The following is a 120057-nucleotide window of genomic DNA, read 5'->3' as shown; positions in this document are numbered from 1 at the left end:
GAAGACAGGGATGGAGGTGGAGGGAAATAGTTCAAAAGCAAGGAATAAAGAGATAAAGAAGGATGGAATGAGTGTACGTGTGTGTGTGTGTGTGTGTTTGTGTGTGTGTGTGTTAAGCTGCTTTGTGCCAACTGAAGAAATAAACATACAGTATGATGGATTTAGAGGTTGCGGCGGATATGAGATATCTTTTCCCATATTAAGTGTAGATGGAGGCTTGCATCCCAGCTAAAAATAATGGATGTGGGACAGAGAAGTACATATCAGGCAGGGGTGCTGGTGTCTAATTTGTTGCTGCTGGCACCGGCGCAGCGCTAGAATGTGCCGCTGGGTCACTCAGGGACATGGAGAGAGGAGAGGGCGGTGCACCTGCTGAGGATTCAGTGCATAGGTGTCACTTAGCCCTGACTCAAGAAGAAAGTGAAACGTAGAGTTTTACAGGAGGGGGGCATGTGGCCGTTTTTTGGGGGGGATTTTTTGGAGTCTGGTCCATCTGTACATACAGTATACACGAGTGTCCTGTGCATGTGTGCTTGAGATGATGTGACATTACTTTTCAGATTGAAAGGGAGGAGGTAATCTTTAAAAATAGAGACTACATGGTATCGTAAGACTCCCAAAACATATACACACACACACGTACACGACTCACCCATCTCTCCTGTATACAGGACATGCAGCCTGGAGTGTCAAAGCGGAAAGATTCTGTTAGAAGGGAGTCGGTGAGGGATGCACTGACTGTATGTGTGTGATGGTCATTGGTTATGTGTGGTGTCAGTGACTATGGAATATAAAACTATACTGCGGCTCACTGTGTTACTGTAAACATGTAACAAAATGACATGAGATAGAGGCTAAAATGAACAGGGGGGATAATTTACCCCTCATAACATCATCCTTATAAGCTTCCATGACCATTCTCTGGTCCTAAATCAGACACAATGGGTGAACTTATCAATAAATGAGAAAATATTTCCGCCAGTTTAGCATTATGTGACTTTAACAAAAAAAAATGTGTTGTATTCAGACAGCACAGTTTCATTCTCTGCTTTTGAATGTGCTCCAACCACCTACAGCATGTCATATTTGATTTTATAGCAAATTGCTTTTGCTCCACAAGCTGACATTTTCAATCATGTCCCACTTTTGGCCACATCCCAATCAGTGATGTCGCAGCAGGTGTTACAACTTTGATGATTGAAAACACCGGCTGTGAATCACTGATTGAGGTGATTTTAAGTGCAATGCAATTTTTTTGTCTTTTGTCCTTCACTGTGGATTTACCCTTTGATGTGCAGAGTACAGAGGCTCCAATAGGAACACATTACTGCTGTCATATTTTATAAACCTATGTACCTATATGGCAACCCACAGCATCTTGGCCCTCTTTAACCCAATATAATCTGGCAAAATCTTTCCTTCATTAGAGGTCATGTTTGGGGTGCTATAAAAATAACATCAATGTGTTTGCCATCATGAATCTACACACGTGTGCAAGGCCTACAGGTGGAGAGAGGGAGCAATCATTTCCGTTCACTTATTTCTGCTGCAGTTACCTCTACTGGTCAGTAGACGGCGCTACTTTGCATCTAATCTGTGACTAAAATCCTAATCCAGCTGCCCTGGGTCTCTGAGCCCTGTGTGATGTGACTATGACTATAAATGCTGCCAATTTAAGAAGGTTTAATGGACTGTTGAAAATGAAATACTGGATTTTGATACTTTACACACATGTGTAATCTATGCAATCCACCATATTACCACAACTTTGTCGTATTTAATATTGTCTTTAATGCATTTAACGCTACACTGAAGTGTTGAAAGCATAAGTGTCTTCCAGCTTCGACAGTATCCATAAAATGTTGGTCAGAGTGTGCCCAGAGGGGGGCGGGGTTATAGTCTTCCTCCCTCGTGGGCGGTGCTACAACCTTTCATAACATGTTTTAGGAACGCTGTTCATTGAACTTACTTCATCAATGAGTTACTTGTAAAAAGTGCGACCTGGCTGTCAGTATTAGTTTGCACGTATAGCGTTATATTACACGGAGTTTAAGGTAAGGCTTCTTAATGTCAGCCTATATGTATCTTAATGCCTCACGACTTTCAGTTAGCTCACGTTAGCTAGCAGTGCTGCTGCTACAAAATACAAAAGCATTGCAGAACTCTTTAGCAAAAGCACCTAAAATGTAGAGAGAATTAAAATACCTTTTTGACAGAAGAGTAAGACCGTCTGCATTAAAGTCAGACGGTACTGGCAGTAGTTAGCGTTACTTCACACGTAACTAATTTATTTAAACCATTCACGATCGCGTTAATATTCAAGCTCACACGCAGCCTCACAGATATCATAGAAAACAGAAGAGTAGAGTGCAGATCACTGACATATAATATGATCTCTATGGTGCAGATATACTTTAAAAGAGATTATTCTTTTGGTTAATCGATGCGCTTTAGTCTGTGATCTGTCATATACAAGTGAAAGATGCCTTGTACACAATGTCCTAGAGCTCAAGGTGACATAGTGCTGCAAATCTCTTCTTCAGTCCAAAACCCCAAAAACACTCAGTTTACAACGATGTGGATCAGAGATGAGCTGCAAAGCATCACATTAGAGAGTATTTAAGGTGGTTCTGCCTGAAAGGTGACCTAAACTATGATGATTATTGTGGCCAATTAACTGCCTGCTGAGCCGACTAATCAACAGTGTCAGCTGTAATTACAATAATAACCATATATATATTTATCAACAAATAATAACAATTCTCCTAAATTCCAACATTATTTTGCATGTTTTTGCAGATGGCTGCATCTCTGGCCAACAGAGCGATGGGAGCCATCGTAGGATCAGCAGTTGCAGATGCAGCAGGTAACAAGTCTGTCAAAGTGTATTGTGGTATTGTATCTTATGTAGTCAGTACAATGTCTAAAGGTAAAACAGGTTCCTTATCCTACTGTTTTAATATTCTACAAGTTTCTCCTTTTTTTTCACTTCCTTAACATCAGCAGGCACTTTTCTGTTGAGATGCTACCTTTTTTTCTTTAAAGACAATACATGTGGTTTTTTGCATGTTGTAGCGCCTTTTCTACACTCACCTAGTCGATTGACTTCAAGGAACTGACCAAAGTGAAGTGAACCCGCTGTCTCGTCCCCCTACAGCGCAGCCCCTCCACTGGGTGTATGACCTCCAGAAGCTGCAGGGGATTCTGGCTCAGCATCCAAACCCTGAGTTCTGCTCCGAGTCGGCCAACCCTTTCTACAGGAGGCAGACGGGCCAGCAGAGCTGCTACGGTGACCAGGCCTTTGTTCTGCTGGAGTCACTGTCTGAATGTGGGGGTAGGCTTGCTCCTTCATCTTATCGACCCGATAGGAAAATACAGCCTCGAAAGAACAGGTTCAATAAGTCAGCATCTCCCATCATTGTTGACGCTACAATTAGCCCCGTGTGTTCTGGACATGCAGCATACTCGTCCTCCCCACACCTGAATCATCCCAACGTAAGACCCTCAATGCAGAAAACAGTTAAATATTTATATCTACCAATATCTACCAATCTCACCCAATTTCAATATCCCAATCGGTTCTGCAGTTCTGACTTCACATGCGAGTTTCACGTTCGCCCTTGTCTAAGTTATGTAACCCATATGGCTAGGTCTAAATGTTGACGATCTGAAGCAGAGGACAGTGACGTTCTTTGGTCCTGGATCAGAGTACGACACGCCGGTCAACGATCCTTACAGAGAGAAAGGAGGTAGGAAAACTATCCCGCAGAAGAGGAGAAGTTTATTATGTTGTTGCAGAAGAATGAACTCAACTGATCATGTGTTTGTCCTCGTTTACAAAAAGGGCCAAGACCTCAGCTGCCCATCCAGGGACCATGGAGACAAGGGAGTTTAAAGGGCTTCCTGAAGAATGTGGATGCAGGCAAAGAGGAGACGGGTAGATCTGTAGTCATTTTATAACAATAACTAAAGACATAACGAAGGGAAACGGCTCTTAACTAATGGTTTGTGTTTTCCGCAGGCTGTGAGAACGACTGTCAGATTGATGGAATAGCCAAACTGGCTCCTGTAGTGGCTTTTTATGCAGGAAAGCCCGACATGCTGGAAAAAGTTGAGCAGGCCGTCCGTGTCACCCAGAACAATGATGCATGTGTGGCAGAGACTCTAGCAGCTGCAAGGTCAGTATGTTAGCCATATATACATCATATATCATACATGTTCGCTCTAACTTCACTATTTTTAACTTTAAAACTGCTCATTTCGGAATCTGGGATCTGAAACAAATATCAAATGACAAAAAATGAGTTGCATTAGAAAAGGACAAAAATGTACGTTATTACAGCTGACTAGGACTGTCAACGAATATTCTAAATTTGAATATATAGATATATATGTGTGTATTTAATGGATTGTACGTTGACTTGTTTCCCCAGGTTCCTGGAGCATTACATCCTGAATGGTCCGGATCCCAAAGCCTTGGACTCGGTGCTCGACCAGCTCAGTGACCCGAACAGAAAGCAGCCCCAGGATCTGGACAAAGCAGTCATTGGTATGTGAGGCCTGCAGCTCTGTTGCTTCACTACACCAAAGTCATGGGACAGAGTCATGTGATTTAAAGGGTTCACCCTTCCTCATGTTGTGCGAGTTAAATACACTGAATAGTTACTTAGTGAATGAAATGCAACAATGTATGTTTTATGTATCGTCACATTTTTACATGACGTGTTTATTGTATTTAATTTGAGTGACTGTGAGTGTACCCTCTTCTCTGATTGATTCCAGGGCACATTCACGAGGTGAAGAAGAATCTATCAAAGACTCCTCAGGAGCTAATCCCCACTGTGTTTCCAAACTCATGAGGTAACCGCATAAAGCTCGTTTGAACCTCTTTATTCAGAATTGGGAGTACTTACCGTGACCCAGGCAGCTATCATACATGTACTGTGCCAAATACTGAGACAACCAGTTACAATGGCTTCGCTTCATTCACATCATTCACATCTGGTGCTGATGTTGTTTCAGGTTTGCCCGGTGCGTTCCAAGCAGCGCTATATGGAGTCCTGACAGCCAAGCACTATGAGCAGGCTGTCAGAGACACCATGAGCTGTGGGGGATGCACCTGTAGCAGAGGGTCCTTCATTGGAGCCTGTGTTGGGGCCCAGGTATGACCGTGTGCTAATCTTACAGTCGTTCCATTTAATATTATACCAGCATTGTATTTTCGATGATTTATGAAATGTGCTATTTGAATTCTCCCAGATTGGATTTGAGGAAATTCCATCTTCCTGGACATCCAAAACCCTGCGCTATGACTCGGTGTTGGAGCATGCCAAGAAGATAACCAAACAACACCAGTAGTTGTTGTCTTTTTCAGTGTATTTTGCTTGAGGTGGCTGAGGACAAAATGAAAAACTGTTGAGCTTTCACAGAACAGTGAATGAAGGTTCTTGCCTAAACTGTTGGACGGCAGGAGCCAGATGTTTTTGTCTCTGATGAAGTTAAACATGTTGGTTCAGATGTTCAGTAGCTGAGTTCTTCTGCAATAAAGTCATTCTGAAAAATATCATGTTATAGAGAATCTTTTGTGCAAAGGTAGTCAACCAGTGATGGTAAAGCTCGTCATTATGAAGATAATAACATAGTAATAAAGCACTAACATGTTTTCATTCAAATATAATTCATATCATCAATCCCTGAGGGTCAGTATGACTGTGAGTAATGTACTGTGTGACTATCCTCTGCTGCCATGAAAGGTAAGAAGTATCTTTATACTTGCATTTTGAATTGGAGTTTTCAAATATGCCTCCATTAGATAGTACTCTTATGTGGGTACTGTAATTGAAAATATGTAGTACAATTTTGATGCAGTCAAACACCAGTCAAGAAAAGAAAAGATCTGCTTATCAGAGTATCAATGTACTTGAAATAATTGGATTACAGTTGTGATTATAGTTAGGAAGTTTCTCCCAAATATTGTTTCAGCTACTCAAGGATATATATTTACAAAATATTCTGACATGGCTTTTGAGTGAACCTTTTCCATGTTTTGTATAATTTGGTAGACAACACAATAGGTAAAAGGATTCTATCTGTAACGGTTGTTAATATATTTACAAATAATTATTATACAAATTTCAAACCCTTTTTAAAAATGAGTATATCATTTTTTCTATTCCTGTAAGGTAACAGCAATGATACCTTTTCGTTGGTAATAGCATTGTATAGTAATACCCCAGACAAAGTAAGTAGTTGGAATCCAAACAATGTAAACAAAGGCACTAGGAATCCTGCAACGTGCGAACACCAATTTCACTACAACCACGCAGAAGGATTGTCCCACCGCAGCCACCGTAGCTGTGTCTGACGACAGAGTTGGTTAGCACTGGCACTTGGGAGTCAAAAATGGCCGGTAGAGGAGGAAAACAGAGTCGTTCGGGCGCTGGCCTTTCGGGTAGAAAAGGTGCAGACGAGCAGGAGGAAGAGGAGCAGCTGCTGCAGGCTGTTTTAGTCGCTGACAGCTTCAACCGGAGGTTTTCCCCGGTGACCAAAGACCAGCCAAGGGTAGGCACCGAGCTAAGCTAACGGGAGCGCTAACGGTTGCTAACTAATGTCCATGCTGTAAACAGTGACAGTGCTGCACTGACACTGATGAAAACATTATAACAGAGCTAAACATGTCATTATCAAGCACTTATTTGAGCCGTTTGGTTGGTTTTGTTTAACAGTGCTTGGGGTCTTGTTTCCACCCTGACTCTGAACAGTTACAGTCATGACATCTGTCACGTTTTCAATGATGACAGGCTCTGCTGCCGCTGGGTAATGTCGCCATGATCGACTACACCTTGGAGTTCCTCACGTCCACTGGGGTGCAGGAGACGTTCGTCTTCTGCTGCTGGATGGCCAGTGAAATCAAGGAACACCTGCTGTAAGTTTTCACTAGTGCTGTGTGTTTATCATCATCTGGGCATATTGGCCTGAATGACAGATTGTGACTTGTCACTGTGTCTGACAGGAAGTCGAAGTGGTGCCGACCCACCTCTCATAACACCGTCCACATCATCACCTCGGAGCAGTACCGCTCCCTAGGGGACGTTTTAAGGGACGTTGATGCCAAGTCCCTTCTGCGATCGGACTTTGTGTTGGTCTACGGAGACGTGGTATCGAATATAGACATCGGTCCGGCACTGCACGAGCACAGGTAAGAGATAATAAGTCTGGAGAAATTACATTATTCGTAAAAATATATACGATCTATCTGTGCTGCTGTAATACTGCGTGTCGTTTTGCTTGCGCACAGGTATCGTCGAAAGATGGAGAAGAACATCTCAGTGATGACGATGATCTTCAAGGAATCGTCGCCTGGTCACAAGTCGCGCTGCGAGGAGGATGATGTCATTGTTGCTATGGACAGCAGGAGCCAGCGGATTTTACACTACCAGAAGACCCAAGGGCTGAAGAGGCTGCAGTTCCCCATGGTAGGAGGTCCACATCTCGGCACGTCTTTAACTTACTTGGGCTTTTGATTGGCGATTGACAGTCGCTCCCCGTTTTGTTTCGCAGAACATTTTCCACAGTGGGAGCGATGAGTTTGAAATCAGACACGACCTCCTGGACTGTCACATCAGTATCTGCTCCCCACAGGTTAGTTTCCAAACACAGGCAGGAGCTATTCAACTGACCATTAGTGATCGAGGTAACAAGTGTTTTCTCATCTTTCAGGTCGCTGAGCTCTTCACAGACAATTTTGACTACCAGACTAGGAACGACTTCGTCAGAGGGATGTTGGTCAATGAAGAGGTACGGCGCGGCCATAGTCATTTTAATGGAAATATTTGGATCATGCTATTCTACGAATGCCATTCAGTGCATTCATTTATTCTTTTTCCGATTTAGATTCTGGGCAACCAGATACACATGCACGTCACCAAGGATGGTTACGGTGTCCGAGTGACCAACCTCCTCATGTATGACTCGGTGTCGTCGGACCTCGTGCGGCGGTGGGTCTACCCGCTCACCCCCGAGGCCAACTTCATTGACCAGAAGGGACGAAGCTGCACGTATTCTCGCCACAACGTCTACCGGGGGTCCGGAGTCAGCCTGGGCCACGGCAGCCAGATGAAGGAGAACGTCCTCATCGGCTCCGACACTAGCATCGGCGCTAACTGTGACATTTATAACAGCGTCATTGGTAACAACTGCACCATAGGTGAGCTCCCCGACCGGCTGCATCCGAAACTAAAAGGGCTAATTTGTGTATGTGAAAGTAGGAGATTACATACAAGTATGTAATAAAAGTGTTAACAGTCTCTTTTCTTTCTTTTTAACGCAACAGGTGATGATGTAACCCTTGACCACGCCTACATCTGGAATAATGTTCACATTGCCAGCAAAGTGAAGATCAGCCAGTCTGTGGTCTGCGACAAGGCAGAGATCAAAGAAGGCGTGGAGCTGAATAAACAGTGTGTCCTGGCGTATAATGTAAGCAATGCATGTATTTTTATTATTTATTCTTCATTACAATTAGCTTGTATTTCAAATAAGTGAGTTTGCAAAGCTGCTGTTTGCGTTAAAGATGAACTGACATTTCAACTGATTGCATCACTTGCACGCCAGCCGACAATCCAACTGCCTTCATCTCTTACTTTTCAACTGACATTTTAACTTCTTTCATCTTGTATCTTTAGATGAAAGTTCAAAAGCTTTCAGTGACTCGCCTTAAATGAACAGTTCTACTGTTTTCAGCACTTTCACTTCAACTGAAACGTCAACTCATCGCAACGATTCACGTTTAAATTGACAACTGCTTCAGCTGTAACTTGGACAACATCATACAAGCAAATGATTGACATTTAAATACATTTCATCACTTTTTACATTTTGACCTTGTTTCAAAAGCTCATTCAGACATTGAAGCTGTTTCAAATGTTTCAACCGCTAACTCTCATTAGCCAGCACATACAACCCCTCTTCAAAAAGAAGAAGCTGGTCAATCAAATGTTGATGAGTTTGCAGAACTTCTTCCCATGTTGATGCTGCACTGGAGAACTTTGCATGTTGGCAAAAAGCTAAAATGGACAATGTATGTGGTAAAGGTCCTGTAACACTGTGTACTACACAGCCAAAACCTACTACACAGTGTGTAGTAGGTTTTGGCTGCAGATTTAAAAGTTGCTACTAAATCCTGCAGTTTATTTGGACAATGCATGTTTTTATTTTCATATATATAAATCCACCACTTTCCGTGAATCCATGACTATCTCATCACTTAATTTGCTGGGAACTGTTTTCAAGGTGGTGATTGGACCAAACTTTGCTCTCCCTGAGGGCACTGTGGTGTCCATGCACCATCCAGACGAGGAGGAAGAGGAGGATGATGACGAATTCCTGAGTGACGATGCCGCGGTTGGTCACAGCAAAGACAAAACCAAACTGAAAGGTGTGTATTGAGTGTGTACCGACGCGTGCGTGAATGATATAAAATGCTTAAGTGTTTGTGATAATGAGCGGCTGTCCTGTGCGCCAGTGTTTAACCCAGCAGAGGTTGGAGCCGAGGGCAAAGGCTACATCTGGAAGGCCAACAGTCTGGATGACACAGAGGATGAAGAGCTGCCGCAGTGTCTCTGGGGTAGGATAGCGTCCTAGTAAGAAAAAAACAAAATCCCATGATGCTATGGTCCGTGTCCCAGCAGCCTGGCTTTTGGTTCCTGTGCAAACAGGTCTGGTGTTGAATCCTGACCCCGAGAGTGAAAGTGAGGACAGCGAGCCCGATGATCCTGATGACCCCGTGATCCCCTCCCCCGAGATGGATGATGTCAAAGGTGAGAGTCGTAAATTTCACCTGTGTGTGGAGCCATGTGACTGCCCCCTACTGGCCCAAGAGGCAAAACCAGCGATCATCATCATCATACTCTGATCAATCTGATTACTCCCAGAACATTGATTGTGGGAATTAGGCGGTTTCAGACAGAATATCTGGAAATAGGATAATCACTTAACAGAATGAAATGTATTAATCACTTACAGGAACATTTTCCCCTGAAACAAGCATTTTGTGCTCACAGGAAAATGTCTGTAAAGCAGAACAAAAACACAAAAACTATTATACTCTTCATCCTTTGTAGCCTATTTTTGAGGTAATTTAGGAATATAATTCACACTTTTGTCTCAAATTGAATCCCATAATTCTAAGGTGCTGTAAATTCCTAGTAATCTCCAAGGAAGTGTCTTGCAAAGAACTGTGTTTTAGTACAAATTTGGAAATAACAAATCTGCAAAATAGGGTTACCATTTGTCACAATATGAAAGTCTCTCTGGGCTCTGAGTTTCTGTTTTTTCATGCGTGAGGACTTCAGCCTCTCTGTTGTGTGTTTGGGTTGAGACATCCTCCGCTCTGACTCTTCTTCGTTGGTCTGTCCATGTGTAGTCTTCCAGCTGGAGGTGCTCGGGACTCTGCAGAGAGGTTTGGAGGAAAACATCGGCTTTGACAATCTCATACTTGAGATCAACTCTCTCAAGTAAGGAAGGACTTAAAATTGCCCGCAGTTCTATTGACGCTTCTATTGTCGCTTTTGCACTTTCAGTTTGACACACTCTTTCTCTTCAGGTACGCCTACAACATCACCCTGAAAGAGGTGATGCAGATTTTAACCAGAGTGGTGCTGGAGTACCCTTTCCAGCAGCAGGGCCCCCAGCTTACCCCGTCACAATACGTTGCTCTGCTCCTACCGGTAAATACATCTTAACGTGTGTCGAGTGTCGGCACGATGGAGAGTAAAGATCCTCAATATTTAGTTTACACTTTTGTCTTTGTCCGTCTCGCAGTTACTGAAGAAGTGGGCGCCGGTGTTTAAGAACTATGTGAAGAGAGCACAGGACCATCTAGACTGTCTGTCTGCCTTTGAGGAACACTTCCTGGAGCAGGAGAGCCACTGGGCTGCTATGGTCAAGGTCAGGGTCCATCAGCACCACCGCTCAGTAATCTGCTGAGAAGAGTATTCTGCAGTTTGCTCTGCGTCCACCATGTACCTGGTGCTGAAGATGCTGTGGGTGTTTGTTTTTCCCTCCCCTCATCCAGGTCCTGATGAACATGTACCAGCTGGAGATCCTGGAGGAGGAGACGATACTGCGCTGGTTCTCGCAGGGAGCCACCACCGACAAGAGCAGGCAGCTCCGCAAGAACCAGGGGGTAGGTACAGGGTGAGCCGGGTCACACGGGACACTGTTATGACATCATTTCAGTTCTACAATAAAGGGTGGCGGTTTGGATGTGGTAAGATGGCGTGATATAAAGCATTAGAACATGATTTAAAACAATGTAGAGGAAGAAAATATTAATACAAACTATGTATGGGGGACCAAACCAGACTTTTAAAAGAAAGAAGGAAAAGATAAAGACATCATTCTCTTCGGTGGGTTTCTTTTTTGTAAATATTGAAATACCAAAGGGAATAACATTGTAACACTGTTGTAATTGAACAAGAGGAATATGTTCACTCACCTGACCGGTCTCGCAGTGTGTGTTGCTGTTTATTTGACTAAATAAGAGTCGCCTCCATCATTTTACATTTGAATAAATCGCATCACAACCCAATGTGCCTTTTTAGACATTTCCCAAATCATTTATCGTACCTATGAGCATTTTAGCGATTGCGATGGGAGTTGCAGAAGCTTTCTCACAACCCCGTCTCTGTCACGTTTATCTCCCAACAGCTACAGAAGTTCATCCAGTGGCTGGAGGAGGCTGAGGAGTCTTCAGAGGAGGAAGGGGAATAACGAGGAGCGCTTAAGAAAGGACAAAGTTTAAAACTGTTATTTGGATAAAGGGATTCAGGCAGTTGGATTCACCCTCCATGGCAGCTTTCTACCACTAATATCCACCAGGATCGTCTCTGTACAGTTCAAGCTGACATACATTTTATCACATAGTGCCACGTCATGTAAGGGCTGTGTGCTGTGATCGTCAACATCCAAATAAAGAAGAAAGACCCTCAGACTGCTTATAGATGTATCATCTGTCAACAACACAAACGGTCTCACTGAGTGTTAGAATAGTTAATACAATAGAACAGTTGCTTCAATGTTTTATTAAATGCAAACATCACTTAAAGATTGTGTACAAGCTGAACAGTGACTGCAAGTCATTAAACAGTCAAAACAATGATTTAAGAGGTAGAAGATATCTGCTAAATAGATTAAATCCCCTAAAAGCAGATTTTAATTCCATCTCATCTGGACATGATGACCGGAGACTGGCGGTGATCAAATATCAGGTCCACAGTTAAAATCTTGCAATCAATGCAAAAGATTGTGAAAATACATGATTGGTTAACTTGCACCACATAACTCCATAAACTTACTGATTTCACCTTTTAATTATATAAAAAAAATAGAATTTCACTACAAAAATACAATGTTCCCTTGATAAAGCAGCTCTGAATTCCAAATAAATCTAATTGTATCGCATGCTGCTTGTAATAATGATGGCCCAATGACTGCAGAACAAATAGGAGATAGCTTAGAGGACACATGGATGTGTTTTTGCTGCTGTGCACCATTAGACCAAGGATTTCATCTTGCATCATTAACCCCCCTATGACGTGGACTCTGTTCGGCCTAAAGACCTTCAAATTATTGTCTTCATCAGACTGAGCTGCCACACTGCCTGGTGTATAGAGAGCTTCAACAAGATGAAAACAATGTGGTTCATTAAGTACGGCGGGATAAAACACGTCATCAAAATATTTAAAATAATAATATATAAGAAAACTTTGGTTCTGTCTTCTCTCAAACAAGAATTGTTGTTGCTTTTGTCTTTTGTAAAATGTGTGTTTTGTTCATTTTTGTTGCGTTTTCTGAAATGTTTCTAATATGTTTCGCACAATATTTGACTAATTATCTTAGCGTCAGGACGGTTCTGTGGAATCCGAGATAAAAACACCCGAGGCAGTATTGGGACACCCCAAAAAAAAAGCCCTGCAGCGTCCACGTGCACAGGCCTACTTTGATCTGTCGTCCTGATTCCCCACGAGGCCGTACACAATTTTGGCTAGAACAGAAGCCCCCGTGATGCCCGTAACGGCGCTCAGCGTCTTCCACAAGCTGGCCGATCTCTCGTGCCTGTCCATGAAGCTCTTGTAGTCGGTGGGCTCCAGGATGTACTTGCGGCCGTCCTGCGGGGCCTGCAGCCTCATCACCTGACCCCCCTCCAGCACCACCTCGCCAAAGCCGGTCAGGGTGCTCCCCACCCGCAGCAGCTCCTCGCTCTCCTCCATCGCCCCCGGTTTCTCCCCGCAGAAGCCCTGCAGCACCACGTTCACCAAGCCCTCCTCAGCAGGTCTTACATTGTAATACACCCTGTCCAGGTAGCACCCAGAGGCCTCCAGAGGGTTCTGAACCTTCACATACAAGTCAGTCATGTAGGCGCCAGGGCTGACCAGACTGAAAGGCACCGAGTTGTTGGTTTCTTTTCTGTTCTTTGTACGAGAATTCCTGGAAAGATAATCAAACTATTATTAAACAGGCTAGTAGATTGACGAGGAGACTCTTTAGGTTTTACTCTGTAGATTAAAAGCACCATGTCTTGGTGAGGGAGTTCCAGTATTTCCAGTGCTCCTCCACTGCGATCTTCTGAATCACACCAAAGCATCGTGGGACAAACTGGCTGGCCAGAGGCTCCCCGTCTGCCCGCACCAGACCTCAAAACAGAAGGAAACAGGAACATATCTCTGACTGATCCCATTCAAAACTGCATTCACTGAAATGTTAGTTCTAGACACGGTTGTACCTTCTACTGCAACGTACTGAAGTCGCTTGTGTGGAGATGCTCTCAGCACTCTGACCAAATGTTGATCTGGCTTGAAAACGGGTATTTCCTGAAAATGGAAAAAAAGTGTTTATAAATTATTACAAGACCAGAGCTGTGGCAATACTTAAGCATGACACAAACAATGATGTAGGCTACTTGCCTTCAGCTTTTCCACTTCTTTTTTCTTCTCTTGGTACAAATGATAGAAGAGGCCAGAGAAGGCAAAGCTGGAGCCGACACCAATCACAACCAGCGGGTTTATGGGAATGTCAGCCATATGTGTATCTGCAACAGGAAGAAGCACCATTTATTATGGTCAACACAAGTCACAGTAAGCTACAGTACAAACAGTTATCAGGGTGGAAGTTACGCCGTGTGTTTGTGAAGAATAATCAGATAAAGGAATAAAACGCACCTGTTTAACAAGCAGCTAAACACTTTAACACACCTGCAGTTTGGTCACATTAATGGAAACCAAAAGCTTACGTTGGTTTCATTTCCTTGTTTGCCCACGTTGCGTCATGTTTAATCAGCCAATAGGAAATCAGCAGCATATACCTTTATTAATGACCACCAGGTGGCAGCGTACATCAGTGGGTGACGCACGTATCACTTTCTTGCACACTTAGAATGTACACTGTTTAGTTTAATATTTAGTAATGCAATGTGTTAGGATACGTGAACTATCTATTGTCCCACACTCACTTTAAACCAGTGGTGGAAGATGTTTTATTATCATTATACTATACTATTACAGGTAAAAGCCCATAATTCAAAATTGCACTTGAATAAAAGTACTGTTAGGTGCAAGTATTGACAACTAATGTAATTAGAAGTACAAGAGTGAAAGTACACATAGCACCATTAACTATATAAAATGTCATTCTTACTGTGGTTGGAAGATGTGATACTAATTTCTACAACTTCATATATTTTGGGTAGTTTAATTTGTATCCATCCATCACATATTAAAAACTCAATCTGAAAGGTAACTATAGCTCTGAAATGTTTGGTAATTGTCTGTGTATTTGAAGTATAAAGTAGTGTAGAATACCTAAAGATTTTATTCAAGTATACTATGTGGATTAATGCAATTTGTAGGACAAGAACAACTAGTGGTCACTAGGTGATTAGCCTATTGTCAAAGCAGTTCATTCACTCAAGTACTCCACTTTTTAAGATAGTACTATACTTAAGTATTTCCATGTTTTGTTACTTCATAGCCTACCTCTACTTCACTGCATTTCAGAGGGAAATATTGTACTCTTTACTCCACCCAGATATATTTGAAGCACACAGTGAGTTCGTTTGCTGATTAAAGGCTCTTCAAACAGGTGTTTTGAATTTTGGCTGATTAGACCTCCAGTCAGGTGGGTGTTGGGCGGAGCGACGCTGGAAGTTACTTGACGTCAGCGAACTCTCAACACTAGTGACGGGTGCAAGTGCACAGTCCTGACAGGAGGTCTAATTAGGCAACAAGTGAGAACACCTGTGTGGGTGGACTATGGCTGTGCAGGTACTCTTAAGATTTTACATACAAAGTATATGATCACTTTATGAAATATTATGCATTATTATTGATTAAACTATAACAGCAAAAGTTAGAAAGTGCGCCATTTTGACCGGCATTAAAACGCAGCTTGTTTTTTGCACAAATCAATAATAGATTACATTAACACTGAGAGGGTCAACTCTGCATATTAAATATGTTTTACTCTTCATACTTTAAGTACATTCACTGAACTAGAATTTTGAATGCAGTACATTGACTTGTTATGGTATCACCTTTGCCTTGACTGTAATATCCAGTTTTATACGGTTGGTTCACTTCTACCGTCATACTGATTAATGTTGACAATCTGAATGATGTAGTCATGAACGGGATGATTTGCAGGCTGAGTCATTTATGGAGACTGTAACAGACTGCATGTGTATGAGGTGTGAGCGGGAGGATTTTCCACTCTCAGGTTGTTTTATTGTGACTTTTAGCTGCCTGAAGATATCATCCCATCCAGTGTTTCACAAGATGCGGGAAAAGTTACAGATAATGTACAATAGTTTGGTACAGCAGATGTTTGTTTTTTTCTATTTCCCTCCTGTTAATCATCTCATGACCTCTCAGATATACCTTATACAACACCCCTGACAGGTCCAGATCACCTAAGCAAACTGAACACTGAAGCAGCTAATCTCCCGATTATGTCTTTACTGAAAGTTGCCAGCGTTGACGAAAGTTATACACCGATGCATCATAAAGTAAAGAGTCAGACTTTGCCAGCTTCCCTTTTCTCCGCCTCTCTCTGTGTACTGAACAGCCATTCGCTTGGCAAACAGTGCTTGACTGTAAATACACACCTGTTTTACATGCACGGTCGTATTTTCTCCCTTCGTTTGAATGCCTTTCTCCAACTGTTGTTCCCAGCTCCCTTTTTTCCCCCCAGGCTGTGTAAATAGTTGCCTATATTGACAATATAATCTGCACTGCGGGAAATTCTGTAGATTTGATCTTTGTTGGTGCACAAATAGCAGTGACTCTTCAGGGGCATCTCTCACACTTACCGTTTAATTCAACCTGATGCCTGGAGAAGAGATGAGAGAAGACACACTGCTGAAGAATGCCTCCATAACTCAATGCTCATCCTGATTCATTCTTCTTCAACATGTCCTTGACTGCTCACTGAAAGCAAAATGGCATTCAATTCAGAATAATGACGTTGTTGGAACACCTTTCGCTGAAACATGTTCAGCCTTGGTGCAGCCCCCAGCGTCTGCAAACCTGTATGGAACAAACCCCTCTGATGACACACACAACACGCACAGTCTGGCTTCACCAGTGGGTTGATGCGGAACAGAGCAGAACATCAGGAGGAAAAGAAAAGTCTGGCATAATCTCTTTGTCGAATGAATGGTCTTTGGCTAATGAATGGTTCATAGTCTTATTTCATCAGCGAAACAAAATGTCCGTGAATCCTCCTTTCAGACTTTCATAGCTCTAGATTCTCTAATATTTGTTTTAAAAACTGGCACACACCCTTCCTCTCGTAGATGATTGAGAAAAGACGCACATGCTTCACAGCAGCCAGCCTGGATGTTCCTGTGTATTTCTTTCTCTGCACTTCCCTACTTGTATAACATTATTTCAAGGCAATGGTGAACGAGTGACATAGGATCTGTAGTTATCCAGTAATAATGGATGACTAACACAAATGCACATAGCACACAAAAAGCCCTTGACATAAGGAGACTGTGTGTACTTGAAAATGGAAAAACACACACAGACACAGAAAACCTTGTACTTATATCTTTGTGAGGACACTGATTCCCCATTAACCAAAATGTAACCATCACAACTAAATGCCCGACCCTTACTCGAACTCTAACCTAAACCTAATTCTAACCTAACCAAGTGTGAACTCATCCATTTCAAGTTGTATGCTTGCTTTATGGCATCAAACACGAAGATGTTGCTGATTGTGCAAAGCTCCTATTTTGAGCAGAGAAAGAAGACAAATAGAGAAATATCACCGGTATGAGAGAGTGGCAAACATTGGTGGTGTGAAATGTTTGCTGTAACGACACCTATGAGAAACATTTGGGTAATTATTGTGAGTTATTGTATGTCTGACATCACCAACAAATGAACTCATTCTGGACTATTGTGCAATGTCAAAAAATGCTCCGTCTTAGAAGTAAGTGTGCTTATACAGATCAGGCCTCGGAGAGCAACAGACGGATAAACACAAGAAACTGGAAAAGAGCGTTTTCTCCTGAAATTCCACAAGCGGCATCCAAGAAGCACTCAAAAAGCTCAAACATGAACTTTTATCCCAGATGAGGGTTATTCTGACATCCATCAAAGCTTTCATAAGCCTCGCTGAGTCACCCGCCGATAGTAAAAGCAGACCAGTGAAACGTAAGATACATGCTGCCACTGGAGGAGTCCATTTGGGAAACAAGGACCGGTTCCGTGCATTGTTGTCAGAAACATGTATTCCTCATGGTTGGAAATAAATGACTCAGCCCTCATCTCTTCATACATATGCACACTGACTGATGTTTTTCACCTTGCACAACTTCCAGAGGGAGCAGACATACCTTTTCATCGTTCCCACATACCGCTTTGGATGAATTATGAGCTTTACAACTCTCTGTTCTCCACGGCAATGCTGCACCCACTTCTCAAACATATGTGCACCATACATCATCCTCGGTGCATATACAGCAGCATTATCTTATCTGAGAGCAGTGTTTCAACTATGACCAGCTCCATGTACGAGAGCCAAGTAAGAGAATCAGATGTTTATTGCATGTCACTACAGTATATGGTCTCCTATATGGTCTGAACCACTGATAAAAAAAGACATCTCAATGGCGTCTTTCTCGTAGTTTGTCGGACTGTCAATGTTAATTCACGGTGAAGTGCAGCTGATGACCTCATCTGTAGATGCAGTCGTGTTTGTGTTGCGTCAACTTCATGGCAGTTTTAGGGGATGGAGTCTGAAAAATCGGAATCTAATATTCCTCTGCTTCCCTTTTTCATACAGATGGGTGACACAAGAAAAAAACAAGATGAATTGTCTTAGGAAGTTGTTGATTCATTCATTTTCATCCTCATCATACCCTTTATGCTCCTCTACACATTTATTCACATTTTTCCTTTTAATTTATTTTTTTTCAATTTGTCACTTGCCTGTCTGTAAGTCCTCAAAGAATCATATGAACTCAATAATTGCTTTTGTATTAATCTATAGCCCCAGTGGATAAAGTACTCAGATGCGTTACTTAAGTACCAATAAAACAGTGTAGAAGTACTCCATTCCGTGAATATGGCGAGAGGACACAAATCTGCAAACAAATTTGAGTTTGTGTTTTTATTTAAATAATTTTTCCTTCTGTTTAGGCCTCAAGCGTTTTTTTTTTTTTTAATCAAACTGTTAGAAACTAGAGGGGTAAAAGACAAACAACTCATGGGCATCAGAAACATAACTATAGGGCCCCACCAAACACGGCTGTTTTTGTAAGTCACAAGTCAAAAAGCGTGGAAACCACTGGTTTAATCTATATCTAAACTGTGTTTTATAACTTTTAAATTCCTATACACTGTACATTGACTAAATAGCTGTTCAATAAGTAACGGCATCAAACATACAATATTTGCCCCTGAATTGTGTAAAGTAGTATCAAACTGAAATACTTATGTCAAATACAAGTACCTCATATTGTCCTTGAGTTGGCTGCTGTGCAGCACTTGATTAAATAGTTACTTTCCACCACTGTGTGTGACATTACATGATAACACGGTGGCTTATCACACACGAACTATAGAAAATGAAGCAGAGGTTCAGTCACGTCTTGACATGAATTTATTATTATTTCTGTTTACACCTGATCATCTACTGACGTTCACAGAGGATCTTTCATTGGTTACTCGATGGTTGTTCAAGCTAAAGCCCGAGAGGGAGGAGGAGGAGGAGGAAGAGGAAGAGGAGGATGTCAGGAGCGGTGCGATTCACTCCACTCAGATCGCTGGAACAGATCTCAGCAAAGAGACCCGAACCAACCTGCGGAGGAATATCACTCTTTTACATATTTTTGTTTCTACTATCTACAATCTTTTTTTGTAAGCACCAACTTCTCTGAAGGACATGTTGGTGGCGGTTTCAAACAGCGTGCTCATCCTTCTCTCCTGCATGTTGCTGCAACCCGTGAGTCTTTTTACAACACTTCTGACTCTTCTCATGACCAGAACTTTGGCTCGTTTTCAATGTGCGTCCGTTGTTCGCCTGTTTTGAGGTGGACGTAAGGTCTACAACGTAGATGTGTCAAGAAGAGTGTTAATTGCCTTCAAGCTCGTTGACGCGCACTCTGGCGCGCGCCGAAACCAGTTTTGGATGCGGGCACCAATGTGCCCCAGTGAGAAGCTTGAGGCGTTCGCCGTTCAACATGTGTGGAGGGACGCTGATTAGAGGAGGAGTTATTAATGGTGTACCAAGGAATCGTTTGGCTTTAGTTTATTTTCATCATCATTGCTTTTGATATGTCGGAACAAATAATATTACAACTTGATTTTAAACTCATTTAAAAAGAAAATGAAAAAAAGAAAGAATCAAGAATGACTTTCTCTCCCATCATCCCAGCACCGGTCTCCTCCTCCTCACTCCAGGCAGGTTCACCCTCTGCTTTTGTGTGTCAACACCCTCAGGCAAAAAAACTGCAGCATCTAAAATGACATTTGGCACCAAAGCAAAGCGGTAGGCCAGGCTGTGATTGTTTTTTCAGTGACGTTCATGTGTTTTTATGTCCCGGCTGATCTCTTTACACCACTAAGGTTAACCAAGAGAAGTCACAAGGTCTCCCAACAGCAATGACCTCCTGTGTCTGCCTCTGTACTCTCTGGCCTCCATAGCGTCCTCATCCGCAACCGTCTCCTGCAGAGGAGAATGTATGATTCATGCTGGAACTCAGTTGGAGGTCAGAGCCCGTAGAAGAGCGAGCTGGGCTTTTGAAATCTGCATTTGCGCACACTCGCAGGCTGCTTCAGTGCTTCTGTGTTACAAAAACGAAGCAAAGGAGGAGATGGGTTGTTGTTGCTGGTGGTGGAGAGTAGAAATGATGATCATGATCACGAGGATGGAGGGCAGGAAGTTTTCTCCTGATACTCCAACGTGCACTGCTTAAGGCAGCGCTGATCCATCACTGACAGCATATTCTCCAATCCTAGTCCAGAGGTGCCCCCTGGGTGAAGTTGTGCAGGACATGCGCAGTAGCCTACGGAGTGAGATAAATCATAACTTAAAGGGGGAGTCATGTTGTATGGGGGGGAGAGTATGGAGTCATATAGCTAACAATAGCCACATAGTGCCAGCCTGATTAATGCCAACAAAGAGGAGACTCATCCACCTAAGTGCCAGCAATAAATCTTATGGTCCTGCAGATGGTCCGCACATTCTCTGGCGGTGAAACCTTATGGATTCATCTTCAACGTTGAACCCGGCTGTGTAGATTCACTCCGCGTCTTCCAAAACGCCCTCACATGCAAATATGAGGGATGCGATGACTGAATCACAGTCAGAAGATTGATTTTTGTGTCCGCCGTGTGCGTCTGGTGGAGAGATTAATGGTGGCCCGGCGGAGACGGCTGACATGTGAAGCGCTGTCCAGAGAGCACATGCAGCACAGCTCATAACCGTCACTAATAGACAAATGATCTGAGGCTGATGCTTTCAAATGTCGCTGTGCGGAGGTGTATAGATGAACACGTGTGAAATGTTCCTTTTGCAGGTGTTTTCAGTGCACAGTCAGATGTGTGACATGGTGAAGGAGATAGAGAAGGAGAGGAACCTGTGTGAGGCTCAGATTGAGAACAAAACAACAGGTATGTGTGTGCGTGTGTGTGTGTGCGTGTGTTCTACATGCCTCCTGGCTGCAACTATGTTTTATCAAAATTTGCCTAATCCACAATTACAACAAAACCTCCCTTCTGGCCTTCCATCACACTTTGCATGGCTGAACACTGCTTTCCATCTAATGCCAGCCTGCTGTTGTGTGTGGCTCGGTTCAATTTTAAAGTCAACTTTGTAATTGATCACATTTGACCGGACTTGTTTTTATATTAAATGCTATTGCCAACAGAACAGCAGGGAGTGTGCAACAATGAAACTAACTTAGCTGATTTGTTGTTTCAATTTATTGTTGCCGAAGCTGGAATTACATGTTGCTAAGTGGCGTGTTGCATCCTTAAAGCACGCAGCACATAATTAGGTTCCACGGAGAGATAATCGTGCTTTATGGAGCCTCTATTGCCTTGGTGTTTAACTGAAACCTCAAACTGCATGTATCAAGAGAGTCTGGTTACTTTCACATATTGAAAAAGTAATTAAACACTCATTATCTTTTTTGAATTTAGACATCATTTTGCTCCCTAAACATTCAATAAATGCTGTCAAATCCTCCGGGTGATGATGCAAATATCCGCCGGTAAACTGATATCTCATAGTGATGAGATGTTGAGCAGGTGTGGATGTAAAAGTGCCGCCTGCATCCGGAGACCGAACACTCGGTGGACAGTCGCGGTGGTCTGTTGAATTCAAATAACAGTGTGTAACGCAGGACGGGGAGCTGTTTTATTAGTCATGGTGGCGGCGTGTTAACTCAGGTCATCCGCTGTTATTGACCCGGGGCTGTAACCACAGCTGACTCGAGCTCATGAACACATTTTGGCTGCCATGGGAACTCCAGTGCTACACCTTCACGAGGGTGGCAGGTTGCTGTTTGTCACTGGAATGGAGTCATGTCACAACCGCTTCAGACATACAGTATAAGGTTCAATAAACAGCTGGTCTATGTTATTATCTTGGTGCATGTGGCATTTCCATGTTTGACCATTTAGAACACGCCCTTTTTGGGGTCTCTCTCTCTCTCTCTCTCTCTCTCTGTCTCTCTCTCTCTCTCTCTCTCTCTCTCTCGGTCAGGTTGCAGCGGAACTTGGGACAAGATCACCTGCTGGCCCAGTGCTGATGTTGGAGAGGTGGTCACCATCCCTTGCCCAAAATATCTCTTCTACTTCTCCGGGGACGTTTCCACAAGTAAGAATACGGTTTATAGGGTATGAATGTGTCTGTGTGTGTGTGTGTGTGTGTGTGTGTGTGTGTGTGTGTGTGTGTGTGTGTGTGTGTGTGTGTGTGTGTGTGTGTGGCAAGGCCAGTGACTATATAGATGTATTTGTTTGTGGGATGGTCAGCTATCTCACAAAGTTTTGGGGTCAGTTGGCAGAAGCTAGACAGTGTCATCATGAGCCGGCGAGGCAGTACTTGGCCATAGTGCAAGGAAAACAAACTGATGAACGTGAGTGGACAGTGACACTTGTTACCCAGTGTTAGGAGAAGAATAAAACACAAATAAATAAGAAAGATTAATGTGTTGTTAAACAAATAAGCCAATGAGCAGACTCTGGCTAATGCTCAATAACTACCATTATTCTTTTAAGCAGCTAAGCAAGATTTGTTGAAGCTGTTCCAATCAATATTCTTGTATTGAGAAAGGATCAAATCAATATGTGTAACGTGTAAAGGGGTCGCTCAGACCCACAGAGAATTATTGCCTAATTCGGCAGTTCTTGTTCGGTTCTGAGGAACGTTTTATCGTCTTTTAGCTCATTGTTTTGGTTTTATGGACCTCGACTCTACTGTTTTGGTTTATTCTGACGCTCTTATCAGGTCGTTTCCAGGAGCAGGCAGCTGTTTTCAGGAAAAAAAGCTGCGATAGAGCCATATATATCCTTGAGTCTAATTTTAACTTTAAACTGTAAACTGTCTATTGAATGTAAATCATGCCTGTTCATGGAGGAAGTAGAAAGGCCATCACACTCCACGTCTGAGACCAGAAATAGGAATTACAAAGTGCACAGAGCAGCATCATAGTGGCTCATACTCATGTTTTATCCATCTCTCCTGACACCCCAACTCATATATCACAAAGAACACGCTGAGTACAAACAACTTCCCAGCTAACGCATCAAAGACACATTCTGTTTATTTGTCCTCCTTTGATCCATGAGAAGCCTCACGGGGAAGTAGTTGTGGTAGTAATAAGAGGAACCACTCTCTTGAGGATTTATCGGCTGAACTGCAGTGTGTTTGTACGGTTTCTCTTATATCTCCATTAATTACCACCCCGAGTCTCCTCCGTGTAATTACGCTGTAACAGTTGATGGAGTTGTTTCTTTGTATAGAGGCATCAATTTCAACTTTAGTGCCTTGAGAAATGTTAATTTATCGAAGCATCTTTTAATTAGCTTGAAAACACTGGTGTGGATATAGTTTTTTAAAGGGTTGTACCTGAATAACTGCCAAGTTTGCATAATTCTGCGGCTTTGTCGCAGAATTATGCAAACTTGGCAGTTATTCAGGTCTACGGAGCCTTTTAGCTGTTTTAGCCCCTTCTAGCATATTGCTTCGGTTTTCCCGCTCACATACTCTCATCTTGTTTCAAGACGCAGCTGACAGCTTTTTCCAACAGAAAAGCAGTGATAAACCAAGTGTATGCTACCTGCCCAGCACCAAACAACAAACAGACAACGTTAACCAGCTACTGTAGCATGGTAGCATTTAGCACTTAGCATTTAGCAACATTGAGCAGCTAAGAGCCAGGTATTTTCTTTTGTCAATGGTTGAAGGAGACCAAAACACAGCTAAATGGAGAGCGGATTTTGGACTCACTTTCACCAGGTGGCAAGAAACATGACTCCAATCGAATGCTAATGTTGATTCGTGTAAGCCAAATGCATATATTGCTAACATGTTCACTTACAGGCCTGCAACTTTATAACTTGCCATCACCTCTTCTACGTCGCATTTAACGATGTCTGCTGATGAAAACTCTCATAGGTCTGTCAGATTGTACCTGTCTTTGGTTGTGTGTGTGATACCTGACAGGTCGAACAACTTCACAAGCTCAACCCATAGATGTTCCGTCACCCGTGCCGTGCTTTGAACAAGTGTAACGTTACAGATTTCAGCTGCAAGTGATTGCAGTGCTTTTACACACCGGAGTGCCTCTGCGCACATGGAGAGGGTGTTCCTTCCCCTGTAACCCAGACAGTATTTCCCCCGTCATATTCAGGGCATGAGAGGGACTCAAACCGAGGATTTATCATGAGCATGTGAAGGCTCGCTGCGTAGGAGAGGGGATTTCTTGGAAGCTGTGATGTGACCCAGATGGGAGATAGTGTGACCCCAGAGAGGAGAGCCCTCCAGGGAAAAGAGTGAGGAATCACCAGAATTGTGGGGTTGAAGCCAGAAGAGGTATATTTTACCGACATGTCAAAGGTTCACAGAATCAACACGCCTCCACTGTGCAAGGACTAGGGGCCAAGGGGCCTTCAAAGAAATAGATGGGATTGTAAGCGGCGCCGCACTGATGTGCATGGCATCAATTATGCAGTAAATCGACAAATCAGTGCAGGTCTCATGATGAATCCTGCTATGCTCTCAGGTCATGTAAGGAAGACTTAATGAAGGGATGATGATGAACAGTCTGGGATTCTGTGCATTGTAAATTACTGTCGGGTCAGAAATATAAGCATGGCAGGAACTAAGAAAAACAACCTTGTTTGTGTAGCTTGACTGCTGTGCATTTTACAATTTATTCATTTTATTTTGAAAAGGTTTCAGAATCCTGAGACGTTAGAGAAACATGATGTATACTTTTCAAGAAGTTGTTCTTTTTGTGACTGTGGTACAGTGTAAAAAAAAAAGTGCCTATTATGTAAAAAAAAGTATTCCCTGTCAGTCAATTGCGTAAGACGCAGGTTATTGACACATCCCAAGTTATTCATTTTATAAGCCTCACACACACAAAAAACAAGCATTACGAAACGTGGCGCCACAGAGATTCAGGTCATAAATTTAGTTGAGATAGAGTTTGCCATTCACATGAACTCTTTACTAAGTAGGCCTGGGTCTTACACACACACACACACACACACACACACACACACAGTCATTCATCTCTTTCAGTAACATGGACGACTCACCCTTTATACAAGCACAGAGTGACAGGTGATGGTTTCACCTACATGCCATAATATTCAGCTGAGCTGAAGCTAATCTTTGCATGCTAATATGAATCTTCATCCAAGATATAATTAGGAAAGATAAAGCATTTGACTTATAACATTGACAGAAAAGCCAGGATAATTTATTTTTTTTTAAACTCGAAGATAAAAATAATGATGATTAGGGTGATTAGCTCGTTTTAGCTCTCCTCGTTGTCGTGCATGACACTGAAAATCCTTGCAGTCATGTTTTGGGGGGATGATGAAAGCATTCTTCTGGCAATCCCTTGAACATGCCAAATCCAGTGGTGGCATGGGCTGAAACAGCAGGGGCTTATCTTCCCCTTTGTGTCTTGTCATGTTGTTTGAGGAAGCTAAGCCGCCATCTTCTCTGCAATACGCTCAGGTATTTGTGAGCTGACCATATTTTAATGCCAAAACATTCTAAGACTTTGGATTGTTGATCATTTCCCAACTAGGTCTTGATTTGATAGTGGCCGTGGAGCGATACGATTGGGAAATGTGAGGAATGTCCTACATTTAGATTTCTACAGCAGCATTCAGTGCAAGGATTAATTTTTTTCGCCAACACACGCAGCTCCCTCTTCTTTATTGACAGGAAAGGATCTGAGGAAATGCTGCTAAAAAATATGACACAATAAGACACTGAGATGCCAAACTGGGCTTCTTACAGCTGGTTAGATTAGATATGCCTCATGTAGTGAGAAGGGTTTTCAATCTAAATAATAATTAGTGTTCCATCTGAACATTGATGCATTTCTTCCTCTTATTAAGGAACAATTCTTTGAAAAGTCAAACTTCTCTACAGCTTTTTATTTTGCCCAACATATGCACATTTTGCACTTTTAAAGGAGGTTCTATGATCCAATGGCAAACTGCTTTTCTCTCTGCTGAGCTCAACTATGCTCCACTCTAATGAACTCTACAGGACTCTACTCTACTGAGGCCTATACTGAGCTGTAGTCTTCTGTACTCTACATTGTTTTACAGAGCTTTACTCATTTCTACTGAACTCTACTGTATTGTAGTGTACTACCTTATTGTACTGTGGTGAGCTCTAGTCTACCGAACTGTAATGTACTCTAGTGAGCTCTCCTCTACTGTACTGTACTGTGATGGGCTCTAGTTTACTACACTGTACTGTACTCTAGTGAGCTCTAGTTTACTACACTGTACTGTACTCTAGTGAGCTCTAGTTTACTATAGTGTACTGTGCTTTAGTTTAGCTCTAGTGTACTGTGCTGTACTCGAGTAAATCATAGTCTACTGTTCTGTACCATACTGTACTCTAGTGAGCTCTAGTCTACTGTACTGTGCTGTACTGTCTACTTTAATTTCCTCTCAGATGAAAGTGCCCTCTCTTCTCTTTATTTTTATTTATTTTTTTATGGTCACTCTAACGCACTTGGACCTTTCACTTCTGCCCTTATGGGCAGGCCAGAGCAGAAATATTTCTCTGCTGGCCTCCTTCTGTGTGTGCAGCCTGAGAGTAATTAAGCAACAGATGGAGGCCAATACACATGGGAACCGTCCCAGCATGTCTTAGCCGGTGGGACGACGGATCCCCTTCAGTCAGTCCTTCCATTTCCTTTTAGTATTTGGGAGTATTCCAGCGAGACACATACATCTCAGTGTGACATAATTAAGTGAGAGTAAATGTAGAAGGTTTGCCTTGTGACTCATACTGTTCCCCTCCCCAACACACACACAATATTTATAATTGTGATTCAATAAAAAATTCTTATTGAAACACATTGAATCTGTCGGAGCAATAAGTTGTATTCTTGCAAGAGTAATGTTGAGTATTTATTCTGTCCCTCTGTCCCTCTGCTCATTAGGTAACCTGTCAAAGACCTGCACTGCGGGTGGCTGGACCCCAATCAGCATAGACTCATACATAATGGACTGTGGATACAATCCCAACAACACCATGGATGATAATACGTCGGTATGGCAACCAGAGTTCACAAATCTTCTGGCCCCATGTGCTGGTGCTGAGAAATCATATTAGATGTCAAAGTCAGTCCAGATGAGCTTTACTGAATGTCTTTTTGCAGGGAGAGTTCTTCGACGCTATCAAAGTGGGTTACACCATTGGTCACAGCGTGTCCCTCATTTGTCTGACGATCGCCATCATCATACTGTGTCTCTTTCGGTAAGGAGATGAATCAAAATGCTACTTAATGTCCCTGAGTAAAGACAATCAAACACCTTTTTCCTATCATTTAGAGTGGTAAAACCCTCAACTTCCTGCATTTTATAGAGGTTTTACAGTGTTTTTCACACCGTAATGTGACTCTGCCAGATTTTGTGAGACACGACGTCCACATTTGACATTATCTGCTGTTGCAACAGTTCTCAAACAAAGCGAGCAGCCATAAAGTCAAACCACTTAGACAGGCTGCTGTTGCTCACAGCTCCCTTTTGACCTTCAGTCCTGGGGTTGCAGAGAGAAAAAGTGTGCACAAATGCTGGCATGACACTGTACTAACCAATAATAAGTTCAAGTGCGGGGCCTCTATTAAACAACCCCGTCTGTTCAGTTGGGTGTGTTTTTGCATTTGGAGTGTTTGTGTGTTACGGGCTAAACAACATGGGATGTGTTTACACCTCGGGGTTATAAAATGCCAATGGTTCGGACTTTCCAGCAGTGACACAGGATGTGAACAGCGTATGCTGTTTATGTTCAGCTGCGGACGCCGTTTGCAGGCAGCTGGTTGATGCTGTGTGTCATCGCACCCGTCCTGCCGGGACGACTTCCCTGATGGGTTTATGCTATTCACCCCTAATGATAAACTCACCGGGAAGGCATTTGTTTGAGAACACCCAGGAGAGAGGATTTACATTAGTGACATTTTCTCTGCAAAAACAAACCCTGATTTGTTCTTGTTTAAACTCTTTGCTGAATGTCAATGATTTCTTTTACACTTGTTTCTGCAAGATAAATATATATTTCACTGGAAAACTACCTCCTACATCCGATATGAAACATTCAGATAGCGTTTCTTAACAATTACATGTAGCTTGACATTGAAATAACAGCACAGAACAGTAGGAGCATGTTCATGAAGTGCTTATAATGACTACTCTCCTCAGCTTAAAATACACATTCTTTCTGTGAACGTTTGCCCCCGTAAATTAAGTCTGTGAATTATCTGGTGGATATTTCCTCGACATTTATTCCGATTACATGCTTTGGTGCCATAAACACACACTTTATCAGATATTTTTCGGGATTGGTCATTTAAACAGCTCTTTTGAGATCTTTAATCAAAAGGAATTCATTTAGAGATTTGTGCGTGTTGCTTTCCCTTCTTGATCTAAATCATCTAACCGCTGATTTGTCCTATTTTGCAGGAAGCTGCACTGCACAAGAAACTACATCCACATGCATCTGTTTGTGTCTTTCATACTGAAAGCTGTTGCTGTTTTCATCAAGGACTTGGTTCTGTATGGAGTCGGGGAGTCAGACAATTGCCAGTCACCTGTGAGTAGGCTGTGTACTCTCTGTGCTCCTGAACGCCCCCATCTCTGTCGCCAACACGCCAATTTATTTTATTAGCGAAGCCGCAAATTTTATTGATTTTCTTCCCGACATCATCAAAAGTCCTGCATCACAGATCAAGTTAACTTGTCCATCTGATGTACGAGCGGCCGGCTGTTAGTTTCTGTCCTTTAAGCTAAAGCAAACTGCCTCTATTTAATTATTCACTCAGACTTTAATGACTTTAATGCTCTGTCTCTGAGTTTACACAATGTGTGGGTACTCAAGTGCTTGTGGGTGTAGCAGTGTTTGCCAAGTCCCTTCCACTCCTGAGACGACGTTTCCTAATTCAGCTGTCCAGCAGGATCCTGTGAGAGTTCCTGTTTGCTGAACATTAAGCCTGAACTAAAGAGAGCTTTGTCAATAAGTCACATTTGGAGTTCTGATATCTAGTTTTACTCACTTCATCTCAACAGCATGACCATGGCAACAATATCAAAAAGCCATAAGAGCTGAGTTGAGATAAGGTGTGAGATAAGCCACTGGATCAGGTACAGATTCATATAATAAGGCTATGTTGTTTGTATTTGATTGATCAAGACACTGACGTCAGTGGTGTTTTCTCAGGTCCAGCTCCAGCCGCCGCTTTATTACCAGAGAGGATTAGACCAGCCGACTGTAAATCACCGGTTTACTATCTCTAAGTGCTGATTGTTAATGGCTGACTTTAGTTATTTCCCCCTGAGGGTACACAGATTGTCCTGGTCCAAACACAGCTGCTGTTCCTCTCAACTGTTCCTAAACTAAAAAAACAAACCCAAAAAACGTTTGTAGTAAGCAATACATTAAAACAATTTTACCCATCGAGATCAGGTTACTTGTCATGAAGAACACTACTTCTATTGTATAAAAAGCCAAAGTGAAAGTACAAAAAAAAAGCATTCCAAATTAGATTGACATTTGTGAGAACACAAATTCCTAATCAAATTCCTCGTGTTGTAGACATGGATGGTATTTTATTTAAAGAATAGAATTTTCCGGTTTTATTAGCATTTAATGAACACCACTTCCTATAAGTCCTGGACACCTCGGTTCAACGTCTTTGGCAGAGAGTGCAGAACAATGTAGACATTTGAGACTACGACTAAAGAGTTGGAAAACCTACATTAGAAGAAAGCGTTGGTTGATGTCAAGGAGATGGAAGGAACTTAAAGAGCGTGGCCTCACCGGTCGATGGGAATTTATGTTTTTTTTTTATGCCAACAGGTCGTTGCTTACTTTGTCTCAGTGTCAGTGACCCTTAAAAACCTGAAGCCTTAAGCTGTTCATTTACTGTTGTTGTGTCTATAATGCTTTAAACAGTCCCCCAAAACGGTATCTTCCAGTGGTAGCCTACTGTAAGGGGCTTTATATAGAATATTAACATGAATCTCAAATACACTTTAAGTGCAGATTTAATCAGTCCAGTAGCCATTAGCACATTTTGTCTAGTTATATTATGCTGATATTAATTCTGATAATGCTGCTTTTGAAGATTGACTTGCCAAGTCTAACCCAATTCTTTCTCTTAAGTGAGTCATCAATACTCATTTCAGAGTAATTTACTAAAAACGTTCTCTGTGCAGCCTCATCCACTGGCAGCTTAATTTGTCCTCACCGTTTGAAGTGTAATGGGTTTGCATTTATCTACATTCACTGGTAATGCAATAAGCCACTGACATCCTGGTTCTCCTGTAGGTGGGCTGCAAGGCAGTGGTGGTCTTCTTCCAGTATGGGGTCATGGCGAGTTACTTCTGGCTGCTGGTGGAGGGCCTCTATCTCCACACTCTGTTAGCCGTTTCCTTCTTCTCTGAGAGGAAGTACTTCTGGTGGTACATCCTGATTGGTTGGGGTACGTGCCAGCCGCTATACCACACGTTGATGAATACAGATAGCTCACGCAGGCTCTTTTGCAAGGAGATTTGATCCATCCGGTTGTCTGAAGTGGCAGAAGAAATCGTCAAACAACCATCAAGATACGTCCGTCAGGCGACCCGAATGTCTGTTTTGTCTTAACTGCAACAGCCACAACACACATGAGAATATGTATCTTCACGAGTGAGGTTTTATACATGCACAGGAAAACGCTGTGCCTTTTCCATCTGCATATGGATGAGTCTTGCTGCCAGTTTTAGATTAGCAGCAGCAGGCAGCTGCCAGTCTGCTCCACTGTTAGAATTCAGTCTAAGCGCCCTGCCATGCTTTTGTTGCTGTTGATAGGAACATAGCTCATTTAGCAAATCCATGCATGTATGGTAGACATAATATGTGAATAATTCCTCCCCGAACTAAGACATCAGTCAATTTAGACTTGAACTCTTGATATCGGGAATGGATAGCTAGATTTGGCCACAGGGATGCTCTTTTTGACAGCTCTTGTGAAAATACACTACAGTATTTTACAATTTCCTCTTTCAAATACTTACTTTAGTCCAAAAATGTGATGTCTTTTTTTCCCATCACAGCAATAAAGTAACTCTATAAATAGGCCTGACATGTTGTCTCTGCCAGCAGGAAAATGGAAACAAGCCTTTGACTTTCCTGCAGATACCCAGGATGAGCCAATATTGCCACAGAGCAAATATGAATCATAAGCTTACCCAAAATGCAATTTAACTTTAGCTATGAAATCATCCAAAAGATTAACAGTGTACACATGCTCAAGGTTCACCGTCATTTTCGGTGGTGTTGAGTCAGTGCGGTGTTTATATGAAAACAGTAGATATAGCCTAATTAATAGTTTCTCAGTGTGACTTATCATTTTAATGTTGAAAGAATTTACTTCAAATTCTGTTTATGTTTCTTGTTTGCAGGCGCTCCAACCATCTTTATCTCAGCGTGGGTGATTACAAAGGCTTATTTAAATGATCCTGGGTGAGTTAATCATTTGTCTTTATTCTAATCTTGTTTATTACTGTTACTTATCAGTACAACTGCTTTAAACAAGACACATTTGCCTATCAAAATAGCTGGTCTCAGTGCAGGTCTGTGCCAGTGAACTATTCATCTGCAACATGCAAAAGTATTTGGCCGAACATTGTCTCAGACAGAGAGCTGAGTGTTTCATGGCTACACTATCTTACAAAGCAAACATGTGCAGTAACTACATATTTGTTCAAAATGAAATGCGCTTTACCATATAATAATGGTATAAGTATGTGTAAGTAATGTGTAATTTCCTAAAAAAGAGAGAGAGAAAAGCATTAGCTAGTGAGCCACAGCTAGCCTTAGCTAACGTTAAATGTACCCACTTTCTCCTCCCTGTTTCCTGTAACTGAAAAATGCATTTTGATTATCTGACATGATGGTAATTCAACATGGCATCCCACATAAATGAGGCAGTCGCAAACTACGAAACCCCATCATGATGGAGAAAGTTACCAGGACTGCTAAAAGGTAACTAGCCTAGCTTAGCAGAGTTAGTTAGCACCACAGCCCCGGGGTCTACTGGATTTCATGTGATTCAGTGTGGTTAAGCTACTACTGAAATCATATATTTGAATATATTGAACTATAGGCTGTCGTTTATTATAGTCTAGTTCATTAGTTGAAATGAACAAGAGAGTTGAAAGAATATTTAGATACTGTGTGTCTGTACTGCTCTCCCCCTTTGTAGCACAGTTTAAGTCCCAGTAGAACGGAAATTAGAGCGTCTTTGATGTATCTTACAGTGAGCCGAATATTTGAGCGGTGAACGGCTACAAGACGGATTTATATCAAATCCTTCCGTGTTTGTTCTAACTTAATTTATTCTTTTATTTTGAGATAATTTGTTTGTATTTACTCTCTTATCTCTCTTATCACAGATGCTGGGAGATAATCGACGACAGCCCATGGTGGATCATCAAAACACCTATTTTGGTCACCATCCTCGTGAGTCACTCACAACGCCACTTCATGGGCAACATTTTCATATGCAGCTCCTCATAATGCAATTGCATCAATCAGTCTTTCACTCACTCGGCAGGTGAACTTTTTCCTCTTCATCTGTATAATCCGGATTTTGCGACAGAAGATGAATTGCCCCGACATCGGAAGAAAGGAATCCAATCAGTATTCGTAGGTTTTCAGAGCAGACAACATCAAACCATGGGTTACATGTAATTTCTTATCAGGCGACACTGAATGAATCATTTTTCTGACTTTCATTTTTCTACTTTTTAGGAGGCTGGCCAAATCCACTCTGTTGTTGATACCTCTCTTTGGCATAAACTACATCATTTTTGCCTTCATCCCTGACCACATCCACCCACAAGTGAGGATGGTGTTCGACCTCATTCTGGGCTCATTTCAGGTAAGGTCACGTCCCAGTATGCAAGGTGTTAGTTAGCAGTCTGTCAACTTTGCAAATGTCAGACAGAAGCGGCACTACTTTACGATGAATTGAGGGATTTACCGTGCCTAATCCGTCTTTAGAGGATCGCCATCTTGTGTTTTAGGTCAATATTTGTGCCACAAATATGGCACCAGATAGAAAAATGGATGTGATCCTTTGACTCCATAAAGTTACATGAAAACAGCTTGGTAACATGACGACGGTTTGTCTGAGTGTTTTGTTTAGCGGACATGTTTTATATGCTTGAATAACGATCGAGGCCACTGATTTACTGAGCATTAAATTGAATGTGAATGCTGAGAGCCAACTGCAACGATGGAAACCAAGCGATGGAAAGTATTCTTCATTTGTAACCGTTTTAGCTCAGAATGAAAACTCCTGGGAACATTTCCCAGGGATCTAAATGATGAACCTACTGCCTGAGCCTGAAGTTGAAGTCATAATCTTACCGTCATTATTCATACACAAGCATTTTGAGTGTTTCCCCAGCTGTGCTATTGCATTGGTATTTATTTTCATTTTTTTATTGGGCGATAAGTTTGATCTACTTCTCTCTTCTTCAGGGTTTTGTCGTTGCAGTTTTGTACTGCTTTCTGAACGGCGAGGTAAGTCAATAACATTTTTTTTTAAAAACATCTCTTTTAGATGTTTACTGTCCTTTTTATGTCACTAAATCTAATTTTCAGTCCCCCGTCCTCTCAACGCCCCCTCTTCATCCTGTTTGTCTCCCCTCTGGTCTCTCGTTTCAGGTGCAGGCGGAGATTAAGCGTAAGTGGCGCAGATGGATGCTGCAGAGGTTCCTGGGTGCTGACACCAAGTACCAGCAGCCCTCCATAGGCAGCAACGGCAACAACTTCAGCACCCAGATCAGCATGTTGACCAAATGCAGCCCCACGACACGCCGGGCGTCTGAGTGTCAGGAGCACCTTTCTGCCATCTGAAATCCATCTACGGTTAACTCCCCCCTCTGTTATCATTTGGGTACTGTACTGTACACACACTCGCTGTTTGGTTACTGGAGGTTAATGTGACATTTTAGTGCTGACGCTAATATTTGTTCGTTGTAACTTTATCCATAACCTTTAAAAAAAGACAAGTGACCAGTGTTTTTCCTAGCAACAGTGGAAAGGGCGTCTGAGACCAGCTCCAGAACACGACACCTCTAAATGGTTTGAATAATTTTCTTATAAGAACGTTTTCACAGACTGTTGTAATGTAGCTTTGATCAGGAAGTAACCGGAGGTTGACCACTCTGACTGGCAGGTATCTGTATATTTACATATGGGCTAGTCTCACCCTGTTATTTAGGCAAACAGACTAGACCGTTCTACAAGGTAAAGCTTTGTTGAGATCACATGATGAGTCAACCCTCCAACTGGCTAGCCGTAAGAAAATCCGTTCTCAGAATAACATTAACAAAGTTGATAACGAACACGCTACAGAATGCTGCGGGCACAAAGATCTTCATTCGCCACTATTGTGAATTAAAGGGAAATGGAGCTCTTGGCCAGCGTTTTCCATCTGATGTTAAGCAATAGCTGGACCGAGCCAGAGACGAGCTGTGTCCTATAAGAAGCAAGATGTTTATTAAAAGGGTGTGTTACACAAGAGGACTCCAAGCACTTAACCTAATGGTCCATGTTGCTGAGGGGACCAATGGTAACATCATTAATGACAATGTCAGGCTGACAGTAGTCGCAGAGGAGGACTCTGTAGCATGACCAACGTACTGGACGTCCCTATCCTGTCCATGACAGTTATACACGGGGCATACACTCTGCTGAATTACTGCTGGATAACATTCCAGAGGAGCCTCTAAAACTCCCGCTTGTGAAATATATCTCAGATTACAAAGGCTTTTAGTTTTATCTGAGTGCACAGTCGCTGAGCAGACGTTCCTTTTTACTGCTTCTGCCACTAATGGACCAGATGTGTTCCGTTGTTAGTCCACATTACACAACATTGTGAATAAATATGTGGCAGCACTGCGTAACTTCCATTAACTGGATTGCATGGACAATTCATTTCACTGTAGTGATTGTTAGCTTTCTGTTCTATTCTTTTTCTATATTTACAGATTTAATAAATGTTATTATTGTTATTGTGCCATACTGTTTGCTTGTAGAAGCATGCCTGTTGAATATATCTTACTATAGGATGGATTTCCATGAGATGTTGTACAGACATTCATTCTCCCCAGAGGACGATTCTTAACGACTTTTATGATCCTCTGACTTTTTATCGAGCACCACCAACCGGTCAAAGTTACCATCATCAACATGATGGCTTTTTCTTTTTACAGACATTCATTAACTTTTTGTCCCCAATACTTTAATTAATGACGAGTGACATTCTCATCAGCCTCTGCTACACTTTGAGTATAGTACTTATTAGCAAATACTAGCATGCTAACAGGCTAAACTAAGAATGTGAACATGGTAAACATAGACCCTCTAAACATCATGTTAGCTTTGTGAATATGTTAGCGTGCGGGCATTAAACTCTAAACCACTGCCTCACACAGAAGCTAGCGTCACTGTTAGCTGAAATAGGATTTATCTATTAACTATTTATCTAAGTTCAATGACACCACGCATGATAGTTGTTATTCTCTCTCTCTCTGTGTTTAATAATGTTTTCAAATGTTTATTTGAGTCAAGACAATTTCAGACATTTTAAGGCGGTGACAGTGTCACATTTCATGTCGGGAGTCATGTTGGAGTTTGATGTTTACTTTAGGCCTCCTCCTGTACCAGTGTGAGTCAAACTGAAACTGAACTGTAACCAACTGAACGTACCTCACACACAGCTACTGTATACAATGTGAGTCTGTAAATATGACTAAAGTCTTGGTTCGTGATGTGTTTTGTGTTGAAGACTTGTCGTGCTCAGGTGTCAACTGGAAATCGATGTTTACATTTGAAACGTTCCTCACTCATGCTATTTGCATCACGCCACTTAAGTGTCTCTTATTTGTTGCCATGTACATTTGGTGTAAATACTGTGTATTGTACAGTATGTGGAATCAGCTGTAAAGATGTTGAACAAAATGTTAGATGAATAAAATAATTTGCACTGTGGACAGTCCTCTCTGTGTCGTCCCAGCTAAAAGTGAACACACCACTTGCAGCAATACAATCAACCATTTTCTTTATTTCTGCTTTAAATAAAGCAAAAAGCAGGTATGAAAGGAATTTTATGGAATAATGTAACAAACAACAGATGTACAATGTAATGTAAAAACAGTGTAAATGAACATTTTGGCTGTTTTTAAAATGAATTTGATATTCTAATTTATGGACTGAACATGTATCTGTCTTCCCCTGCTGTTAAACATAACACTTGCATAACACCAATGTCCACAACGAGTGCACTTGTTCACTTCAATGCTACGCCGTTAACCTCCTGGCACCGGCAACAGTTCAGTTCAGTTATAACTTGGTGAGGCGCAGAGTGTTGAGGCGCACTGGAAGAATAGTGCATCCCTCTGCGTAGCTAATCTCTCGCAAGATCCCATTCCAGCACTGGTCGGACTCATCGTATCTGTGGGAAACATATAAATATATATCAGTGTTACCCTTCAAAGAAGATAAGATGGAATGCAATCTCAATGCCGTTCATCATCTACAGAGAATGATTTGACGTGAACGAGACTTTGTGGTGTGGCCCCACTAATAATCGTGTATGGGAAGAAGAATGGAACAGTATAGGAAGTTCATTTTTGGAGATAATTCTTTTCTGCATTTTAGACCCCAATCAACTATATATATGTTTATGTATATAAATATACCACAGCATACATTTTGACTTGACTCAGCAGGAAAGGCCCATTAATAATGATGGTTCAGATCCATTTGAGTAAGAGTGAGCCAATACCAGGACCCTGCAACTGGAGCACCTTACTGGAATGCAGCCATTATTATAAAATATTACAAATCTGGTGTTTATCCCTATTTACCTTATTGTTAACAGAGCTCATGAAAAAGATCTAAACCAACAATGCATTTGACTCTTTCCCAGTACTTTACCTTGTCTGTGGCACTCAGCCCCAAGCCCATTTGTTCACACTAAAGATAAAACAGGTCGTAACATTTCTTTTTTTCACTCTCTAAAAAGACTCCTAAAAGACTTCCTAAAACAGATGGGCGCTGTAGTTTTTATAAGAGATGATTTAAACAGGAGAATATAGAGGATTTTGGGGATCTATTTTCAGCTGCGGATTAATGCACATTCGGTGCTTGAGTGAGTATGAAAGGGCCTTCCTCTTTGGAGCTCTATGGCACAGAAGGATAAGAGATATCAGGCTTTGGCTAACAGACAATACATGTTAGTATCAATTCATTGTTGTTTTATAGTCTTTCACTGGATTTGTTAACAATTAGAAAAACATAGAATATCACCAGATTTATTCTTGAAGGTCATTCATTAAACCTGTGCTTTTCCTTTGGGCAAAGTCTACGAGATGACATTTTCATCTTAATCTGACCGTGGCATCTGATTTCTCCTTGCTGTGTTGTTGACATTTTTCAAACATGTTTATTTCAAACATTGCAACTGGCCAAATCAGGGGGGGGTCCCATGTAATCTTACAGATACAGAGATAAAATCTCAGTAAAAATCACATTATAATCCCTCATCACGTGTATTGAGCAGGTGGAGGGGGGTGGGGGGGACTCTCACCTCCAGATGTCCATCATCTCTGTTGGAACGGGTTCCTCACTGGTTTCACTGGGCATCATGGCAAAGCCCCCCACAGCGTACAGGAAACCTCCCATCGAGATCAGATTGAGAGAGCTGCGCTCCTGAGGGAACTCTGTGAACTCAGACCACCTGGAGCGCAACACGACAATAACACACACACACACACACACACACACACACACACACATACAAACAGAAGTTATGATGGTGTCAAATAAGCTGCTACATTACTGTTTGACAAGTAGTGCAACAAGTGCTATTTTATGACCTTATGATCTGCGATTAACGCTCGATGAGTCAGCTTCACTACTGTGGACAGATGCTTCACCTCATAACGATGAGATAGAGTGGGTCATATAAATAGAACTGTTGTCTCACTTGTTGATGGCGATGTCGTAGATCTCCACAGAGCTGGTGAGGCCTGAGTCTGTGACCCCCGTCACCACGTAGATCTGGTCTTGGTGGATGGTGATACCAAACAGGGAGCGGGCCGTCTTCAGAGGAGCCAGGTCCTTCCACTCAAACTTAGTGGGGTTGTAGACACAGACTCTTCTCAGGCATTTCCTGCATGAAACATGTGATGCAGTCTCATTTACCCTGCACACCTGGTTTGACGTTATAAAGCAATTAAATGTACATATAAACTACACATGCTGGAGAAATTGTGGGGGAAGGGAGTGCAAACCACCACCATATCTTCTGGTGCTGCCCCAAGACACAAACATTCTGGCAAAACATTTGGAGAATTATGCAGCATATTCTTGGCCAGCAGATCCTATTGACATGCAAGTCACTTTATTTGGGCGATCTGTCAGAAGGAATAACAGGAAGTGACAGGTACCTCCTGAAAATATTAACGGTAGCAGCAAAAAAAGGAATTACTCGTAAGTGGCTACAAACCGACTGAAATCACTAAAGAAATTCACAATATGGAAAGGCTGACTTTCCTTCTGAGACTAAGAAAAGACATACACATAGCAAGATGGACAAAATGAATCAAACATTAAAACAATTATTTAAGTATAAAAAGACACCATGACACCTAAACACCATGTGATAGAGTGTGTTAAAGGGGATCGCCGCTGTTACATGAAGTTCAGTTTATTCGTCTCAAGATTGTATAATAATAATGTTTTCTGTGGGGAAAAAAAAAACCCTGGAAAAGCCCTAATGATGTCATAAACTGGAGGTGTGGAGTTTAAAATCAATACAAATTGGTCAATTGTGACCTTTTCTTAAATCTTTCTATTGTGAGTCCCGCACATTTACATAAGTACAATATTAAATCACTGGAGTACCCCTTTGAATATTGATTGGTTTAGGTCCTAAATGTCAAACTATGAGATATCCAATGTGATGCTGTTACAAAATGAGTGATAGAGCAATAAGGAATAAACTATGATTCCTTAAGGATTTGGCAATATGATGGCCCTGTCATGAACTGTAAAATGTCATAGAGGTGTTTCTAAATGGAGCCACAGTGTAAAATACAATCATGAGGTTGAATTAAATGATAAAACATAATACAGGTTATAGAGTGCCACGTACTTGCTTTGAGATTTTCCTCCAATGACATAAACTAGACCTTCATGTGATATGGTTCCATGGCCATACACTTCATAAGGCAGAGGATCCGACTCTCCCCATTTGAATGACCTGTGTACCAAAGAAAGATGTTACGTCATCATGAATGACTATTGTGAATCTACACACTCACTGCTGTGGTCAAAGCAAAACCATGTATCTCCTAATTTGGTGGTTTTTCATTTTTCAGACAAATTGAATGGTAAAGTTAAAAGATGTGACTATGAGTGGATTTACACTTCATTGCATTGAATGGGAATTACTGACTATTTAAAAGGAGGCTTGATTAGTGATCAACAGGATACATTCCCAGAGATGAGTTCCCTGCAAGTGTGTGAGTGTTTTCATTTAGATAACAAAACAAATCAATCGTAAGGTTCCATATTCAATTTGATATCCACACTTACTGTCTGTCATAGATGGTGACTGAGTTCAGGACGTGCTCGCCATCCTTCAGTTCTTTTCCTCCAACAACAAAGATGGAGTTTTCAGCTTCAGTCAGGCCGAACAGACAGCGAGGGTTGGGTTGCGAGGGCATCCCTAACCATTCTGAACTCACTGGGTCAAACTGGGGATGACAACAATGATATTTGAGGAATGAGAGCAGTAAAATAAGCAAAAAGTGATGTGTTTTTATGTCACAAAGAGCCACACTACCTGCAGGAAGTAGGAGCTGAATGCTTCGTCTTTGTTCTCTTCGTTGTAGAGAAGTCCTCCGACCACAAACACCTGGTTCTCCTTGGTCACAAGGCTGCAGTGGTTCTTGGGGATTTCCGTGGACTCTGAGGCCACAAAGCATTCATTTCCTACCGGGTCATAGGCCACAGTCCCTTTGTCACTGATCATAAGTATCAGCTCCAGCTCAAACATCCCAAAGCGAGGGTTGTTGTTGAGTATACCCGGCAGGTACCCTTCCTCCTCATCGTCCTCTTCCTCACTTCCTTCTCCCCCCTCTGCCCCATTACTGCTGGGCTTACTGGGCTTTGGGAGACGCCCCTTGTAAGCATCCTTGACGAGATCCAGCTCCTTCTTGATGTCCTCGCTGAACCGCAGGTACTGGTGACACTCCACTTTCTCTTTGAAGTAATCCAAAGGTATGAGCCTGAAACGGATGCAGTGCAGCAACTCTGTCAGGTCCTTGACCCGGTTCGTTTCGTCATGTCTGACCCAGTCCATCAGGGATTCAAACACCTGTTCCTCCCGCTCAATGTTGAGGGCGTCTGAGGTGATGATGAGGGCCAGCTCGCTCGGGCCCAGCTGCAGGAAGTCCTGGTCCCTGACGACCACATGGTAGCGCTCGCAGATGAACTCTCTAGCGGTCAGAAAGAGCCTTGGACAATCCAGCAGCAGACCCAGCCTGAAGATAGCCAAGCAGTTTCCCAGCACCAGCTTCTCTTGGAGGTAGGACACACATACTGAGAAGATGGAGGGGATCTGGTACATGTTGGCAACCATGAAGATATCCTGGACGTTCTGTTCTGTCAGACTAATGTCAGAGGTGTACAAGTAGCGCAGGATCATCCCCATAACACCCGGCTCCACGTCTTTGAGGACAATCTCACGCTTCTTGCTCTCCTCCAGGTTGGACAGGAACATGGCCTTGAAGAAGGGGCTGCTGGCGGCCAAAACCAAGCGGTGGCAGGGGAACTTCTGGTCCTGAATTTGGAGGACACAGTCCACGAACTTGTCATTCTCCAAGAGGTCACACAGTCCGTCCTGAAGCAGACTCTGCTGGTACATCCGAGGCTGCTCCACCGGGTCTATGGTCAGGGCAGCCATTTTGTTCAGTCTCCTAGTCCCGGTTTAGTTTTTGTGGGCTCCCTACTCTCTCCCCACAACGGAGCAGGACTGCCAGCGTGCACAGGGCTGCTTCGATCGCTGTGGATGGTCTCCACGGGTTGGTCGGCCGGTGGCTGCAGCTGTCCGTGGCTGTCAGTCACACCGGCGTATTTATAGACAGGACCCTCACAAAGCTGAGGAATCCATTTTGGTGGACCAGTCCACTCCTGCACCACACAGACACACACAAACAGCTGAATTACTAAGCATGGCGGTGACGGCGTGTTAAATCCAGCAGAACGTCTCACCAGGCAGCCTGACTGGCTCTTATTACGGCACTTTGATGTTTTCACACACTTTTTACAAGTTGTTATTTTCTTTGTGATCCACTATTGATCGAGAAAGTGAATACACTGTGGCTACACTGACGTTAAGCAGTTCACCGTATTACATGTATACATTGGTGGAGGTACAAGACAGTATGTGGTGTGTATCGGTAACAGCAGTTCCTGGAAGATTAGCATGTTACATAATAAATCTCCTCTGACACCAGAAAGTGGAGTAAACTCAAAAGTTTTAGAACAAAACCCACACCAACCACGGGCACAACACTTAAATGTATTGTTTATTCACAGCGTCCCCATGAGCCTTCCTCGGGTTACAAACACAGCGTGACACGATTCACCATGTACCACGTCACTTGACACAGGTGTTTATAATTATTATTTAACAGGTGATATACTAAATGTGCCCTTTTATCCCTCTGATGAAAAGAAAACCCCGGATGGATTGAAATGTCAGGTCCAAGAGAAGTCTCATTTCTCACAACATATGGAATCAATGAAGATTATGAGACATGCTCACACATTATATATATATATTTGTTATATATGTGGAATATGTGTAACCACTTTAATAATTCGAGCCAGAGATACAGCCAGAGATAAACAACACTGGCACCTATTGGCTGAAAATGAGATAGAAGTTGTGGAAGATTAAGTCCACCACTATTACTCATACATACACAGGGAATGTCTGTTATTGCTTGTAATTCTGACTATGTAATCCATATAATCAGATGAAAGCTCCTTGGTTTACGTAAATGTTTACTTCGAGGACATGACAAGGACGAAATAAGAATGTCTGAACATAAGAGAGGTATCAGATGAGGAGACGTGTCAACTGAAGCCAAACTCTTTGTAAAGACTAACTAAACGCAGTTCAACACACACAACGCACTATTTTGAGGCTCATGTTAACTGAAAAAGCTAACTGTCCAACTGAAGGGAGGTATTAAATATATTCATAAGAAATGAATTAAGATCATTTAACAATGTCGTGATCATAATCATTTCAATGTGTGATGTATGTCTACTGGGATGTATCTATTGTTCTACTTCTTTGTCTTTATTTTTTCACAGTTTTGAAATTTGACTGTTCTTAACTTAAAGTGTTTGAGTCATATTTTATAAATCAGTGCCTACACCTATTAGAACTTCAACTTATGAAGTTTTTATTGATTTATATGGATTTTCTAAAGGGAATCTTTTTGGTGAACTACAGAAGGACCAATAAGGATATAAAGAGGAAATCACAGATTTAACCTTCAGACCGCTCACAATAGGGATTTTGACTTGTCGTGGCAGGAAAAGCACAGGTGAACCTAATAACATTAATTAAAGCTCTGTGCCAGTTCCACCACATCAGTGAGCCAGTATGAAGGTCATAAATAACACAATCAATTACACCTGTGCAATTCCTGCAAACTGTAAATTATTCACCGAACAAAAAAAAAATACTTTTAAGTGTTCCCGCCTGATATGTTCTTTAAAAACACTATAGATGAAGCACAGGTGCACCAACATGAGCAATGACTCGGAGTCCCTGTAAACCATGAAAGTGTGACAGTGAGCCTGCATGTACAATACCAGGACCCTGAAACTGAAGCAGCTACACGGAATTTAGCCATCATTAACTCGATTATTTACACCCATGAAAAGGGATTATGGTGAAGGTGGAGATTGAGGGCAAATTCAGACTGTACACGACAGAAAAGATCCAATCAGGCAAACTAATTGGGACCAGCTGTGTGGGTGAACCTTTGATCAACTTTGGTTAAACTGGGCCATCTTGTGGCGATACATGACAACGACTCACTGTCACACAAGTAAAACCCAGCACAGTCTTTAGTCACTTATTAAAGCACCACCAATTGAAACAAAATGAAATTGTAGAAATTGTTTCAGATCCTCCATGCAAACAACAATACTTCCACTTTGGTCTCCACTCCATTCTGCGGCAACAAACTTCTACTTGTGTCACATTTGGATGAACCAAAACTTTATTTCAAGTCAAACATTTGAAACAAACACCTTTGAATTAAAAACCCTACAAATGAGAAAAGGCATTACAATCTTGCATGCACTTTTTTCTCTCTCTCCGCCTGCTGCGCTGACGACAGACAGCAGGTTTTGGTGACAGGCAGGATAAGAGAGTGACCCATATTCCCTGCTGGGGCCTATTGCCTTTCACAGAGGGGCCTGGATCATGTGAGAGAGGGACGAGGAAAGACATGGTGAAACGTCACACCCACAGTATAAGTAGGAGGAAAGCTGTCGCTCTCTGGACGGTTGAACTACGTTCAGTTGTTCAAGTTTACAAGAGAGCTAATGCATTCTCCATCCACTTTAGCTATTCTATACATTGTGACTTGTATTTTTGCTTCGTGACAGTAGAGCAAATCTGCTTTACGATCAGCTGCAAGCTATGTGGAGGACCTCCACAGCACCCGTGGTTTATTTTCTTCATTGCACTTCATACACCCTGATTTCAAGTTTTTAAACCTTTCAGTATGGTTAACATTGTGGTGATTAGGCGTCTAAGGCAAACTTAAGTAAATAATAAAAAAGAATCATATTAATGTTTAAAAAAAAAAAATATCCAAATCTGAGAAAAATCTAAAGTGAACAGAGGAGACAACCACACAGAACAAAGTAGTCGTTCCTTAACAATGCTGTATGTCTTTATATATATTATTAGGTATTGTAAAATATTTAGCAGGCCTAGCATTTGTCAAACAATTTTTTGTTCGGATAAAATACAAAATGCCCCGTTGGTGGATTTGTGCCAAAGGACGTTGCGATTATCTACAGCAAGTGCACTTGAGGATATTTCACAGTTCAAAATGTTGCCTCGCTTCTGACAAACAAAGGCGAAAAAACAACAACACGGGCTTGTGAACAATACAGGTGCTGACTGGCTGTTACAGTCTGGTTAGGTACAGTTCGCAAAGGCCGAGGATGGAACAATGTGATGGGGTCCGTTCTTCTGTCAGGTTTATTCTGCTTTTTCTTTGCCCCCGTCCACGGCCTTCACCGGCTCCGGATCGTCCAGCAGGGCTTGTTGTCTCTCCCTTTCCTTCACCAGCTGGACGCCACAGTAGGTCACAAGTAACACAGAGAGGGTGGACAGAGGGAAACCTGGGAGAGAAACACAAAGAGAGGAATGAAAGAGGAAGGGAAGAAGAAAGTACGACTTTAAAGGAATGCAGCTTTTTTTGTTCTATGCCCTTAGTAGATCTTCAACTGAAGATAATCATGTCAACAACCTCTATGTTTGACACTGCTCTGTTGTTCTTTTACTCTACGTGAAAGAAAGCAACAAAAAGAGGATCTTAAGTTATGTGATATCTGGAGGATGGCGCCCCTTAAGATTCTGCTGCTTTTGATGTCTGAGTTGTTCCCGCTTTGACTAGAACTGACAGAAAATACTTTGTTCTCATATAATAAACCTTTGTTATTCCCCACCTTTGAAAATCAGTCGTCTTCCCACCAGTTTGGCAAACCCTAAACTGTTCAGAGAGAGGACGTTGTAGAGGACAATGGTCCAGAAGTTGGCAGCGTTGAACACACCCCGGATCCTGCGTGACATGGCTCCACCCATTGCACCCTATAGGACGCAGGCACATTAAGGGATATGGCACAAAATTACACCGAGCATAACGCCATTTATTGACTGCAAGTGATTTTTAATCTTAATGCAACTCACCTCTATGGTCGAAAATGGCGGGAAGGAGAACAACTTGGCCACCCACAGCTCAAAGTTGAGGCCGAAGCAGTTGAAAAAGGACCAGATGTAAACCAGCTCACACGGGCCCAGCCACAAGGTGGTGATGGCGAAGGTGCAGAAGGTCGCCAGGAGCTCCTTGAAGATTTTATCGTGATCCCCGCCGATGTAGTCGTAAACATACCTGCAAAATTACGACTCACATTGAACCTGGTGAAGGATCAAAATCTCTCGCCTCTGTATATACTGTCGGTTCTGTCATTTAAACCCGAGACTTTAAACTCACTTGCACAGCCAGTCATTGATGCCTCTGTCAAAGTGCCTGAAAAAAAGAATTCAACGTTTAGCGTGGGCAACAAGGATTTACGTAATCATTTCTTTTTTTTATGATTACACACAACTAGTGTAAATGCCACGTACGTCTCAGCGAAGACATAGAGCATGGTGATACACTTGGGAGGCTGAGGAGGGTCCAGGTGGTCCAGCGTAGCCACAGTGTTGATGATGCCGAACATTACGGCCGCTTTCACCCAGTCATACACCAGGTTGGAATAAGCCAGACCAGCTGCAAATCAAAGCGAGTACACTGATGGTAGTAGTTGATAACATTAACATGTCACCTTCTATTAAAGAGGTAGATTCTCATGTTTGAAAAAGCACATACGGTTGGAGTAAACATAATGCATAGAACCAACGTAAGATATTAGTCCTTTGTGACCACAGCCACATAGACACGTATATGGAACTCACCCAAACTCCAGTCAGTAAGCTTGGAGACCAGCTTCATGTCACTGGGGATTGTCAAGATGTAGAGGTAGTGGAAGAAGACGTCCACCACCAGAATCACCCCCAGATGCAGCAAGGCCTTGGTGGTGATGTTCCACAGCTCCCTGTCCTTGCGGGTCAGCTGGGTGTTGTTCACCTGTGGAACGCCGTCATTGATTTGTAAAATGATATGACCGGCCCCAGCATCTCAGCAGACGTTTAACCAAAAGAATTCTTATATTAAAGAGGATTTTGAGTGGGCGCACACACTCGATAAACAGACAGCATGCAGAGTCTAAAAGTCAAATACAGCTATGTGGGGAAAGTCATTTCAATCAAAGTGTACATATGCACAAAATATTTGTTTTCTGTCTCTGCTCGTGGCTCTAAATTGAATTATATAAACGCACGGCATTATGAGTGGGTGTTACATTAGCCTTAAGGAGTCTTCTACTGCAATATACGCTCGTGATTGATAGCTTCATAACTACTGTCAAATTTCAGAAGGGCTGCTGCACTTTTTTCCCCTTTCACTCATTTTTCATCACTCTCAGTTGAATCTCAGATCCCCACCTGGGCATGGAACCTGTCGAAAGTCATGATGGGTCCAAAGAAGAAGAAGGGGAGGTAGAAGTTGTATCGCAGCAGGTCGGAGAACGTGTAGCTGCCGTCCTTCCTCTCGCAGTTCTCCAAGGCAAAGCTCATGCAGCGCATGATGCTGAAGCCGCATCCTCCATAGAACAGGATGTCTTGCAGGTCGAAAGAGCCGCTCACCAAGGCTTCCTGAGGAAGGACGACATCACCATCATCTATTATCATTATATACATTTGTATATCACCTTCTAATTCCCGCAGCTCGTTCTATGTCGGCTAATTCGAGGTTCGAACCTGGAAACCACCCGCTCACCTGCCAGGAGTTATAGGGCTCCAGCTTGATGGAGGCCAGCGTGGTAAGGCCGGCCACAAAGCACAGCCACTTCTTCTTGACCAGGGCGACGCTGTAGAGTACGATGCAGTGAGACAGTACTAGAGCCATGAAGGTCCAGCCCATGGTGATCAGCACTGCCAAACCACCGTAGACACCAAAGATCAAGGATCTGTGCTGTGGGTAAAGAAGGGGCCATCGTCAGTGTGGCGTCACGGCGGGACGACTGCTATTCTTGATTCAATGCAACACTCACGATGAATGGTGTTAGTACAACAACACTACATCTACAACAATGGATATACTTTAAGATGGAAAGATTACACAATGAGGGGGGGGGGGGGGGGGGGACAAACAAATCTACCGTCCATGTATTAACAGTTTTTAATGAAACACATGACAAACGTTATGAAATTCACAAGTTTATTAATGTTACCTTACATCCATCAATACCAATCTTCATTGTAAGCATGGAACAAGACAGAAAACATGTTTAAAACAAACTGTTTTAAATATGTCAACGACATATATTCACAGGAGAGAATAAGAGGTGCACTCAACAGACAGCATGGCAGTCTACAATGCAGATCATGCAGTCAGTCACGTGTTAGACCTTGGAGTACAAATTATATTTTGCTCGATAGAATAGAATAGAATTACACTGAACTGAATAGAATTGAATTACTTGTACAGCCCAAGGCCTACTGTTTACATCAGTACATCACATTTTATATGTTTACACCACATATCATATTAAATCTTAAATTAAAATGTTGTGTGGCCTTGTGTTCAAACACACACATGTAGAAATACACACACAACACGTACACACACATACACATAATAAGAGACGTGCCATTACACCTGTACGCACTCAGATCACACTGCAAGCCGACGGGCATTCACAAACGTGCACGCACCTTTGGAGCTAAGAGGGTGAATATCTTGGCAAAGATAACGTGACCCATGAGAGCAAAAAGGATATGATTGCGGAATGTAGAGAACCACATCATCCACTCGAAGTCTGCGACGTCCTGTGGAAAAAGGAAGACGCATTACTCTTAACGTCTTTGCATTAGCAGATCCACTTATAGAACACAGGGAGATACTCAAAGGGGGTTATATGTGAGCAATTTACCATTTTCCTGCCAAAGTAATGCCATCCTGGTTTCACGCTTTCCTTGAAGGCCTTTCTGTTTGTATTCTCTGAATAGAGAGGGAAGAAAAAAAAAGGGCATTCAACCAAACAAAACGCAATCAACAAGGTAGTTTTTCGACTCCTGGCAATTTATGGTAAAGCTTCTAGGTAAATCTAAAATGTAGGCAGCTTCATTTCTGGGTTCTTAAATAATCCTTTTGAGAATAATAACAAAAAAAAGAAACAGCTTTGGTGTTGTTGTTGGATCGTTAGCAATGAATTTAAGGTTTGAGAGCACATTCCGTCCATTTTTAAACATTACATATTACATAAGGTACTGATTGAAAGCGTTTCTATTTTTGAGGCTGACATCTACACTCATACGGTGATAATCTGGTTGTCGGAGATTAAGTTCGCTGCATAACTGAGTCAAAAGCTATCACACGAATGATAAGAATGAAAATATGTGTGATAACAAGCAGAACCGTGACAGGGATGTCGAGACATCCAGCACACGGCAATAAATGCGGGCTGGTACGCGGCCCCCACAGTAGCTCCTCCGGCTCTGCCTGATTACACTAATGGATGTGAAAAAGGGATATCAAAATGTGAGGGTCAGTCAGGGAAAGCCTCTTAATTCTGGGAAAACGGCCAAGCTTCTATTACGGGTGTTTTCGGTGCCACTGTGGCATGCAGACCGGAGCAGTGTAGACGGACTGAGCAGCCAGAAAAATGACCATTTCAAGAAAGTCAGGGAAGAAAAGGAATCGGGAGAAAACGCATGAATGACTCTGCCCTGGTCCATCTGACTGTGACAGACTGTGACAGACAGTACCACTCACCAGATTACACTCAGTCCATTCAGACCAGTGGGTGAAGAGGACAGTTTGAGCATTTTACTGTCTGAAAACATGCAAACACTCGGCAGTGTTTCAGAGGGAGAGGTGTGGGATTAGTTGACTCAGTGTAATTGAGTCTTAGTCGGAAATATCTCCATCAGGAAAATAATTAGAATGTAATTGGACCAGCTCTAAATTGTTTTCATATTAATAGGAACATGCAGGATTTCCTTGGGGGGGGGGGGGGGGGTCTCTTTCAATTTGCTCAATTAACTTTGTTCTACGCAGTTTTAGGTTAAATTGAGCAGTGTTATAATAATGAATTCCCATTGTCACCAAGTGATTTTTCTGTGAGATGTATTTGGACTGAAGGTGCTGACTGTGTGTTGAGCATCTTACTCATATAGCCGCTACAGCAAAAGGAGCAGCTGTTTTCTAAAAATGTGCATTCGCTCTGACTCTGATAAATATAAAAGGACCTCAGTGAACTTCAGCAAACTCCAGCGTAGTCGTATCATTGTGTGCCTTTTGGACATCTCTTGACAAGTTCCGCACTCACCACTTGAAGCTTCAGATATCCAACTGCCTGCCCATATCAAGGCCACGCCGAGCACAGCTGTGTAGAGATACAGCTCATATCTGGGGAGGGCTGACTTGATCCCCATGGTGAACCTGTGAACCTGGAAAAAAAGCAATCAGCCACACAACATTAGACCTGACTGAAGGCAAACAGTATAAGTATGAAGAAGAAGACAACACAGACACATCTGAAACCAGCAATGCATCGATTGTGTAAATTGGAGTAAGGGGTTTATCGAGTTTTATTGAACCAGTGTTGCCTTTTGTTTTTCTCCAGATGTCACTGATTATTCTGAATGAAAGTGTTACGTTTCAGTTAGCGCTGAGACAAGCCTGCGCCTTGACGGCCTCCTCTTAATAATACATGGTTGGGCGTAGCAACAAAAAGGTTTTGAGGCCTATACACACTATGTAAATTGTTCACTTTATTCACCATATATAGAGTCCCTTGGCAATGCTTTTACAATATATTCACTGAGGAAAAGAAAACAGCCTATAATGCCACTTTCAAAATCTACAAACCCACAACAAAATCTCATGATGGGGATTAAATGTAAAACTCCTTGTTCCAAAACACATCCACACAGGTTCAACGTGACAGATGCCAGGTGTTTCAAGGAGGGGACATTTTACTAATAGGCTTTTAGGATCCACGGGCCAGTGACTTAAATAGTACTGCAGAGCTCTGGCTCCTCGGAATCAGCACCGTCAGCTGCGCAACCCTACCTCTCCTTCCTATTATAGCTCTCGCAGTTGGTCTTGCTGTACAGCGGGGCAGCTGCAGTGCTATGTGATCTCTGAGAGGCACCGAGGACTCGCTTCAAAGAATAATTAGCACTGGCTGGAATGACCAAGAATGGTGCATGGGGAACAAAACAGATAGACAGTTACTTTCCAGTGGGGAATAACGCACTTGTACCTGAGTGTGTGTGTGTGTGTAGCCTATGTGTGTGTGTGTGTGTGTGTGTGTGTGCCAGGCTCATGTTCCGCACTCTGAGCTGAAGTTAAAGGAGTTGGACTAACAAGTCCTGTCTCTGCCAAGATGTTACCATGGCTAAGCAGGACCCCAGCAAAGCGTCCTGCATACAAATACAGGTTTACCGTCGCACTGCTCCAAGCATACAGAGCCGACAACACACAGGCCTTTCTGCATTGATTATTATACTTCCTCTATTTAGCCCTTTGTACCAATAAAACATATTTTTTGTTGTTATTACTAACCTTGTATCCGCTTCACACTGTCAAGATCGGGGCAGCGGTGTTTACAGCCAGACTCTTCAATATAGAGAATTATTGTGTTTTTTAAAAATAAAAGGGGGTGGCGGTGGTTACAGCAGGTTTTCTAATTCATCCGTTCTGTGGGGGGCTTGCCGCTGCCGCTGCCTGCGATCACCAGCCTTGGCCAGTCAGGATGTTGCGGACTCAACGACAGGAGGAGGAGGAGGCGGGGGAGGAGGAGGAGGAGGAGGAGGAGGAGGAGGAGGGGGAGGAGGAGGAGGAGGGGGATATATTTATCCTACACTACTGCACCGCAGTGAGGGGTGGTCCGCACCGAGCCCATAGGACCTTACAGGAGCGCAGAACACGCTGGGAGAAAGGGTTGAATAAGAGAGAGAGAGAGAGAGAGAGAGAGAGAAAGCATTTGCATCAATCAATAGCAGCATCTATAATAGACCTTTATTCAAGACATGATCAGAGACACACCATAAAATACATCTGATGATTTAGTCAAATAATAATAATAATAGAGGATTAGACTTGAGAGGAAGGTATGTGCAAGTAGGCTGTAGCTTAAATGAAAAAAATGACTTATGAACAAATAAAAACGCTGCCGCAAATGCTCGTGGATAACCAGCGACAAAAGCAATGACTCTTACTTTTTTTTAGGTCTACATTATATGTACTGTTCGGTATCAGAATAGACTATCACAATATAAAGTCAGGACAATATCTAGGGAGTTTTCAGATTTGTTTTATAGTTTTCCATTCATGTTTCCTATCATGAAGTGATATCTTTGCTACTCCAAATCCGACAGTGCGATTGCTTTAACAGAGGCAGGCAGGCACTAGGCTACTGTATTCATTATTATTATTACTGTAGTAATTATGCATGCAGGGTATCCTCGAAGCATTTTCTTGCTTTAGACACTAGGTGGCGCTATCGACTTGTTCAAAATTAGCCCCGCAGAACACACACCACACCAAAGGGTTTGACATAAACGGCAACTAATTTACTTGTATTGTTAACAGCTCTCGCTGTTGTTTGACATGAGAGCATGGTAAAGATGTAGCTGAAGGTTTCACCACACCCCCCACACCCCCCATACACACAGTGTATCGTGTTTGAATGCATTGTTTTATTATAAAGAGCTGTAATTTGTTGCGTGAGACCAACGGTAATTACAGAGGAGAGGAAGCTTGAGAAAGCCGCGTCCATCCAGCTGCATGGGTTTGAGCAATGTAGTGCTGCGAGGCAGCCTGAGAGGATCCATCACAGAAACAAACCCCCTCCCACTCCGAGTGCCCCCGCTTCAGATGCAACTCCAAATACATAAAGCCTCCATGTTGCAAGAGGACTGTAGGGCCAGCGGATGAACAGTCTGCTTTAAAGTGCTAGCTAACTTCAACAACGTGCTTTCAATACGTGTTTTTGGACGAGAGCGATCCTCCGGCGGGCTTCCTAGTGTTTTCAACGTTGTTCCAGACGCGGCCTCACATTTTGGATGATCGGAGCTTCACAGCTAACTCAAGCTACTTGCTAACTATTTGGCGATTCAACGTCGGTGGTTTTTTTGTGTTGTTTTTTTAAGCCACACACACTGTCGGTGTTGCCCACAAAATACTCGTTTGCAGCGATGGTATTTTGCGGAGAGCCATAAATGACAGCCACCCACCGGCTTCCATCCACCACCGTGCTAGCTGGCTGGCTATCCCCGCTGCCCCAACACTTCTTCTCGGACGGGCGCCTGTCTTTGTGGGCTGGCTGGTCATCCTCGTCTTAAACAGCTAGCTAGGAAACCAAGCAAGCGCGCTAGCTCGAATAACATTGTGGGAAACTAATCAGGAATAACCACCCGTCTAAATGGACCACATGTCCATAATAACCCAAGTTTCCAACCCGAAGGATGAAGAAATACAATCCTTTAACCAGGAGAAAGGTAAGGAAAAGTCCATTAGCGGCAGCGAACTAATGCTAGCTGGCTAACTACTTTTCTTCTGACGTTAGCTTTTAGCTCGCGCTTGCTAGCTGCTTTAGTAGTTGAAGACACTGGTTGCCTGCTCTTGATAGTCATATAAAACATGGAAACATAACGAGCATTAGTCAACAAACTCTTAATAAGCAACAAGTTTATCCGAGTGGCCTCGTCCCAGGTAAGTTATTGAACTAGCCTAACGCCTGTTTGTTGCGACTTCAACACGAAGAGCGCTCCGGTGTCGAGAGGTTTAATCACATCAAGGCTGAATTAATGTTCATTATTTTGTGAAACAGTAGTTGTCCACGCAACATGTGAAGCCAAGTGTTCGCTTCTCAACATTTGTGTTGTCTACACTTTTTGTTATGTGTGTTGGCCACACAACTGGACCTAATGATCTGGTGATTCACTATGAATCACCAACACAAGGAGCCACAAAGTTGAAAGTGGTGTGGTCTGCATGGTTGCAAAAACAGTTTTAAAGAATACACGCAGACAGAGGAGAACTTGGGTATCTGCTGTCAGTGATGTTGGTAAATGTAATTTGAATTGGCGCATCATTTTCCTTTTAAAAAAGAGACTTGTGATTTGGAAAAGCACTTCGGGGCTTTGGTGACCTCGTAGGATGCACAGATTTGTTCTGCTAACGTTATCCGATTATCTGCTTTTGTCTGTTATTTACAGTGGAGCTGCCTTTTATATCCGATGAAGGCTGTCCTTTCCTTTGTTGTCTGTTGTCCACTGCCAGTCAAGGGGGTGTTTTCTCATTTTATCTCCAGTAAAATAAAATATGTCTATATTAGATGCCACCATTATTTTAATGTAATTTTACAATCACTTAGGTATAGCTTAAGGGGATATCGGGCTTGTTCTCTGTGCCTTACTTTTCACTTACACTCCATCTGTCATTTCTCTTTACTTATTTATCCATTTTCAAGATTTGCATTGGAGGTCAAATCCCTCCATAGCTGCTAATGTCCATTCTTTCCCATTCCTGGGGGGGGGGGGGCACTTCCCGGGTCCCCCATGCCCATGGGAGGTGTATCAGTATCGCACCTCAAGCCTCACTTGTCAGACCATTAGTAATGTGAGAACTTAAGTCTTTCAAGCACAACAATGCATTTTCCTCTGAGGGTACAAATGTGTTCCTCTGTAACTACTATGGAATCTATGTGTGCGTCACATGAGATGATCTCTGCATGTATGTTGGAGCAATGGGAGAATAGAGGATAAAGGCAGGGACTGACCCATGCAGTGTGGATGTTCAGGTTCCACTGCAGTGATACACATTTACTAACATCTTGATATTGTGTCTCAGTAAAGATTGTATCCAGATAGTTAGTTTTGAAAGCTGTCAATGTATTTCTAGGGGCTTGTTAGCGTTTTATAAGTCACTGCTTATCATCACTGCTTATCATTCGTCAATTAAGTGGTTAGTTCATCTGCTCTTGGTTGAAAGGATCTAATGCTTCAGTAAATCTAAGGGATCAGTACATTTATTTAAAAACTGTTTCATAGTAAAATAAATGGCACTTCTAAATCAAAGACGACAGGCCTCTATGTGTGTCAAAGATACTCTAGATACAAATATACGTAATTACAAGCTCCACAAATGGTTTTGCGATATTACACTTCCTGTCCCCTAAGTGGGCGAGGTCAGGACTTCTTCGCCTCCCCCATGTGTGTTGTTAACATCGTGTGGATATAAGCAGATTGGGTCATATATGCATAATATATTTATATTTTCTTTTTCTTACGTTAGATATTTACAAAGCTAACAGCCGTATTTCGCTTTTACAAAAAAAATGAGTTAGCTAAGGGTTTTTGCAAACGTGTATTGCTGAGACAGAGAAAGTTCTCAAACAAAGTTAATTTTGTTTGTCAGAAAAATGCCATTTTAGTGTCACAATGTTCGGAAGATATGTAGCTTGGGTAAAACGGGTCCAATATTTACTTTGGTGACTACGGGGTGAAAGTCGAAAAAGAGGACGAAGCAGAGCAGCGATGTTGCTGTTTTATTTTATTTTAAGGATGAGTCACACAGAATGCTTCCCTTGGGGCTGAGTCGAATATTAACATCATTATAGAGGTAGTATGGCAATGCGCTTCCTTCCACTCGTTCTGGACATTTTGAAAACCGGTTTCATTTGAGTGTAAGAGCCAAAGCTCTGACATAAAACTAACAAATAGAGAATATCTTTGTCCACTTTGTCACAACACGAATATACAGCGGGATTGTTAGCTTTACTTCCTGTGTTTATTACATAGCCAACCAATGAGTTGGCGGTGCCTTTGCAGTCGTTTTAACATGGAGCCCATACCAGCAGCTGTCCGAGAGGAATTTTGACAGGTAGTCTTACATTGCTTGAACAGGCTCCAAGCTGGCTGGACAGAAATTGACCACCCTTGCTCCCAGTGTTCCTCTACTGGCTGTCTAACGACATGCGCCTGCCTCTCACACTGGTTTGGCTGCCAAGCAGCAGCCTAAATATAGACTCGCTGCCCCTTTGGCCAGAGCACCACTGACCTCGAGGCCAAGTATAACTACTTGTAAAGATGACGATGTTTTGTTTTTTTATTTGTTTGAAACAACAACTTTGTTTTCTAAAGAAGCTAAGAAGACCACAAGTGGGTCTTTTTTTTCCTTCTTGTTGGGGAGTTATGCGCTTACCTTAATGCATTTATGAGATGCAATACACGATCCCTTCCTTCACCCTGAGTGTAAATGCTCCTCTGCAGTCATCATGGCACCCGACATGTTTCTGAGGATTGATTTAAGTGTGGTGGTGTCCACCGAGCACGGCAGTTGTTCAATGACTGTCACTGTAATTTCCACCTGACAGGTTTCGTCAGATTCCGACCATATTAGGACTATGAGGTTCCCCATTAGTGATGTTTAGCCCGTTATAAATATGTATATTAAAGTTGAACATGATTGCTCTGTTGAAATGAGCAGAGGTTCAATGGAACTTAAACTAAAAGAGAATGTCAGAGCGTATCACGCGGCAGAGCTAAGGCCGACTGATAGCCGCTTGTGTTGTAGCCACAGTGCGTTCACCAGCTTGTGAACATGTTGTGTTTTGAGGTGATAAAAGTGGTTGCTGGTATTGCCGCCAAACTGTTTCCTTGGGTAGTCTGTAGATGATTGTACTCTGTTTTGGCGTGTGACTTTTTGAAAGCAAACATTTTCCAGACGATGGATTAAACACTCTCACTCTCCTTATCATTCGCTCATGTGGGAGGCTTAACTCAATTTGAAGATAGTTAAATTCTTTTTCTGTAGATTAAAGGAGTAAAGGCACTAGACTCTGTTAGATTAGCGTATTTACTGTTGACTTGCAGTATATACGCATGTGGAAAGTTAGTCCACTGATAGGTAGGGATGGGTATCGTTTGGGTTTTTTCCGATACCGGTGCTAAAACGATACTTTTAAAATGATACCGGTGCCTAAACGGTGCCTGAACCGATACTTTTTTTATTTCCAAGTCAAATTTAACAATATATTTAACTGTTTAAAGTATACTATACATATTAGTGCTGGGCAACGATTACAATTTTTAATCGCATTTAATTTTTGCGATTAATCTCATTGTTATGGCAAAGTTCAATAATTAATTCAAAGGTAGTGTATTGTGCACTTTTATTTTAAAAGTACTGCTATATGAACAAAAGTGCAATAACATTTGGTTTGCAAACACTTTAAACAAATAAGGTTCTTTTTAACAGCAGTATTCCCTTTACACAGTAGCAGTTATATCTCTTCACTATCTGTGCTCAGTGTGTGACTTCATGTGAAACGTTCCACTGCTGTGCAACATGAATAACATGTTTCAGCACCAAAATGCGTGTGTTGTGTTTTCATGAGTCAGAGCATGTGAATGCAGCTCTACTGTTCATCAATATGATGCTGTAACTCATGTGATGATGGTTACCCAGCGATCAAAGAATAAAGACACACTTACGCACAATGTAGGTGTATTTTCCCTTTAACTCACGAGATGCAGGTAGCATGTTTTATACTTAATGTGAATTTAATTCATACTTTGTTGGCATCTTATTCTGAAAATCGGATGTTCCTCTGAAGAAACCGGATGTTGTCTCACGTTAAATCTTTCCGCTAACTTTCAAAGTCCTTCGCTCGCTCCCGATCTGTGCCGTTTGAATGCGTTTGCCGTGAATTTCAGCGTATAGGTCACTAACATCTAAGTGTCTGCTGAGTTGACCACGGAGACCTGAGTGTCTGCTAACTTTACCGCAGCGATGTCCAGTAGTCTCCATTCCTCCACCGCTGCCAGTGAGCAACGGACTTTCAAAATAAAAACAGCCACACTTTTGACCGTTTACCTTTCGGCATTTTCTCTGTTAAAAGGTTGATGGCTAGCTAGCTGCTGTAGCTATACAAACGGTAGCTATCGTTACCTGCTGCCAGGACGGAGTCATCAGAGTAGTGTTAAAAAAAAGTATTTCAATCGGCTCAGGCACCGAAAAGAAGCACCGAAATCTGCGTTGCGTTTCGGTCCGGTAGGTATCGGTCGTATAGGTACCGGTGTTACGTGCCTACTGGTTTTTGAACCTACTGGTTTCCCTTCCGTGCGTGTGTTGTGTTCGCTTAAAAGCAGCAGCTGTTCTCTGCCTCTGTCGCCTGATTCGTCACACATTCACAAACATATTGCTGGAGATCTATATACCACATCTTATATCAATTGCGGGGATTACGATTGTATAAGTGAGCACTACATCACAGCCACGTATGAAGAAATACATTGAAGAAAATATATTTATGGAAAGATCGCAACAACCTGGTTTCGAAACCTGTCCAGCAAAATAATTAAACTCCCGATGGCGGTCGCGCTACGCACTCCGCCACCTCCACTTGTTTACTTCAAAGGTATTCATTTACTTATTCATTAAGTCACACCTTGTCAATACCCAGGAAACGTTTTGGTTTAAGGTGAACTGAAACAACTGGTTACCTGGGGGCGAGGCTTTGCCCAGACACCACCCACGCATTTTGACAAAAACAAATGTACTTTTGTGACGATTATACAGTGACGTTATAGTGAAATACAGTGGCTCCCATTCCGACGGGGTTAGTTAAGCGATACATGTCGGTATCCACAGTATATTATAACAATGAAACCCCGTCGGAATGGGAGCCACTGTATTTCATTATAACGTTACAAGACACATACAATATGTAGAATGACCCTGTCAATCACTACGTCCATTTCTTCATTGTTTTGTGGATAGAACATTACTGATATTTCATTCCTCCTGTGGCTTAGTGTTCGCTAATGAGTATTTTCACAAAATCGTCACAAAAGTACATTTGTTTTTGTCAAAATGCGTGGGTGGTGTCTGGGCAAAGCCTCGCGAAAAAGCGTTGATAAAAAGGTTCGAAGATACGCCCCCAGCAGGGTTCCCACGGTACCTGGAAACCATGGAAAACATGGAATTTATTTTTTAATTTTCCAGGTTTGGAAAAGTCATGGAAACTGAGCAAAAGTGAACACTTACATGGAAATTGAAACAGTTGTCCTGGAAAATTTTATTGGATGATGTGTAAAATAGTAATAAAATGAAACTATTGAGCACAGAATTAAGATGAGTTTATAAAAACCCTTTACATGTGAACAGCTTTTACTGTAGATATAAATGGATGATCCCATGTTGTAGAGCATGCTCTTGGCATCCTATCTGGTATATTGGATGTTGGAATTTGATGCAGGCAACCTGGTGATATGGACTTTAAAAGTATAGTTTCGGATTGGTGGACTTCGGGAATAATAACCGAGAAACGTTACTCGCGATCTCAATAGAAGGGTCAAATACATGCATTTCCCAGCCAACACGGGAGCCTTGACATCTACAGTGAAACTTCTTATGCAAGTTTATCCTCAAATGTAAGTAGCTGTGTTTTAACTGTGTGGTAAACCTGGGTCTACCACACTAGGTGTCCTAGGGGGTTGTGTGTGTGAGGGGAGGGGGGCGCGGATGGGGGCGGAAAGCTTCAGGGGCCTATAGATCATCACTTAATATGGTACCTGGAAAATCAGGAGGTAGCATGGAATTTTTTTTCAAGGCAAGCGTGGGAACCCTGCCCAGGTAACCAGTTGTTTCAGTTCACCTTAAACCAAAACGTTTCCTGGGTATTGACAAGGTGTGGCTTAATGAATGTCCACATACCAAAACACACTATAAAGCATTAATCAGTGAGTATGACAACAGCTTCTAGTGCAGTTCGGACTAACAAAAAGCCACCTTTCTCTCTCTAGGCGAGGACGTTACGACTCATGGGTGGGTTTGTGATCGTTGACACGACATACCTATCAGTGGGGTTGGGTACCGAAACCCGGTGCCAATATGGAACCGGTGTTACGTGCCTACTGGTTTTTGAACCTACTGGTTTCCCTTCCGTGCGTGTGTTGTGTTCGCTTAAAGTCAATGTCACTCTGCTCGCCAAAAGCTGGGAATGCGGTTAATTCATTCATTTTTTTTTTTTTGGTGTACCGATCATAATATCAGTACTTGTGTTAAGATATACTCTAAATACCCAGCGCGGCTTGCCCTCAACTGAAAAGCAGTAATTAAGGAGGACGGTGATGGAGGTAAACGGCAAAGGGCTTCATGTAGCCGTGACATGCTGTGGCTCTGTCAGTGTCTGATTCATTTCCTGCACTAATGAATACTTTTAGCTGTGGGATGTAGAAGTGATGTACTCTTAGTGTGGTGACTCCACACATTATGCCTTTTGATACGAGGCTGCTTTTCCTCGCTGCCTATGCTTGTGATGTTTCGGACTGTTTGCTGTAAAAAAAAAAAAATAAAAGATTTTGACAAAGCTGGATCGATGTAAAAATAGTTCTGGTATTTGTAAGCGCTGTCTAAAGTCTGTTGTCCTGACTAAGACGCTGTGTACTGGTTATTTGATGTGGTTTTTCATGAGTGTCTCCCCATGACAAATGTCTGTCGGGTATTTGTTTAAGGTCAGGAGCACAAAGTGGCACAATATCAAGATGCCAAAAGACATGACATAATGCTATTTGCTCCTCGCCGGTCTTCAGTTGCAAAAGCATTCTGGTTGTGTGAGCCGAGGGGTGGGGGTGTGTGTGTGTGTGTGTGTGTGTGTGTGTGTGTGTGTGTGTGTGGGTGGGTGGGTGGGTGGGTGTGGGTGTGTGTGTGTGTGTGTGGGGGGGAGTAATGGGTGGAGAGGAATGCAGCCTTGTATAGACTCTCTGGGGTCTGAGCCCCCCCCCCCCCCCCCTCTCTTTTGCACGTCCAGGCTGCTTCAGTCACTCACCTGCCAGCCGAAACATGGGGAGGCAAATGTAAGCACGCTTTCAAAATGGAAACTCTTTAAGGCCAATCAGGTGAAGGGACCCAGGCAGGGCAAAGAGGAGTGGTGGGGGTGGGGGCTTCCAACTTGTCACTATTAATAAAAGCTCGGTGTCTGATTTAGGCCCCGCTCCGTAGTGCTGGAATGACACTCTGAACTGTCGCTATGTGTGACTGATGAAGTCACCCCAGCCGGCCACGTTATTTTCTGATCAGTGGTTCTGCCGACTCGGGTCAACAGAACCCAACACTAATGCCATTTAATCACACAGTCAAGGTCCCACCTATTGTTGTGAGTCCGTGCGGCTCGCTGCCACTGTGGTCACTTAGGAGGATTGCAATCGACATAAAACCGTTTGCTCCCAGTGACTCCAGCAGCATCCGCAGCTCGGCATGCAAATACCCAAAAGTAAATGCTTCCCGGGCTTCGGCATGCTCCAATTTTTTTTTCTTTATGTTTAATGACATGAACATTGATTTGCATATCCACTTGTTCACCCTCTCCGCTCTCCCACTCCCTCCTGTTGTTGTTTTGACAGCGTCCCAGTCGAACAGCAGCCTGAAGAAGCAGAGGAGCCGGAGCATCTTCAGCACATTCTTCTGCTGCTTCCGCAACTGCAATGTGGACCCGCCAGCCAGCAACACCAGCTCCCCGCCTCCACCTGTCGAGGAGAACGGATCGCCTCCCAAGGTGGGCCTGCCGCTCCGCTAAACGCATGCCGTTTGTTCGTTTGGGATATTATCTATGATATTATCTTCCTTCTTTTTGTTCTCCTTCCTGCCTCTGTTTTATGTATGAGCGTGTCTCTCTCTCTTGTGTTGTAGTGTGACCAGGTGGAGGTCATCCCTGTCCCTAGTGTATGTATTGCCTTTTTTTCCTTTTCCTTTTTCCTTTGCATGCAGGCTGAGTGGGCTGGTGCTGGCACATCCTGTCTGTGTGGGCTCCAGTGCTCCTCGGAGAGCTTTTTGCTCTGCTACCATACTGCGGTTCAGTACCGGCTGATCGTAGCGCCGGCCGCATGGACGGTTTATATGCACCTATGGGGCTTAAATGGCGGCTCAGTGCCTGATCTGCATGGGAGACACTCGTGGTGGTTTGTATGCTTTTAGAAATACTGAGGCACTAACTGTCTTAACAAGTTAAGTGTAAAAACGGTTTCCAGTAATCGCCTCAGGTGCTTCCATGCAAGAAGTAAATCCATTTATTGTGCTGCTTATCCGTGCAATTAGGATAATATAAGTAAGCGTTGAGCTCCACAGTAGCGTTTGCTTCCTCCGCTAAAGGGGTGAAACTAATAATCCAGTTACTCAAGAAAAGGAATTATATGTCTGGCCAACATACCGGTTAAATCACCCATCAGTGACTTTATGAGGTTCAACTCTTAACATCCATCCAAAGAGAAAGTCTCTTTTTTTTCACGTAGTTCCCACATGACTTCATCCTATCATGCTCACACATGAATTGGAAGTATGATGGCATTTCTTTAAACAAAAAGTTAAGGTTTGAGTTGCTTTTGAAAGCAGCTCAACTTTTATTCAGTCTCCACAGATTTGACAAAAATCTGAGACGATTGATGGCAGTGCTTTCTCTGAGTAGGTGGCTGTAGCGGGGGGGGGGGGGGGGGGGGAGTCCCATAGGGTGTCATTTATGAAGCAATGGCTCTATTTAAACACATCATCTCAGCTGCATTGTCACCCATGGAGATGCGCCCTTCATAACACGGTGCTGGCTTTTCTGCTTGGGCTCACACATTAATTAATGCAGACTATATGTCTTCTCTCTCTCTCTCTCTCGCTCTCGCTCTCTCGCTCCATTTATCTGACATTATCTGCCTCGTCTTTTCCCCCCCCACAGCCACCAGCCAAATACCTCCTACCAGAGATGCTAATATCCGACTATGGCAAGAAGTGTGTGGTGATCGACTTGGACGAAACGCTCGTCCACAGCTCATTCAAGGTGAGAGGAGGCTCAAGCTCAAATACAGGTTTACTATTGATGTTGTGCACACTTCTGAAAAGACGCAGTCACCCGTAGGCTTGACCGTCTTTGCGTTAATAAACGCAATTTCTCAAGAGAAAGAAAATCCTGAATTTCACCACCCTGAAAACATGTACCGACATCATTGTAAAGCATACAGTATATATGCCTTGCAATGAGAGTACAACACGATGTATGTCTGTCATCTTTGTCTTCATATCCAAAAGTCAGCCAGTAGCCTGCAGGAAGTCAACGCTGTGTTAAACCCCTTTAAAACGCTGTGTAAACAAAGCCAGGAGAGGAGCAGGTGGTGGAGGATGTGCTGTAGTAAGAAGAGGGGGCAATGTTACAGAGCAGGGTGGTGTCTTTAGTCCGCCGATGTTGGCAATCTCCTTAAGCTTTAAAAAGCATCGTCACAAGTCCGGCATTAGTGGCTGTTTTTGTTACGATCCAGAACATGATGTGTGTAGTCCTCATATTGCTCCGCTTCCTGTTTATCCTTCCTTTTTGTTTTTTTCTCTCTGTCCAGTTGCGACTGAGGGCGACCACTTCGCTGCCTGTTCATTTAGATTACTAGAGAGGTTGCAGGAGGACAAAGAATTGGTTTATATTTGGCATAAAAGCGACAGATTATTTTCTTCTTCCTTCCAGAGACGTTACGATCTGTCAATTGCAACGTGTTAGTGCTCCGAGCAGGACCTCTGCTGGTCGGTTGTGGTACTACACCAGCTGTCTGAATGACACTTGACCCGCTGTTGTGTTTCTTCTTGCAGCCCATCAGCAATGCAGACTTCATCGTTCCGGTGGAGATCGACGATACCGTTCATCAGGTATTGTTCACACACACACACACGCGCACAATAAAAAGACATTTTTAGTGATCTACATCAGGGTCAAGAAGTCACTTTTGCTCCCACGTGAAGCTACCGAAGAGACTGGCTGTGATCCGGTTCAAGTAATCCAGGATAGGCTGTGTGTATCCTGGTTGGCCTATTCACGATTACTTGCACTGGGTGGCAGTCGCTGGGCGAAGAGAGGGAGAGCATCTCAACTGTGAGTGAACATGATGTCTCTTTAGAGAGGATTGTAACCGCATACTGTCTGAATACTGCTAATAAATTGTATTTAATTATATTACATTTCGCTCCTCTCACATTTCATACTTTCAGCCGTGCGTTTCTCTCTCAACACTCGTGTTACACGTGCATGTTTCCTCTGCCCTGGCCTAAACCCCGCGGTGTGTCTTGCAGGTGTACGTGCTGAAGCGACCCCACGTGGACGAGTTTCTCCTAAAGATGGGCGAGCTATTTGAATGTGTCCTCTTCACAGCCAGTCTTGCCAAGGTGTGTTCAGACCCGTCGTCTGTGCTCACACGTGTGCTTTGGTTACAAACCAGTGAACTGTGGAGCTACATTTTCCTATTTCCTTCTTCTGGTATATTTCATCTGCTCTCGCTGTCTGAATGTTCACACTTCCTCTGCCTCGCTCTCCATCTGTGTCTTTTTTGCATCTTAGCCAATAATGCATGGGTAAGTGTAACGAATGACACGGAGGCATGACCGTGTGAAGAGCCTCCTGTTTCTGTAGCATCAGATGCTCCCCGTGCTGAGTTAACGGCTAGCTGTCGGTTGTGCTTTTTGTGTCATAGAGTAGCATTGTTTGTGGCGTCGTCAGGTAAACATAACCTGCTTCCTTTTTGGACTGTTAGCATAGCATTTGCCACTTGTTCTTGTTGGAGCTCTAGCTGAGGCATGTACGACCACAAAGATTTTTTTATCTTGATTTTCCGTAGTTGTGACATGTTCCGTGTCTGTTTTGGTTGGGACAGTATGCAGACCCTGTGGCAGACCTGCTGGACCAGTGGGGCGTGTTCCGAGAGCGACTCTTTAGAGAATCCTGCGTTTTCCACAGAGGGAACTACGTCAAAGACCTCAGTCGGCTGGGACGAGAGCTCAGCAACGTTATCATCATTGACAATTCGCCCGCCTCTTACATTTTCCACCCAGAAAATGCGGTAAGTTCCTCAACCATACAGGGTTTTTTTTTTTTTTGGTTCTGTTCCCATGTTTTGAATGCAGTGGTGATCTTCTTTATAAAGTATGGAGTTGGTATTAGAATAAAAGCTAACTGCAGGTGGTCTTCCCGTCTCCCAAGGTCCCCGTCCAATCCTGGTTCGACGATATGAATGACACGGAGCTCCTGGACCTGCTGCCTGTCTTTGAGGGACTCAGCAAAGAAGAAGAGGTTTACGGAGTCCTGCAGGATCTGAGAGGCAGGTAGCAGGACACACCACCGCGCCGCCCCCGCCGCCGGTGCTCTCCATCCTCCCTTCTGTCGATCTCTGCCCTTTTCTACAACCACACCTCTCAGACTCAGGCGGATCGTCCCACAAGCGCCCCTCTTGTCTCTGCCCCAAGGGGACGCCTCGGGGTCTTATTAACTGTGGAAACCTCCATGTAACCCCCCCTCCCCCTCCGCCCTCTCTAACCTGGTGACTGGCTGCCTTCCGAGTGCCATCAGAGAAAAACACTAAAATATCCCAGGAGCACTGTGTTTCACAAAGAAAAAAACAACAACACACGAGAAGTGTACAGAGCGTCCTAAGTTGATAACAGTGGGGACAAAATGCTAAGAGAAATGAACTCTGGTCTTCATTTTTAAACCAACAAAGTTTTACTATTCGGTGAAGTGCTTATTTTAAAAACAAAAAAAAACGCCCAACAACAACGTTTTGTTTGACATTTCTTTTGTGGTTCCACACAAAAGTCTGAGAAGATCTCGTCCTCGTATTGTTGCTATGCAGGCAGGTTGTGGCAGAAGAAAGGACTGTGATTCTCTTTTCTTACTGAATGAAGTGCCTTGTGTGAATGTTGTTTATATGGGGAGATATTTTGTACTTGGCATATTTCCAGAGTACTTCGGTCTTTTCACACAAAATATGCTTTAAAGTAGACAAAGAAGTACCTTCATATAAACGTTTGACTTTCTTTTATTCTTCGTGATTTATCAAATGCTGGGTAAATGTCTCCATAGTATTCTCTTATTTTTATTTTATTTCCCCGGCATGCTTGTGCCATTATATAGACGTGACTTTCTTTCTTTCTGCTTTCATTATATGTAGAAATATTTTTGTTTTTGGCAAAGGAGTACGTTTGCAATTGTGAACTTTTTGCCCCACCTGCAAGTACAGTAGTTCTCTGATCTGAAAGCTCAGATGAAATTGTGCCATTTATCTTCTGCCCCAACCCCCCCCCCCCCCCACATATCTAATTTTATTATTTGCCAAATAAGCAAATTCTTTATTTTTATTTATCAGGCTTCATATCTTTACCAGGGGTTCAGCCATAACTGTTAAACCATCAGTAGTACGTATAGCATTTTAGGATTTATTCTTTTGACAAATAGTTGTCAAATACATTTGTATGTTTTGATTGTCACGAGGACTTTGTCATGTTGTGTTTATCATATGGCTAGCTGTTAGCCTTCATCTTCTTGTCTTTTTTTCCAGGGGGGGGGCACACATAAGTGGTGCAGCTTCACCCTCAGGGGGATGATCCTTCTCAATAATGGTGCACAGTTGCAAAGGTATCCCTTTTGTTGGTTCAAATAGTCCGGGAACTGACAGTAATGGGTCGAGTGCCATGTTTTTTTTTTTCTCTTTAGGGACTATAGGACGGCGTTGGTTGGAGTCTGTCGGTGTTAAAATAGCACCATTCTCTCTTGATTTACAAACGGCGATGGCCCGGTTCTCGACCAGTGGAGACGATGTGCGGCGTTTACCTTCCCAGACTCTTCTTTCCTGCTCTTCACCTCAGTGCCTACGTTTTGAGAGGAACCACGCAAACCGGATGCTGCAACATTAGCTACCGTGATGCTGCAACATTAGCTACCGTGATGCTGCAACATTAGCTACCGTGGCAATAACCTTTTTCTTTTTTTGGAAGTGTTTGGTTTTCGTTGTCTCGAGCACGTTGACGAGGCTGTCCGGTAGAGTTTCTGTTGACACTAACGGGCGGCCTGGTTCTCACGACTTTTAGTGTTCATGATTGAACCGTAACACATTAATCTCTCACATTATTTGACCCGAAAACTGGACGTACACGTATAAATTAGTGTCATTGTTAGATTTTTTTTTTTTTTTTAAACGAAAAAACGGAAACAACTTGAACGATGCTTGGTCTTTTTCAACAACAAAAGCCAAAAGGACCTTGTATAGTGATCTACATTGCCATACATTATCAGAAAGAAATTAATAAATAGACCGCCTTCCAAACCTACAGATGAGTGCTCAGTCCTGGCTCCTCCTCCTGATGTTGGGGGCCGGCTCTGAGAGGAACACTACTGGGGCACCTGTGAGGAACCTCGTCATAGCATTTCGCCTTCCTGCCTGTGGAGGCACAAAGCCACGTTTCTCCATCAATTCCAAGGTTACAGCTACACGTTTGAGCATCGTCTCATTAGTACTTTCTTCAGGAGTGTGACATCAACCCGGCCATGTCTGTAGACCACGTATGGCCGGCTGAATTATCATTAGGAACCAATAAAACGATGCAATGAATCGTGAGAAAAGCTTCTCGGTGCCATCGAGAGATCGTACGCTACGACAAAGCTCAGAAGCTTTATAGCTTTGTTTATGGGTCGTGATGTTGCGTTGGAAAGCTCCGCACTAGTTCATAATTCAGCTCCTATAGGCGTATTGAAATATTTCCTTTCTTTTGCAGAAGCATTTGTGTTGATGGTGAGCTCATGATGGTTTCAGTGCAATCTCCTTTTCTTTTTTTCTTTTCTATTTTATAAGAAGCGACTCTTCTCAACCTCGATGATCACCTTCCTCTGAAACATGTTTGTATCATTGTGATATTTTTCTACCTACCTTTGTCAGTATTTGGTTTGAAAAGTTGCATATTACCAGTTGTATCCAGCTTGTTCTCCCCTTCCTTTCAGATCTGAAATGTCCCCGTCTTGCCTCTGGTAAGAATTCTCAGTCAGGTCTCGTCTTTCCTATCAGGGGACACGTGTGTGTGTGTGTGTGTGTGTGTGTGTGTGCACAGGCATCATGTTTGTGCTAACTTTCAGTTTTTCTTTTTTGTATCACCTCTCTCATAATCACACATCATTTTGTATTGATTTAACACCATGGTTCTACAACACTTGAGTTCAAGTCACTGTTTTTTTTTATTTGGTGAGGTCATTCACTTTCTATTTTCTTTTTTTTTTTTAAACAAAAACTAGTCTGTTATGGTTGGCTTACTTCGAGTGTCGGCAGCGTGTTGTCATCCCGAGCATTACTTTTCTTTCCATAATAAAAAGGATTCATTGAAACACTTTTGTCATGTCTACATTTTTTTTTTTTTTAATTCAAATGTGTGACATGGTACATGAAATAAGGCCAAAGATCATCACTTCAAACTGGTGTGATTGAGGTTTCCAATGTCTGTACCTGATGTGCTCTGATAAACCCTGAGAATGTCACTGTGTTCTGTTAGAATAAGCTCACTGTAAAATATACTTTATACATTTCCTTCCAATGTCACAATAAAGCACATTTTTATGGAGGAATGTTGCTTGTCTTCTGTCAGCAGCTTAATGGCTCGTTTACTTTGCCTAAACGAGCTGGCACACTGAGATCTTGTGCAAAAATGTCGGTCAACAAATTCAATTTAACCTCCAATCAATTATATTTTTAGCCACTTAAGGGAAACAGGGACACGCTGTCTGCAGTTCACCTTTTATTTTGAAATGGCAAACGTGTTAGCCGACAGTTATGTTCATCCATTCAGCAGGTTTGGAGCAACATTAGCATTAACTTGGAGTGGTGTTTCTGACCAATGTAAGTCCAATATTGACTCTACTTTTAGCCCGTGATATCGCTATAGCTGCTAAATGCTCCACTATGTTCACTAGGAAGTCACTAACTGTGTCTGCTGTTTGCTGCCGAGCAGGTAATAGTGTACAGAAGGGGATTAAGGTTTAAATGCCATTCAACCGTACGCTAACCCAGTATTTCTCAAACTGTGGAGCGCGTCCCTCTAGTGGTGCGCAGTGGTATTACAGGTGGGGCGCAGGGGAAATGCAGATTTATTTTTATTTCAAGAACTTTATTGAGCATTTCACATATTACAAAAGTACAAAGTACACGGACATAAAACTAAGTCATTCATAAATACAAATGCGAAATGCCTGTACTTTCGTGTAAATGTTTACGTTACGCGTAACAGGTTACGCTTGCGCATGCGCGACGGCCAAGATTCTTGGCGACTCACATTTGTAGCTTAGTGTGCTTCCCTTCGCCGCGTCGCCACATCCTACCTCTCGGCGTTTCTGCTGTTGCCTCTCTCAAAACTAAATACAGATCTAAGCTCAACATTGAGCATGAATTGAGAGTGGCCGTATCAAGTCTGCAACCCCGTTTTAAAAAGATTTGTAGTGGAAAGCAGGCTCATTGCAGCCACTAATACAAGTTGATGGCGCACACATATCTACACTCATTTTGTTTTGTTTTGCACAGGTTGCACGTTATTGTTTTGAAAAGATGTGCAGTGCAAAAACTAATTAATTAGTTAATTGCAGCCACAATAAGCTATTGTTTGCACTGATAGAACTGTATTTGCATTGTTCTAACAAAGTGATTGCACATTGTATTTGTTTTTGTCTGATGGAGCAATCTGCTTTACTTGAAAGTGATTGCAATTTTCTTTATTCTATTATTTCAAAAAGCACAGATGGAGAAGTCACAAAATGTTATTTCAATAATAGTTCAACATGGACCATTTTGTTACAATTTTGTTGGGGCGGTGGGGCATGAACATTTTGCTTCCTCCAAAGTGGGGCGTGACAGAAAGTTTGAGAACCACTGCGCTAACCCATGAGTGGTGCATTTATGTGCATCACCTTCATGACTTCCTTTTGATTGTTGGAGTAACACTCGGTGTAACACTCGGTGTACCAAAGGCGTGTCCATCCAAAGTTCCAAAGTTCTGGCTGAAGCTCTTTTCCTGTTTGCACAATATAAAGTGATTCAACACGGTACTATACAGTTGTAATATTCCACATGGTTTCACTGGATGAGAAGCCCCAGGATTATTAAATCATCTTTAAAGTCTTATAAGACTACAGAGATAAAAGTGTATCCTCAGATAAGTGAGACACTTTAGTTCGAAGCGCTGGAAAAAGAGTTACCACCTCCTCCAATCAGCCATGTTGCAGTTTACATCCGCGTCTGTCCAAAATGTCATCATCTCGTGATTTTATCCTGTTAGACATTTGTATGAAATTGTCATAACTAGTATATCATTTACCAAGTTGTGTGTGTGTGTTTCGTGAAGGCACAGTGACCTTTGACCACCAAATTCGTGGACGTTTGTGCCACATTTGAAGAAATTCTCTCCAGGAGTTCCTGAGATGACACGTTCGCAAGAATGGGGAAGGACGGATGGACTAGTTCCTCCGGCCACGGTATAACAAAAAAAACAGTGAGACAGGTGTTCATGTTTAAAACTTTTATCTTCATCTTGATTTACAAAAAGAAGTAGTAGTCGTGACGATGTGACATGAAAAAAATAACCACACTTGACTAAAATTACTGATGAATACAAAGCACACTGTTTCCATGTTGGCTTATGTTTCTCCAGAATTCATAAAAGGGTCATTTAAAAAAACTTAAATAGACAATACATTAACGGACTAGAAATGAGGGACACCTTTGAAGGTGTAATGTCACTCATGTGGAGCATTTTAAAAGTCTGGCAAACCTGCTGCGGATGTGCAGTATTTGCATGCATGCACAACTCCTTTCCAGTTGCAGATGGAGTCCTTTAGCTTGCTGAGAAGATTGTGGTATTTATCTGACGTTTAGAGTAGCAGCTCAAACTACTGGAATGAAGCCAATAAGTTAATCATGAACTTAAAACAATAGAGGAAAAAAAATAAAAAATTAATCAACAGCAGAAACGGAGGCTGTGTTTCGGAGGTCCTCATTTCCCGTCGTTGGCGTCTCACTCGGCATCAACGACCATAATGTGTACAAAGAGTCCAGCTGAGGGGAGGACGTCTCCGTTCTTATTGAGCAGAGGCACGTGTCTGTATCCTGTGTGGGAGCACAAAGCGGCTGCAGTCAGTGGGGAAGATGGTGAACTGAGCTCTCTGTGCTCGACCAGAGAAGAGGATAGCTGGAGTTCTTCTGTTCATTTATGAAGTGTGAAAACAAAAGAACTATTTCACATCCTTAGGGGTTAACAGGGAGTCGGAGGGAAAACAGAACATTTTGCAAATATCCGCTGCCAGTTGCTGAACTCACCCATTTTTAAGCTGTCGAGTGGAAGTGAGTACTGCCCAACAAACTCGTTATCAGACGTGGAGTCGTGGTCTTCAACGGCGAAGCGCACCAGTGCTAGCTCTGGCACATTCACATCAAACTGGAAGTTTTCATTCCACGCTGGGTTGAAACCTTCAACCGGGAAAAAAAAGGGGGAAATGCGCCGTCAGAAGTTGTGCATCATTCATTTGTGAAGCATTCTGGCTCCAGTTATTGGGTGATCTTTTTATCAGCCTCTTCTACTTCTGCCTCAAGGGAAAAAAACACCCAGAGGGCGTGCATACTTTAGTTGTATGCAGCTCTGTGTTTTACATGTTGAAGACAGATACACAGGGTAGGCAGAGTAGGAATTTCTTTCCCCCCAGTAAACAAGAGGCAACAGTCTTACAACTGAAGCAAAATGCCACCGTTGTTGTGGCTGCATTGCATTCTGGTCTCCTGAGGCTACTACAGGTAGAGGCACGTTCTGAAGTCACGCGTCATAAATGCAAAAACACAAGTATGAAACCTTTTGGTAAACTGCATTGGCAAATAAACATACAGTACAAAACACAAGAATATCGCGTTTGAAGGGAAAGGTACCGTTGTTTTCAACCACGCTGGTCTCTTTCTCGGCAACATCAGCCGGCACTCCGTACACCTGCACTTTAACAAACGGGTCCACAATGGAGGATTTCTTCTTGTTCACTTTGGGGAGCTGCTGGGCAGATACAACCTGGCGACAGGTAAGGGTACATCACGTCAGACGGGGGAAACATCCTTCCCGATCTCAACTCTGCACAATGCTGAACGGCGTGATTTGTGAACGGGAAGCGCGACAGCGAATGTCAGTCAATCTCAGCGCGCTTCGTTACAGCGAAAAACACTCACCATGACATGGAGCGTCTTGTGCTTCAGCCAGTCTCCTCGGGTCAGGGTGATGGGGTCGAACTCCGTGGCTACGTCCCTCATGAAGGCCGGTTTCAGGATGTAGCCGCTCTTTCCGTTAACCAGGAATCTGCCCTGGTTGACATCCATGTCTGTGCAGGCTGTCTGGAAGTTTAAGGCCACTGAAAAAGGAAATAAGAAGAAGACGCAGGGACAGAATGACGAATCGAAAATAAGCCACCGTCTCCCATCAGTTGGTTGTGACATTGGACTGTACAAGTGAGCGATTGTAATTCCCTCCTTGCGTCAGCGTCGTGTACCTATTTGGCAGCCGGCGTTCCACAGAGGCACTGGGTTGTAGTTGGAGGAGTCGGTCCTGGAGCCTGCTGGATAGATGCGGCTCAGCTTGTCCACGTTGTGGCGGATGTAGGAATTGGCTGCAGAGAGCACATTGAGACAGAAGAACAGAGTCATCGACTGAGCTGAAAAGCTGGATCCTGATCTTCTATCATAAATCTCGACACAATGACGTCTGAGTGAATCCAGCCTTCCTCACCCGACTCCTCTGCCAGGGTCACGGCCTTATGCTCCTTGAAGGACGACATCTCGTAGAAGCTCAGGTTTCGTTTTGCGTCCTCAAAGCCGTAGAAGTGGACGCTCTTACAGTAGACCACCATGTCAGACAGCTCTTTCGCTAGTTTCAGCTTCTTTCTCACCTATGCATTAACAGGGGGAATCAAGTGTCGGTACAAAATAAACGTCTAACAAATGTTAGCGGAGGTCATCTGTGTGACGCCCCACCTTTCTCTTCTCTTCCTCTTCTTCGTCCTCGTCTTCATTATTCGACTCGTCCTCCGTCACGTCCATGTCATCAGCCGCAGCTGCCTCGGGAGCGAAGCTGGCCTCCAGCTTGTTTAATCTCTTCCCTTTGATCAGGAACTTCCCCTTCAGCTCCTGAAGTGGAACAGTGTAGCCCCGTGAGCGACTTGACATCAAAGCCCCCCCCCCCCCCCCCCCCCCCCCCCAAAAAAAAAGAGTTAAATCTGCCGATAGATAAGAGTGGACACAAACCTCGGGAGATGGAAAGTCGGTGGGCATTCCGTCCCCCAGGGGGGAGGTGATGAGTGCACCACCCAGGATGGAGCTCATGTGGTGGGCCATGACCTTCTGCTGCTCCACACTGCAGTGGTTCTCCAAGGAGAGGATAACTGGGTAATCAGACGTCTGGGGGGACGAGCAGACAGAAAACAGAGAGCGCTCAGGTCCAGAACACTCGCGTGGAAGCACTGACGGACATTGCCGGACGCCAAACGCACCTTAAAGGCGTACTCCTTGATGGCTTTGATGGCGTCCTTGAAGAGGATCTTAGAAGTCAGCGTGTAGCCGTGGTAGATCTCCGGCTCGTTGTCTGATCCGTCCCAGACGTCCAGCTCCACACAGCGGCAGCCCTTCAGCAGAGCCCTGAGAGGGTCACAACCAACATCAGAGCCTGAACAGTCGGTCTAAAGAAAGGCTCTGTAGAGCCGCACGAGGGTGGGCGTCAATAAACACCTAAGCATTTAGGTGACAGATGGTTAAAATGGATAAAACAGCAACAACTAGGAGACATGCATTTGAATTAGGAGAAGTAGCAAATCCTTAAATTTGTGAAGCTGGTACCATTTTAAACACTTCAACAATGAATCAACTAACAAAGTGGTTGCAGAAGAATTCTTCCATCTATCAAATGGTGACTTCATCAACCAATCACGGTGGGTCTTCAGGTCCACCTCTCCGCCGCCACACAGGTTCTCACGGGCTGGAGGAAAGCGGTTACCTGACGTAAGCCTCCGTGCTGCTGGGCCCTCTGAGCTGGTCCTCCATGAGGTAGGTGTTGTGCGAGGAGGAGATGAAGTAGTCGTTGAGGGGCCGGCTCATGTCCTGGTGCACCTCTCTGTGGTCTGGATTGAGGACCAAGGCGTCTGGGTGATGCATGTACCTGAGGAAGCCGTCTTTGGACAGCAGGTTCTTCTCCTTGGCTGAAAGAAGACGAGGAGAACGGCAGCGATGATTTATCTCGCATAGAAATCCGAGATAAAGACCACGAGTTATGTTCTGCACCTCTTAGCGAGAGACGGTTATTTCAGCCGCCGTACTGACCGTTCTCGTCCGGCTCGTGCTTCTGGATAATGCCGTGTGCATCGGCCAGCATGGCCTTCTCTCTCTGCTCTTTCATCAGGAAGTCCACCAGGTTCTGAGGACTCATGAAACCCGTGGTTTTGGCGTACTCCCCGTAGATGACGTCCATCTCCTCCCGGTGGGTCAACAGCTCATAGAAATGTTCAATCTCCTCTCCAGCTAGGAATCCCGATTTGGATTTGTCGCATTTCTGTGCGGCGGAAATGTCAAATGAATGTTGGTCCACACACTTAAAAACGTTATCATGTGCTTAAATCATACATTTACATCTGTTTATGGACACTGCATCAATTACTTTTTTAATGTTTGTTTTATTGCTCCTGAGGAGATCTACTCATGATTCTGACATTTAGGAATCATTCAAGAGCTTGGAGGGCATCACCTGGAAGAGCATCTCAGCGTAGTCGTCATCCACCTCGACGTTGATCAGACGCAGGAAGTCCTTGAGCTCCGACTGACTTATCTTTCCATCTTTGTTCTTGTCGGCTTTCCTCAGGCAGCTGAAGATCCAACTATAAAGCTTGTAATGTAAGGAGAATAGCTGTAACGGCATCTTTCTGTCTGCATTCTCAAACTGTGTGCAACAGGAGCTCCTGAACCACGGACAAATGAGTCACGTCTAACGTCGAGCCTAAGCCTAACCCCGCTCTCGTGATAAGGATACTGCTCCGTCTTCTGCTGCCTGTTGAGGTCTTTTCTGCTGGAGACCACTTTCTCCAGGCTGCTGACCCACCGCTTGGCCTCCTCCTCTGAGCTGGCGATGAGGTCCAGGTTCCTGCGGCGGCCCTTGAACATGATGGAGAAGCAGCGGCCCTCCACCTGGTCCTCCGTGTTCTTCCTCAGGCCCTCCGAGTGACGGCCCATTCGCACGGACGAGATCTCGTCGAGTGAAACTGAACACAGGAGAAGAGACGCAAATGTTTTGGGGGTTTTCTCCACTCGAGGCTCTAGAAGACATTTTTGTCACCAAATTTGAAGCACAGATTTGAAACATGTATTTTGGTATCTTTATCAATGACTACTTTTAACATACTCGTTCTGTGTATTATGTTAAATATATATTTACATTGTAGGTCTATGGTGCCGTGATGCAATTATGAACCTCGATCGATTGAGTGAGTGATGTCATTTTGTTGTGTGACCCGATTGGCCCACGTGGGTCTACCAACCTATCTAAGATGTGCTCTCCTATTGTCTGGAAAAGTAACCGGATGAAGGTCTACGGGCCGACACGGTAATAAATATCTCTGAATGTGAGCGACGAGCACAGTGTGCGGGAGTCTTGCCGTTCTACACTTCCAGAATAAATCGTTAAGTAAAGGAATTGTAACATGTCTAATTGTGCTATAAACAAAAGAAAGCTCTTTTGTACTTTTGGTATCTTCAGAACAGCCTGCTTGGTCAACACAAAGCTGCTGTTTGCAGTTTACTGACGACACGTTACGAGTTTCAGGGGGACTGAATTTCAACATCTGCTGATGTGCAAAGTCGTGGGATGCACCTTTAAGGGTTGCATGTCATCACGTGTGGCGCTAGAAAATGAAGACACCACTATGCCACAGTTATCAAACTGAGACTTCATGACAGCAGTTTATGGATGTAATCCAAGGTATATAACCTGACCTACTGCATCCACTCCTCTGCACACGATAACAAAATGTAAAAGATCACTATCTTGATAAACACACCCACAGAACATACCACTGCTATCATGAGCAACCCAGTTGCGTATGACAATGCAGAGGACTTTCAGACAGTAATAATCTTTTTATAGCTCTACGGTCTACCCTTCACTTTTATTACCCATGAATGGTCTGAGAAAAGACCGATTTACTTGTTACAGTGCTGGAGAAACAAATCATATTTAATGTGATAACTTTAAGTCATAAGTAAAGAAGAAGGTGTGAGACGTGTGTCCAACACAAACATCAGACAGATGTGTGTAAGAGTTGTTGTTTCCGGTCTCACACACATGCAGCTGGGTAGCTGGGACGGCAGCACTCACAGGTCTTGCTGTCCCTGAAGGTCTTCTTCGATTCACGCCACATGGTCTTGCAGTCCTCCATGAGTCTGAAGTAGCGGGTCTTCTTCCAGGACGGGGAGAGGACCTTGAGGAGGTCTCCCCCCTGCAGGAGGAACTGGAGGTCCGGATCGCCCTCCATACCTGTGAACACCCAGCCCCAAGGGACAGAGAACAATCCAACAGATTAAACACTGCTTTTCTTGTAAAGTGTTCTGAGCTGAAGCCCGTTTTACTCAATCCATGTGTCAGGTAACTGAAACCATAAACCCTGCTCCCATCTTCTCTCTGTTTGTTCTTACCTGCATTCATCTCATCAGAAACACTGCAGAAAATAAGGAAACGTTCAAACCGCAAGCAACGAAAGCTGGCTGATTAAAAGCCCTTCACCGTGCAACGTTTTAGAGCGTTACACATAAAAACAACAAGTTGAGATCTGTGACAACAAAGCACGCCACTTAGTAACCTGACCCCGGATAACCCTGTGGCCACGTCTGCCACAAGAAGTCCGTTAAAAAGAATTCCAAAGCAGCCTACCGAGGAGCTTTACGTTCATTTGTATCACATTCTGTCTTCTGGCATGGCGGAGTGCTTCCTCCGACTTGCTGAGTTTGGGTTCACCTCGCAGGCAGTACATGGTGCCCCTCTGCGGTCTCGAGACGCTCCCGGACTGTGTTTGTCGGGGCGATGGGACCGACCAGTGTGTCGGAGGAGGAGGGCGTGGACCAGCCCCACTCAAAGTTCACCGTTCATCTCCGATAGGACTCTTGGCAGCCACGCACGCACGGACGTAGTTCAGCTCAGGTTACTATACGACTACTTGCGATGATGTGTATAAACGTTAAGAGGAAGCGGTTCAAAACGTCTTGTCTTGGGCAATTATTAACTTACCAGGCGTTTATAGCCCCTGTAGAATACAAAAGTTACAGCCCTGCATAGTGTTGACAACTGTTGACTCGCGGGCTCCATCTAGTGGCGACCTCGCGGTACCGTCACGTGCTTTGTTCTGGGTTTCGCTCAGCCTCGGCCAGATTTGTTCACCTTTAAAACGCGTAGGCTACATGTGCTTATAAACAGGTCAACTAACATACTGAATCCCGAGAGGAGCGACATACGGGCCCTGTTTTAGCGCCTGCTGCAACAGTAGGGTGTTGTTTTTGTTGTTTTAATGGGGCAATGCGCTGTTTTGCGTTTGGCAACACTGCTTTTGTTTGCGGGGTGAGGTGAAACAGCCACACCTTTAGGTACAGCGTACACGAACCGGGGATCTTTTTCGAACACGTTTCGTTCAATATACAGTGAATATCCGCAGCTAGTGAAGAAAAACCTCTGATTGTAACCATTACAATGTAAGAAAACACGAGAGACAATGAAATACTCACACGGCGATTGAGGATTAGACCTATTCAATGTTGAAAAATCCTGGAACAAAATCACTTCTAGCAAGTGCAAAAACGCACTTTAATTACCACAATTACACACACATGTGTCCTACCGTTGCTTTTCTTTTCGATCCCATTCGTTTCCATCCCTTCTGAATTGTGGGCGCTCTCTCTCTCTCTCTCTCCTTTACGCAGCAAGTTTGTTTTTCCTCCTTTTCACTTGATGCGCCGGTTTCATCCAAAGTTGCTCCTTCTTCCCATGTGCGCAAAATTAGGTCAAGAACACTTCCCGAGTGTGGGATCGCTGAAGCGAGGACAACACCAAAAGGCGGCGACGACGACGACACAGGTGGGTCGCAACTTGCAGTCTGAGTGGTGTCAGCACTCCCGGAGGCTCAAACACCGGTTTGACAAGCCTGCCATGCGAGCCACACTGCTGATGTCACAACAGGGAAGGTTACACCTCAACGCTTTTGCCATCAGGCATCTGGTCAACACAACAGACTGACTTAACAGCCAGCGAATTTTTTTTTTTTTAGCAGCATAAAAGGACAACTTTAATCCATGCCATTTATTGTTCAACTCTATAAAACACTTCCCCACCCAAAGGTAACTAGATGTGAATAAACAGGGAGGGGACGTTAACCTGGGAGGCACCCATAAGCCTCAAGTGACTGTTATCTAGCTTTTTATATTGATACAATGTGGAATTTCACTTCAAGTCTATATTGATATTTGCTAAAAGCGGCTTTGGCGACTGCACTTTTACGCAGCCACCTGCACCTCATTTGAACACAAGGTAAACATGATCAAGGAGGCTGCACAGCAGAGTTGGCTCGCAGCCAGACCACATAGTTGACATTAAGTTGGAACATATTTGTTGCACTGAATGGGTCAGATGCAGTTTTTTTTTTCTTGCTTTTCTTTTCATGTGCAGCTTAGCCTTGGCAGGATAATAGCACTGCAATCACTGGTGCGTTGGGGCTCTTGTGGCTCTCAGCACTTCCCTTTCAGGCCGGGCTTACCCTCAGCGCACTGTCAGCATCAGGATGAGTGGGCTTTAATGCAGCATCAGGGGGAGAGCTTCCAGCTTCCGGGCCAGGGGGGGCCGAGACCACTTCCAAACCCCAATGAAATGCATCACACACAACTTCAAAACACTGTAAACAGAAAATGATATGTGACTTCTCTGGTTGATTAAGTCCCTATTTTGCTTGGTGTTGAACAAGCAGGAACAGGCCCCACTGTTTCCTCATATATCTCTGATGCTGTTCGTAGGTCTGCTGCCTTTCCCCAAAACAACCTTGTGTCTCAGTGACAAAGATTATGCAATTCCTGGGTTACCACAGGATATAGGCCAAAAGAGGAAGTTACGATAAATACAAAAAAATATGTAAACAGCTGTCTGATGTGTGTATCTGCTGCAAATATATATTTTTTCTCAATACACTGAGTTATGAACACTGCTTCTTTTGAGTACACTGGCCATCTGGTTTTCATGAAACATCTTGGCAAGTTCCAACATGGAGAATGAAGGATTAAAGTATTAGCCTGCAAATAAACCTTAAACACTGTAGCCTGTCTGCTATCCAGTTGTGAAACGTGACCAAGTACATTTAGTCAAGTATTGCAATAAAGTACAATTTTTAAGTATTTGTGCTTTTGTTCAACATTTCCATTTACTTTATTTTTCTACTCCACTATATTTTAGAGCATAATATTATACATTTTACTCTACTACTGTGTTTAACAGCTATAGTTATTGCGTGGGTCTACTTTCCAAGATTTTACATACAAAAAATACAATGGCTTTATAAAAAAAAGGAATTGTCATAGTATACAAATCACTTAACAGTAACACCATCTCGACCAGCTACAACTTTTAAGTACTACTTATATGTTAACTGATCACATGTAATTGGGATAAGTAATCAGATTACAACAATAAGTAGTCAGACCACATTACATTTGATTAAGACAATTTTAAATGCTGAATATATCAAAGGGAGTCATACTCCTCTCAGGTTGCCAGTTTTGTCAACGGTGATTTAACAAATATTTAGTTTCGTTTTAAATGATGATTTATGTAAAATGGAGTTTGTGTTCCTTTTTATTTACACTGAAAATGGAAGATGAACATTTTGACGTGCTCGTCTTGCGTTACAAGAGCAAAGTCCTCTGTGTGGCCTTCGATTAAAAAACAGCAGCTCCAAAAACACAAAAGAATGAATGCTACTTTTATTTTATTTAATGCATGACTTTTACTTGTAATGGGATAGTTTCTATAGTGTAGTCTTGCTACTTTTATTTAAGAAATAAATACTAAAGGACACACTGAGAGGCGATAGCGCCCTCTATTGAGTGTACTCTACACACTTACAGGTGCGGAGTGTGAGAATATCTTGTGTGTTGTCTGAAGACCAAAACATTTCCACGAACCGACATGTAATGGGCCATGAACTTCAATTAAGTAACTTATTACTGTGGTCCACTGTGTCAGAGTTTTTTAGGATTTCACAGACATTGGGCAGACTTTGCCACACTCAAGATGGCGACGTCTTCCTCCTACTAAGTTCCTACGTAATACGATGCGTCAGTCGTGCGTGAGGTTGTGTTGACAGGAGCGGTAGGAGTTGTCAGCGGAACAGCAGCAGCAGCAGCAGTAGCCAGCATCATCGGAGCCGAATGGAGTAATCACACCGATATTATATTCCAGACAGCGTCTCTGTTATTACTTAGAAGCATTGTTTACACCGTTCAAACAACGACACCATGGCAGACGACCAGTCCTCTCAGTCCTGGACGATCGACAGGGATGACTACGAACTCAATGAGGTGATAGGTGAGTAGCTTAGCTTGTTAGCATCCTAGCCCCCCCCCCCCCCTGTGTCTGCAGCGGTGTCGGCTGCCAACTGCCACTAGCTAACTAGCATGTCTGTAGCTAACAGAAGGCCAGTTACAACCCTGAGCTAAGTTACACCGGAGGAAGGTTAACAGCTCTGCTAACTTCAGCCTCGTCAGCCCTGCGGAGCTTCCTTCTCGCTAGGCCACATTATTTAATGAGTTTACAGCTAGAAGAAGAGCTAAACGGAGATGGCTTCTTAGCAAGTCAGCGTGAAGCTAAGCGGCTAGCTAACGCAAGTTAGCTTGTAGTGCGTGAAGATCCGGCAGTTGTTGGAGAGGGTGGTGTTCTTTCACTGAAGGTATGACACGGATTATCGTGAGCTACTCATTCTTGACTCAAGTCACGGTAACGTGACCGGTGACTTCAGACAAAAGAAAATGAAGTAAAAGGGAAATACACTAGTCCTCAATCTTAGAAACTATATATAACTATATATTTTCAACTCAAATTTAGCACATTCTCACATTGCACCCAAATGATTGAGTTGAGCTGTTACATTCTGACTGCTGCCTTCAAAGGGCTCTTTAGCTCCTCCAGTGTGGGGGTTTCACTCTTGATCTCGTTCACAGGGAGCGGAGCCACTGCAGTCGTCCAGGCAGCATACTGCAAGCCCAGAAAGGAGAAGGTGGCCATCAAACGCATCAACCTGGAAAAGTGTCAAACGAGCATGGATGAGCTCCTGGTGAGTGGGCCAGTATCTGCAGTCCAGATGTTGGGAGCGGTGTGGGCTGGTAGCACAGATCAGTCGGGGACAGACCCGAAAAGCCTGATGCCACAGCAACCACTGAGTGCCAAAGCACTGAGAGAAATCAATAAGGCACACGCACACAATGAAAGGAAATTAAACGTGCACTGAATAATGTTTTCTTTACATTATTTTAATTTGAATGTTGACGTTCAAATGCGACAAATACCTGAAAGCTGCGTATTAAAATGAGTGAGGCGGAGTGACTGGATAGATAACGAGATGAGATGCCTTAGGATCTGAACACTGCCATAAAGATCATTGTTTCCAACAGGTCTGTTATCACCCTGCATCTTAAAAGAGACGGCTCCTTTCGTACAATCGGTTTAGCAAAATCTCTTCCGGTTGTCGCGTCTCTATCTCATGGTGTGCATATATTCTGCCTATAGGTCAACACTACCGTACAGCTACAAGTATGACTTTTTTTAATGTGCTTTTTGTGCTCATTTTTAGTTTCAGTCTTGCAGCACAGGGATTAGTTTTACATGTAAAGTTGAGGTCGAAAGCCAGAGAGATGAGTCATTGATGAGTCATTTCGTCTTCTTCTTGGCACAATTATTGCTTTTCAAAGACTGTTCAGTATCGACATCGTATGCCATCGGATGTTAATATTTTATTATATTGCCCTGTCCGTATATGTTATATCAAGATCCTGAGTTAACCTGTGTCTGTCTTGGTGGCTTTGTGATTTCTGCTCCCCGTGTGACCTCGTCTCTCATGTTTCCCTCTCTGTGTAGAAAGAGATCCAGGCTATGAGCCAGTGCCACCACCCGAACATCGTGTCTTATTATACCTCCTTTGTGGTGAAGGATGAACTGTGGCTGGTGATGAAGCTGCTCAGCGGTGGTGAGTGCCGTTGTGTTTTAAAGAAAGAGTAACCTCCTGACTTGGCGAACTCTTATCGTCACCTTGACTTTGACTTTCTTTGTCACACCTCCTTACATTTCTTTGTTTTTTTTTTTAATCTCAAATAAGCCTGGGCTTGAACTTTTGACCGAATGTTTTGCTCCCTGGTGACTTAATCCAGTTGACATTTTCTGGCCCAGTAGTAGGTTGTGTTGTTGCTGCGGCTGTCGGTGCCTTTTATACCTGGCCATTCAGCGTTTTAGGTTTGATGGGCTTTACCGGCCACATGCAAGACAACTTTACGTAACACTGAAATCATTTTTAGTGCCGCCACAATGTCTGATGCTTTATACAACATAAATGTGTCCTACTCGGTTCTTTCTTATTGCTCATTTCTTCTCCGCCTGCATATCTTCTTGCTGGGCTAATGCTACTCTGATATCATTTGCTCCACACCGTATCTAATAAAGTGGAAACCAAATCAATTCAGCAGCCTTACTTCAACATGCTACACCGTGTGACTTGAGGTGGGAGGGACCTAGTTAAGAAAAATCCCGAGCACCTCTTCCAGAGGTACAGGAGTGAGTTGGGAAGCAGGGACACGAGCTGCGAGTTTTTGCCGTCTTGTGACGAGCGTTTGCTTCTCTCTCTCTCTCAGGCTCGGTGTTGGACATCATCAAGCATATCATCTCTCGTGGCGAGCACAAGGCCGGAGTGTTGGACGAGGCCAGCATCGCCAGCATCCTGAAAGAGGTCTTGGAGGGGCTGGAGTACCTTCACAAAAACGGGCAGATCCATCGGTGAGTTCTAATGACGCGTCACCGATGCCTCGTTTACAACCGTGTGCCCCGGTAAGCCAGTACGTCCCCCGTCACACAGCTCCCTCTGGCACTGAGCCTTTCATCTCTGCAGGAGAGCGTGTGGTTTGAACTAGACCTCGCTCCTTCTGAATATTTAATACGGTGAAAATGCATAATTGAGGAAGTTTGTTTTACGTAAAGGTTCCTCCCAGGAACACTGAACCGCCGCTGAGAAGAAAGGCCTCTTCATAGCTTTAGTGCATTGATGTATGTCGAGCACAATTAGTTTCAAATTAGCAGTCTCTGTATTTTTAAAGACAGAAAAAGTATGTTTTTAAAGGTGCTTTTTAGTTCTTTTTCTATCTCCACTTAAACTATCCTGATCTATCTCATTGGAAAAGTCCATAAGAATCATTTGACTGATATTTGAGGTGAAGCTGATGTTGCCGTTAGAGCGGACCGTGTTTCAGTAGACGGAGAGCCGCCGCTGATTGAACTCAGATGCTGAGGCTAACTCACTTACACATAATTAGGAGAGGGGGAGGGAGGCGGTTTGGGTCGGGTTAATCCACTCCCATTCTTTGGGCATCGTTTGCACTCGAATGTATGCAAACAGAAATCGGGTGAATTCAAATGAGGCCGATCAAAGGTGAAGCTTCAGCATGTTTGTGCCGCTCGAGTAAAGAGTGTTTGTTCAATTGCAGGGTGAGTGTGCACAGCCTGACCACTCCTCTGTTCTAACCCTCCTCTCCATGCACAGGGATCTAAAGGCTGGAAACATTCTTCTCGGGGACGATGGCTCGGTGCAAATTGCCGGTACAGTGTTTCTACTTCCTGTTTCATTGTCGTTTAACGTTTTTCAGCGTTTCTGCTTAATTCACGGTTTAATGCCCCTTCTGCTACATTTATCCAGCTTAACAAACAAGGTCCACATTGTTTCCCCCTTTTTCTGGAGATTAGTTTGTCTAAATATTTTAGATATATTTTTCTCTCAAACCCCTAATCACACACACACACTCCACAGACTTTGGTGTGAGTGCCTTTCTTGCCGCGGGAGGAGACATGACTAGGAACAAGGTTCGGAAGACGTTTGTGGGAACCCCGTGCTGGATGGCGCCGGAGGTCATGGAGCAGGTAGGAGGCTTATTGTGTAGCTCTTGCTCTCCCTCTGTTGGCCGTCCTGTAATGCCTCCACAACTGGGTGATAAAAGGAAGCGCTTTTTTGACTCTGGGTCTGTTTTTAATCCGCAGGTCCGCGGCTACGACTTCAAAGCTGACATCTGGAGTTTCGGGATAACAGCCATTGAACTGGCCACTGGTGCCGCACCATATCACAAATACCCACCCATGAAGGTAACTTTGCGTGGGCTTTTTTTTTTGTACTTTGCTGTTCGTCAGTAACGCATCTACTGTCTCTTTGGTTACACTGCACATTTTAGTTTAGCAAACTACAGCTGTCTGCTTGATTAACACAAATGATTTCAGCAGAAAAATTGCATTTTTAAACGGCTTTAACAGAACAGGTACAGGCTGTTTTAAGGTGTTCTGTTACATTTAGTGGCTGAAACGCTGATGACCTTCGGAGTCCCATTTGTTTCCGTCAAGCCAGGCTACAGCGGCTTTGATAAATGTGTCCTCGGTTTTTTGGATCAACAGCTGCTTTAATCAGTTCCCTGAAGCTGTTCTTTGTTCTCTACGTGTCCGTAGGTGCTGATGCTGACTTTGCAGAACGACCCTCCCTGTCTGGAGACGGGCATCACAGACAAGGAGATGGTGAAGAAGTATGGCAAGTCCTTCAGGAAGATGCTCTCTCTGTGTTTACAGAAAGATCCAGAAAAAAGGTCAGTTGGTGCTAGAACCCCTCTTTGTTTGCCTCATGCCACACTTGCGCTTGTTTTTCTTTCCATTAGAAGTTGTGTAATGAATATAATGAAGAGCCTTGTGTCTCTTTTTTTCCTATTCAGGCCAACTGCAGCGGAGTTGCTGAAGCACAAGTTCTTCACAAAAGCCAAAGTGAGCCGCACATCACTATTATTTAAATACACTGAAATGTTTTTTGTGTGTGTGTTTCAGAGAGAATCTTCATAGATCCTGTAATTACCCTTTTTGTCTTTCTGTTACAGAACAACGAGTACCTGCAGGAGAGGATTCTACACAAAGGTCCAACAATAACGGAGCGATCCAAAAAGGTTCGGTAGTCTAATACACCACGTATACACACTAGTGGAAGATGACACATCTATGACATTGTGTTGCTCTGCACAGGTGTGTCCCAGTCTCCAAACGTGGCTCTTGTTGCATCTTTTTTTTCTTCTTCTGTTTGTTTCAATGCACTGTGCAGGTACGTCGTGTGCCCGGCTCGAGCGGCCGCCTCCATAAGACGGAGGACGGCAGTTGGGAGTGGAGCGACGACGAGCTGGACGAGGAGAGCGAGGAGGGCAAAGCTGCTGTGGCAGCTCTGCGGGTGAGACTCCGCCTGTCCTCGTCTTCAGTCAAATTCAGTTTACTTTATCGGGCCACTTTTCTCGTGTTTGTCTCTGCGCAGAGCGTCCTTATGGCCAGCAGATGGTGCTAGTGGACCTTTTTAGTCTGAACATTTCTTAGCCAAGCTGGCGTGTGCTTTTGCTTCGGCCTCCTGCCTCAATGTCAATGTAGTTCAAGTTTAGGTTACACCAGACTCCAGTACTCTGTCATGATCTGTAGACCTGCGAGTCAAGAATAACTAGACCAGACACCTGCTGTTTGACAATTATTCTCCAACATGTGTTCGCACTCAATTCATGTCTTGGTGTGGGATTTTACTGTCTGTTATCTTAACTGTGATTTCCGTTAAGCCCTGCGTTTGAAGTCCCCTTGTCTCAAATTCCTTCAATCCTACAATACTGCATCAGTCCATACATTTGGGGGGGGGATAAAAGGAGAATTGCATGTTTTTAATCCTGACAATCTGTCATGTCCATTCTGCAGTCCCCCAGAGTGAAGGACGGGCCCGACAATATGGAGGTGAGTCCGTTTTGTAGTGGACATGACCTGCAAATCTTGATTTATTGTAATGCCTCACTTGAGCGATCTGCATGACTGTCCTGTGTGTGTGTGTGTGTGTGTCCCATGTTTTTCCATTCAAGTAAAACCCCCCAAAAACACACCCGCTGATTTCTTTTCAACCGTGTCTCTTAGCTTTTCCCACCAGCAGATGGCTCCACACAACATCTGCAGCCACCCGGTGCTGCGAGCGAGAGCCAGTCGGGAGAAGATGCTGCGCCACAGGCTCCCGCTCAAACAGCAAGCCCTTCACATGCACCCGCTGCTCAGGTAAAAACGCATTCCCATTTGAGGACAGGTTCTACAGGTCGACAGGTCAAACCTGCACCTCTAGCCTAGTGTTGAAAAAGATATACCCATTCAGTATTTTCTTTGTTTGTAGGTCTTTTAATTACATTCTCTCTTCACAACAATTACTAGAACTGTTCATTTGGAAATGGACCAGTTTCACCAATCTTATCTTGTATAATTGGGCTTTTAATGTAAATGCATTGGGTAGGATTAAAGTTCTTGTAAAGAAACTTAAGTTATGTTTACATTCAGTGTTGCTCACCAAAACGCGTTGTGTGTACCTTTCACGGTCCAACAAACATGTTTTGGATTTCGTTCCTCTTAAAACATCTCATTAACACATTTCTCATAGAAGTGTGAACGCTGCATTCTTTAACTCTATAGTTGCTAGCTTGCAGTAGTCTTCCTCACTGCCCTTGTTGGTGCCTATAAATGATTCTTGGCAGATTGCCGCCACCAACTGTCGATCAGTGAGAAACCGGTGGCAGGATGTGAATCATTCATGTGCTATTACAAACTAAACGGTTATTCCTGTTTGAGGGCTCCATAGTGCTACTGGTGGTCAAAAACTCCACAGTGGACCTTAAGTTCAACTTTCATGTACCGTACTGAGCTACGGGAAGAGTAGGTGTTCAACGGACACCATGAATAGGCAAGAAAAATAGAAATGCTTCAAACAAAACTACCACAATCAGGTCACACTTCGGCAACAAATGAATCCCCTTGTATCGTCGGTGCAGTGTTTTTAACCTCCATGTTGTGCGTTCTGAACCAGAGGGGCTGTACACTGAATACTTAACGGTTGTGCTGTTGTAGGATCCAGCGGCAGCCAATGCCAGTGTCCCCATCAGCCTCGTCCTGAGACTGAGGAATCCCAAGAAGGAACTCAATGACATCCGATTTGAGTTCATGTCCGGCAGAGGTAGGAGGCATCCGCTGGCTGTTTTTTTATCTTCCATCTTGTTCTAACAGGCTCCGGTCTCAATCTCCTCTTCATATCTGCCCGCAGATTCTGCTGATGGAGTTTCTCAGGAGTTGGTCTCAGCTGGTCTGGTTGATGGGAGGGACTTAGTCATTGGTAAGTAAGAGATATAGCACTGAATGATGGTATTATTTATATATATTCTGTACTTGATGGAAAAGTCTTGTCGTCTGTTCTTACATTCGCTGGTCATCTGACGAGGTCCTCCCACTTCCTTTTGTCTTCTGTCTAGTTGCTGCCAATTTGCAAAAGATTGTTGATGATCCTCATAGTAACAAAAATGTGACTTTTAAGTTGGTAAGTACACTGACAGAAACATGTATATACATATTTTAATATACAGACACTACAGTATACACTTTACAACCCTTTCCCATCTCTTTCAGGCATCCGGCGTGGAGGAGTCTGAAATTCCTGATGATATTAAACTCATTGGATTTGCGCAGCTCAGCATCAGTTAAGTCAAGTAGAGCCACCAACAGAGGATAGAAACTAATGGTATTGCACAGCTGCATTGTAGTCAATTCCAAGAAACCACTGCTGCCAAAGAGAAGACGAAGAGGAGGAAGAGGAAGAGGCGACAGGAAGCTGGCAGGAGTGTGACACTACTGCAGGATGCATGAGGACCACATTGAGAAGGGGCTCAGTTCATAACAGGAATCACACTTGAAACGTTTACAGTGCGCTTATAACGTAAATGGGAGAAGAGATGCAATCAACTATATCAACTCCTTATTTCTTCTTTTTTTTTTTTTTTCTCCCCCCCCCCCCACTTCATACATAAGCACAATCCAAACCATCTCCTGCCAGTACTGGAAGTGATTGCCTTTTTGTTTTTCTTATTTTGTTTTTCTTAAATCAACTGTGCCACAAAACTCACTAGAGTGTCGTGCTTACTTTATATGGCACTTTATGCTACACTGAAATTGAAAAGCCTTAGTTAGTCAAACTACAGATGTTGCAAGAGTCCATCTGTGATTACTAGGTGTATTTGATGTACGCCTGTCCGTAGAAATCTCAGAACAGCCCCTGTAACACTGATACAAATCACTTAGCGAAACACACTGTAGCATAGTTTTAGTTTTGTATTTCTGTACATTGAGATGGATTTTTACGTAGAATATAAACAAATTACCAGATTCCTGTTTAAGGCGGCCCAAGGTGTGGTGGTTTTGTCAAAACATAACCAAAGAGTTTAGGCTCTGATTCAAATGTAACTGCTCTGTCCCATAACTGCAGTCACGACACTTTGTCAGATGGTTCCCGAGGTATTCAAAGACAGGATTATTTTCACAGATTGATGCCTGCCTAATATTCTTGTACTATGCAATAGGTGTTTTCCTTTCACCGTGTGTGTGTGTGTGTGTGTGTGTGTGTGTGTGTGTGTGTGTGTGTGTGTGTGTGTGTGTGTGTGTGTGTGTGTGTGTGTGTGTGTGTGTGTGTGTGTGTGTGTGTGTGTGTGTGTGTGTGTGTGTGTGTGTGTGTGTGTGTGAGACCACTGGTTGCTAATATTATTTCTCTGGGGTTGAATAAATCCACTTATTGTGCTTGTACTAGAAGCTCATGTAGTCAACCAGGCAGATTTAGGAACCTGCAGTGAGGTTTTGCTTTAATTTTCACAAGCAAATAGAACATTTAGCACAACAACAGACAGACGTGTCCCTGGGGGGAGAAGCATCGTTTAGCCTGTTAAACATTACTGATTACTACAGTTCAGGAAGAATCCTGAATGCTGGCAATGAGTGTTGAGTCTGGAGCTGCTGGTGTTACAGGCTGACTGACAACCGGAAAATGTTCAACCAAAGTGAAATGTATGATAAAGGGGGAAGTTCACCCCAATTGCAAAGAAATACACACAAAAAAACAACATATTTTGTCACTTTGCCTCAAGTGGTATTTAGTAGATAGTTGAGTCTCATTTGCCTCCATTCTGATACAACGGAGGTGAATGGAATGTGGCCAGTCTCACGTTAGTGACCAGACCGAAATTTGAAATAATTAGTCAAGCTCCTTAAAGGATGAATTAGTTTAATTTGGTCGACCGTGTGCATGCAAAACTAATAACCATTTTCGTCGTCCTCTGCTGTACTTTGTGTTTAGCGCTAATTAGCGAATGTTAGCATGCTAGCAGGCTAAACTCAAGATTTTGACCGCCAAAAAACCTGCCCCGCTAAACATCAGCGTGTTAGCGTTGGCAAGCTGAGATTAGCCTTCAGTTCAAAGCACTGCAGTGCCTCAGGACAGCCTCACTGAGCTGCTATAGCATGGCTGTACACTTTGTTCAAGGCCTTGAGCACAACAAGCTAAATCGTATCGAGGGACAGCAGGAAGCTTGAGATGGTTCTCTCAAAACCTCAACAAATAGAAACCCAAACTATCTGCATGTCCGGATACCCCTCCAGGTAAATATTTCATATTTTGGCTGAAGTAACCCTTTAAATGTCTCTGGAGGCCAGTTATTACCTTAGTTTTTTATCATATAGGCAAGTTGTTTTGACAGTACTGTAGTCTCTTTGCTTTATTAACACTCACCAACACCTCCCCATCATCACTCCCTGTGTTGCCGCTTGGTTGTTTTGTACCACGTGCAAAGGGCTGCGAGATGGCTCCTAGTCCCGGTACTGATGTAAATGGTGTATGTAAAGATGTTGTAAATGTACGTATGATGGCAACTCCATGCACTGTCACTCAAACATCATGAGGTTTGTATGTAACGATGTAGATGCATTGACTGCTTAAGTGTTGGATAAAAGGATCATTTCACTTGTAAATATAGATCAAGGCAGATTGAGACTCACATTCAGTACACAAGAGTTTAATTTGTTTTGTAGTGTTTTCCACTGTTGGCCTTTTGTCAGAGCATCACTAGTCGTGCACAAATTATTTGTTCAATTAGCACCTTATTGATGTGTTAACATGAGTATTTTTCGGAATTACTTGGGGGCTTGAAATCTTACACACTCTGCTTTTCATGACATGCAGTTTTCCGAGGCTTAACGGATAAAAAGTAATTTTAATTAGACGGGCGACGCAGGTCACACTTCTCTCTCCCTGTGTGTGTGTGTGTGTTGATTTTGGTGATACAATGATTGATTATCAAAGGCTTTGAGCTGAGAGGCACTTAGATTTTCTAAATTACTTTACCCCTTTATTGTTTACTCATCAGAAAACCAACATTCTGCCTCTTATGGAGTCCCTGAATGATTAGTATTAATTTAATCATTTAATTGGCAAGTAAATTCTTCTTTTTTTTACAGATCATTACATATATTTTTTAAAATATCATTGATTATGAAATGTGTACATCAAATGCATAATTTGAAGTGGAATATTTGTGATAACAGACAAAAGAGATTCCTTGACATGTATAGCTTATTGGAAAATGACGACAAATGCAAATGATTTTAGTAGCTGAATAAAGTCACATGATGGAATTCAATGATTGAGGACAATATTTAATTGATATATGATGTCTTAAATTCTGGTTTTCACAGTTTTTGCGTTAACAGGTCAACCATTTGGTCCATTTAATCACTGACTACAGATGGTTAAACATTTATTTGAACCTGAGCCTATATAGGAAATTCAACCACAGTTTCACACATCATCTGCAGTGTAAAAATGGTGGATTTTGGAGAGATTCTGAGGACCATCGGAGAGTTTGGCTTCTTCCAGAAGGTCATCGTTCTTGCGTTAACCTTCCCAAATTTCTTATTGCCCATGTTCTTTAGTAGTTTTCTTTTTATCCAGTCTGATCCAGAGCGACACTGTAACACAGACTGGATCCTTCAGGCTGACTCCAACCTGACCTCAGATGAGCAGCTGAACCTGACTCTGCCTCGGGAGGAGGATGGGACCTTCAGCAGGTGTCAGATGTTTGTCCCTGTGGACTGGGACATCGGAGCCATCAGAGAGTACGGACTCAATGAGACCACAGGGTGCAGGAAAGGATGGGTGTACAACGACACGCTCTATGAGGCCACCATAGTCACTGAAGTAAGTCGGTAATGATGTGTGATTTGTAGTTTCTTCTCAGCCCTACGGCTTTTTGACAGTGTTGTTTTGCAGTTTGACCTCGTCTGTGACAAGTCTAAGATGGCTGAAGGTGCGCAGACAATCTTCATGGCTGGTTTACTTGCCGGTTCATTCATCTTTGGCCCCACAGCTGAATCGTAAGTGACTTGAAAAAGATGAATTATGTCAAGTGCAAGGGAACCTTCAAACCCTTCATTTGACGGTCAACCACTCTCTAAACTTTAGGTACGGCCGCAGGAGAACCACCCAGTTGCCAGTTGTTCTCTTGCTAATATTCGTCATAGTTGTTGGCGTGTCTCCGAACATCTACGTTTATATAGTGTCACAGTTCATAGTTGGAGCTGCACTCGGAGGATATAGAATCAACTCCACTGTATTAGGTATGACTTCTTCTTTTTTATCTAACCAACATGTCTCTGATTTATGTTCACTAGGCTATCACAAGCATGGAACTGTCTTAGAAAAGCTCTTTTATTCCAGCGCAGATGTGTTTTAGTGTTTGACTTCTGTTTGTAGCTACGGAGTGGATTGGAGTCACCAAAAGATCCTTTGCCTCCTGCATGAGCCAGATGTTTTCAGCTGTTGGACAGTTTGGCATGGCTGGTCTGGTCTATGCTATCCGTGACTGGAGAATGGTGCAGTATGTCATAGCAGGAGGGCAGGCCTTTATATTCTTGTACATATGGTATGTGTTGTTTAATAATTCATTTCACTTCCTGATCATATATACTGTACCTGGACAAACCCAGTTTAGCCATGTGTGTCCCATGGTTCCATATATATCCTCTAGTGTTACTTTACAGACTGAGATAATACAAAACCAGTGTCTTTTGGAAGATTGATGAGAAATGAACCTTGTTGGTAGATCAGTTTCTGATTTAGAGTGACTCCAACACCTGGATTATGATTAATCTTTTCAGGTGGATTCCGGAATCTGCAAGGTGGTTACTTGGACAGGGAAGAACCGAAGAAGCAAATAAGTTGATCCGCAGAGCTGCAGCGATCAATAAAATGAAAATCCCAGAAAATCTGCTGGACGAGGTAAGTCGGATTCGATTTGAATGACCTCTGATCAAATGAAAATTTGACCTGCGGATGGAACTACACTTCATCCTCTGGGGACCCTAAATGTTTGAATCAAATGTCACTGCATGCTAGTAGGCCTTAGGGTCAGTAAGCAGATTCTTGTTCATGCCCATTATCTCCCTTCATTTTAAAAGTAAAACGTTTAAATAGTTACCTAAAAATAATAATAATAAATGGTTAGTTTAAAGTAAATCATCCACGGATAAACGGCTAAACAGTTGAAATATCCAAATAAATTGCAGAGGCCTAAATGTGAAATAGTTAGCTGAACATTTAAATTAAACAAATAAAATGATGAGCGAAAAGTAATTATAAGGTTACAAGGTTCATGTATTGTCATCGTACAACAGGGTTGTGCAACAAATTTGTCGTCCCATTTTGCTACATAATACACACAAAAAATAGGAAAAATGTATATACAGTATATATATATATTTGGAGTGTGGAGGATGAATTTAGAAGTCTCACAGCCTGAGGAAAGAAGCTGCTCTGAAGTCTGGTGGTTCGGCAGCTTATGTTTTTGTATCTCTTGCCAGGCGGCAGCAGAGTGAACAGGCTGTGGCTGGGTGGTTATAAATATCCTTTGGGCTCTTCGCAGGCACCTCTTCTCACCAATATCACCCATGCTTGCTAGATGGGTACCGATGACGTTCTGGGCAGTTTTAATCGCACGCTGTAGAGCCCTCCTGTCCTGGGCCATGCACATCCCATGCCACTTTGTCATGTTTCCAGTCAGGACTTTTTCTATTGCTCCTCTTTGCCCTCTTAAGTTTCCTTAAGAAATACGTCCGTTTAGGAGCTTTCTTCACCAGGATGAAGATGTGTGATGACCATGTTAGTTTGTTTGTGATGATGTAGACAGGGGTTTGTATCCGCCTCCATTCATTTAATATTCAACAATCAGCTCCTTGGTTTCACTGACTTTGAGCAACACTTATAGAGATATTGGCTATGGAAAGACATTTACCCTCTGTATTATAATAATACATTTGCCCTTCAGGTAACTAAGGAACAAGAAGTCCAAAGTGGAGGAATCAAAGCAATGTTTACCTCAACAGTCCTGATGAAATATTTATTCATTGTATCCTTTGCTTGGTAAGTTTTAAGCACATTTTGTAATCTAGTTATACATTTAATTAAATACATTTTTGTGTCATTTTTGTGTTCTTGTGATTTGAAGGTTTTCATTAAATCTAGGCTACTTCTGCCTCGTTCTGAATGTGGGTAAGCTCGGTCTGAACATCTTCCTGGTTCAGTCCCTGTTTGGGATCACTGAGGTGCCAGCACATTTCCTGTGTGTCTGGGTTCTGGAGTTGATAGGGAGGAAGAAATCCCTGGTATTAACCCTCCTGACTGGCACTTTCTTTTGCCTCCTAACCCTTGCTTGCCCTCGAGGTGAATTTCCTGTCCTTCACATTCGGTCCATGAGGATACATCCATCTGACTGTCAGTGGTTTAATACACTGAACTTACATTTGAATTCCAGACAGTGCTGTTGTTATCACAGCCCTTATAACCACTGGAAAGTTCTTTTTGAACTGGGGCGGATCCGTATGCATGGTCTACATCCAGGAGTTGTTTCCCACTTCTGTCAGGTACTTAAAATAAAAGTATACTAAATAAGTGTTTATGGATATTCTACATACTATGTATTTGAAAGTGAACTCCACTCTTTCAGGCAAACGGCGGTTGGCTTTGGCTCCATAGCCTATAGAGCTGGTGGCTTGCTGTCTCCGTTGCTCAACATATTGGCCGTGTACCACTGGTCCATACCCATCGTAGTCTTCAGCAGCCTGACACTGATCAGTGGAGCTCTTGCCTTCCTGCTTCCTGAGACGAGAAGAAAAGAGCTTCCTGATTCAACTATTGAGGCCGAGGGCCACAAGTAAGCAAGCTGCACGATTTACTGAGGAGTTGTGCCAATATTGGCTTTTATGGGGATCATTACAACCGGTGGCATCCATCCACACTAGATCTGCATTTCACAAGCTTGCGCTCCTCAACATGTTTCATCTCGTCTGTTTCATCCATACAAAAAATGAAATGTAAAGATTTCAATTTGTGGATCATTTGAGACTCGTAATTTCTCGTCCAGCTTAATTGAAACTAACCATACATGAACACACTTGCAGTGATTAAGTTAAAGATAACGTTTTTACAAAAAGTCGGACAGATAAAGGTCAGAATTCTGTAGTCTAAACGTTGTCTTCCTTTTATTTCTAGGAACACGACCAACAAGAACACAGGAAGTGACTCCCACACGGTCGAACACAACAGCAGAAAATCCACCAAACTCTAGTTGGAATACCGTATTTTTACAGATGTTTTTGTTGTGTATAGCATGAGCTAGCTATATATTGTTGAGTAGAATATTTTTATTTGGACCCGACTTTGCCGTCAATGTTTTGCCGAGTCACCCAGTGTGTTAGCTCGTGTGCAGTGTCTGAGTCAATCGTGTGTCTTTATTGCTGTCATTTCTGTCTGTTACTGCTTTACTGTTCTAGAAGTGGCCAGCTTAACGGCTGTTGTTAAGAAAAATAGCTTAGCAAGAAGGAATGAGGAACCCAGATCATGCAAATCAGCAAAAGCAAAAAATTATACAACATGCAGTTGAGTGTGCCCGACTACACCAGCATGCAATATGCTGTATGTTTTTCCAGTAGAATAGCTGTGTGTAAAGCTACAGCTACGTCATATCTCATCAGAGCAGTGGTTTTTTTTACACAGCAAAATCGACTTTTGACCCTTTAACACAGGGTGTGTGAATGTGAGAAGTTCACCTGAAATGTAATTTTTTCTCCTCAGACGGTTTCATCTGAATGTTTTGAAAGGCCTAGAGATAACTGTATTGTATTTAACATAGAGATATAATAAATAAAATAGAAAACCAAACTTTGTGTTGCTGGATTATGTTTTTTTCTTATTTCCCATGGTGATAATATTAATTTGACCGACAGGTCGGGAACCACTCGTATAGAGAGCTGTGACAGAAGCTGCATGGGCAGTAAGAACACAATACTGCAGCTGCAAGCAGAGCGTTTAATACGCATCAAGCAGAGTACATTGTACCTTTTGGAAACTACACACAGGTAAAATGACGACTTGGTTCTTGATCCAATTAGCAGATCTTACAATAACTTATTAAACGCACAGAGGGCTGCGGAGGTCATTCATTGACTGTCGTTACTTTTTGATATTTTGGTTTCTTTTGAGCACTTCTTCATAAGCGTTCTATCAATTCTGCTTCGGGGCTTCATTGTCTCTTACTGTTAGAAAATTATGCTCTCTATTTGATTCAATTTAGCGGTTTGTCGCCAATGTTGTGATGACTCCACATTATGTAACAGGTTTATCTTTCATGTAAGAGTGCTGTCGGAGAGGTTTGACGAGTCAGCATGTTGTAAAAGTCACTTTCTGTGAGAGATAAGCAAAGTTATAGTACACTGTCTGCAAAGAAATCTTCAGACAAGCACAGTGGCATTGGGTTTTTATTAGCAGCTCTCCTGGAAATATAGCAGATTATACTGAGTTAAGACACCCTAACATAAAATCTTGGCCTCAGATAAATGCTGTCTCATCCTTCCGGAAACAAAGTCCAGGGTTTAAACATTAATGGGTATTGTTTAAAGGTCATCGTGCAGCAACATCTCCTAACTGACAACCGCCTCCCGGAAAATGGCCGATTTCGGAGAGATTCTCATGAGTATAGGAGAGTTTGGATTATTTCAGAAGATCACTCTTTTTGCTCTTTGCTTCCCAAATGTTATTCTGCCTTTTCTCTTTGCCAGTGTATTTTTTATCCAGTCTGATCCAGAGCGACACTGTAACACAGACTGGATCCTTCAGGCTGACTCCAACCTGACCACAGATGAGCAGCTGAACCTGACTCTGCCCCGGGAGGAGGATGGGACCTTCAGCAGGTGTCAGATGTTTGTCCCTGTGGACTGGGACATCGGAGCCATCAGAGAGTACGGACTCAATGAGACCACAGGGTGCAGGAAAGGATGGGTGTACTCCAACACGCTCTATGAGGCCACCATAGTCACTGATGTAAGTCATAGGTCTGTCTCATAGTCATTTATAATATACATATTAAATAATCCTAATGAAATTATCATTTTTAAATCATTGCATTTGCTTTTTCCACAGTTTGATCTAGTTTGTGACCAGGCTAATTTGTTGGAAGTGGCACAAGCAGTGTTGATGGCTGGCATTCTTCTTGGTTGTCTCTTATTTGGACCTTTTGCTGAATCGTAAGTGTACTAGACATTGTCCAGAATATGTATTGTTGACTCTGTTTAACAAAAGAGTTTTTATACCACATATGCTGAAACTAGGTTTTTGTCTTTTCCAGGTTCGGTCGTAAATGGGCAGCTCAGATTTCACTCATTGTGTTGCTGATATTTACTCTAACAACTGGATTATGTCCCAACTTCTATTTATACTTGGCATCCCAGTTCGTGGCAGGAATTGGCTACGGAGGTTTTCGACTGAACTGCGTCATATTGGGTGAGGTATAGGTCACTCCATCATTTGAAAAAACTATTTTTGGGTCAGTTTTTGTTAAACCAAGCATTTAACTCTTAATTTATAATGCAAATAAACTCACCATTGTTTTCATCCCAGTATAACCGCAGTAAAAGATAGTTTACTGACAACAAAGGGATTCTTTATGGAGTCTCAAAACTGACAAAATGTAGTCATAGCTCGTTAAACATTTCAAAAGTGTAACTGAATACATGAATAATAACATTGTTAGACAGTGCATGTAAAAAAAAAAAAAAAGTATGAAGCTTTAAAAGGCAACAGCATTTTCAGCTACCTGCCTAGCTGAAGCTACCGTTCACCATACAACTACTACAGCCAGAGGAGATACTGTTAATCCTCTACTGAGCTGCATACTGCTGTAGCATCGTAGCAGTAGCTAATGCATTTTTGTCATCAAAATAACGCTAACAAAGTTAGCTAGCTACTTAGAAGTTCACAGAAATCTTTCTTTTATCTTCAAGTGCATGTCTAATTGTCTTCATTAATGACCACGTCTTTTAATCGACTAATGGATTTTGATCAACTAGCAATTCTATTTCTCTTTACGCTCCATTTTAATTATGTAGATTGTTATTTATAATAATAATAATAATGCATTTTATTTGTAGCGCACTTTTCATTCAGAGAATCTCAGAGTGCCACAGAGCCAGTACATAGTTAAAAACATAGTTAAAACATAGTAAAAACATATTATAATAACAAAAAATAATAAACAAAAGCACAATAGAGAACAGTGAAAGAACAGAAACACAAAAGAAATAGCTGACCGTGATTTAGCACAAGGTCAGAAACGCCTTCCTGAATAAAAAGGTTTTTAGGCCAGTCTTAAAAGAGTCCAGTGTCTTTGTTGCCCTTAGGTGGTCAGGGAGACTGTTCCACAGGCGCGGCGCTGCCGAGCCAAAGGCCCGGTCGCCCATGGTGTGGAGCTTGGTGTTGGGGACCCGGAGGAGCGAGCTGTTTGATGATCTGAGGGTGCGGGTGGAGGTTTGGGGAGTGATGAGTTCTTGTAGGTAGGGAGGTGCATGTCCATTTATGCATTTATGTGTGAGTAGTAGGACTTTGTAGTCAATCCGGAATGAGACAGGGAGCCAGTGTAGTGAGTGTAGAATGGGTGTTATGTGCTCATACCTCCGGACTCTCATCAGGATCCTGGCAGCGCTGTTTTGAATGTATTGCATTATTATTGATGTATTCAGTTATTTTTTTGTAAAACTTGTCTAATATCCATTTACCACATGTCAGTTTTGGGGCTCCATAATTATTGGCAGGCGTGTTGATGTTAGCGCAATGAACTCCAATGTAACTGCCACTGATTTGCTGTTTAGCCACTGAGTGGATCGGGCCGTCCAAAAGATCGTGGGGAGCGTGTGTGACTCAGCAATTGGGTGCAGTTGGACAGGCCGCCCTCGCTGGTCTGATCTATTTCATCAGAGACTGGAGACTGGCTCAACTAATCACAGCATCTCTGTTTGCAGTTGTTGCGAGTTACATATGGTGTGCACATTATTCTTTTTTATTAACCTTGTTTGTTTTAAAGGTGAATTACAGACTACTGATATGTGTCACTGTCCTGGTTTCTGACAGGTTTATTCCAGAGTCAGCCAGGTGGTTGTTGGAGAGAGGAAGGACAGAAGAGGCTAAACAGCTGATTACCAAAGTGGCAGCCATCAACAAACGCACTGTTCCAGAGTCTCTGATGGAAACGGTACTGATCCTACACTAAAATAATATTTTTTATGCCACTGTATTAATAAAATGGAATATTTTATATACTGGTAATAGCAAACACATTATGGTGAAATTACTATTCCATGACAAAGTGTCTACAATTCAACAAACAGTATCTCTCTGAACAGTGTCAGAAAGATCTTGACTTCACGCCTTTGTAACTTTTGAGGAAAAAGTTCTATTGATTATAAAGTCTTGTAAACACTACAGTGAATTGGTCTGTGCTGATTTGCAGTAAACTGTTCAGGATGAAATAACACAACGACTTACACGAAGAGTTAACAATATAAGAGAGTTTATCACCTCTCTGACACAGTGTGAACAAAAGTACGCTTTGCAAGGCTGTTGGATGACACGGTTTGCTGACACAAGCAAACGTTAGCGTGATCTTGTGTCCACCCCTTGTGCATTACAGATTGTTAAGAAAGAAACTGAGAAAAAGAGAGGCGTAATAATACTTATCCAATCATCTGTGCTTAGGAAGTATTTCTTAACCATAGCATTGGCATGGTAAGTTGCATTTCATGATACCCATAACAACTCTACTGAGCCTATAAATGATGCATTGAGATTGCTCAAGTAATAACACATTTCACAATTCATATTTCAAACTGTTTAACACTTGTTTTGTTTTTGTAAACCTTCAGGTTCTCATTGAATGTTACCTACTACTGCCTTTCATTCAATGTGGGAAATTTTGGCTTGAACATCTTCCTGACGCAGCTTCTGTTTGGTGTGACTGAACTACCAGCTCATGTACTTTGCATCTGGCTGTTGGAGGCAGTGGGGAGAAAAGTGTCACTGATGTCAACTCTTCTGGTTGGGGGATTCTTGTGCACCTTAATCCTAGCTGTTCCCCAAGGTAACACCCTTCAGGTAGTGTTTCTCTGGCTGTTAGTCAGTGCACCACCTGGGTCCACTTGGGTTGCAATCAAAATTAGTACAGATGTTCATGATACCAATGTTAATGATCCCCTAACTTTTCCTCTATAGCTCTGCCAGCAGGTTGACATTTTCTATTCAGAGTAAAATCTCAACAATGTTGGATTGATTGCCTCATTCTATGAACAACCTCACAGAGTCGCCATTATGGCCGCTTGTTCGACAGTAGTTTTTGTGTCCGACACTGTGTTATTCTGTTCAAGATAATGCTGTTGCTGTTACCACCGTGGCAATCTCAGGACGTTTTTTCATAAACTGGGCAGGATCCGTATGCAACGTGTATATTCAGGAGCTGTTTCCCACATCTTTTCGGTAAGCCATCTCACTGTAGTATGATGCATTGTACAAAATTACAATACTCGATTACTCGATTACTCTTTTTGACCTGTTTTTAGTTGAGGGAGGTGAACATTATGATGATATGTGGGTGTGCCCAGCAGCTGTCAAGAACCATTTTCTCTTATGGGACACTAGTTTCAGTATTCACTGACGTGTTTTTTTTTAAAGTGCTAACTGTTGCAGTCAAATTGGTCAGGTTGAATGCTTCTATCCAAGAGAAATGCACAGATTAAAGGCAATAAAACCACCATTGTACAATTGTATTATTTGTAATGCACTTCAAAAACTTATTTAGGAAGCTTTATGAGATTTTATCAAGTTTAGTACGATACATTTTCACTGAGTTAAAATGAAAAAAAACTTGCTAAGACCACGATGGAATACTTTAAATTAAAAAGCGGTGCACGTCTGAGCTCTGTATGTCTCTGTTTCAGACAAACAGCCTCTGGTTTGGGCTCCACTGCAAGCAGAGCTGGTGGCTTGCTGGCCCCGTTGCTCAACATGTTGGCCATGTACCACTGGTCCATACCCACCATAGTTTTCAGCAGCCTGACACTGATCAGTGGAGCTCTCAGCTATGTGCTCCCGGAGACCAGGAGAAAAGAGCTTCCTGATTCAACTGATGAGGCCGAGGGCAACAGGTAAAGCAAGCCGCAGGCCAGGACTCTGCACATCAAACACCTGTCCTTGTTAGCGAAATCTGCAATATAACAACTGCATTTTAATTAGATGTTGTATTTATATTTATTTTGACCGAAATACATTAATGAAAACATGTAACAAAAAGCAATCCAACTTAACCTGTGTATTCATTTATCCCACAGAAATAAGAGCACCCTGAAGAACCAAAGTGAATCAAACAAGCCTGCACACAACATGTCCACCCGTCTGTAGTCTGGACTGTCGAAAACAGATACATTTGGAAACGATGACGCCCACACCCGTGTTCGGCTACTTGATTGGTTCTTACCAGTCACAATGTGTCCTTCCCTGATTCGTCACGCCCCTATCACGTGACGCTTTCCCGGAAGCTCACAAACAACATTGATTATCGATCGACTACCAGCTTAATTCAACTGATTACAGGTGTTGCTGACGTTGTCTTTACTAGCAGCTGTTGTCCAGTTAAAGTCTGCCTTTTTGCAGAGGAAGCAGCTGTTATTGGAGCGATTAGTGAGCGGCGTGACCAGCGCTACAGCGGACGTCTGAAGTCACGGTTAGCGGCTTTAGGGAGGACGATGGACACAAAACTGAGGACTTTCCTATTAATGCTTATTTTGTTCTGCACAACTATTGTGAAGTCCACACACAAACTATAAAGGAACAAAACATGAATTGCTGTCCAGTTTTCATTTAGAAAACAAAGCTGAAACGCTTGTGTGGACGGAGATCGTTTGTTTTAAAACGAAAATGTATTAGTGTGGATGTAGCCTAAAGCCGTGTTCACACCAAAAGCGTTTCACGCGTTTGACGCGGCGCGATTACATACAAAGTCTATGTACAGACGCGTTTGGGGCGTTTGGCGCGTTTGGCGCGGCGCGTTTGACGTGTCAAAACTCCGAAACGCCGAAACGCCGAAACGCCCCAAACGCTGAAGTTGAAATATTTGAACTTCTGCGAAAAAATCGCGTGACGCTCCAGCGCGATAGCCAATCAGCGTTGAGTTGCTCTCTCCGTCATCAGTGAAGTCCTGCCGTTGCTAAATCAGAAAATAAATGCTGTAGCCGCTATGTTCACCCAGAGCTCTACGATACCTCATATCAGTAGAGACCGGACCAAACTATGTGTAGACATGTTTGTGTGTAAACCATATGGTACAAACAATGAATAGACGCTGCCGTATTTACGTCTATATGACGTTATCGTAATGTTAGCATAGCCTAGCACCGATCGATCCGAGCTTCATTGATAAAACAAGTACAAATCGGCATCATTACGTAGTTATTTCGGAGTCCCTTTTTGTCGGTTTATTGCCGTTAAATCACAGCCAAGTCAGTTTATAGTGTGTTCATACAGCTGTAGTAAACAGCCGACGTGTGGCTCGCTAGACACAGTGAGCTCGATGAAATCCACGGAGCTCCTCCGGACTATGTTATGAACCAGACATGACGGCGTTTAGTTCCCCGTGATATCTGGGACTTCCACAACACGTACTGAGCAGAAATAGAGGCTATTTTTCTACGGTTGATGGCGGACAGTTGAACAGCTTTCAGGCCGATAAGCCACGCCCCCTTTTTGGCGCGTCCAGCGCGTTGGACGCGATGGACGCGAATGAACACAAATAGTCCCCGGCGATGCCGGCGTTGCGTTTGGCGCGTTTGGCGCGATTCGCGACGCGTGAAACGCTTTTGGTGTGAACGCACCTTAAGACTGCTAAAAACACTGAGAATAATCTTGCTGGTTGCCATTCATCACTGAATAAAACTCAAACAGTCCAATGTGTGTTGAGAACGAGTGGAGCTAAACACATGGACTTTTACCAATCCAAGCTGAATGCTAACATGCTAACAGCAGCAGCTGGACTCAAATTGTACCACTCTAATCTGTACTTGAGTTTTAACTGGAGCTGAATGCTAACATGCTAACTCTAGCATGTTAACACACAATTGACCAACTAATGGATGTTGAGACATGCTGGTATTTATTATGTATTTTTTCGACATGTTAACAGTTACATGCCTCCACTGTGTATGGTGACATAGTATTTTAGCAAGTTAAGAGTTCTTACGTTAGCATGCCATGCTAGCATTAATCTCAAAGTACAGTAAAGTTTGCAGGGCATCTTCTGTTTTTTAAGGTTTTCAATGAACCTTGCCTTTTACTGCCTGTACTTGAGTATGGGAAACCTCGGCCTAAACATCTTCTTGATACAGTTCTTGTTCGGTGCGATTGAAATACCAGCTAATTTACTCTCTATGTGGCTGTTGGAAGTTTTTTGGGAGATGAATATCACTCATATCAACACTTCTGACCGGGGGACTCTTTTGCATTTTAATCCTTGCTGTTCCTCAAGGTAAACCATTTGATTTGGTCAGCAAATTGACAATTTCATGTCTATGTCTTGTTTGTCAGGTTTAATCTCTTTTTTATGTTTTCAGGACATGCCATTGCTGTTACATCTTTAGCTGTCGCAGCTCGTTTTTTCCTGATCTGGGCTGGTTCTATATGTATTGTCTTTATGCAGGAGTTGTTTCCAACATCTGTCAGGTAGGTGTTCAAAGTTTATATTTAGGCTCGTCACTTTTTGTTCAAACTTTATAGACCAGGATGAAAATTACTTTATTAGCCTACTCTGGTGTCCAGTGTCTTGACAAATTAAGTAATAAGTAGTGAAAGGTTCATACATTTAAAATATATATTTATAATATATTTTCTCTGTCTGTTGAAACCAACTGTTAAACCAACTCAGAGTTAGCACATGTGCTATTTGATCAATATGGGGATGTTTTAACTGTTATAATGACCCCTTTCAGACAAACAGCCACAGCTTTAGGAACCATGTCAGGAAGAATAGGTGGATTACTGGCTCCCCTGCTTAACATCTTGGCTGTGTACCACTGGGCCATACCCACCACAGTCTTCAGCAGCTTTACTCTGGTCAGTGGAGCTCTCTGCTTCCTGCTTCCTGAGACCAGGAGAAAAGAGCTTCCAGAGTCAGCCGATGAGGCCGAGAACAACAGGTGACTTGAACAAATAGGTTCCATCATTATTATAATTAGACAAGTTGATATCTCTTACATTTCCTTATTCCATCGAGGATAACCCTAAATTGTGCATCTGTTTCTGTCCTGTGTCTTTCAGAAATGATACCTCCACAAGAACAGAAAGCCCTGATCAAGAATCAACCAAGCTGTAGACATGTGTCTTATGGTTTATTCATTAAACCTGCTGAATGCATTTGCTTCAAACAATTCATTCCTCATCACTTACTGTTACTGTCCATCACTTTTTACCAACCTGGGGATCAGGACCTATTTTCGAGGGATAAATAGAGTGCAGTGACTAAGTACACATTGCACTTCAATAAAACCCTTATGAAGGTTTTTATATTACAAGCTTATAGTATTGTTAACATTGTCCTGTCTGCTGCCTCAATTGCTTTCATTCACCGTAGCCACAGCTGAACAACCTAGCTTGTAAATATGATCCCAGGGATAAAATACTTGCTTGTAGGCAAGGCAGGCATTTGGAATGGCTCATTTCTATGAGCAAATTGCATATTATGATTTAAAGAGTCATATAAAATGCACACCAAGTATAATATTCATGAAATGTGTAAATCTCTGCTTCAATGACATCAGTTTTTTCTGTCTTGCTTTGGCAGAAGAATTGCCGCAGCTATTAGCGAGGTGGATGTTGTATTTGTCTTCTATAATTTCTGCAGCCATTGTTGACCGGTTATGTTCCACATGGCTCTGCCATCATTCTGATCATTCTTCTTCCCTTTAGCCTGGGCAGAATTTGTTGTGGCGACTAGGTCGATGAGGAAGGAGTTGTTGTTCAAGCCCCCACCATCTTTGTGTAGGAGGCTAAATGTGTCTTGATAGAATGCTTGACTCTTCTTCATCTGCTTGACTCTTCTTCATCTTCATCTTCTTCATCTTATGCTGTAGTACCCTTGATGGCCATCAGTCTGAAATAAAGGATAAACATATTCACCGCACAGTTACTCACATCCACAGCATTTAGTGTTGGACTGAATACGTTTAGATGTGAAAAAAAGTGACTCGAAACAGTTTAGGCAGTAGGTCCTTCGCATTGTCATATCCCCATTATATGATAAAGGTATAGTTGTTCCAAATGGAACTTCTAAACACTGAGGATGCATGTAACCTTGCCTTTAACAAGTTGTATCCTCCATACAAACACTATCCTTATGCTTCAGATGTAAACACCTGCTATGACATCACAGACTGGGTACGTTTAGGTATTGGTTAAAATCGCAGTTGGATACTTTTAGGTATCAGCACCAAATTTGGCGGATGCGTTGATAGATATATTGGGAACACAAATTGGATTTTGGAATGTCACAAACTCACTCCTGGTGGCCGTGGCAGCCATTCTTTCAAAGTGGTCAAACTTTCCAATTCCTTTCGACCCATATGCAATAACACACATAATCTAGATCCTAGTAACCCTGAGAACCAGATGAAATACTCACTCACAATACTATGAACTTTTACAATGTAAGTGGTCATTTCACTATATTTTAATTTGATCATATAATGCCGTGAATCAGACCACTCATTGGTCAACCATTGAATGGTTAACCACTGAATGGTCCACTGATTGCATCCCCATTCAGCTCCTTATCTAAGCTAACAACATCATGCCCCTGACACACACACACACACACACACACACACACACACACACACACACACACACACACACACACACACTAACTCAACCTGAGAGGACCCTCACTGACCATGTCTGACATTGATTAACCTTACTAAATCAAAAAGGGTTAAAATACTGAGTGGTCAGACAATAAAAATAGATCGATAAGTCATAGTCGAAATTTGCAATCACAATGGTTTAAACCAGTAAGAACAAATCAATAAATACAGTGGAAAGCTAACGTAGCCTCCCAATTAACTTACCTCTATATGCTTGTGTAGATTGGATGCTGCATTTTAGGCTGCTATCTCAACATTTTTGGGTAAACATGGTTGGTTTTCTTTGACTTGAAGGTGAAATGCTCTTGTAAATGTGTCAATGGGCTTTCTTACCGCTTACTTACATTTGATGGGGGTTCTGTTGACTCCCGCATAACAGGTCTCCTTCTTTGGGGCAGAACAGTCACGTGCCAGGCTCCCTCAAGCTGCCCCTCTGATTGATTGTAAATCTAAGATTGACTGTCAATCTGTCCACTCTGCGCCTCGAGGCCACTCTGTTGTAAAATTTTGTCATATGACTTTTCCCCCCAGGTGGTACATCTAAAAATACTTCCTTTCAAGTAAAATTATGGATTTTTAAACATATTGTAAAAAAGTACAAGTAAATAAAAGTCTAATCCATTACTTCCACCCTGTTTGTGCATGCATATGATGCTTTGCACTACTGAGGCTAATACAGTTGTCCTTACTTAACTTTAAAAGCATGTGATTTTTATGCCACAGACTTTATCTTCTCTTCACATGCACGCCATAACCAATAGCAATAGACTAGTGTGTGATAATCTAACCTTCAAAGGTCCATCTTTTCAAGCACCTATAAAATGTGGGCTGTACTGATACTTTGGTTGATACGGCAAGGTGTCAGTTATCACGTCATATCAAAAAACCATTCAGCTACTTTTTTGATAACCTTTATAACGTGAAGCTGTTGTTGAAAGCCTTGTAACTCAAGCTATGATGACTTTTATAATTGTTGTTTCAAAGAAAAGTATTTCATGGTATCTTTGTGATTGCAATGATTTCAGTCTTTTAATGTGGGCATCTTAAAATAAATTGCCAGCAAGGAGTCATGATTTCAGATGTCAGATAAGTCAAAGATGTTACGATAACAGTCTGAAGTTCAGTTCAGGTGAAAATAAAAAGACATAAAAAGGAACAATGTCCTTCATAATATAACCATATAACCATATAACCCGTTGAATGAAATAATCAGTCATCGGTTCACTATGATATAGTTCACTTAGGTTAAACATTAATGGATATTGGTTAAAGCTATGGTGCAGCCATTTTCAACCTACACAAAGTGAGATATCTGATATCAACATGGCAGATTTTGGAGAGATCCTGAGGAGCATTGGAGAATTTGGGTTATTCCAGAAGCTCACTCTGATTGCACTTTGCTTTCCAAGTTTAATTCAGTCGTTTATTTTTGCAAGCTTTCTTTTTATCCAGTCTGATCCAGAGCGACACTGTAACACAGACTGGATCCTTCAGGCTGACTCCAACCTGACCACAGATGAGCAGCTGGACCTGACTCTGCCCCGGGAGGACAATGGGACCTTCAGCAGGTGTCAGATGTTTGTCCCTGTGAACTGGGACATCGGAGCCATCAAGAAGTACGGACTCAATGAGACCACAGGGTGCATGAATGGATGGGTTTACTACAACACGACGTATGATGCCACCATCATCACTGATGTAAGTATTGAGTGTAGAAACTGAAGAAATTAACGTCATGAAATTCCTTCATTAAATGTTTCTTTCTTTGCAGTTTGATCTAGTTTGTGACAAAGCTAACTTGGTGGAAGTGATACAAGCAGTGTTCATGGCCGGTATTCTTGTTGGTTCTTTCATATTTGGACCTTTTGCTGAATCGTAAGTGTTTTTCATGCAGTAAAAAAATGTTTTTGATCAATGCTGTGAACATTTAAAAAAATGAAATACAACCCCACACACAGCTCCCATTCATAAATATTAATTTTTACAATTTAGAAAGAAGATGCAATTAGTTTCCAACACTAAACTAAATACTAGCAGGGTATTGGCATGTCTTGAAAAGTCTTTTTGTTTATTACCAACTTTTTGTATCGCTTAACAATCCTGAATTAAGTTAGCTTGGATCATTTGTATTGGTTAATCCATCCATCCATTTTATACTGCTTATCCAGGTCATGTTAATTTAATTCATTGTATTATTAGGAATTATTGTTATATACTGCTGGGATGCACTGAATGTCATATTTTGTTCCGACTAGCCTTCCATCATACTTGGCATTTCTAGTGCTGATTCATAGTCTTTATGTGTCCATATTAAATATCTATTGTTCAGCAAATAAACTATTTAGTTAATTTGTAGACGAGATGAAATTAGAAATTAGAAATTATTATTGCAGTCTTTCTGCCAATTAGCACCGTTGTTTATTTTAATTCTCTGCTTTGACCATAAGAGAAGCTGGTCATTTATTCTAAACTGTATCATTTTGTTCTTGTTTTTCTGTTGCAGATTTGGTCGCAAACGTTCAACTCAAATCACAGCAGTTCTATTTTCCATATTTACTGTAACAACAGCACTCTGCCCCAATGTCTACTTATACTTAGCATCCATGTTCATGGTGGGAGCTGCAGGGGGAGGCTATCGAATCAACCGCATTATACTGGGTATGAACTATGTACGGGTAGCATTTTACATGTGATATTGATTTTTATTTTCCAAATCAAACTATCAGGGACTTTAGACAATAAAACGTATTAAAGACACTTAGCATAATACCAAATTGATAGAAATTATATTAGAAATTTTGCAAATATTGATTAATCAAAGTTGTGTATGGCATTATAGCATCTTTCAATACTAGCATTTGTTTTGATTGTTGAAAATTAAAACAATCCCGGTCAAAACTGGTAACTTATAAAACTTGTATATCTTCATGATTGCAGCCACTGAGTGGATCGGGCCGTCCAAAAGATCGTGGGGAGCATGTGTGATTCAGCTAGTTGGTGCAGTTGGACAGTGCGTCCTCGCTGGTATGATCTATTTCATCAGAGACTGGAGACTGGCTCAACTAATCACAGCATCTCAAGCTACAATGGTTATTTTCTACATATGGTGTGCATTAACTATTTTTTATTGCCTTTTACATTTTCATTTGTAAACTATTGACTATTTGAACTGTCACTTTCTCTGTTTCTTTGAGGTTCATTCCAGAGTCAGCCAGATGGTTGTTAAGCAGAGGAAGGACAGACGAGGCCAAAAAGCTGATCGTCAAGGCGGCCGCCATCAACAAACGCACTGTTCCAGACTCTCTTCTAAACAATGTACTGACCCCTCACATTTCTTATTTCCCCATTATCCATAGTGTTGGGTGATAATTTATGCTGCTTAAACATATTTGTTAATGCTATTACCAATCGTATTAAACTATTAATATGACAGATTTTAGTTTTACTAAAGACTTTCTGTTACAGATTGCTGTGAAAGAGGTTGGGAACAAAGGAGGCATTAAAGTTATTTTCAGATCACCTGTACTGACTAAATATATCTTCATCATAACATTGGCATGGTGAGTTGAAATTTCCATGAGCTCCACGAACATCTTAAAGATACACTACTTTAATCTTTAATAAAAAAATGTTTTAACTTTAATAAAAATAAAATCACTCTACGTATAGTCAAATGATATGAAGGGACCAAACATGTTTTTTTGTACCAGGCTGTAAACTTGTTTATTTCTGCTATAAAGTGGGCAGTTTATCATGGGGGTCTATGTGGATTGACTTTTTGCTTTTGGAGCCAGCCTCAAGTGGCCATTTGAGGAACAGCAGGGACAAACTGTAGCTTAATATGGAAAATGTACTGATTAAGCCACACATTGGTCATGTTCACATAGCCGAAGTGGTTAGTTGGGAGGTCATTTGATGCTGCGATTGAGAGTAAGATGTTAATAATGCTATATAATGTAGGACAAGACTAATGTATTCGCTTCCTGTCTTTAAACTCAGGTTTTCACTGAGCCTTTCCATCTTCTGCTTGTACTTCAATATGGGAGGCCTCGGCTTCAGCATCCTTCTGACACAGTTCTTGTTTGGTGCTATTGAAATACCAGCTCATATACTGTGTATGTGGCTGCTGGAGGTTTTTGGCAGAAAAAAATTATTTGTAGCAACACTTCTGACAGGAGGACTCTCTTGCATACTTGTCCTGGCTGTTCCTCAAGGTAGGCCCTTTACAAAATGATAGCTTCATGTTTTTGTCCTGTGTGTCTGTTCTTAACTTTTGTTTTTGTACGTTTCTTTTTTTTAGGATATGCCATTGCCATTACGTCCTTAGCTGTTGCAGCACGTTTTTTCCTGCTCTCCGGTGTTAGTATATGTAATGTTTTTGTTCAGGAGCTGTTTCCAACATCTGTTAGGTAGGTGTTCACAGGCTTCATGTGAAACAGCATTTAAGATGTACTAAATGGTTTGTCCTAACCTACAGGTGTCCAATGGCCTTAGGTCTTTATGTAGAGCCCCTCTGCATTCTGCTGTAGCAAATTTACTAATATATAGAGTACCTAGTTATGGCTGTATGCTCAAGGACCTCTCGCAAAAAAAAGCACCCCAGTTGGGAGATAGCAGTTTGCAGTATGTTTGGGTAACAGCTTACAGAACTTAAGTAGTGCACGACGCCCCCAAATGTGGGGGCTCTCGGGCTCAGAGGGGGTAGCATATACCGTCAAAATCTTTTACATATCGAGAGCGAATATAATGCATGTATACATGTTATATACCAGATTAAACAGCAACATCTGGGCAACACTATCATGTAAGTCACTTTTTACACACTCCAAACACAATTATACACAACTAATATAAGCAACTAGAAGATGTACCACAATATCACGTATTTGTCGCCACGAGTCGGCGAGCTATGCACTCCGCTTCCATTTTCCAACAAAAAGCTAACGGCTACACGGCCGAGCAATATATCGCAGAGCATGAGCATTCGACAGAATCCAGAGATATCTTCAGAATTTCTCTCCGTGAAACCAGTACAGAGCTGTGAGCAAACAAACGCCAGAACAACAAACCGCTTATCCAAAAATAAATCACAGCAGGACCTCACCTTTACGAAGAATCATGAAAAGACCGGCATGATTCCCCGTTTGCCTGCTAAACACTGTTGCTACGTATGTCCTGTTTGTTTCTCATCTGTTTCCTGGTGAAAGGGGGGTCAACCTAACTTGTGGGACCCCGGGGGGAAGGGGTCAGACTTTTGACGAATGGAATTTTACGCTCGGGGTGCGCTCCGTTTTCTCAATTTTTACTGGCTGAAGACTCTGTCAATCAACACCAGGCTACTAATACCGCATTCCTGAGACTCTGACGCGTCGAAAGAGGTGTCATTTTTTTTTATTGACCAATCATAGGCTGGCAGAGCCTCACACACACACACAAACTGCAGTCAGACGAGAATGGATCCGTGGTTTACAGCCTTAGAGAGGATTCTGTCTCTCAAAATGATGCCATATATATGAAATATATAGTTATATAGTATATAAAATTACAGTGAAACAGCTGGTTCCAAAATGACAATTTTGCTTGTCCCCGCCTGACCTCTCTGTACTAAAACCTCTAACTTTGTCCTGCTTCACTTTATCACAGCCACATTTTTTTGTGACTACTGACATGTTGATTTGGGAGAGTTTATAGGCATTCAGCTGCATTTCAGTGCTTTTCTATCAGGCAAACCTGAAACCTTTCAATTTAAGCTGTGTTCCATCTTCATTTACTCTTAACCAGTAACATATACACTGATATTTACACATCTGATCAAATCTCATAAGTGTTACCATTATTATAACATCAGAATTATTCAAATAGACCTTGTAGTTAGAGATTTACACTCTCTTTAGTATGGGCATGCAATTTTCGAGCAGAGGCCTAAAAATAGTGCTCGTGTTTAAGAGGTTCAGTACACACACTGCTGCAAACCTCTCAGCCACTGCTCTCCAGCTCACTTTTATTTTTTGGACAGTAGGTTTGGGTAACCGCTAACAAAACTCAGCTGCTGCTTAGCAGGCAGACAACTTGGGGAATTTAAGTTTGCTTTGGGTAAGATTGTATGAATTGTGTTATACAACAACTGTTGTATTTGTATTGCTTTTGTCTGGCTTTGTTATAATGCTTTCTCTGTATCTGCTTCTGCCGTGCTTTTTCTGTCAAAGCACTTTGTTTTCTATTTGTAAGCGTGCTATATAAATAACATTTTGCTATTTGATCCAAATGTGTAAATGTCTTCTATTTTTCCACTCTTCCTTCCCCTTTCAGACAAACAGCCACAGCTTTAGGAGCCATATCAGGAAGAATAGGTGGATTACTGGCTCCACTGCTCAACATCTTGGCCATGTACCACTGGGCCATACCCACCATAGTCTTCAGCAGCTTAACGCTCCTCAGTGGAGCTCTCTGCTTCATGCTTCCTGAGACCAGGAGAAAAGAGCTTCCCGAGTCAGTCGATGAGGCCGAGTTCAACAGGTAACTGTCGCAAACATGTTCCATCATGACATGTCATGAGACAAATTGATCTCTCACATTTTATCATTTGCTCCCTGATTTCACTCATCTCTCCTTTGACTTTCAGAGACAAGACCTCCACAAACACAGCCAGTTGTTCAAGTCAAAAATCAACCAAGATGTAAACGTGTTTCAAATCTAGAATGCATTTACTTCAAACTGCACATGTCATAACTTCACATCATATAAACAGACCAAAAGCAGCTGTAGAAGTTATAAAGTGGTGTACGCACAAAGTTCTCTTGCCATTTGCTTTTGACATGAATGTAGGATGATATAAATTAACCATATATTCATAGTATAGCACATCACAGTGCAGTATGTTGAAAAAAGTCAATAGCATAGTCTGTCAAAAAAGATCATAAAAAAGATTTAAAAAAATATATCTATATAGTATATCCCAAAATGTCATACAAAATAAGTAACAGTATGGTATGGTAAAAGAGCAGTGGTATAGTATGTACATTTCTTTGGAAAAAAGTCATAGTGCTTAATGGTATACTATACTATTACTTTTTCAAAATACTCTATATTATTTGTTTCCATGGGAACTATGTTGGTGTACTATACTATGACTGCATGATCTTTCTATGACACAGTGTAGTATGATATTTCCAATGTTCTTTTATTATTTTTTGGGGGAAGGGGGGGGGGGGGGTTGTCTTGTGATGTAATTAAAATCAATGTATGATAATAACAAATTGGCTGTCCGTTTTACAATTACCAAACTATCCAGTTTGCTCTTCCTGGTTGGGGAGACCATTACTTTCATCGCCTGACAATCCTTTCAGATGTTCTTTGTCTGCTGTCCTCACCACCTGATAGTTTGCTGTTTCTCCTCTGAATTCCCGGCTGCCTCATCCACGTTTGTCACACCGGGTGTCCGAGTGCTTGTCTGTTGTTTCTCCCCTCGCACCACTCAAGGTCCTGCTTTTCTCTGCCTCCTCGCTCCACGCCCCAGCAGCGTGCTAATCAATCTCGGTCCAATCTGATTTGCCTCAGGTGTGTTTGGGGAGTGTCTCGTTTGCCTGCCGGGCAAAGCATAAAAGAACCAAAAGAAAAACACCACACTCCAAAAGAATAATTACACTCAAAATAACATGCAGAACGCTACCTTCCTGGCTACGCTTAGTGACACATACTCAGGTTAGCTTGCTTAACCCCAACAACCAGTGTATTCCGTTAAGTCAATGTGTTGCTTGGATGTATTCTTATTCTTTCAGCTGCAACCCCGGCAGTGTGACACGGACGGAGCAAATACAAAATAAATATAAAAACATACTTCTAAGCAGTAAGAAGGTTTCCTTCCATAACTTATAATCACCCACAGCATACATTAAATTAACCAGAGCAAAGTAACAAGGCACCCAGTCTCTGACTGTAAGACACAACTCCGACATGTCACTCTGCAACACACGGGTCCAGAAGCTGACACACATAAGTGAATACATGACATGAACATATGATGAGAGGATTTATACAGACCTTTATTATTTTTTTTCCCATATCCGTTTCACACCGCCGGGGTTGCAGCTGAAAATAAGGCTAAAATATTTTTCACACACACCATTTGAAAGCATCTGCAACACATTAACTCAGCGGTATTCAATTAAAATTCAACGAGGTCCATTTAGAGAGAATTTCCTCATTCAAAAGGTCAGGAACATCACAGTAATGTCTAACTTTGCACAATGATTTAGCTCCATATGAATTGAAGTCAGTGGCGGGCCGTGCATTTTATACCTGGGCCTTCACTGCTGAAATACCACCTTACAACCACATGATGGCGCCACAGCTAGGGTTATTATTCATTTCTTGGGCTGTAACTATATAACGTCATGTATTCGTATTAAACCGTTCGGTACGAGGCTTACAAACTGAACAATACGTTTGAATAATACTAGTGCATTTGGAAAATGCAGAAGCTTAAATTGTAGGAAATATAATGTTTTCTGCGCTCACTAGGAGACAGGTCCGTGTGACCTCTGAACTGGAACAAAAACAGCTGAGGCTCCGCAAGTGTTCTGGGAGGCTAGGCTAACTAGCTTAACGGAAAAACAACGGCAGTAACATGCATTCTGTTACACACTCAAGGGCCATTCAGATATTAGATGTAAAAAAACAAACCAGTTGACTTACCAAATGCTGATCACATCCTCCTTTCTTTGTTGACAAAGAGTTTAATCCCATGGTTAAATCCCAACTCACAAATCCGTTTCTCCTCCAATTTCAGTCATTGAGTGTTAAAAAACAAAGCTAGGTAAAAAAAAATACAAAATCTACACCGAGCAAAATGCAAAAAATATCATAATTTCATTCATATCTTTCAATTCTCACTACTCCGACTAAGCCTCTGCTGTAAGTTTCGTTTCACAATAGTCACGTGCTCGCCCACTGACCAATCACAGCACATGCTGAATCTCACTGCAGCGCTGCTGCTGCAAACAGATTTGCACGTAATGCTGACGTAGTTGTAGGCCAGCTAGCCGCTCTGGCGCGTCAATTAATGTTAAACTAAAGATCTGATTGGTTGAAGACTGACAATCAACAATATCGTCCCCATTCACTTAAACTGAACATGGATGCACTTGTGAAGGTGTGTTCACACCAAACACGATGAACGCGGCGCGAATCGCATTCATCGCGTCATTCGCGCCGCCGGTATCGCCGGGGACTATTTGTGTTCATTTGCATGATTCGCGCTGGAGAGGGGGCACGGCTTATCGGCCTGAAAGCTGTTCAACTGTCTGCCATCAACCGTAGAAAAATAACCTCTATTTCTGCTCAGTACGTGTTGTGGAAGTCCCAGATATCACAGGAAACTAAACGCCGTCATATCTGGGTTCATAACATAGACCGGAGGTGTTCATCGAGCTCACTGTGTCTAGCGAGCCACACGTCTGCTGTTTACTACAGCTGTATGAACACAAAATAAACTGACTTGGCTGTGATTTAACGGCAATAAACCGACAAAAAGGGACTCCAAAATAACTACGTAATGATGCCGATTTGTACTAGTTTTCTCAATGGAGCTCGGCTCGATCGGTGCTAGGCTATGCTATACCACCACCATCTCTTTTGTTTCTATTTACTCATTTTCAATGACCTATTTCATTATCCATTTTATTCTATGATATAATAATGTGATTCACTGTATTTTTTTGTTGAGTGTGTTTTGTTGTTGTTTATTTTAGTCATGTCAAATGTCATGCCAATAAAGCCAATTGAATTGAACTGACAACTGTCTGGAATTGACTACATGTAATGTTAGGAAGATTCGAGTGAACTAGAATGAAGCAATAATATACAAGAGGCCGTGGCACAGATGGGTAAAAATTGTTATCTCGTGATATCATGTGCTGCACTTTCCAAGTCTGGTGAGATTTCTTCCGAGCATTTCCCTAAATTAGTACACTGTATTATATGCTTTGTATATGTGAAAATGTATTTTTATGTATGTATGTCTCTTTATTTACATTTTTACAATTTTGTTTTAGCTTTTATGTAAAGCACTCTGAAATGCTTTTGTATGATGGTGCTAGTCAAATAAATCTTAATTGAATTTACTCCTCACTTTACACCGTTTGCTTTATTGCACTACCTTTAGTATTTTGTACAAAGTTTCTTAATCAGTGTGATGTCCTCAATTGCGCCAACATACCATCATATATTACCTTAAGTAAAAGTAACTCTTTCAATAAGATGTTTGTGTGAAATTCCTTTGTAAATACACAAAGAAATCTCCAGGCTTTAGTTTTAGAATAAATACATATTTTGATATCCATATTGCCTTGAGGTGTATGTAACATGTGCTTCTTCTTTTAAGGGATAAAAGGAATTTAAGGACCAGTTGTAAACAGTTATAGATTCTAGGCTCATCTACAGAGCCCAATTCTCGCTAAAGGAACCACCACTGAGTCACAGATAAGTTTCACTAAGAGTTGTATTGTGATTATATTCCAAACAAAAATTAATTACATACAAAAAAATAGACAACGGGTCAGAAAGTTCAATTCAGTTCATTTTCCATATAGTTCATAGAGTCTCCGTTCAGTTAGTTTCTCATATAGTTCATCGAGTCAGTTTAGTTTGTTCCTACCACACCTCTTGTGGGAAGGAAAAGGAATTGTGGTCCAAAGGAATCTCCATTTGTAGCTCGCCATCCAAACCTTTACAGGTGCTCCAGAACTCAGTCACAAAAACCTGACCTAAAAAGGCCACAAGGAATGATAAATGAACATGAACTTTTAAAGGATAAATACAAATATCTGTCATGTTGCAAATCATATTAAGACATCAGTCACTTTAATTATTAACAGGTTTTAACAACTGCACAGTAATGAATTGCTTAAATAAAAAGAAACCCAAAATAATTACAGGGCTAAAATAAATAAACCTCCACAATCAAATATTAACCCAGCTATGCTAAGCGCTAAGCTAGCTAAATGTTAAGCCAGCTAGAGATTAAATTGAGTCTTTGTTCTACTCACCGCTGACTGCAGATTTAGTGCGCAAACTAGTGTTGTTACGAGATGTGCCGACGCTTCGAAGCGTGTGTCGAGTAATGGAGGGGGCGTTTCCTCGAAGCGCGTATCGAGGCTTGCTTCATGTAGGGGAGGAGCCAAAAATGATGACGTCCGAAGCCTCGCTACCCGGCTGTACCACGTGACTGCGCCGGCAAGGCTGGGCGGCTGGAAAACCCTCTGGTGTACTGGGAGAGGCAAACATTTCTTTATCGACATTTATATAGACTAGCTCTTGCGTTTTTGTGCACGCCAGCGTCTTCTGTACCCTGTGAAAGGGTGTTTTCAAAGGCCGGAGAGGTTGTGTCCAAAAAAAGGAATCGTTTAAAACCAAAAACTGTTGAGAAACTGTTATTTCTGAATAAAAATGAATAAAATGTCCCCTGTCCTGTACATCACTGTCCAAGTTCCACAAGCATATTCAGTCCTCTCTTCCTAGTTCCACAAGCACTTTCACTGTCCTGCCTGCTTAAGCCCATGCCATTTCCCTAAAGTGACATAATAACATTATTACACCACCTGCCTTACCATACGACACTACCATTTTGGGAAAATGTTCACACACAGGATACATTCAAAACATATTTTATTATGCACATATGTGATCATTTATTTACAGAAATTATTTGGGCATACATTTTTGTAATTCAGTCATTCCCAACAGCCATAACAGACACAACAATTCAATGCATCACATTGTGGTTCAGATACAGCTGCCTGTGATTATACTTTTGGCCACTAGGTGGTGTCGTGTGCACATGAAGCTTCGAGTAATGAACCCTTTCTCGAACCAATTGGCTGAAGTGGTTCGATGCCTCATGAGGCTTCATCTCGCCATCACTAGCGCAAACCCACATGGTCTAGTTAAGACACCGAACGTAGCCGCTGCTGCTCAGATGCCGTCCGGCTGAACCAAAGGTAAACAGGAAGTGACCTAATATTGACCCGGATATTTATGGCAGCTGGCGGTCCGTGATTGGCTACGTAATTAAAAATAGTTTCTGGATCAGAGGGTTACAACACTCATACTGTTGTTTGACAACCTTTAAAACCTGTAGCTGTTGTTGAAAGCCCTACATGTTGCCTCAGTAAAAATGTTACATGGTGTTGGTTGAAAACTCATGGCTCTGTAAACCTTGAAACGTTTTCAGGCTCATAAATCTTTAGGAAATGAGGGCAGCGTTTTTAAATCCCATGTTAATGCTTAATGCTTATTTTCCCAGATGTGTTAAAACCTCTTGAACCCTAGCCCTATTTTGAGGCCTCTGCTTGAAAATGTCATACCCATACTCAAAGAGGGTTATCTCTCTAACTACAAGGTCTATTTGAATAATTTCAATGGCATTATAACACTAACACTTGTGAGATTTGTTCATATGTGTACATATCAGTGTATATGTTACTGGTAAATGCTGGATGAATATAACACACAGCTCAAATTGAAAATGTTCAGGTTCACCTGAAGAAAATGCACTTTTATTAATTTTCTCGATTTGAAATGATGCAGATAAACCCAAATTAACCATCACAAGTCATAGTACAACAGGTTAGGGGTCTGTAAAAAAAAATTGGCTTGATAGAGTGAAGTATGCCTGATAAATCAAGGCCTGTGTACAGGTCAGCTGAGGTCAGCCAACGTCAATTCTGATTTTGGAAGCAGCACGTATAGCTATTTTATTGTACTTTTATATACTATATAACTATATATTTCACTTCTTTTATCACTAATAGTGTTCAATCTATCTAATACAGCAGTTTGGCATCATTTCGAGAGCCTGGGCCCTCTATAATCCTGTAAAACAGGGCTAATTTTCGTCTGAATTTCAGTTTTACAGACTTCAATTGAACCTCACACAGTCTGTGATTGGCCGATTTGCGCATGTGACACGGCGTTGAACGCGGAAGAGAGTGAGGAGTGTAGTGATACGTTCTTTGAGTTGATTGACAGAATTTTAAGCCAATAAAAAAATCGAAAACCGTGGCGCGCCCCCAAGGGTCAAACCCATTGGCCAAAACTGAAAGAGACTACCCATTCCTTATACAAGCTCATAGAGACTCAGTTTTTTCACAGAACGGAGGACAGAAAGCTACTGCACATGGAGGAAAGGATTACTTTTTTTTTGGGGCGATGTTCTTCCAGAAAAACATCTACAAATGTACGAAGCGTTTCAATTTTCATGCTGTTAGGCATAGGAGTGTTGATCTGTGGGAGAATAATTGTAACTTTTTAATTGTTTGAAGGAGAAGAATTTGGAAGATATTGTTGGATTCAGTGTGGAGCCCTCGTGCTCTTTGATATGCGCTTTGTCTGTGAAAGTGCCATAGGTCGCGGCTGGGATCGGTAATGGAAAACATAGCTCGCCTTCTCCTGGTGAAAAATAGGTGAAATTGTGGTAGTACTTGTAGTATCTTGTAGTACTTTGTGTATATCTATGTTTTTGAGTGATTAAAATAGGTTACATGGTCCATTTTATCAGAATTTCTTCGTCACGTAGGTTTTTGAAATATCATAAAATATCATTTAATTCGTTCTCAGAAGTGATTTGTACTACATGTGTAGTACCCCCCTAGCCCCCTCCTAAGGGGGCTCTCGGAGACAGGAGGTTAAACCCATCACATCGCAGATTTAATTTCTAAGCATCAGAATTGAAGTCTGTTTGTTAAAATGCATACACATTTGTGATGGAAATGATTTCAGAGGAATATCTCCAGCCCAAATGAATAGACCTTTTAAAGTATCTTATACATTTGCCAGCAAGGAGTCAATGTTTATAAGACAATAATCTGGAGTTCAGCTCAAGTGAAAACAAAAAGTCACTGAATGATTACTATTAATTTAATCATTTAATTGGCAAGTACATTTTTCTTTTTTTACAGATCATTACATATATTTTTTAAATATTATGAAATGTGTACATCAAATGCATCATTTGAAGTGGAATATTTGTGATAACATACAAAAGAGATTCTTTGACATGTATAGCTTATTGGAAAATGACAACAAATGCAAATGATTTTAGTAGCTGAATAAAGTCACATGATGGAATTCAATGATTGAGGACAATATTTAATTGATATATGATGTCTTAAATTCTGGTTTTCACAGTATTTGTGTTAACAGATCAACCATTTGGTCCATTTAATTACTGTCTACAGATGGTTAAACATTTATTTGAACCTGAGCTTTTAAAATAAATTCAACTAGTTTCACACTGCAATGTGAAAATGGTGGATTTTGGAGAGATTCTGAGGACCATCGGAGAGTTTGGCTTCTTCCAGAAGCTCATCATTCTTGCGTTAGCCTTTCCAAATTTCTTTTTACCCATCTTATTTTGCAGTTTTCTTTTTATCCAGTCTGATCCAGAGCGACACTGTAACACAGATTGGATCCTTCAGGCTGACTCCTGCATTCATATTCAAGTTGTTTAGGTTTAGTATGATATGTTTTACGTTAATAATGCTCATTTTGAAGGGAGGTCTGAAGGAACGGGCTGTCAGTACTTCCGACTTGGCCACTAGTTAGATTTAGCAACTTTTGGAGCTAGTGATGCTAGCTACTTGAATTGTAAAATAGTTGGCAACAGTGGGCTGGGTTTTCTTTCGGTTTGGATAATTTTTTTAAAGAGCAAACTTTTGCACACCAGTAGGTCGTTAGGTGCGTAGGAGAATACCTAGGGTTTGCAATACAGAACAAAAAACTCCTGCACATTGTCTTCTTCACTTGCATTCAGAGATGTTTAGTGTCAATGTTTCGGTACATAGACCTTCATCAGGTTACTTTGAAAAACAATATGAGATCATGTCTTAAATAGTTTGGTAGACCCACATAGACCAGTCAGGTCACACTACACAATGACATCAGTCAGTCAATCAAGAATCATAAATATCACATCATGGCACCAAAGGCCTATAATATCAGCATGAAAACATAATCATCATTTCATGTAGAAAGAGTGTCTTGAAAATAGCTTATAATGCACATCGACATAATGAAAAAAAGCTGCCAAACCAAGATGAATGAAAGGAGAATAAATGGTATTAAAGAAGAAATATATATATATATATATATATATTGGTTATCAAGAAGCTAATAAAGACAAAATCCTTCATTAAATGAGCACATAATATAATACTAGTGTAATCCCTTTGGGATACAAATGGTACCCAACAACAACGTTTGTAGAACGAAGATCCAAAAAGCTTCACGTTGCTTTAACAGCAAGTCAACATCAACCCCTCTTGGTGGTAAACTAATCTTTACAATGTCACAAAAAGATAAAGTGGAAATGTCATATTTTTCACCATTAAAATGTATGGCTACAAGATAATCCCGGTCGTTCTTAGGTATAGAGTTTTTGTGTTCGTAGCTTGAGCTTTCTGGTAGATTTACCTACATACACAAGTCA

At 42.3% G+C, this 120057-nt stretch overlaps 12 protein-coding genes and 2 long non-coding RNA genes across 23 annotated transcripts; 9 read left to right on the top strand and 5 right to left on the bottom strand.

Annotated features, from left to right (window-relative positions):
- The first annotated feature begins 1915 nt into the window (after nucleotides 1-1915).
- LOC306706773 (crystallin J1C-like) lies at nucleotides 1916-5554 on the top strand. Its single transcript, XM_079173973.1, has 10 exons — nucleotides 1916-2054; nucleotides 2800-2866; nucleotides 3158-3334; nucleotides 3651-3749; nucleotides 3845-3937; nucleotides 4022-4178; nucleotides 4434-4549; nucleotides 4783-4860; nucleotides 5023-5162; nucleotides 5260-5554. Exons 2-10 carry the CDS (start codon nucleotides 2800-2802, stop codon nucleotides 5356-5358), a joined length of 1026 nt encoding a protein of 341 aa, XP_079030099.1. The 5' UTR covers nucleotides 1916-2054; the 3' UTR covers nucleotides 5359-5554.
- An 840-nt stretch (nucleotides 5555-6394) lies between these two features.
- eif2b5 (eukaryotic translation initiation factor 2B, subunit 5 epsilon) lies at nucleotides 6395-11983 on the top strand. Its single transcript, XM_079173715.1, has 16 exons — nucleotides 6395-6561; nucleotides 6801-6925; nucleotides 7013-7198; nucleotides 7298-7475; nucleotides 7561-7641; nucleotides 7720-7797; nucleotides 7894-8206; nucleotides 8333-8478; nucleotides 9292-9436; nucleotides 9524-9625; nucleotides 9717-9818; nucleotides 10424-10514; nucleotides 10604-10727; nucleotides 10822-10947; nucleotides 11075-11185; nucleotides 11710-11983. Exons 1-16 carry the CDS (start codon nucleotides 6403-6405, stop codon nucleotides 11770-11772), a joined length of 2130 nt encoding a protein of 709 aa, XP_079029841.1. The 5' UTR covers nucleotides 6395-6402; the 3' UTR covers nucleotides 11773-11983.
- An 80-nt stretch (nucleotides 11984-12063) lies between these two features.
- On the bottom strand, nucleotides 12064-14307 carry mul3 (mitochondrial E3 ubiquitin protein ligase 3). The gene is made up of 5 exons (XM_079173716.1): nucleotides 14220-14307; nucleotides 13965-14089; nucleotides 13784-13871; nucleotides 13574-13694; nucleotides 12064-13488 (listed from the first exon to the last, which is right to left on the bottom strand). Exons 2-5 carry the CDS (start codon nucleotides 14079-14081, stop codon nucleotides 12996-12998), a joined length of 819 nt encoding a protein of 272 aa, XP_079029842.1. The 5' UTR covers nucleotides 14082-14089; nucleotides 14220-14307; the 3' UTR covers nucleotides 12064-12995.
- A 5142-nt stretch (nucleotides 14308-19449) lies between these two features.
- On the top strand, nucleotides 19450-35058 carry LOC306705815 (vasoactive intestinal polypeptide receptor-like; the record flags this gene model as incomplete). The annotated part of the gene is made up of 13 exons (XM_079172673.1): nucleotides 19450-19509; nucleotides 21086-21179; nucleotides 22276-22389; nucleotides 27218-27327; nucleotides 27437-27534; nucleotides 28737-28866; nucleotides 30601-30754; nucleotides 31716-31776; nucleotides 32709-32775; nucleotides 32870-32961; nucleotides 33067-33196; nucleotides 33802-33843; nucleotides 33988-35058. 13 exons carry the CDS (start codon nucleotides 19450-19452, stop codon nucleotides 34177-34179), a joined length of 1344 nt encoding a protein of 447 aa, XP_079028799.1. The 3' UTR covers nucleotides 34180-35058.
- A 1313-nt stretch (nucleotides 35059-36371) lies between these two features.
- On the bottom strand, nucleotides 36372-41408 carry LOC306706544 (kelch-like protein 40a). Its single transcript, XM_079173665.1, has 6 exons — nucleotides 40181-41408; nucleotides 39931-40091; nucleotides 39488-39595; nucleotides 38318-38503; nucleotides 37919-38068; nucleotides 36372-36781 (listed from the first exon to the last, which is right to left on the bottom strand). The coding sequence occupies exons 1-6, from the start codon at nucleotides 41300-41302 to the stop codon at nucleotides 36670-36672; spliced, it is 1839 nt and encodes a 612-aa protein (XP_079029791.1). The 5' UTR covers nucleotides 41303-41408; the 3' UTR covers nucleotides 36372-36669.
- A 2218-nt stretch (nucleotides 41409-43626) lies between these two features.
- Nucleotides 43627-51013, bottom strand: hhatla (hedgehog acyltransferase like, a). 2 transcript variants are annotated; one of them, XM_079173719.1, is made up of 13 exons: nucleotides 50835-51013; nucleotides 49594-49714; nucleotides 48196-48263; nucleotides 47978-48091; nucleotides 47494-47514; nucleotides 47040-47234; nucleotides 46706-46915; nucleotides 46118-46289; nucleotides 45788-45932; nucleotides 45654-45689; nucleotides 45350-45551; nucleotides 45109-45250; nucleotides 43627-44781 (listed from the first exon to the last, which is right to left on the bottom strand). In XM_079173719.1, exons 2-13 carry the CDS (start codon nucleotides 49697-49699, stop codon nucleotides 44639-44641), a joined length of 1554 nt encoding a protein of 517 aa, XP_079029845.1. In that variant the 5' UTR covers nucleotides 49700-49714; nucleotides 50835-51013; the 3' UTR covers nucleotides 43627-44638. The 2 variants fall into 2 exon arrangements, with proteins under 2 accessions (XP_079029845.1, XP_079029846.1); XM_079173720.1 differs by lacking the exon at nucleotides 47494-47514.
- Nucleotides 51014-52182: 1169 nt separating this feature from the next.
- Nucleotides 52183-67558, top strand: LOC306705921 (CTD small phosphatase-like protein). Of its 4 annotated transcripts, XR_013767355.1 has the most exons (9): nucleotides 52183-52771; nucleotides 60683-60834; nucleotides 60969-61001; nucleotides 61999-62100; nucleotides 62895-62951; nucleotides 63372-63464; nucleotides 63950-64135; nucleotides 64276-65706; nucleotides 65785-67558. XR_013767355.1 is itself a non-coding variant. In XM_079172796.1 (8 exons), the coding sequence occupies exons 1-8, from the start codon at nucleotides 52696-52698 to the stop codon at nucleotides 64399-64401; spliced, it is 825 nt and encodes a 274-aa protein (XP_079028922.1). In that variant the 5' UTR covers nucleotides 52183-52695; the 3' UTR covers nucleotides 64402-67558. The 4 variants fall into 4 exon arrangements, 3 of the variants coding, with proteins under 3 accessions (XP_079028922.1, XP_079028923.1, XP_079028924.1); XM_079172796.1 differs by having other exon boundaries at nucleotides 64276-67558; XM_079172798.1 differs by lacking the exon at nucleotides 52183-52771 and adding an exon at nucleotides 58978-59105 and having other exon boundaries at nucleotides 64276-67558.
- A 2047-nt stretch (nucleotides 67559-69605) lies between these two features.
- LOC306705872 (1-phosphatidylinositol 4,5-bisphosphate phosphodiesterase delta-1-like) lies at nucleotides 69606-77220 on the bottom strand. 3 transcript variants are annotated; one of them, XM_079172745.1, is made up of 15 exons: nucleotides 76996-77220; nucleotides 75453-75644; nucleotides 74145-74373; nucleotides 73863-73992; nucleotides 73442-73670; nucleotides 73119-73320; nucleotides 72619-72763; nucleotides 72374-72526; nucleotides 72104-72256; nucleotides 71859-72018; nucleotides 71623-71739; nucleotides 71306-71484; nucleotides 71018-71150; nucleotides 70418-70567; nucleotides 69606-70207 (listed from the first exon to the last, which is right to left on the bottom strand). In XM_079172745.1, exons 1-15 carry the CDS (start codon nucleotides 77027-77029, stop codon nucleotides 70116-70118), a joined length of 2298 nt encoding a protein of 765 aa, XP_079028871.1. In that variant the 5' UTR covers nucleotides 77030-77220; the 3' UTR covers nucleotides 69606-70115. The 3 variants fall into 3 exon arrangements, with proteins under 3 accessions (XP_079028871.1, XP_079028869.1, XP_079028870.1); XM_079172743.1 differs by lacking the exon at nucleotides 76996-77220 and adding an exon at nucleotides 76038-76197; XM_079172744.1 differs by lacking the exon at nucleotides 76996-77220 and adding an exon at nucleotides 76038-76195 and having other exon boundaries at nucleotides 75486-75644.
- A 2312-nt stretch (nucleotides 77221-79532) lies between these two features.
- oxsr1a (oxidative stress responsive kinase 1a) lies at nucleotides 79533-89926 on the top strand. Of its 3 annotated transcripts, none has more exons than XM_079172812.1 (17): nucleotides 79533-79724; nucleotides 80357-80469; nucleotides 81270-81378; nucleotides 82037-82178; nucleotides 82939-82994; nucleotides 83203-83312; nucleotides 83430-83531; nucleotides 83886-84019; nucleotides 84143-84191; nucleotides 84302-84367; nucleotides 84520-84642; nucleotides 85146-85181; nucleotides 85356-85490; nucleotides 86328-86433; nucleotides 86521-86589; nucleotides 86726-86790; nucleotides 86880-89926. In XM_079172812.1, the coding sequence occupies exons 1-17, from the start codon at nucleotides 79655-79657 to the stop codon at nucleotides 86952-86954; spliced, it is 1560 nt and encodes a 519-aa protein (XP_079028938.1). In that variant the 5' UTR covers nucleotides 79533-79654; the 3' UTR covers nucleotides 86955-89926. The 3 variants fall into 3 exon arrangements, with proteins under 3 accessions (XP_079028938.1, XP_079028937.1, XP_079028939.1); XM_079172813.1 differs by lacking the exon at nucleotides 79533-79724 and adding an exon at nucleotides 79999-80085; XM_079172811.1 differs by having other exon boundaries at nucleotides 83203-83531.
- Nucleotides 89927-90093: 167 nt separating this feature from the next.
- Nucleotides 90094-93944, top strand: LOC306705803 (solute carrier family 22 member 13-like). Its single transcript, XM_079172659.1, has 10 exons — nucleotides 90094-90489; nucleotides 90562-90665; nucleotides 90754-90908; nucleotides 91045-91213; nucleotides 91449-91569; nucleotides 92615-92709; nucleotides 92795-93009; nucleotides 93101-93209; nucleotides 93293-93499; nucleotides 93838-93944. Exons 1-10 carry the CDS (start codon nucleotides 90115-90117, stop codon nucleotides 93911-93913), a joined length of 1626 nt encoding a protein of 541 aa, XP_079028785.1. The 5' UTR covers nucleotides 90094-90114; the 3' UTR covers nucleotides 93914-93944.
- A 1345-nt stretch (nucleotides 93945-95289) lies between these two features.
- Nucleotides 95290-100507, top strand: LOC306706775 (solute carrier family 22 member 13-like; the record flags this gene model as incomplete). Its single annotated transcript, XM_079173984.1, has 10 exons — nucleotides 95290-95664; nucleotides 95764-95867; nucleotides 95969-96123; nucleotides 97488-97656; nucleotides 97747-97867; nucleotides 98306-98400; nucleotides 98538-98752; nucleotides 99036-99144; nucleotides 99606-99812; nucleotides 99996-100507. The coding sequence occupies 10 exons, from the start codon at nucleotides 95290-95292 to the stop codon at nucleotides 100063-100065; spliced, it is 1620 nt and encodes a 539-aa protein (XP_079030110.1). The 3' UTR covers nucleotides 100066-100507.
- A 1500-nt stretch (nucleotides 100508-102007) lies between these two features.
- Nucleotides 102008-103056, top strand: LOC306706776. Its single transcript, XR_013767393.1, has 3 exons — nucleotides 102008-102378; nucleotides 102645-102851; nucleotides 102973-103056. It is a non-coding gene; the product is annotated as an uncharacterized lncRNA (long non-coding RNA).
- LOC306706777 lies at nucleotides 103025-105244 on the bottom strand. Its single transcript, XR_013767394.1, has 2 exons — nucleotides 104918-105244; nucleotides 103025-103804 (listed from the first exon to the last, which is right to left on the bottom strand). It is a non-coding gene; the product is annotated as an uncharacterized lncRNA (long non-coding RNA).
- Nucleotides 105245-105889: 645 nt separating this feature from the next.
- On the top strand, nucleotides 105890-111740 carry LOC306706575 (solute carrier family 22 member 13-like). 2 transcript variants are annotated; one of them, XM_079173709.1, is made up of 10 exons: nucleotides 105890-106271; nucleotides 106345-106448; nucleotides 107077-107231; nucleotides 107511-107597; nucleotides 107779-107888; nucleotides 108039-108133; nucleotides 108573-108787; nucleotides 108874-108982; nucleotides 110883-111089; nucleotides 111196-111740. In XM_079173709.1, the coding sequence occupies exons 1-10, from the start codon at nucleotides 105897-105899 to the stop codon at nucleotides 111251-111253; spliced, it is 1515 nt and encodes a 504-aa protein (XP_079029835.1). In that variant the 5' UTR covers nucleotides 105890-105896; the 3' UTR covers nucleotides 111254-111740. The 2 variants fall into 2 exon arrangements, with proteins under 2 accessions (XP_079029835.1, XP_079029834.1); XM_079173708.1 differs by having other exon boundaries at nucleotides 107511-107679; nucleotides 107768-107888.
- The last annotated feature ends 8317 nt before the right edge of the window (nucleotides 111741-120057 follow it).

This window comes from Pholis gunnellus (genome assembly GCF_910591455.1).
Source record: "Pholis gunnellus genome assembly, chromosome: 14".
Taxonomy (NCBI): Eukaryota; Metazoa; Chordata; class Actinopteri; order Perciformes; family Pholidae; genus Pholis; species Pholis gunnellus.
This window is presented reverse-complemented; position numbering and strand designations above follow the sequence as displayed.

What these genes read in the sequence shown, in the direction of transcription:
- eif2b5 (XM_079173715.1), top strand. Translation starts at nt 6,403, where the DNA reads ATGGCCGGTAGAGGAGGAAAACAGAGTCGTTCGGGCGCTGGCCTTTCG. An exon ending in CGAGATGGATGATGTCAAAG is followed by an intron (nt 9,819 to 10,423) that starts GTGAGAGTCGTA and finishes GTCCATGTGTAG; the next exon opens with TCTTCCAGCTGGAGGTGCTC. An exon ending in ACTGGGCTGCTATGGTCAAG is followed by an intron (nt 10,948 to 11,074) that starts GTCAGGGTCCAT and finishes CCCCTCATCCAG; the next exon opens with GTCCTGATGAACATGTACCA.
- mul3 (XM_079173716.1), bottom strand. Translation starts at nt 14,081, where the DNA reads ATGGCTGACATTCCCATAAACCCGCTGGTTGTGATTGGTGTCGGCTCC. An exon ending in TCAGTACGTTGCAGTAGAAG is followed by an intron (nt 13,695 to 13,783) that starts GTACAACCGTGT and finishes TTCTGTTTTGAG; the next exon opens with GTCTGGTGCGGGCAGACGGG. An exon ending in AACTCCCTCACCAAGACATG is followed by an intron (nt 13,489 to 13,573) that starts GTGCTTTTAATC and finishes TTATCTTTCCAG; the next exon opens with GAATTCTCGTACAAAGAACA.
- LOC306706544 (XM_079173665.1), bottom strand. Translation starts at nt 41,302, where the DNA reads ATGGCTGCCCTGACCATAGACCCGGTGGAGCAGCCTCGGATGTACCAG. An exon ending in TACGACATCGCCATCAACAA is followed by an intron (nt 38,069 to 38,317) that starts GTGAGACAACAG and finishes GTTGCGCTCCAG; the next exon opens with GTGGTCTGAGTTCACAGAGT. An exon ending in GAGATGATGGACATCTGGAG is followed by an intron (nt 36,782 to 37,918) that starts GTGAGAGTCCCC and finishes TGTTTCCCACAG; the next exon opens with ATACGATGAGTCCGACCAGT.
- hhatla (XM_079173719.1), bottom strand. Translation starts at nt 49,699, where the DNA reads ATGGGGATCAAGTCAGCCCTCCCCAGATATGAGCTGTATCTCTACACA. An exon ending in GATATCTGAAGCTTCAAGTG is followed by an intron (nt 48,264 to 49,593) that starts GTGAGTGCGGAA and finishes CTCTCTATTCAG; the next exon opens with AGAATACAAACAGAAAGGCC. An exon ending in TTGGTATTGATGGATGTAAG is followed by an intron (nt 47,235 to 47,493) that starts GTAACATTAATA and finishes CTTTACCCACAG; the next exon opens with CACAGATCCTTGATCTTTGG.
- LOC306705921 (XM_079172796.1), top strand. Translation starts at nt 52,696, where the DNA reads ATGGACCACATGTCCATAATAACCCAAGTTTCCAACCCGAAGGATGAA. An exon ending in AGAACGGATCGCCTCCCAAG is followed by an intron (nt 60,835 to 60,968) that starts GTGGGCCTGCCG and finishes CTTGTGTTGTAG; the next exon opens with TGTGACCAGGTGGAGGTCAT. An exon ending in AGGTCATCCCTGTCCCTAGT is followed by an intron (nt 61,002 to 61,998) that starts GTATGTATTGCC and finishes CCCCCCCCACAG; the next exon opens with CCACCAGCCAAATACCTCCT.
- LOC306705872 (XM_079172743.1), bottom strand. Translation starts at nt 76,137, where the DNA reads ATGTACTGCCTGCGAGGTGAACCCAAACTCAGCAAGTCGGAGGAAGCA. An exon ending in ACGCTGAGATGCTCTTCCAG is followed by an intron (nt 73,671 to 73,862) that starts GTGATGCCCTCC and finishes TCCGCCGCACAG; the next exon opens with AAATGCGACAAATCCAAATC. An exon ending in TCAAGGAGTACGCCTTTAAG is followed by an intron (nt 72,527 to 72,618) that starts GTGCGTTTGGCG and finishes TCGTCCCCCCAG; the next exon opens with ACGTCTGATTACCCAGTTAT.
- oxsr1a (XM_079172811.1), top strand. Translation starts at nt 79,655, where the DNA reads ATGGCAGACGACCAGTCCTCTCAGTCCTGGACGATCGACAGGGATGAC. An exon ending in ACAAATACCCACCCATGAAG is followed by an intron (nt 83,532 to 83,885) that starts GTAACTTTGCGT and finishes ACGTGTCCGTAG; the next exon opens with GTGCTGATGCTGACTTTGCA. An exon ending in CAGAAAGATCCAGAAAAAAG is followed by an intron (nt 84,020 to 84,142) that starts GTCAGTTGGTGC and finishes TTTCCTATTCAG; the next exon opens with GCCAACTGCAGCGGAGTTGC.
- LOC306705803 (XM_079172659.1), top strand. Translation starts at nt 90,115, where the DNA reads ATGGTGGATTTTGGAGAGATTCTGAGGACCATCGGAGAGTTTGGCTTC. An exon ending in AATCAACTCCACTGTATTAG is followed by an intron (nt 90,909 to 91,044) that starts GTATGACTTCTT and finishes TTCTGTTTGTAG; the next exon opens with CTACGGAGTGGATTGGAGTC. An exon ending in TTTATATTCTTGTACATATG is followed by an intron (nt 91,214 to 91,448) that starts GTATGTGTTGTT and finishes TAATCTTTTCAG; the next exon opens with GTGGATTCCGGAATCTGCAA.
- LOC306706575 (XM_079173708.1), top strand. Translation starts at nt 105,897, where the DNA reads ATGGCAGATTTTGGAGAGATCCTGAGGAGCATTGGAGAATTTGGGTTA. An exon ending in CAGACTCTCTTCTAAACAAT is followed by an intron (nt 107,889 to 108,038) that starts GTACTGACCCCT and finishes TTTCTGTTACAG; the next exon opens with ATTGCTGTGAAAGAGGTTGG. An exon ending in TTCATCATAACATTGGCATG is followed by an intron (nt 108,134 to 108,572) that starts GTGAGTTGAAAT and finishes CTTTAAACTCAG; the next exon opens with GTTTTCACTGAGCCTTTCCA.